General features: G+C 30.9%; 2 protein-coding genes across 3 annotated transcripts; both read right to left on the bottom strand.

Moving 5' to 3' along the window:
• Positions 1-47,102: 47,102 nt before the first annotated feature.
• On the bottom strand, positions 47,103-51,251 carry LOC131855103 (secretory phospholipase A2 receptor-like). Its single transcript, XM_059206368.1, has 5 exons — positions 51,177-51,251; positions 48,561-48,807; positions 48,287-48,487; positions 47,743-47,985; positions 47,103-47,275 (listed from the first exon to the last, which is right to left on the bottom strand). The coding sequence occupies exons 1-5, from the start codon at positions 51,249-51,251 to the stop codon at positions 47,103-47,105; spliced, it is 939 nt and encodes a 312-aa protein (XP_059062351.1).
• A 9,052-nt stretch (positions 51,252-60,303) lies between these two features.
• Positions 60,304-125,366, bottom strand: LOC131854826 (lachesin). Of its 2 annotated transcripts, none has more exons than XM_059206367.1 (9): positions 125,040-125,366; positions 112,634-112,820; positions 86,308-86,441; positions 82,152-82,337; positions 81,040-81,232; positions 75,620-75,748; positions 68,186-68,305; positions 61,432-61,602; positions 60,304-61,143 (listed from the first exon to the last, which is right to left on the bottom strand). In XM_059206367.1, exons 2-9 carry the CDS (start codon positions 112,713-112,715, stop codon positions 60,917-60,919), a joined length of 1,242 nt encoding a protein of 413 aa, XP_059062350.1. In that variant the 5' UTR covers positions 112,716-112,820; positions 125,040-125,366; the 3' UTR covers positions 60,304-60,916. The 2 variants fall into 2 exon arrangements, with proteins under 2 accessions (XP_059062350.1, XP_059044791.1); XM_059188808.1 differs by having other exon boundaries at positions 86,335-86,441.
• Positions 125,367-144,179: the final 18,813 nt, after the last annotated feature.

Below are 144,179 nucleotides of genomic sequence, written 5' to 3'. Positions count from 1 at the left end.
GCTTGTAAAGTTTGTGGGATTATGCTTGGAAGATTATAAACGATTATACTAGCGATATTATATAGATACTGAGATACTTTTATAATCTGTTTAATGTAAGAATGTGTGGGTGTCTTCGGAGCAAAAGATTCGATAAACAATCTTATGTGGCGAGTTAATTAGCCATCGACAAGCGGCTCGGTCGAGGTGTGGCCGCAGGCCGACGTTGATAACGTTCATGTAATCCGATAAAATATACCTATTGCCCACCCCTCGACCTCTGTTTTGGCTCTTCTCTCGCAAGGTTCTTATTTGTAATTATTTCTCTGTATGATTCTGTCGCTTTTTATGAAGTAATTGTGTACTCCTAGCAATGCACCCAAGCGAGCGGTCATTGCTAGTTATAAAATTTGTGGAACCCCGTACGTTGTCGCACACATATACTGTGTCACAAATACGAAATAAGTATGGATATATGATAATACTTATAAATATATTTACAGTATATATGTATTTTTTTATTTTTAATGTTAAAAATTATATTAAATACTAGTTGTGCCCGTGGTTTCACTCGCATAAGTTTACAGCCTATGTGCTGTTCTAGTGTATAAGTTATAGCACTGTAAAGTTTCACGATAATCTGTTCAGTAGGTTTTGCGTATAATATTGGTAAGAATAGATTAGAATAGAATACAAAATCATTTATTCAAATAAATTTAATTTAAGCACTTTTGAATAGTCATAACATTTTTTTTATCTACCGCTCGTTCGTATAGCTATCTCATCACAAGAAGAACGAGCAAGAAACTGGTGTGCTGTTCTTTTAAATAATTCCTGTAAGTTTATATTTACAAGTCGAAACGTGTGAATACAACCTACCAACCAACACTATTTTTTTTGGGTCAAATATAAATATACAATAAGTTTAAATCAGTCGTAGTGATAAAAGCAGACCAGTCCCTACAAGCAGCACTCGTTCACGAGTATGACGGATGAGCCAGCCATCACTGCGTTTGACCATATTTTAGGGAGCCCAATGACCCGGCCCACCTAGCCGCCACATGTCTGGACATTTTAGTGAGCATGACTACTCATTCCACTCGACCACGTCACAGCTACTTAATATTACTATATAGTAATTACAGTAAGATCCCTGACTAATCTGCTCGTATGTACCTATATTCCTTTATTAAATAATTTTATATTACATACCAATAGATTAATTATTAATGTATTAATTACATTCGTTTATTTCTGTATTTAAATTGGCTATAAAATTCGTACCCATTTTAAATTAGGCTATTATCATCCACATCTAAGCACAGTCCGAAATTTGTTCAAAGACGCCGGGGTGAGCCTCAATTGTGTAATAAATGAGCCGGACCATCCCGCGCGGCCACTCACGCCATATCTCGGCTCCAGACCTATGTGCTTGACCGTTGCCTAAACACATGCCTCCATAAAACGGAAGTTTGTAAACCAATGTTTTAATTTAAATTTCCTGTATTTCATTTAAATGGAACATCCTTTACTTATATTGTTTAAAATTAGGCTACCATGTCTCTGTTGTTTTTTCATATGTTCATTACGATTAGTAAATATGAGGTGTAATTAAATTTCTAAAACTTTCCCCCATAAAATGGAACTTTTTTACACTATATATTAACTATAGTAAACAAAAGTGTCTACTATATATAGGTCCTACTTAGTTACAAATTAAAAATATAACTTAAACAGGATGTTTAAGTTATAATTTTTATCTGTTTTATAATTAACGAGTGACTGACATTACCAGACTGCAGTCTGCTGTGTTGGGGATTGCAGGGTTTTGTCTCATAATACAATATTGAATGTAAGATAACACAAGATAACAGACGGTGGACGTGGGATAGACATAAAAATATGATATGCGCAAGAGGCCGGAGATTCTGTGTTCATAAATAATTTTGATTTAGAGTTTGATACTGTAGTATATATATAAATAAAATTACAATAATATAAGAATTAGCTTTATTAATTTTTTATATAGTAACATTGCAATCATACTTACATAGATTTTTATTGCTTTTATGCATGTTTTTATATATTTATATAATAGTAATAAAAAGAAATAAAGTATGTATTAAATTGGAGAACGGAGATTTATTGAAGTATGTATTTTTTATAGAAGGCAAGGAAACTGAAAGTGCCTGTAGGTACACTGTCAACTTAAATGTTAAATACAAATTTGAATATTTTTGATTAGACAAAATAAAATACTTCTAAAAATACCTTGTATAACACAAATAAGTTGGTCATTGTTTGTATTGTATTATGATACAAAATGCATAGTAAATTGAAAACAAATTTAATTAATTTGAATTATATAATATGGATGACTGCATAGCTTGCAAAGCGAGAAGTAGAAATGTAGCTCAGTAGCAAATACTGTGAAACGCAGATGCAAATTTTGTGGAACGGTTCTTATATAACAAGATAACGACTGTCTACTTATTTGACCATCGTAGTCTGGCGGTTTAGCACACCGTCTCGCCGATTGTCTATATATAAATATTTGTTTGCGTGCGTAGGATTGTTTGTATTAGTCTGTAAATTTCTATAATGTACATATATGTATTCAAGTATTTCTTATAGTTGATTAGTATCCATAGCATAAAATCTACTTAGTTTGAGATTAGATGGCGCCTCGTGAATTATCCTGATACAATATTGGTAGAAATATTTAGCTATTTGTAATATACATATAAATGAGTACAATACAACTATTTTTTTATTGTAAGTAGTTATGCTGTACCATTATCTTATTTAGTCATGACGTAATAATATGGCCCACATAATGTTTTGTTCTAATAGTATAGTAAATTTTACAAATCAAAACATTTTATCTTTATAAGCGTACTTATTTTTATTAGAATATACCTATACATTTATTCAATAAATAATCTAAAGCAAAGTCGCTGTTTTCGGCTGTCTGTGTCCTCGTTCATCACATATATGTCCTATGCCAACATGTGAAGCCGAGGTGGATAGCTAGTTGAACATATGTATAATTTGCATTATATACCTTTTACATATTGAAAATGGCAATCAGTTTTACTTCTGTAATAGCTTATTTAAATCTGTAATAGGTCTGACCACCACTGTTTGTCCGTCTGCTACCATTGACTGGCTGGAGCTTTGAGTCGCGGCTTCAATTTTACTCCGTTTGATGTGTTTAATTACTTTGTTTGTTCTTGTTAGGTCGGCGATGCTTGCTGCGGTCACCCTAAGTCGAAAATGCTTCCAAAACTGTTACTATTCCCAAATTAAATGTAACCCACGTCAAACTAACCAAATAGTTTTATACTGTAAACGAAATAATTACATCTGTATCGAGGGTTTGCTGAGAAGTGCGTTTAATGTTTGGACTTTTCACCCTAGTACAAATATACCTAATCGAGATCTTATTGTAGTATATATAAGTAATTAAAATTTGAAATCGACTTCATAATAATTGACTGTTATTATATTTAAATAGTATAGTAACTAAACTCATGAATACGAATGCTTGCATCGTGTGAGGAATCGAACTTACAAACATCGGAAATAAGCGGTGTCCTAAAACTAAACTATACAAAACACACACTACATTTTAATTGTGTTTACATATTTTAAAAACTTATATGATTTCTGGGAAATTACTAACATCCTGTGAAATACGCTGGTACCAATACAGGTGAATTCTGATAATATTAATTTACTCACATAAATTACTTTTATGTCTATTATAATGTTTAACTACTATAATAAACAAATCTTATAGAATAAATATAATGTTAATAAGATTGAGTGTCCCGGATTGCAGGATTAGGTATACCTCTTCAGGGAGTTAAAAATGAAACGAGTATCTATTTTTTAGATAGATCATATAGAACCAATATGGAATTAAAATAAACGTTCGGAAAATGATGCCCATCCGTGCCTACAGTGGGACGTTAATGACTTGTTATGGTACCCATTGCTATATTCAAATACTTGCTGAGGCCGTCACTTAGTATTATATAATAATATTTTTGGATATAAACTAATTAGAATAAAACAAACATAATTTAAGTAGATATACATTAGTGAAAACTGCATTAAAAGGTCAATTACAGACAAATTTTAATGACCATAGTTTTGTGTTCTCTTAGGTTTATAGAATTCTACAGTAATAGTTTTCCTCCTATAGCTTCTAGGTACAGTTAACGAGCAGTTAAAATATGTATGTACAGTGTATTCGATACAGCAATTTGTTTATTATAAAATTGGTTTACTTGACTGGACTTAAATAGAAACAAAACAAGGTAAAGTAACATACTAAAACAGGTAATGGCCCGTGTCAGTAATTTTAGTTTAGTTTTATATTAATTAGATTAGAAAGACTAAACTAGGTATTATGTAGGTGTGAATCTTTGCCTGGCAGGGTTCTAAAATTTAAAGGTATTTTACTGAGTGGCAAACGCCTCTTAATGTGGTTTTGGATAGCCATTTCATTATTTATTTAGTGCTTCTCATTTCATATGAGGTGTAGCTTCCATTAATTTTAGTGGTAATTATTATAGTGGAATGATATTATATTCTGTTTTGATATAGTTAGCTACTGTATGTCGGAGATAACACTTAAGGCCGACCTAGGTAAAGCAAATAATCATTAAAACGGTAAATTTTAAAGTAATGCGAGGGCCGGGCGTTCCACAAGGACGAGGCTTGGGTCCACAATATATCTTGTGGGCAGGCAACCGCGATTTGACTGACGGCGCACTCTGAAAGGACATTTATCAACCTCACTAGCGGGTTACACTAAACCAAACAACAATGAATTCTCATTGACAAATTGTCTTAGCGTTTCTTGTTCTAAGTCCATTCTTTTGACTAATTGACGCTTGACTATGAACAAGGGACAATTGAATATCGTTTTGACTAATACACTTGGTGGTGTGAGGTCATTGAACTTTCACTCCATAACTGTGTAAAAAATTTAGTAAATATTGCATTTAACTATAACTGCAGTATTTATAGAGTTTTTTATCCACTATTCTGTGATCGGTAGATTATAACTTTTACTTTTATAAAGGATTTACTTTGCTTTGCTACAAATATTTTTAGCAGAATGTTTTGTGTTATATTTTAGAAGTACAAGTTGTAATATTTTCACGAACAAAAAGTCATCCAAATATGTTTGAAAATATCTATAAATTAAAGGTGCTTGGGATTTTAATTTCTTTAGTCAATTTATAGGTATATATACCTACCTTATAAAAGTGTTACAAAACTCAAATATCTTACAACATAGTAATAATAACAATTCATGTAGTATGAATAATATAAGTGAAAATTTATAGGCGAATATTAAAATTCCAACATAGTTGTCTCTTAACAGCCGCAGTTGCATTCGTTGAATGTAAGCCACTTATGAAAATGAATGTAAAACGCGGATAAACCAAAGCCTATTTTCCGCGCGAAGTAAAGCGGGCGGTTACAAATTGCTTTGGGCAAAGCGTAAATTTTAATTTTATCTCTAATACCCAAATGAGTACCGTGACTCGACATAATAAATGTACTTTTCCCACGTTAACGGTGCGGTCGATTCGGTTATACTGTACGTAGTATCTGCATCATTCCTGCATTCGATGCATCATTTTTATATGTACTATGTAAGAAACTGTAACGAGAAGAGTTGTTAATTCTTGAAATATATTTTGGTTATTAACTTTTATATTTAAGTTATTGTTACCAAAATTCAAAGTATCTTTATTCATGTAGTTCTATTACATACTCTTATGATATCTCAAATCAGTTTCAAAACGAGAAGAACTGACAAGTAACTCAGCTTGTATTCTTTTCAAATAAATGAATAGGTTATATTTTGCAGTCTGACATATTAAAAATGCCAAAGGATTTCTATTTCTAGTCATACCTATGTTTCATAAAATGATTTAAAAAATGCGAATATGCAAACAAGTCGGCTATAAAACCTGACGTAGTAAGTCTAGTTTTACATTCAGAATAGTTATTAAAAAATATTGATGCACATAAAAATACCTATATACCGAGTATTAATATAGATTAGATATAAAAAGCTTTCTAAATTATCTCGAAAACCTATTAATGTTATTAAAAAGCAGTAGCGCATACTTGATTGGTGATATAAACATTAATATATTAGTAGACAGTAAATTAACAAACAGCTACCTAGACCTACTTGCATTTAATGGAATTCTCCCAAGACACGTATTTCAAACGCGAGGTAAAAGCTGCCTTGATCACGTAATCATAAAAATTAAACAGGAGACGAATATATACGTTATTGAATCTACAATTACAGACCATTACTCGATTATACTAACAATAACCACCACTCAACCACTACATAAGAAGCAAATAACTCAAAAATATATTAATTATGATGTCATCAAATTGGATGTGGAGAATACAGACTTCCCTGATGTACTAAAATGCACTGACGCAGATGAAGCAGCAATGCTATTAACACAAACATTAACTTCTATAATCACTCGAAACACAACAGTTAAAAAAATTCCAAACCGTAAATGAATAATTCGTCCTTGGATCACACCAGGATTACTAAAATGTATAAGAAATCGGGACAAACTACATGCCGATTTGAAAAAACACCCAGAAAATACAATTTTACAAACTATATATAAACGGTACAGATACTACTGTAACGATTTACTAAAGAAAATAGAAATTCAATACAATAAAAATAAAATTAATGAAGCGGGACAAAACTATAAAAAAAATTGGAGTACTATAAAAGACGTTGGAAGAATGGAAATTAAAAAACCAATTGACGGATCAGCTCTTTTGAAAATCACAAATAATCAAAATAATGCTATTGATATGGTAAATAAACATTTCGCAGAATTAGGTAAATCACTGGCAGAACAAATAAACATAAACATAAATACTACCAATTATAATGTTTCACAGCAAAGATTAGTAGACAAAGGAAATTCACTAGTACTATTAGACACTGACGATCAAGAAATATATACAACATTAATGAACTTGAAGAATGATACAGCTCAAGGTATAGATTATATCCCAACAAAGGTTCTAAAAATGTCAAATCATATATTAGTACCAATAATAACCCACATAACAAACTTAAGTTTTCATAGTGGTATATATCCTACTTGCTTCAAAAAGTCTGTAATAATTCCTATATTCAAGAATGGAGATGAAAAGTGCATTAGTAACTACAGGTCTATATCAATTTTGCCCAGTTTACCTAAGATTCTCGAAAGACTTTTAAACAAAAGAATTCAATCTTTCGTACTTGTCAAAATATAAAATAATTTCTAATAAGCAATATGGATTTTTACCTGGAAAATCAACTGAAATGGCAGTTAAAGACTTAACATGTGATATCGCTAACCACTTGGAAAATAAACAAAAATGTATAGCAGTATTTTTGGACTTAGCCAAGACTTTCGATACTGTGTCCATCCCATCACTTCTCAACAAACTTGAAAAGATCGGAATTCGTGGTACAGCCTTGGCTATATTTAAAAGCTATCTCACTAACCGTACACAGGTAACAAAAATAAAAGACTATATTAGCACGGAAAAAAAAGTAACATACGGTATTCCTTAAGGTAGTATCCTAGGACCTAGCTCATTCATTATCTATATTAATTACCTTTGTAACCTACATGTCGATAAAGGAACCGTTTACACGTTTGCAGATGATACAGCACTGGTTTTCCATGGACAGACTTGGTCCAATGTAATTAACAAAAGGGAAAAAGGTTTAACTGAAGTTATCTATTGGCTACATAAAAACCTATTAACAATTAACTTTGAAAAAACTAAATTCATAGCTTTTAGTAAACAGCGTACTGATCAACCCAACATAAATAAAATTAAAGGACATTACTGTACTAATAATGCAAATTGTAACTGCCCCACCATCGATAAAGTAGATTTTATAAAATACCTTGGTGTCTATATTGAGTCTCTGCTGACATGGAAAAAGCACATACAAATACTGACGGGTCGAGTTAGAAAATTAATAGTAGTATTTAAACGTCTAAGAGCAGTTCTTGACCTAAAACTACTAAAAACAACATATACTGCATTATGTCAATCTATAATTAATTACTGCATCCTAACTTGGGGAGGTACATTTAAAAACAACATACTACAAATAGAAAGAGCACAACGAACAATATTAAAAATTATACTTCAAAAACCTATCCGGTACCCTACGACGCAATTGTAAAATTATATATATTAAAGATAATACTACACCAACATGTATCTGCTCAACAATACATACAGCACATAGATACTAAACGTTTTGGGCAACGTCAATTAAAATTTCTCGGACCTCACTTATATAATAAAATCAGTAGTCAGATAAAAATTTACCCTCTTACTACATATAATTGTAAAATTAAAGTTACTAATTACCTAATTACATTGAAACAGAAAAAATTGTAAATGTATAGTCTCATGTAATTAAAACTACTTAAATTAAAAACAAAAAATACATAGATGTATATATAATATCAGTTATACATCACACATACACACACATACACACACACACACACACGCGCACACATACACAACTATAAAACTATAAACAAATTCATCAGATGTCATATAAGATAGTAAAAATTAAAGTACGTCAAAGCTACGTACAAATTGTGAAATTGAACCAAACATTGTGGAAGGAAATAACATCTGTAACACAGGGATTCCCTAGCACAGATGTTACGCCCTATAAATTAGTGACATTGTGTAAAAAAAATGAATAAATATATTATTATTATTATTATTATATAAATATGTATATAATTCAGTCTGCCCGTGTGGGACAATGCCGTCTGGTAGTCAGACCCATATTAAAACGTCTTCTCTGAGCCACCGATCATTACTTCAAGTGGGGTAACTTATGAAAGGGGTTCATTTGTATAATGTAAATCAGTTTTTATTTTATTTAGGCTATGTAACTTTCAACTTATGAAGGAATATACAAAAAAGTATTCTATTGGAATACCATGGGTACGGTATAATTTATTATAGTAACAAGGTGCACGTGTAGAGGTGTAGTAGCCTAAATAAAGAAGCGACGATATCAAAAAGTAGTACAGCAATTTAATTATACCTACTTATTATACATTTTTTTTAATCTCTATCAAAAAACTAAAGATAGACTATTTTCAGTCGCCTGCTTGTAAAAGCTTGTAAAAGATTTACAATTTGCCGCTATGTCCGTTGTATAGGCGCTGTAACTTCACCTGAACTGTACTGATTTTGCAATCCTATACAGTTGCACATACTCGTACACATTGCACACGAATAATCATACGTCATGCAATTTTTTTTATCATTATTGCATTCAAAATTATTTCTAAAAGTAACGAGTGCATCTCCATCATTATTTATTAATTGCATTTAAAAAATATGCGCCGGTTAAATTATCACAAAAAAATATGTATAGACCGACATACAGACTACACGATCATTGACGCCAAAGCGAGGTAACCGGGAAATAACCGAAAAGATCACTGCATGCCTAATAAATATGACCTTTTAGAACAAGTATAATAGGCACCTGTATGAAATATATTCAATAGTTGTATTCTGTATTTATTAGGTGTTATTGTTTGTACACATCATATTAGTCCTTATTAATAGATAAATATAATAGGTAAATATATCTATGTTAAATAAACGAAAAAAAAAATTCGTATTCAACTGAGAAAAGCAGCTGTTAATTGTATTGCCGTATTTTGTATAAGACAATTACTAATACCTATTATTCGGGAGTTACCTGTACCATAATAAGTGCGGACATAATTTAGAACAATGTAAAAAGTTATTCAAAATTTAGAGAATATTGCTAGTAATTGTATGTAATATTATCTTATCTGTGGTAAAAGGGAGCGGTGGTTCCATTGCTAGCTACGTACTCCAGTGCTAGCAGGTTGGTTTCCCAATCTCTACGGAAACTATTGTGGTTAATTCTTGGTGAATTCTCCACGATGAGCTAACTGACCTGGCGTCATGCACATCCTATTATCCTTCACTGGAGCACTGGCAATATATAACGTTAGTGGAGGATATTTTACTATCCTTTATTGTAAAAGAGAAAATATTGCTGCTAAAATATAATAACATTACTAACAAGAAAAGCTGGTATCGTGATCAAACATTAATAAATAAAATATTTTATACTTATTAAATTTAATTTTGAATTAGATAAAATTATCTATGATCGGAAGAAACTCTGAATTGTGCCAAAACAGAAACTGAACGTCCGTCACCTCGTTATCAGTTGTTCGGTTGACTCCCGTCGCGACGCCGACCCACCTGTTTTCATGAATTTTCCACATAAATGGTTGCAGTAAACATTATAGTGTTGAATTTGGTACAGTAATTAATTCGAATATTTGTGTATATTCATTTCGCCTTTTGGGGCGCAACATAAGCGACTAGATCAGCAGCCGGCTCAATTCTATTAAGGTCCCGTTTATTAATTATTATAATAGTTCATATATTTTTATGAACTATATAATAATTTCATTTTGTCTTGTTAATTGCTTTGATTATACTAAAAGATTTACACGAAATTGGACGAATCTTTACCTCGGTATATAACCTCTCCACCGTCTTCTTTGTATCAAACCAATAATTATAAAATATGCATAAAAATTTTTCGAATGTTCATATTTTGCCCATTTTTCACAAATCTATTACAGAAGATGTTATACATGAAAGGTATGAAATAGTTTGTAGTTAGAAATGTTAGTTAATCAGTTCTATTATTATATGTTGTACATAATTTTAGATGAACCCTTGACCCATAAGTCTAAATTTGTCGATAGTGGACGCCACTGTTCGCGGAACAGACTTTTAATTAGTGAAAATAGTTTACCGTATAAACTGGTGAAGTATAAAGGAAAGTTAGTTCCTGATATTGTTATTGGTTTCTACTACATAGGTTTAGAAATACTAGCTGATACTTGTATATCTTTCCTTACACCTATATTAGTATAATATATATCTATTATTACCTACCTATATATTATAACAAATAATTGATACAAATATCGTATTGATTGATTTGTATATTGAACTGGCTGACCCAGCAATGCCATATAACTTGAAGTATTAATGTCTTTATAAAAAAACAAAAATTGTTCGTAAAAGGGTGAAAATTTGAAGCTGTATGTATTTTTCTATGGTAAATCATAATAAACTAAAAATAGAATAATTATTAAAATAGTATTTGGGGGTGGTTCACCTTTATCATTGTGGGGAGTGAAAAATGGCCGATTCTCAGATCTTTACGATATACACACAAAATTTCATAAAAATCGGTAATGCCGTTTCGAAGCAGTTTAGTAACAAACATCGTGACACGAGAATTTTATGAACATTATAAGTATTATATTTCTTTTTAGCATTAATTTTCCTTTATATTTTTTATTGATTTTTGTGAACAACATCTATAGGCGGACACTCATATATCTCTCCTTACATAAACAATCTTGTGCAAAAAATTTATTGAATAACAGTTGAGATAATGAAATTACATTAAATGTTTTAAATAAACGGTGGACTGATCATATTCTCCATGCTCGTAGCCCGTATTCGATCAGCGTGCGAGTCACGGCGGGACAGTTTATTTCAACTTCTCAACTTCTCTCGCGTTCGAATGGCGCATAATTTTCATAAGGAACGCTCACAGCGCCCCGACACAAAAATTAGATTCATCAGCCTTCGAGGCACATTTGCTCGAAACATTCGCATGCCTACCAATTCGATTCGACTTCGTAACGAGTGCGTGAACAATGTAATGCCAACTTCTGTTACTTTTCATTTTGCTTTGCCCATTATATAGACGCTACAAGTCAAATTGAGCGATGTACCTACTTACGTGCTAAAAATTTAGCACCGTTTATAAGTTAATAAAATTGTTATATGACAATTATACTAATGTTATTCTTTAGAAGATAAGAAAATTTATCATAAGCCATTTATCATCTCGTGTGAGTATAATTTTGTAATTTGCCAGTAAGATTAATTGACTACTTTTTCATTTCTTTGAATTATTATAACTTAATCTACATATATAAAAATATAGTAATTGAATATACGTAAGTTTCATAATTACCTAGTATTGCTATAAATATGACAATGTTTAGAAATATTTTTTTAAACTAAAAATGATTTTAATATGGTAATATTATTCCTGATTTTAACTTAATAATATTATTTGTCTGCTAAAATGCTTTTCAATTTATTATCTAACATCAATCCCAAGGCATTTTATAGTTATCCAGTACTAGGTTTTACTCGTGTCTTCTTTCGAATGACCATAATAATTGATCAAATTGAAAATAACCCACATACCCACGTACCTACACATCAAATATCCTGCGTATGTTAGTCAGCATGACATTTCGTGAAGGCACCAAGAGTTAGTTTTTAAATATATATATATGTAATTATAATAGGTATTAGTACGGAATGACGTTAGTGGCAGGAGTTTATATATTTATCTAGTTTAAAATGTTGGATAGTATTTGCCTATTTCTACTGTGAAGAACATTAAGTGCATTGTTGTGTTACGTTACGAATATAATCACTAATAAAAATCAATAACTTGCCTCGTATACGAGGCAAGTCAACTTAATTATGAGAAATAAAAATGTCGTGCATGACCAATTCTGTGGTTATTACAAACCTTTAGTTCTTTACATGTCATTTGATATCTGCAGAATAAAATCTTAAAATTCTTTCTATATAATGTCAATCTTCTGTTTTCGAGCACACAAAAAATTTTTTTGCAATCAACACGATATTTCTAATAAAAGCAACATATCTTCGTATCCTTGATTCAATCGGATACGTTTCGTTTTACACGCTCGCTTCACATAGCAGTAATGCGTAACAATATCGTAAACGTAGTGTCGTTGAGAATCAAAGCTATAAACTGTTCGTCGGTATCAAATCGGTGAACGTGTCGCGGAACGGCGACTGTAAGAAGGCTTTAGGACAAGAGACGTGCGACAAAGTTTTTATTTCCCCTGGGACATACAGATCGCAGTACCACCTGGGCGGCTCCCTGCGCCGATGTAAACCTATATTATTTGTTTGAGGGAAACTTTCTGGTCTCGTGTGAGATAAGTAAATTATGTTTGTGTCTCGAATGCCACTTGTATTCAATGTCGCGTGTTCCGATATACGAAAATATAAACACGATATAGTTTTCAAACGGTAAACTTTCTATATCGAAGAATATTATATGATAGGGCAATTTTATATCAACCAATACAGTAATATTTTTAGTATTTTAAAATAATACTTTTCTATTTTTAAGAAAATTTCTTCATTTCGTTAAGAGTTTTGTTTTTTTCAATAATTCTGTTAGTCTATTATTTATTTATTGGCCAAGTAATGCCAAAGGCCATGTTCAATATAAAACCAAATCCAATCGTGACTTTCACACACATGTTGATATAGCGACTCAGTCTGTACATACATGATTCTTGTCGTAAAAAAATTTTACTGTGTATCATCATTTGGATCTAAAGTCCAGTATTAATGAAATTAAATATAGTATTAATCCTATACTAGAACTACCGCATTAAATCAAAATTGCGAATCAAAAAAAAAAAATGTTTCACCAGAACATGTATAGATAAAAAGTAGGTATACTCTATACCTTTATACAGATGTATGAAGAGCATCCTCCTTTTTTGAATGCAACTAAACTGCAGCAGATCGCTAGTGAATTGATGCATTTGAAATGTGGGCTTGGTTTATTTTACAAATACTGTGGATTGTCGATCATGAACTATCGTTACGACCTTTGTCGATCGATCCAGTACCATCACAGGACTGATACCTCGTTATCTGGAAGCTAAAAGTAAACCAAACACCTTCCAACATACGCTCACTAAAAACAACTCATGGGCAGTGGAAAGTTCTAAAGTGTGAAACAAATAAAGACACCTCGGATTTCTGTGATCATAGCTTTGCAGTTTCAGAAATCTATAAAACAATGTCAAGACAGAGAATCGGATTCTTTTATACGGTATATATGTATACCATGGGTGGGGTGTAAATAATACAAATATGTATACTTTATTCTTAGGAGTTTACAATCCAAAGCATACAGAAGTCGAGTCGTGCTTCTAAAGTCGAGATTCTGGAATTTTCTGGTTGCGATACAGAATTTGGGAACTACTGTATTAAGAGACGATTGTTTTTATAGTTGGGTCGGAAATATCATGAAGTTAAACTGTGTGCTAATAATTAAACAAAAAGTAAAACATATCAAAAATTTTCGTTACTTATTACATGCAAAATTATGCAGACTACGAATTTTTTGTAATGTTTGTTATGGAGTCGATTATACAAACGAAAGCGTGGCTTTGAAATGTTTTCTCTGTAAATACTCACAATATTATGAGTTCGCATTGGTTCGTATACCAACCAATAACGTATACTCGTTTTGTATGAAGGTTGTAGCTTGAATACTGAATTTATTATCATTTATTCAAATATTGATGTTATGTGTGTTTTTAGAATAGGTCGGCACGTTCAGCTGTTACCAGCTGTTAGTCTGCAGTGATGATGATGATGATGTAGTCTGCTGTATAAGAACAATGACTGTCACAGACTTAGGACTAAAAAAATATTCTGGTTAATCTTAGAACATGCATAGTTATACTTAGAGATAATTAATTGTAAAAAAATGACGGAAAATAACGCATATACTTAGTAGTTTTTCATTATATTACGTAGAAATAATTGACACAATTGCAGCTCTAGTAATGCTGGCATTTCTCGGAATGGCTTCGCTAATATTACTAGTGTTGAAAGTTTCCGACTCCAAGTTCAATAACTGCCCGGATCTCAGCGGGAATTTTTAAATTAATTCAAAGGAAAATAAAGTTACAGAAGTTGGTGAATATTAAATTAAACTCAAAGTAATTTATGTTAAAGAACTTGAAATGCAAATAGTATTATCAACACCAGAACACTGCACGGGCGTATTGTATTTGAATTGTTTTATTTCAATAATGCATTTCACATAAATTGGCATTTTGTTAAATTAATCAATCTTCAATCAGCATAATAACTAGGGCTGCTCGATTGACTGCAAGCATTATTGTAATAAAGTGGATCTGATTTATAGAAAATTTTGGTAATTTTATGACTTATCTAGATGTTTAGCACTTTGCCTCTTTAACGCTTATGTATTATATAATAGCTGGTTCGATGCCTGTACACTACATATATTTGTAATGATTTACATATCTGTTTGTATTATTTTTTATATATGTGTATATTAAGCATATATTTATATAAACAAGTAATAAGTAGAAAACTTGTATTCATAATAGATAATTGCTTAGATTGATACCAGATGGCACAGTGTGAGTCCACAATTATTTATTATTATTATTATTACCTAATTGAAGAGTTACTGAAGAATATAGTTATGATTGCAGATTTGACATCATCGGTGTAGGCTTATTGTTTAATCTTCAATTAGTTAATAATTATAGTTAAATGTTTTATTATTAAATATTTGAAGAATATATTGTATCTTGTTCCATCACCTATTATGTTAACCTAAACGTTTTGTAACTGCTCATACTTCAAGCATTGGTAGCATCAGCAGGCCCACCTATAATGCCCCATAAAAATACCAATTCAGAATCTGCGTAACTACGTTTATTGCGTCACATCTGCGGAATACTAGTCAGGTGGGTTCAGCAGTGGAGTCTGCGTCCAGGCTGAAACATTATTAGTACGAGGCCTGGGAAACGTCTTACTTATTTATCCCGATGGCTTTCAAAACTACAGGCGTGTGAGAGGCGGAGGCGAACAATTATATAAAACAACTAGGTAAGGGTGTTGTGGATAGTACTTATGGTCTCCGTTCCGAATCGTATCTAGCTCAAAGTATTTTTCTGGCAATTCAGCGCGGAAATGCTACAAGCGTAATGGGAACCTTTGGGCCCGTTGCGAGACGGGATGGATAGTCATGACAGTTATAATTATTTATTGTGATTCAATCTATTAGTATATTGTAATATTAATTTAAATTTTATAACATATATAACTCTAATTGTAATTAAACAAAACATATTTTGTTATTAATAATTCATTAATTAAAATAAATTATTATAATATATATTAACAATTAGAATAATTTATTTTAATTAATAAATTATTAATAACAAAATATGTTTTATTTAAAATAAAATTATATTAATTAAGAAAAAATTAGGAGACTTGCTGGTATTTATTATTACTAAATATCGGGATATTTATGAACATGAACTATGGACCCCATACTTGTTTTCACGGACCAATGACAAGGAATTCGAGGAACAACAAACTAAGAAACAGAAGATAGGAGTATGTATCTATGGCCTTATTATGCTTATATTTTTTACAGAATACAATACAAAAACTGCGAAAATTACCTATATACTTTTTCGCTATCAATTTATTTTCCCGGAATATTTATACCGCACAATACCCACTTGCAGTTCTATATTATTGCTCGCCTTATCTCCCTTTCACTCAAGACAATCTATAAAATCTTTGAATAAACATTTGCCTTCTTTGCCCTTTTGCACTCGTAAAAGGGGTCTGAGAAACTTCCCCTAAACTTATTTAAACTTTTACCCTAGAAAATCCTTTTCGCAAGCAGTTTAAACGTAAAACAGAATATGTATTGTTAGAAAGGAAACAACGCATCCGTAAGTAAATAATATATACTGAGATTAAAATAGTATTTGTAAATTATAAAATCTTGAACAAAATGTTGACAGGACCTATAATCCGAAATTTAATACCCGAAATTGAAATAATAGCGACCAACCTTCAAGGCTTCCCAAGAGTATTTAGCGTATGTTATGATATATAAATGAATATTCCGATAAAATGAACAAAATAAAAATCAGTTGCGTGGTTTAGATTCCATACAGACAAACGAATAACGACAGCAAACAGTATGCAAGCTTTATAATGTTTTAAATGTAAGCAAACTGCTTGGAGGCTGCAATAGGTGAGACTAGAAAACTTTTCTAGTACATTGATTAATATTTACAATAAATATTATTAGTATGAAATAGAAAGGAGCACAAACTAATGGAATTCCGTACGGTAGGATTATAAAATAACATTACCTGTGATCCACAGAAGCACTCATTGGAGCACGGTAATGAGTACTTCTGGAGCTTGATAAAGGCTCCATAAACACTTTCCAATAACGCCTCTCGTATATTATCAGCTTTTCAGTTTTCAAAGGGTCTCAAGTTAAAGTTTGCCCGGAGGTATTTCTTGGAAATCAAGGCGGTTTTCCAATTTTAACTTTCGTTGGTTACGGGGATTTTCGAATTATCTTTTTGCTTTGACGGACTCATCAAGTTTTGTTGATCTTCCAAAGCTTGCAAGGCTGTGTTGAGTTATTACACATTTAGTTACCATTCATCTAACAGAATCTTTATTACTGGTACAGCATTTATGTAGTCATAGCAGTAAAAATATATATATGTTAATAAAAAATAATGTAAAAATTGACAATTTCGGATTGAGTCCCTAATAAAGAGTTTTAGGATAAATCGTTTATCTAATTATTTACATATAGTGAAAATCATGAAGTACGTAGAGCTATACGAACAAGGCTACATCATATATAATATAAACAGATAAATATATTAAAACGGACTACACTATGGTTACAAGTCACAATTATAATGTTTTATGACAATTCTGTTCATGTGAACTGGTGTAGTTGCAAAGCTCGCAGCGTGTTATTGTTTAGAGATCTCGAGGATGTCGCGTCGCGTCGACGGAGTCAATATGCGGAACATTTCCTATTACACGCCCACTTCTTCCCGCGAACCGAATAATATTATACTGAGCTGATGTTACCGACATGGAAGAGAATTAATAGTTTATATACAAAGTATACTGACGTGTTCCATACATATCAGTATTTTTATACCTTTAAGTAAAAGCAATGGTTTACAAATAAATTCATTATATTTCTTAAAAAATGCGTTATTCGAGCATTATTATTATTTTACGAAATAATAAGCAATGACTTGATATAATAGGTATATAAATAATGAATAATTATCTATCTAAACTGAATCTAGTTTAGAAACTTATATATTCCTTAAAATATATAATAAATAAAACAATTAACTATCATGTTAATAATTTATATTTTAATTACATTTTGATTTAATTGAATGTCATTATTTATTATGCCTCTGTCTAGATTATCTATTAAATTAAATTGTATAGATGTACGAATAATAAAATGTAAAATTTTATAAGTGGGATCAACTACATAAATTTGTACAATATTTTTATGTACAAATTTGTATAGATATACGAATAATAAAATGTAAAACTTTATAAGTGGGATCAACTACATAAATTTGTACAAAATTTTTATTCCAACAAAATTTGTAATGGAAGCTATACACGGAGACAAGAGAGTAAGTTAGGCAAAGTCAGTGGGGTGGCAAGTTGGCGACAAAATTACTTGCAAATTCCATTTACGGAGTCGGGGACCAGCCGTCAAAAGAAACTGCTGCGGTTGCCACTTGTTACCTAGACTCTCTATCTAGCTCATGAAGTGGCAGGTCCACACTCATTGATATTTTATTACGGAATACATCTACTGAATATGAATTTATTTTATAGACAGCATAAACAATATTATATTAATATAAACAGTTATTTTCCTTCTAAATTTTGATTTCGACTAACTTGACTTTATTTTGTACGAAAATATTTCGAGAAGACTTTTAATAATTATGTATAATTATCATTTATATGTATGTAATAATTGTCGAATAAAATCATCGACGGAATTTTGGAAGACAACAACCACTATTTTGAGGTCTATAACAGGCAGTTGGAAATTTCTTTCAAAATATTCGATATTTTTAAGTCATATTGAAAGAATTATAAAAAAGAATGAAGAAAATTCTCTTTGTGTAAATAAATCCAACAATAGGGAAAATTATTGTTGGATTTTTTAATGCCATCAGATATTTCTCAAAGGCATTTACATTACCTGTTACGTATTATTGAAATAGATCGCGTGGTCGTTATATGTATGTATGATCATTATGAACTTAGTGAAGTTCGTAATTATGTAAAATTTCATGATAATAACCCAACGGTGCCAAAGTTGGTATACCAATCAATTTCAATCTGTTTCAAACAAGAATTGACTGTATTACATAATATGTAACCTGGGGTATTGAAGCTTATATCCATCGTTATCATTATTCATTGATATATATGGACTAACAGATATGGCGCTAAGTTATCTCAACTTATTGTATTTTATTGTCAACTGTCTGCAGATGGCGAATGATTCTTTGTTATGGAATGTACTTATACGTTTCTCAAATGTGTTCACTACTATATAATAGTTTTGCTATTTTAGTATAAAAGAATCGGTATATGTAATCAAGAATGACAGTTTAATTTATTTATTTGTTGCTTTAGGATGCCATTGACTTAAACTGTTAATTTTGTATCTTGAGATTCAGATGAGCATAGTAGCATTCAATACAGCCATATGTTGTGCACAAAGATATGGTACTGAACTAACCTGATATGAAAGCAAGTATTTTCTTTCTCAAGAATATAGATCACGTCAAAGCAATGAAAATTAATACTGACTTCTAAGTTTTACTGGACAAATATGTGTCAAGATGTCTGTTATTTTTTATTTATGTTTTCCTATTGTTTACTTTCATTAATTTGTAGTAATTAAAGTTCTGATATAGATAATTGGGTATAGAGTACGGAGATATACACATATGTATGTATGTATGTATATTGTAGTATGTAGCACATTTTGCGATTGTCTTCTGTAAATGAATAAGACAAAATATACTCACGCATTTCATTAGATGTCGAATGATGAAAAAACGTAATAAAAAATCTGCGCATGTCGGTATCTATTATAATTCCGAACATATTGCAACTATTTTCCTCTTCAGTACACCTGAAATCCAGTACGAAACATGATCAAAACTTTCCTGTTTTTCATGTTTGTGGCATGATTACCAATGGCGAATAGGAAAAACTTGGACCTCCGATTGGTATGTAAGTTACGAGGCGTTACGGCGAACTTAGCTCATTACCAGTGCTACGCTCCACGAATGACAATGGTGGGAATTTTTACTTCATTCCCGTCCAAGCTTATTAGCTGCTCTGAGAACTGTAGTGGCCGTAGACTAGAGAACGTTTCACCAACGCCATATTAAATTTTCCACTTTAACCCCAGTTAGTGTTTCGTTTTTATGAAGTCTGAAATGTTTTAGGACGTGAGGTGAAATTGTGACGTTATAATCAGCTTTAAGACATTATTTGCGTAACTGCTTCAGAACTCACTAGGAAACGTAGACTAACTATCTATTTTAAGAGTTGTCACAAACGTTTGGCTTATGAATAATTTACGCGACCGCTGCGACCGCAAAGTGTTTATTGTGATAGCGCGCCTGACTTCACAACCGCAGTCTCATGTGAAATAAAACACCTAGATTTTTCCTCTCAATCTCACAAGGTACGTCTGTAAAAATGTTCCAAGATGAAAGGTCTGATATGACCAAAGTATATTTTAGGAAACTGAATTATATTCTAAAGACGTCAAGTCGGAAAGTGGATGCGTTTTTCAAAATTGTTATCCGGCTGCCGTTTCCACGATGTAGCTAAAAATGTAAGGAGTTACGCTCTCGGATTAGAATAAAGCATTTAGTGTCGAGTGTTCTTGGAATAAAGTCGACAATTATTTGTGCCATCTCGCCGTTTACCCGTGAGAGCTCGAATTGAGGGAAGGCGGCAGTAAATAACAAGTGAGATCGGATTATTTCGATAAGATCGTAAAATGAAACAAGGCGCGCCTCGGCGGGATGTTTTCTTTTTGAATATGTTACACGCTAACCGAAACATTGGGCACGTACAGATCTAAAATGTAAAACTTGGCTTCAGTTTTGATGACAAATGAACTTGCACTTGTATGTGTAAATCTCTCTTCTTTTTTCGCTGTGAATCTGTAAATCAACGTGGTAAATTTTATAATGCTGATTTTTTTTACAAATAAATGATTCATCTGATTTTTTTTATTCTCTTATTACAAAAAAAAGATAAACTAATTTCAATTTTACATATTACGAATTTTTCGCTATTATAACTACTTTTACTTTTAATACGTTACAAACTACTTTTAATACGTGTCTGCTACGCTCCTATGTTTTTACTAATTTTGGTAATGGGATGTTACTAGACAACAACTTATTATATTAACCTGAAACTTATGTAACACGTTACAGTTTGAATACATAAATGCAATGATCGTGTACGAAACGGGAAGCTCATGTGGTGGCACGCGCGGTCCAGGAACGGCAATCTTATTTTTCCGGGCAGCTCGTTGGCTCTCCCTCCAGCTTATTGCCTACGTGCCGGCGGCCGGCCGCGTTCACGTCATATTATTCTATCGAGCGACTATCGTCGGCGAACACACGCCAGATATTAGTATCCCGACACTGCCTTTTTCAGATATTGCTCTGGTTCGTAAATAAAGCTGGCACATTCAGTAGAAAAGCTATACTTATCACCTTAAGAAGTCTTAGGGCGAACAGCGATATTACGTTTTAGAGGTGCGTACAACAAGGTTTGAGTATACATATGTATGCATATAGTGATAAATTGTTGGTCCAGCACAACAACTCTATACAAGCTTCTCTTCTATAATAGTGTTGAACCTCGCCAATCAATATTTTAACTTGAATGAAACTCTCCAACGCCGCTGAAAAATGTACATACGAGTATGTACACAACGTAATTACAATTCGCTTTATTTCTACAATTCGCTTCACTTCTAGTTTCATTTTTACAACTGAATAAACAATTTGAATTTAATGATAATGGCTTTATCATATATTTATTGTGTAAATGTCATAGGAACGGTACGTAAACGTTACATTACTTTTCATACTACATTTATTATTGGGTGAGAGATACTGAGGTGAGACAAAAATATAGTCGATCAAAATATAGAAATGGGTAAAAGAAAATGGATTACACCTTTTAATAAACAAGTGAGTCATTATCCTTATTTATATTAGACTGACGTGTGTGTATTATTCTACATGTTTTTAAAGACAGTGAAAATATATATACGACGATCTGTTCTTCAGTTCTTAGTAAGTTAAGTATGTGAATATTAATATATAGACTTGGCATGTCTTCTTATTGAATTAATTATTTAAGATAGATATTTTTTAGATCTGTTAACACTGTTCACAACATCTGTTTTGTCGGTTAACACCGAACGAACATATATTATATATAACATATTCGTATACTTTTAACTTCAGAAAAGGTAGTAGGTACCTACAAAGGTAAAGGTAGGTATATATAGTATAGGTATATTTTGTTTGTTGTACTCAAATAAATAAATAGTAATAAAATAATTTTGAGATAAGATGGGCTAGAAGACATCTCTTCGGCCAAATCAACACAATGGTATAGATAGTGATAAACGAAAGATGCCAAATACAAGTTTCTTTTCTTGACATATTTATAACTAGCTAATGATCATGACTTTGTTCGAGTGGTATTTGTTATTCCTTCGATTAACATTTTGACCTCTTAATTATATATATCTACATATTAGTAATAAGTTGCTTACTACTTTAACAGTTTGACTTTCAAATGCAATGAGTAATAGATATGATAATTATTTTCTTTTGGCTTCTTGTTTTTTTTTTAAGCTTGATACTCTTTTCATTGTAATTACAGTGTTTCGTGACGGTTGGTGTATGTTTAAATATGACCCAAGTAAGCATGGTAATGGGATTTACAGCTAATTTATTGCCTCAACTTCGCAAATCTGATTCAATCATACCAATCGATGACTCATCTGGATCATGGATAGGCGAGTATATGTTATCGTAAAATAGAGAAATTCTTCTAACTATCATGTCATACATATGCTACTTTATAATATTCTACGTTTAAAATATCAGATATAAAATAAATATCTTCTAATTTTTTTTATTTCTAATTATAGCTGCAATACCTGGATTTGGAATAATGTTGGGAAATATAACAGTACCTATAATAATGGGAAAGTATGGAAGAAAAATTGGAAATATTATTGGTACATCAGTAGCTCTTATTGGTTGGCTATGGATAGTATTATCTTCAAGCATAATTAGCATTATCTTAGCAAGATTCTTTCAGGGTATTTCTATAGGTTTCGCTCTTAATCTAGCACCGATTTTGATTGGTGAGTATACAAGTCCAAAAAACAGAGGTGCGTTTTTAAGTGTTACTTCTCTGGTAAAGTCTGCAGCGGCGGGTTTAATTCACTTTATCAGTTTCTACGTCAATTGGCAGCGAACAGCATTATATTGTGCTTTTATTTCATTTGTAAATTTACTAATAGTTCTGTATTCTCCTGAATCTCCAAGTTGGTTAGTTGACAAAGGTAAACACGAAGATGGTAGGAAAATATTTGTTTGGTTAAGGGGCGATACTGATACAGAAGAACTGGAGAAAATGATTACGGCAAATGTTGCTGTCAACGGTGAAAATATTGAAAATAGTTCATCAGATTCTATTGTACATAGCCTTCAAAAACATATTCATAATTTCTTTATAACATTAACAAGACCAGAATTTTATAAACCTATTATGATAATGGTGCATATGCATATAATCTGTCAAGCAGGTGGAATCGATATATTTTCAGTATATGTAGTAGATGTTGTAAAAAATGCTGTGTCTACTGACGGTCATGTAATATTTGTCGTAGTAACGACATTAGGTGTCAATAGAGTCTTATCGAACGTTTTGACAACTTTCTTTATTAAAAAGATAAAGAGACGAGTTTTATCAATATATATGTTTACAATAAGTATTTCAATAATGTTTGTCATTGGTGTGTATTCGTATATTAAGATACATAAAATATTTGTTAATTCTACGATAGGTATAATCTTACTGCACGTGCATATGTTTTCTGTAGGCGCAGGCACTTTACCTATACCATATGTCATTGCAGGGGAAATATTTCCTATAAGATACAGGAGCGTAGCGGGTGGCATCAGTGCCTTTGCAGCTTCACTTAGTCTATTTTTTGTTATAAAAACTTTCGCTTACCTTATAGCCAGTGTTAATTATTACGGGTTATATTGGATATATAGTAGTATTGTTGGGTATTGTTTAATTATAGTGTGGAGGTATTTGCCTGAGACTAAAGATAGGACACTTGTAGATATAGAACAAGAGTTTACAAACATAAAAACAGATGAAGGTACTGAAAGAGAATAAAATATGTAGGTACGTGAGTATAAATCCTAGTGATAGTTATTAATAATGTTATGAATCTTTTTTATTAAATATAAAGGGAACACTGCTCATTTAAAGTAGTTTTATTACAACACCTACTAATTGTGTGAAATAAACGGCAATGTGTCAAGTAAGAAAGTCAATTTTTCGCTATTTCTGTATTGAAATAATATTGAAAATATTTGTTCTAATTTAGTAAGTAATTAATATAATGTAAAAGCCATCGTGGAGTTCCTGAGTAACAAAGATGGAGAAGGAAATTATAACCGGAGCGTTAGAATTTCTGTACATATTATTTTCATTTTTATTCTACTATTATTCAACCCTAGCGAAGTTAGGACGGGTCGGTAGTAGTGGTAAAAAATTAAAAATTCCGCAAGTAACATACTGTTCGACTATCCTATATTTATGATGAAACTTGTATACCACAATTACGCAAACAATAACGTAATAAGGACGACCACAGCCGGTGTGTCGGTGGCGAATATCGCCGCGGAGAGATGTCGGAAAAGTGAAAGTTTTTATCTGCGGCGGTCCCAAGCCGCCCGTTTTCATTTCACGGAAATTGTGCCACTCTGATCACAATCGGAGCTGTAGGGTTGTGATACAGCTTGCTTTTAGCGATGGTTAGAGTTCGCAACGTCATAATTACCACTATGATAATCAACAATAATACCCACAACACTAGTAGCGTATAGTTTTAGCGTATATAGTATTTATTTATTAATATTTTACTGTACGATAATTTGTAATAATCGTAAAGTTTCATATATCGGAAATATTAGTATTATTTATGTGAAAAGACCAACACCTTAATTTGCTTTAAGACTGATTTATTAGTTAGGCAGAAATAACTACGTAAAATCATATTTTATTGCAATGATCATTTTATGACATACTAGCTTTTACCCGCGACTTCGCATGGATTAAATAAAAAATATTTATTTTTTTAAATGAAAAGTATCTATCATATGTTCATTCTACTATAATCGCATATAGTAGTTTTTGCGAGAATACGTAACAAACATCCCAATTTCACATTTATAATGTTATTAAGGATTTAAAGATGGTGGAGTTTATAAGTAAGTTTGAGACACTGTTTGTATGTACGTCCAAAATATCTTTACAAAAAATTATAATAGACCTGTAATTTAAGCGTATTGTGCCTAATTACGATTTGCGTCTAGGATATTAACAAACAACCCTGAATTTGTTGAGGACAAAGAAAAAAAGGTATATACTCTAGGGGACGATACGTCAAAGAATTATATGATCCAAGTGGCATCGTGCGGGAAATGGTACGCCCTTTGTTCATAGCAGTGACGTCAATTTGTACCGTTTTGTGAATATCCTTATATTTCTACATTAGTTGATATCAGAAATTTATTTACTATATGTTTTTATACCTTGGTAAATCATAGAATATCTCCATTGAAACTGAACGGATTTTGTTGACTTCATGACCGTTCACTAAATGATATGATTTAGTTGATTAATTAATTTAATTGCATATGCTGCAGTCATTATATTTACTGTATAATTATGATGATGTATGAATTATAATGTACAATCGCATTTGAAAAAAGCTCGAACAGAATTTCTTCTCCATCTGTCTCGGCTCAAACTACAATCCGGACTGATGCTAGATTTAACTTGTCGTAGTATCTGTATCTAGGAAACACAACAAAACACAAACCAATACAAACAACGGAAAAGACAGTCGATAGTTTTTTTAACATTGTCACATGATCACATAATACGGCCCGGGTGTCTAACATGCTGTCCACCTTCATGAAGGAAGACTACTGGTTGAAGGGAGTGGTGTACCTCCGTAACTGTGGCAGATTGCTATAGTGAGTATGGTGACCACAAAGACAATATTACTATTTTATTTAAGTTTGTCACATTAGCAAAATTCTTTATAACAAAAGCTGAACATACTAGCCAAAAGAATGAAACGCGATCCATTTTATTAGCACATCGCGTTGGTGGTTTGAACGCGTCGGCACGGGCCCCTAATAAAATGAGCTGAGGTAACGGCGTGTTTACAGTGACGCTCCGAGATGACAGATAGGGCACGCGCCGACCCGCGCCACCCGTTCTACTGCTGTTCTTATAAACTAGTATGAAATAAACTGAGCTACCCGTCAGTTTGGCGAACTGAATGTATGTCGTTATGGTTGAGTTGTAATGTAATAAAACATTCGCTCCTAAATGTATATCACATGTTATATATACTCAATATAATAATACGTTATAGCTGTAAATAAATAAAGATATAGAAGGCCGAGTTGAAAGGCAATTCTCTTCATTATCCTGATTGATATCAGATTTTGAAGTACACATGCAATGAAACTGTTAGCAGAAAAGGTGGCAGGCAACTTCTACAATATGTTGGTATTTAGCCCTAATATAACTTCCATTCGACTTAAGCTGTAAAAATGTTTGTTTGCGAAATCACAAAACCTAGTTTAGTAAAACTTGAATATTATGTAAAATTGTAACGACATGTAATAAAAAGAAAGTGCTCTTTGTTTCTGTTTATCGTGGTAATGGAGGTGAACTATATTTTAAAAACGTAAAAATGCAATTTTCATCATACTACATTGTTGCATGTACCTAACCTGTTTTGTATTACTTACCGATATCACGTACATATCTGCTCAGTAATAAAGATGTTCAGTACTTAATGCATCGTTTCTTTAAAGTACTAATGCTTTTTTCTGAGTACAGATACTTAATCATATTAGTGTGGTGACTGTTTTCGTTGCTAATGGGTAAAAAAAACTGAACTGTTTTATACTTTATACATATATAAATATGTGTTTGAAATACAGATTATAAATTTGGAACCAAATAGCTAGACATCTTGGCATAATTACAAAGCAAATGAATAAAAACTTATAAACATCACTAACCATTTGTATTATTCTCCACTGTAATAAATAATAATAATACAAACTAGTCCAGGGAGGTCATAACTCTAAGCGGTTTCGTGTATAAATCAACAGTTTAATATCATTAAGCAGACTACGCCTAAAGTACGCTTTAAAACTTTCTTGTTTTAATTCGCCTGTGAGAGGTTTTAATTTAGCGTGAAACTGGTTCCTCGAACTTGCTATAATGTATTCATATATTAACAAAATACTGACATTCGAGCTCGGTGTGGGCGCGTTTTTCAGAAAAGGGTTGCAGATTGTCTGAAACAGGGTATGTTTTCTAAATTGCAATTTTTACCTTTATTTGCAGAAATATAAATATTATACCATATAGTGTATACTTCTCACATAACATCTGTAGTTACCTTAATGTTTTAATAATTGGTCATGTAAGGGATAATAACATTTTCAATTTCTGTTTTGTTTAAGATAGTTATTCGTGTGATTATTAAAGTGATTAGATAATTAGGACATTTTTATATACGACACGTTAACTTTTTCCGAAGTAGAGTATCTAATTGACTATATTGCATAGACTTTGATTAAGAATTTTAGTCTCCAAATTATATATCAGAAAATGATTATTGATATTAGAAATAATCTTCTGTTTATATAACTGACTCGCTCAATTGCACATTCAGCAGCTGTTAATCATTTACATCTTTGGCAGTATAATATTCTAGTAAGTTTAATAAAAAAAACTACATAATCAATGGAAAGCCAATATATTTAATTTTACATCTAGCATGCTTTCTAAATATGCAATCGCCAGCGTCCGTCGCTGGACCGAGAAAGCATTATTTTGCGCTGCAGTGACATTTTTCTTTATGAACTCCCTGCCTTGTTTTTATTAATTTCTATTCCCTAGACCGAAATAAAAGCGTACGGGGAAAATGTTTATTCCTAAATACTTTTTGCAATGGAAAATCTCCCATAATTTTTCTGTAATTACTGTGAAGAATACATGTCGGTGCCGAGTTTATATATGTATATGTATATGCATTAAAATGTTTACATACAGAGGTATCATTTTTATATTTACTGACTTATAGTCTTATAGTCAAGTAATAGATATAAATACTATAAACATAAAACCCATTTTTAATAAACAATAATCAAAACATGAATAATATATATTAATACATTTCATTAATTAACGAAATAGTTGAAGAAGAGATAAGAATATATTAAAATAAAATAAACAGTTAAAATTTAAGTCGTGGATGTTAAAAATATAATCTCCCTTAAAATTATCATTATTAGGTACTACTTATTGTACTTTCTGTGAAAGCTTTTATGTAGTTAAAATTGCGTCTTTTCTTAATCAAGAACTTTTTATGGTTATTTTTAGGTAAGTACCTACATGCTTTAATTTAATTAAAATTTCTTTGGACTTCATTTATAGTAGAATGTTAATGACTTCTTTGCCTTAAGGCGCATAGCATCGAACTAATTAGAAGTTCAAACTGAACTTATATTCTGATTGCATATTACAAATGAAGAGTGCGTTTTCAAATTACTTACTTGCCTCATAACTTCTGTGTTAGATGACTACGTCATCATACTATTATTTATACAGTTTTCGGCGAAGAAAGATGGTTCTCTATTAGACAGCATTTTCTTTATATTAGTAAAAGTGCATGAATTGAACAGATTTTTTATGATGTATTTACCTTCGTCATAAAAACATTTTACCATCCCTATTAGACAAGTGTTTTGGTTGAAGGCTTACCTTCAATATTGCAGTAAAATTATGGGATGCGGAAGCATTTTAGTACTCCGGAATCGGACCCCATGAAGGGTACCACAGACATCAAGATGATGTCGTAGTTCGTGGTGCTGTCTAAGTGTGCCGGCGATAGTTGTTACTTTATGCTTTCTGGGAAATTTATTAGTGACTGTAAAGAAATTTACTTCGTAAAAATCCATAGACTTTATTTTCGTATTAAATTTCCTAATACATTTTGCAGAGATTAATAATAATAATATTTTTTCTCCACAAAAATATTAGGTACTACAGTGATAGTGAAACAGAACCTTCAAAGGCTCTGTTTCACTTTACACTAGCATTACATTAGCATGGAATTTTATATGCCTCAAGGCACGTAAAATTCCATGCTAAAATAAACATTTATGGAGAACTGGTTCCTGTACTAGGTATCCGAAGAACCTGTGTTAAGGCTCACCAGGTCCCCTGACTAGACCTTACGTACTAAGATTTATACGGGATACGGCTGCTCTATACAAATAATATTATATAGTGCAAAATAATATATATTTGAGGTATGTAAAAAAATGTAAACGTATCCAACAGAGCAGTTTCCCTGTATACCAGGGTCGAGTCCTACAATTAAATAAATCTTGGGGTGGGTAAATTACCTATAGACAATAGTAATTTTATTTCGTTTTATTAAACTTGTACTTGTACTGCTTGTAGTAACTATATTACAAACAATTCCCCAAAATATTTAGTACGCTTTACATTATGTAAAAATGAATTAAACATATGAATATAGAAATCCGAATGGAGCTGTCATAAAATTATTTGCGGTGGATGATTCTACACTCTGCGTATACTCCCCTATCACGGTTCCATTCGAATAATCCCAAGGCTCACGAGAAATTGATTCGACAAGTTAACGACTCATTCGAGAAGTCATAAAGTTGGTGGCGTCTCACTGCTTAATATAGCCGCGTTGCAAGAAACAATTAGACAGGGGTACACTCGTCCTACATTGTGGAGTAATATTGCGAATTAATTTCAGATGTGGTATTTGTGTAATTATATTTATTATTTCTTAATTACATAGAATAGTAGTATAGCTGGAATAGAAGAGTAGTATTCTTAATGTATAATAATTTGAATTTGAATATATGTGTTTTACTCGTAAACGTAGTATTTATTGAGTTGCTATTATTGTTTAAATATATTTTAAAAGAAAATTCAACTATTCAATTAATATAGAGAATGTGATATAAAGTGACGACCTATTAATTTTTAGAATAAAATAGATAAATAAGAATTTTTATTTGTACCTTAGGACACACACAAGGTTACTTACATTACAAAATATTTAGACCATTACAAATAAATTTATATAGAGTATACAATTAAATGCAGATTTATTATACACACATACTAATGATTATGATTTATTATACACACAAATACTAAATACAGTTTTGTCCGCGAAGGTATAAATACTTATAAAAAAATTGAACAATAACAATAACTTGAAATTAATAAATAGTATAAATGTATAAAAATATATAATTAATATATAATTTATAAAAAAGGAAAACAGTGTAAGTGTAATGTCAAAAAAAATTAATAAAAAGAAATCATTATTCAATCATTTAAGATGCAAATGCGTTCGATTACCAGAACAACTTAATATCTGTTGCTGCAATAAGAGTATTTTTAAATGTTTTCTATAGTAGATATGTAGAGACGTAATATTTCTGATGGGTGGTGCAACGTTGTTCTAACATTTATTATTTTCTATTCCTTTTAAAGACGTATATAACGTCTTATACTTTAAACTTTCTAAGATAAAATAAAATATTAATATGGAGAATTAATTTTTTATATAACGCATTTATGTTGATTCTCTGAATTTACGGCTCAAATAAGATTTCTATAATACTGCAACCAGATGATAACTTTTGGCGTAATATAATGTATAAAACTTATCTAATCTGTATTAGTGGGAAAAAACTATTTCTATCAATCAGGTAGCATTGAAACACTAGCTGCAATGCTCTTGTGGCTGTTGTTATATACGGTGACTTTCTTAGTATTAATTAAATAGTTAATCAATTTAATCATATCAGTCCTAGGAAATAATTATAATACCGTTAATAAAACTGCATTTTTCGTCACCAAATAGTTCGTCCAAAATTTTCATTAAAAAATATCAAATTATTTGAGTTTGGTCAGCTTTCATTTTGGAAATTGAAGGCGAAGTAGTAAAATATTGGACCAAGACAATTTCAATACCTTCTTCAGTGTATATTTTCTTTTATGGATCTATGTGTGAGGTACGGCAACGTGTCGAATGGCATGTAATACGGCGGATATAAATCGTGGAGACACAGTGACGAGCTGAGGCGCACTTACACTCGGAATGAGAGATATCTACACGACGTTCTCTGTGAACTCGGTAAAATTTCCTTTTAATTGTTTCAACGAACGACGCTGCCATATTACCTACCTTATGTGCGAAACTTTACTTCCACGTATTATTCTTAATATCAATTAACGCTATTTTCCTGCAGTAATGCCACTACTTTTATGAGCACTTTGTATTTAAAGTGTTTCGTGGCTATAACCCGGGATAACTGTAGACTTGCACAATATTCAAATGAAATTGCATCTTTGCCAAAACTAGCGAGAGAATGGCGTCGCAAACATTAATATACAATAGAATTTCTGACCCTCCCTGTGTCGCGGCGGCTCTTTGTTTTTATAGGTTGTTGAATAAGCATTAACTAAGTAATTTGAGCGGCAGGTACTAATTTACAATATGTTGTGTTTATTACAAATGTTGGTTTCTGCGGGAACCATAATATATACAATATTTACATATATCAAATATGTATTGTAAGTATTATAGCTACTGACATCTTTTGCAATGTTTGATTTTTTTATACGGAATGAAACAGACCCTGACTAATGTATTAAATTTAACTGTCACCTGTATTAATTTTATTTTTGGAAGGAAATGGAAGATGGCAACCCACCAATGAAAATTGGTAAGGAAAAATTCCCGCAAGGGTTTACACTATTGTTTAACGATTATTCTAAATTATTTTAAAAACCGATTTTCATACCTGTAGCAATATTACCTGACACAATATAAATACAATTGTGTCAAGTCAATGATATAATAATCATTACATTATTATGTGATAATCAGAATATCGTAACTAGAAATATATTTTTATTTTACTTTTACTAACTTTGTAAATCATTTCTCTGAATATGAGACTACAAAATGACGAAATTAAATTGTCAATTTTTATTCACATATATAGAATTGATTCCCCAATTGATCGTGTTACTCAATCGAATATAGTGCTTATTTCATTAATACTTTGCCTATTCAGAGTTGAATTTAGTATTTACTAGTCCAGGAGCAGGCGTGGGTTTGCATCAATAGGAAATGCAATTAGTTTGAGTGCACCGTTTTTGATGTAGTGCTGAGTGCCAACAGGCCGGCTTGTGTGGATTGTAGAGCTATCCAATATAAATAATCCATTAGGTACGTTAATTGCGGTTAGCAAATAGGCTTATAATGTGTAAAAAGCAGTAATCACTATAAAGGTAAGTGGTTGCTACAGAAAAGCATCCAACCGAACATTTTTTTTTCATTTGTTTTATATGAAAGATCGTTACTTACCTTTGGCCCAGATTATTTTTTGCAAATAAAACTTAAAACTTCTTTTTATATTTTTTAATTGCAATTGGATAATATGGTATATTTTTTGGTAACTAATATCGAAGAAAATTGAATTGGTGACATAAATTTTGTAAATAATTTAGTCAGATGTTTCTTGGGCTATATGTAGTTCTAACATTTTGTACCTAATACGCTCGTTCTAGATATCACAACTCGCTGTATACCTTGGTGGTATAATATAGTTTTACTATACTTGCGTATACTGATGACCCAGAGCAGAAATTAATAAAGGTTTGGGCACATCCCATAGTAATCACCGTTTAGAAACGGAACCTTGTAAATTAGGGAGGATCTACATATACAAAATATTAGAACTTCGCCAAGAGCATGAGTGTGGAGATGAGGATAAATATTATTATAATTTACTGTGGCTATAACTTTGCGTTAGGATTCCATTTATTTATACCCAACTGTTAGAAGGAGAGTAAAGCCAAGTATGAACACATTAATATGGTGTGTTGTAATATTGATGACACAAGCTAAAATTTACACTTCTTCTGCCGTTTCAGGCTAACAGTTGGACTTAAATTCAACTGAATTTGATTTAAGTTTGTAGTTAAAATTAGAATGTTATTATTACATAACTGTGCACTCAATCATAAACATGGTCTATTTATTTACTTTTTAAATAACTACATTTGAAAATATAATTTCGTTTAGATTTAATATTAGATATCTCTCTAGCGGGGGTATACCCAACAGAAAATGTAAGTAACTGAACAGTTCTACTGATATTAAGTTCTTTGTGCCAACCTTGGACTGTTTCCAGAAAAGTAATGACTATTTTGGATTTGGCAAATGTTATTAAAATTGTTTTAGTTAACAAATATTAGTTTATATAGTGTATAACTTACCAAATTAGTAATAGAAATAAAAGTTTCAGTAATAAATGTCTAGATAAAATTAAAAGTTCATGGAAGTAATATTAAACAAAATTATAATTAAAAAAATGTGAAATAGGAATAAGACATAAGATCCAGTTAAGAACTTTATCCTTTTATAAAATGGCAGAATAATGTTCAAGCACTATTTACTAAAATATCCACCATTTTCTCGAACAAAATGGTATAAAATTTCTAAATCTAAGCATGAAACTGAGTAATATACAACAATACAGTCAGTCTGTAGTAATGCCACAGAATGCCTATCTAATTCAGTTTCTGTATTCAAGATCGTCGACAGTCCTCATATCTCCACTCTGGATCCAATCAAATGACCCAACCAGATATCATCTTATAATTTACATTCAGACTATATACTAATGTTACACCTATTTGTATATTAATGTTATTGTTACATTGAAATGAGTACGAAGGTATAATTTTAGTCCTCAGAAATGAGGTATGAATGGTATCATAATATTTTCTATAATATACTCAAGTTTAAAGTTGAAGTTTACCAGTTTCGATTACGTCTTGTCCCTAACGGGTCTAGGTAGCGAACTCTGAAAAACGGCGAGCACAATAGATCTATGTATGTAGGTCGCAATATTACAAGTCCAAGCACCTGACAATAACCCAATAAAAAAAATCCATCACGTCGGAATCAGTTATAATTTCTACCATTTTAGATGAAATAAACTATGAACTTATTGCATGAAATTAAATTGCATTGATGTGAATAGTACAAGTATTATGTCGTCAGTCATATTATTTGTCAACTGCCGTCAGTGGCAGGCGCGTTGTGCATCGAGTGCGCGCTACGCATGCCGTGTCCAATTACCCATTCGCAATATTTTCTATGCAGTGACTACCAGCGAATGCAATCAATCTGCACCAATCTGCGTTGAGCATTTAAAAAATATTGTAGTTTGAATGAATAATGGACTACATGAAGTTCAGTTTTATTATAAATTTCAACTGATGCTTATTTAATTCTCAGTTGGATTGTTTAAAAAAATTGAATAAGTTTATTACAAGATAGAGGTAACCGTTAGGTAAGCAATAAAACTTATGTCATATAACTTAGATTATTATATTTATGGTAAATACCGATTCTAATAACTAGAATTATAGATGAATACTGATAGTTTACCGCAGCCGTGGGTGAAGGTGTTAAAATTTATTTCCATGGGAATTACTAATACGCTTTCATTGTCATTTGTCTGCTCAAATGTTTCTATATCGAATTAACATGTTAGATTTTAGTTGCATAAGTCATTTTACATTGCATTTCAATATGCTTCCTCACACCGTCACCCACGTTAAAATGGTTATTATCACTTTCACAAACAGAGCACAAGATCTCTGTGACCCTGAATTTGTAGAAGTCGACTATCGTTGAAACTAACGAAACGTTTAGGAGGTACTTAAGAGAAATGGGTGGATAATTAATTAGCCGAATTCAAACAGTTGTGTTCGTAAAGCTAAGAAACCGTAGGTGAATAGATATACATCATTCATGACGTACTTAACAAAAATAACGTACAATATTGGGATAGTACGGAATAAGTACTCCATTACAACTATATATTATCCGTCTTCCAAAGTACGAACAACTTACGGTCCCTAAAGGACAAGCTAGCTTATAAAGATACAGGTGTCTGGTGTCTACAAAATGGACTATAGTTGTGGTAGCTCTTACATAAGCGAACAGAACGCTCGATAGTTGAACGTGCTTATGCACATTGCAGTTGTAAAAATTAAGCACAATATCTTACATCAGAGATTGAGATAATTCAAATAAAGTTCGGTAGTTGTGGTGAAGAAGTGTGCAGATATCGTGAGTGCTATGCGTCTCTATTTTTCGTTAGACAATCTAGTGACGGTAGTTGAACAAACTGCTGGCAGCTACCGACATTGACATCGCTGTCCGTTAGCTTGTGACCGTTCGTGGTGGTAATGCTTATTCGAAACGAGGCCGAGAGAGGAAATATTTTATGTGCACAACGCACCTCTTTGTATATTATTTATGTATTTTGTCTATTATTTTTATATAGAAAAATATATATGTCATTGTCATTATTGTTCTGATAACTATTATACTTTTATACATAAAGTTATATTATTTCTTCCTAAAACTCGTATTTGCATAATTATATTTACCAGCCTAATATATATACAGTCCTTCGTTCATACTTTATTTACTTAGATATTAAGATCCAATTAAAAAGAAGTGTACAGATACCTTGAGTGCTGCGCGCCACTATTTATCGTTAGATAATCTAGTGACGGTAGTCGAACAAACTGCTTACATCGACAACGCTACCCGTTAGCTTGTGACCACGGCTAATGCTCATTCGAAACGGCCGGGAAAAGCAAAAATACTCTATTTATCATAAAATTATTGGTATTAAGAATAGAATAGAATAGAATAGAAAATCATTTATTCAAATAAACTTACATTGAAGCACTTTGAATAGTCACTACATTTTTTGATCTACCGCTCGTTCGGAAAGCTGTCTCATCACACGAAGAACGAGCAAGAAACTTGCGTGTTGCTCTTTTAATAATTTTATTATTACTTTACATTTTTAAGTTTAAGTGTGTGAATACCACCAATTAGCACTAATTCAATTAAATACTCAAATAGAAAAAATATTGAATATATAACCAACTGGCTAAACAATTAATAAGAGGAAATCAGTCATAGTGATTAGAGCAGACTAGTCCCTACAAGCAGCACCCGTTCACGAGTATGACGGATGAGCCAGCCATCACTGCGCTCGACCATATTTTAGGGAGCCCAATGACCCGGCCCACCACGCCGCCACAAGTCTGGACATTTTAGTGAGCATGACTACTCAAAACACTAGACTACGTCAAAGCTACAATTGCCATCTGATAGTTATAGTATTCACATTTTACATAAGAATGCATGCGGAATCAATACAAAAACCGCTACGCTTTCATATTTCTAAAATCAATCAATTAAATCAAGAAAGCAATGAGAAAATTAAATTATAACGTATGCTAATAAACTAATTATTTACTTGATATGTTGTCATCTATGAATTCGTCTATCCTGTAATAGGCTTTTTTACATAAAAATTGTTTAATATAAGATTTGAATTGCCTCTCTGTCAGTTTTAATGCAGATTCTGGCAGTTTATTATAAAATCTTACGCAATTACCATAGAATGAGTTACTGATTTTAAGACTAAGATCCGATTAACTATATTATTAATGTGTAAACATAGTTAAAAAATAAACAAATCACAATCGTTTAATATTCGTGTAATTTAATGAAATTATTGTAAATATATAAATTGTACAGTGTTTAATATATGTTTTATTTTCTATCAGTTTTATTCTACTCCTAATTATTTTCTTCTATTTAATGGTTACAAATGTCATAGTATTGCTAAGAACAAAGTAATGTGAGGGTGCTTTCATTGGGATTCTTTACAGAATTTCATTATCACTATAATAGTATTGCAGTGAGCAACCAGGCAGTGAGTTGATATGTAATATCTGCAGGGGTTGTTTTATATTCTTACCGGGGTTTAGAGAAACTCTTATATGTTATTATCACATACATAAAAATTAGTATTATGAACACAGATATTCTTAATTGATATATTACATACATAAATGTAAAATAGTAGCATTAATCATCATAAGTTGACTTTCTCGTCAGTTATGTTATATTCGTAGATATCGATTTTACAATGATTAACTTTACACTACCTACATCTCCTGATCGTTCAATATTTTCATTTAATATACGAAAGGTAGAAGATACAGACCGGAATCTCGAGTAAACATGTCGTATACTCTCTTATACAAACGTTCGTTGCCCTGCCGTAACAAAAATAGTTTCCTCACACTTTAAGGCGAGGTGAAGCGGGGTCGATTGAATCGAATATTGGAGTATTCGAGAGGAGGAAATGCGATCCACTTAGTTGCGACACTTTCCACTCGATTTCTGAATTCGTTAGCTGTCATAGAATACGAAATCATACGGTGCTTTTTAAAGTGATACGTTAACGTATAAGTGATTTATACGTATAGTCGAAATTAGATAGCTGGGAAATTTGTGACTGTTATTGCTTTTTGGATTCTATTTTAAAGTCAAATGAGTGCAAGAATAGTAATAAATCGGCACAATTTATACAGCGCCATGTATACCCAAGCTAGGCAGAGGTTGCGTTATGGGTATACTAGAAAACTGATACAAATACTTAAAATATTTTAATTAACCCACAAATTACGACCATGACAATCGTACTCATGAATACAACCGCGATCATCGGAAGCAAGACGGCCTGCCAAACGGCTATACCATAGAGGTCGTCAATAATGGAACAATAAAGAAACTTTTACAAAGCAAGTTAAAATTATAACTAATTACTAATTTAATTTAATTTAAATTATTATTTCAAATCTTTTATCAGGCTATCCATTCATTTAATTTTTTTTTGGTTAAATCAAGTAAAGATGAACTGTTCTTAACAGTCTATGAATTGAGAGGGTATCAAAATGTAGTAGAGGTGGCGATACAACTTTGGTACTGAGGAAATTTGTTAAACGCTAATATTGCGTTAATCTATAGAAATGTCTATATATGAATTCAAATTAACAGGTTATTACTAAAAATTATGGTATTTACATATTAAGTGAATTTTAAAAATATTTGTCTGTCTACTATTTGTACTTACTCGAAACGTCAAAACTCGTTACGTCTCTGAAACGGCTGAACTGGTTTTGACGGGATTGACACTCGAAAAGAACTTATGTTATAAGGAGTAATTTAGGCTACTTTTATTTTTGATATTTTATTCATATTCATAAAAAAGTAATATCCACGACCCCAAAGGAGGAAGTCGCAGTTAAACTTTTGTATGCATATCCAATAAATCGCATTATTTTAAATACTTCATATCATTTTGTGTATTTATCTGTAAATGGGTACAGGTTTATTTTCATTAGATACACCATTCATGGATACTTTATGTAGTAGTCTACTAAAAATAATTCACAGATTAACAATGCAAAATCATTGAAAGAGTTTTTTTCTGTCTAATCTAATGCTGTTGGTTCCAGCTAGCCTTTACAGTTTCACCGGACGAAAGGGAGTACAGATGCCACTCTAAATCCGCGGAAGAACTTATGGATGTAGGCCAAGTCCCGCCTGACAGATATAACATTAGTCTGAGGGCATCGCTAGGAGTTCAAACCAAGTTAGTTCGTTTTGAAGTTTAGTCACTTTTTCAAAATGAATATGGTCATTACGTTTCTGTTTCTGCTGTTTTCTAAATAGATTAAGTGGATGCCATTTATCGTGCCAATATTTTTTATTAAGCCCTTTTATAGTAACAGATACTTTCGCGACTACCGTGCGGTAGTTGAATAGTGCTCGACGTTTTATTTCTCAAGCTTGCACAGTAAAATGTTTTGAAAGGACCGATTTCACTTTACGTTGGCATCCCCCTCCCTGGTGCTACCACCCGCGTGTCTACTCTCAACTACCATTGTAAAGGCAACTACAATCGTACATTATTGTTTCGACGGCGGTGTACCCACTCCTTTTTATTTCAGGCTTTCATTCAAAACCGTATCTTTACACGGTTGAGTTATGGTGATGAAATTAAAACAGGCTTTTAGTTCAACATTTTTATAGCAATGGTGATAGCGATGTGTATCTGTTTAATGGATATTGTTTTTTTTATATTTACAACATGATTATTTTTAATTTAACAAATTGCAACGTCTTAATTTACCATAAATATTATGTACTTATAATTATTATTACACAAACTGTTATAAATATTTAAAGAAATATATAGAATGCAATTCTATCAGCGTCATGTACGTAATGCGAATATATCTCGTGGATAAATCCGTTAATCCATATCCGTATTCCCTCTAGTTGAGTTTTATTATCTCAGATGAATTATAACTTAGTCTTAATACCGGCGGTTTTATTTATGTAGTCTATGAATAATGCAAATACACATTTTATACGAGAAATAAGTATTAAGCCTGTAAATGTATGGATAAATTTTATCCAGTATCCATTTTCATCAGGTGAAATCGTTGAAAGAATATAATTTGAAGTTTAGTATTATATAGATAGACACAGTGATAATAACTAAAATAAAGGAGTAGCAAATCACTTACCCTAATGCAGGTAGAATACTCCTGAAACTGAACAATTTTCCCAAGAAATAAAGTTGAGATCTTAAATAAATGTTGAGTTTTTCGGAATAGTATAGTTGACCATGTTACTGGTGCAGTTTAGATTTCAATTTTACATTTACACTATAGAGGGAATTGTCAGTATTATGGATCTGTCATTGGAGTTTGATGGATAATACAATTCAGTCCATACAGAAAAGTAGTACATAATAGCTGTAGTTACATAATACTGCAGTTAAAATTAATAATTAAACAAAATATTTGTATTTTTTTAATGTATTCGTTACATAGTAAAATTCTTCAAGGAAGTATTCGTAAATACCTATTTATTGCCTTTTTATACTAGACATCAGGCATACCAAGTTATAGTTATCTTGTAGTTATACTGCAAATCATTAGCAGAATAGAGAGAGCTGCGGTGGACCACACTCGCTGTTTGCATTTGTAATTAATATACTGTTTGTTCGCCTGATTTACGATAGCGTCCGTTGTCCTAATGTGTTAATAACTTAGAAAATTAACGCGTTTTGCAAACTAAGATCATTTCATACCTACAAATATAGGTATGCAAGAACTTGGAAGCCAGACATAATTTTGTTTTGTATCAAAGAGTTATAAGGTTGTTCTAAAAGTTGGGAGTCTACTCAAATTGTTATTATTTTATATTATGTATATAATTACCTAATGTAATTACAACAATATCAAATATCTTGGATATCCAAGATCAAGAGTCCATTTCACCGCAATTTAATCAGTTTGTAATTCTAATTATTTTAAAATTGTGATTATCCTTTATCTGCGTCGTAATCAAGTACGGAGAATTTTGTAAATTGGCTTGAGACGGGTATTTTTGATGGTAACTCCCAGATTAACGTTTTTTGTTATATATATAGGTATAGCTTTAGAACGAGGGATATGTTGTGTGAATAAAAATATAATAAACAAACATCTCCAACAAGACAAACAAAATAACATCTTAAAATCACGGCGTATAATGAAATACCGACAAAGAACGTTGCCAATGTACTCAACGAGTCCTAGGGGTGTGTCTTGCTCATTTTGGTTTGGTGAAAAATTGTTGCCTGCCTCGTAGTTCCACCCATCCTCTAATACGTCCCTAAGGCACCCTGCGCACTTCTAGATCAGGTCAAAGTTGTTTATATGAAACAATTATTTTTATCGGTCTTTATAGGGATCCACAAAATTAAAAGATATCAAATAAATGTATCTTTAACTATAAATTTTATGTTAAACATATTTTATAATATATATATATTTTTATTAATTTGCTTTATCAATACCTATACACTTAGTTTAGTATTAAAGGGTTATTCCGAGTTCATTCATAGAACTAGGCTAATTGAATATTTTTACTTGTTCAGTATCTGTTAGTGAGTGAGGATCTTAAGTAAAGACTTCGTTGTCTGAGGGCGTGGTGTCAGTCCGGAATTTGCATTTTTAGCGAAAGTACGATGACGCACGTCGCGAGCAGACGGATTGTGCGGGAGACGAATGATCTCAGTACACGCATCGATATTGCCGCCTTGTACAATAAGATTGAAAAGAACAATAATAATGATGAGAAATTGGTTAATGATTCATTAATGTTTTTTGTGATTAGACCTATGTATGGAATGTACAAATGTTTTGTATTGTAAGTTAGAAGATATTTGAAGTGTTGTGTATCAAAAATAAAATAAAAAGCATGTTAAATAGAGAATATATGTACATCGTACAACGACAACTGCAAGCTTCTATCGACTAAAGCAGAATATTTGATTAAATAAAATTCTATTTAAAAATTTAGTCACAATTGTTAGTATGTACTTTAATACCTGTTTACGTAAGCGTTCTATTAAAATTTTAATATTATTGCATCTCACGTTCTTTAAAAGCAATAAAAATTTAAAAGTTAGTTTTGCGCGGAAAGTTTCGCTTTGCTTTCGGCTTATGCGGGCCGAGTCGAGTGGAACGCAACCCGGCGCCCTACAAGGAATAGGCGTGTACGGAATGCATAATAAAGCAGAAGATTAAAAACTACAAAACCTTGTCAATAACAGGAGAAACTCAACATCTTTGATGATAACAATGTTGATTAAACGCCAAGTGTGATTAAATGGATATTGAAATCAACATTAAGTTATAGAGTAAGACTAAGAGTCTTAGCTTTAGTATATATCTGATAATTTTCGTCATAGACGTTTTACAACATTTGCAATTAGTATGTAACCATGTTAGTAGCGAATCTAAGATTATATTAGACAATCTCTATTGATTTCTTTATCACTTCAATCAAATACTGATTTTAAATTATAGTTTGCACTCAAATAACATTCAGATCTCTATTTTTAAATTGACTGCGCGTATCAGAAAACATTAATATCAAGACCCATATTGGAAAGCTAGAGTCCCGAACATTTGATCACATGAATTTTTAATGTCCGACCGTCAAAAACTGGAGCACAGGAATAGTCGCATCGTTCCAGAATCATTAGTTTAAGTGCATGTCTGTATCGACCATGATCTTACCCGTCTTTTTAGGTAATATCACTTAGATGTGTCCAGGAGTTACGGAAAATATTTACCTTTAATATGGGTTTATCTTTAGTTGTTTTATTCTAATAGTTGAGAAAAATTCAGCTTGACAGGAAGTAATTTTCAATACTATAGGGATGACACTATCATTCATGGCTTCATTGGTTATCGAAAGTGATAGAATGCATGTTTTTTCCGTATAAATATTAATATAACTATAATTCCAGGAAAGGTGATTAGTTAAAAAATAGTCAGCCATCACTTTTGTATCGAATACTTAACATATTCTACACATACATATATTGGCGCAATAATAGAGGATATATTTTATACTTTATCAATGACAATGTATGTCGGGATGGTATCCCATGGATGTTACAGAGTCTTCTGTAATGTATGTATGGCTTCTTGTCTACAGATTGTCCCGATTGTTAGTTTTCACGACGTAGTCCTTGTAAAATAAAGTATAAACTTAGTAAATATTTAATAGTAGTATATTTTTTTATAAAATAACACCTACTAGCAATATTAATAGAAGTATTCATTGAAAAATAATAATCAAAAACAGTTTTTTCTTCTTGCGATCCATATACAGCATTCACTCGTCTCATAGTTTAACTTAAAATTGTTTCCTTTCCTGTGTTTTTACCAGATGATAGTTTTTTGTGTAACAAATTATAGGTTTATACCTAATAACAAATTATACCTTCTTCTAACTTTCAGACACAAGTGATAAGTATATTTTATATTTGCAAACTATAACAATTTCTACTAAATAAGCAGGAAAATTGATATCGAAGAAGCGAATTCTAAATAGAACATGAATACGACGAACAACATTAGTTATATACGAATAAATAGGAACCACTTCTTTATATCTACTCGTATTTATAATTGAGTCGTTATGAATGTCATTTTATTGTCGAACAAAATAAGGTGTACCTTATTTACGAGAAAGTAATATAATAAGCATTTTTCAGGGCAGGCGCGATGGCTCAGGTGTTGGCCCCAACTGAATATTGAAACGAGTGTGATCAGAATCGAGATGCAGTTTTATTGTCACTCCGCTCGGGAGAGAGGCTATGAAATTTTATTGCTTGTTTTGAAAAATTCTCAAGAATTCTTTACTCTTTACTATGCAACCTACGAATCCTGCAACTGCATTTCTATACACTTTGCATTGAATTGCATTTGGTAAAACATTACAACAATTACAATGTATTTGTACATACATAATAATTTGAAATATTAATTCAAGCTATTTTTATTTCATTGTATAAACTACCAACGACTTCAGAGTAAACAATATTGAATAGAAAAGAAATAAAAGGGTGTCCTTGATTCATTTTAAGCTATTGTTAAGAAGTAGTTATTGTTATTATTATTAATGCTAAATTTATCGCGACCGATTGATTCGTAAAAGCAGATATAACCAAAAAGAAACTTATATCACATTAATCATTATACATTAAAAAAATACATCAACTTTAATCCTGATCTAAGACTTTTCCAAAAGTAAAGCGTAGGTACAGTATCAATTAACTAACTAATTATTCTTATAAAATAATGTTATCGCATAAAATCGGCAGGCCAACGTTAATACACGTTATTCTTTTATTGTTATTGCAATCTGGCGGTAATTTTATAAATGTATCCCGTAATGATAACATAACATTTTCCGAGCTGACTACGCTACAAAACCTTTAATTACAATTACAGCGAATGTTACCAATAGTCGTGTATATTATTAACCCGCGAATATAAGAGGAAATGAGCGCTGTATCTTAGGATTCACACGCGACTGAACTACGCTGCAGATTGTTACGAAATGTGCCGTAACTAATGTAGCTAATGTGCTATAAAAGGGGCTTGCTTTATCTACATCGCGACGTTTCTGTCGTGAGCTCATAAATTTATGATTATTGTTATTTGACAATTTGAAACATATCTGTAATCACATTTTTCACAACAAGAATATTTATATATAAAAAAAAGTTATAATGATACGTTACTTCGTATAATCATCATCGATAGGAATATCGCTACCTTGGAACCTTATTCTATAGTGAGATGAGATATATCAGGTCTGGAAATGTGGAATAAAATTTCAAATGTACGAGTTTTATAAAGACATGTTATTTTTATAGCATAACACTCACTACAAGTATGTTTATATTAACGAACATGTCTGTTATTATTTTAATTATACAAATACCGGAATTTTCATTAAACGAAATAACATGGTATTATTGAATAACCATGCATGCATCAATTACATAATCTTCGTCCATCGAGGCCCGGCGGTGGTCATACATCAATCAGCTGTTGTCGGCGCGACGGGTTCAGCAATCAAATAAAATTTAACTCAAAAGCACCCGTTAGCTCTCATACGTTGGAAATTATACCGAAAAAAATAATTAAATGTTACGTATGTTTTTTATTATTCATTATATTATAAGGATTTCAATAAGAGTACAAGCATACGAAATCCACGATTCCATTCAAAATTCCATTTTCAATTTGAGGTCTAGAAGTTTTACTACTTAATACTTGTTCCGACTGACGTATTATTACATAAAAAAACCTTAATTTGTATAATATTAAGTATATATTTTTAATCACATCTCATATATTTGTAACAGATAAATTACAAAATGTAGTCAGTAAAGTTTAGGTTTTAAATACATGCACTGTACCAAATTATACAGGTATATTTTGTGTAGGTCGACATACATGCATGTAATAGCAGAATACTGCATTAATAACAAATTCTTTTATTATTGCAGTTTGTTAAAACAAACACTGCAGTATGTACCTACACATGGTTCACACACACTTTTATTATCTTTATTAAATTAGAACTTTGCTGTAAAATAAAAAAGACAATAAAAGTGCCAGTCATATGGCGAAGTTAGTTTAAGATTAAATAAGTTTTGATGTCGGGGAGTAAAAGTTATGTAGACGTAAATTGCGTAGGTATATAGGTATATATTATAATATTTGTATATGTAGAAATACAAAATATGAATGAAATAATTAAGGAATATATATAATATCGTCTTTCACACATATTATATATTAAGAACTTTTCATGAGGCAACTAGTGTTCCTAACATTTGTCTAGAATTCCATACATATTAATTACATAGTATAAAATAAAGTCGCTGTCTGCTCCTATGTAGGTATGGTTAAATCTTTAAAGCTACGCAAAGGATTTTGAAGTGTTTTTTTCAATAGATAGAGTGATTCTAAAGGAAGGTTTATATATATAATACACTATTAGTTTATAAATATATACAATACGGGTGTACAACCCGTACGAAGCTGGGGCGAGTAGCTAGTAATATTATAAATGTGAAAGTGTGTATGTCGTTTTCTATATTTGTTACCTTTTCATGTCTAAACAGGGAATAGATATAATGAAATTAGACGTGATTATAGCGTATATATAATGATCACGGAGATATACTATCCATTGTCCAAAAAAAAGTATATGGAGCCACGGGTAACAGCTAGTTTAAAATAATTACAAATTTTGGTCTAAAGTAGTAACCAAATATGGACCACATGGCGTAGCCGTTTGTTTGAAACAATATCCGGAAGTGGCCTGAAGCAAGGATAGCTGGCATCCTTCTAATCAGAGGACCATTTCGTGTCTAACTACCTTAATTGTTAGATAAAGTTTGTCTTCATTCGGTCTCCAACTTCAAATATTCGTGTTTTATTCACCGTTAAAATTGAAATCAAATACGTGAAATAAGTATCAACCCACCTAATTTATAACTTCAATAATGTTTGTGTGTACTGATTTGAAATTCTTGTTTAGATATCATACATTTTATGTTATATTTTATATCGCATTTTACTGGTAATGGAAAACAAGCTGGCAGCTCACATGACGAAAACCGGTAATAGTCAGCTGTGGACATGAATAACATCACTAACTCTTATTATACTCGTCATGGATTGCCATTACAAATGTTATGTTCCCAGAAATTTTATTGCCATAATCCACTTCTAAAACCGGGTCTCGAAAAAGCTTACAGTGCACTTAGGTACAGATGAGTATAAATTGAAAGCTTTATTTTGTACAGATGGATGTTATTCTATACATACATAAAGTTATATTTATACATCAACATATATACAGTACATAATAAATTCATATTGCAGTATATTTTACATGGATTCATAATGAAACAGTAAGAGTATTTCATGCTTATTTAGTTTGTTCAAACGATATCTGTAATCGACAGTCGCAATTCACCGAGACGAACGCAGCAATGGTTTTAAATGTATTGAATGCTATCTGTCGCCAGATGTCGCTACCAGCGTCCATCTCGGTGAGTGGTTACAAGTGACGTCAATTACCACTAATGCGGGATAACGTTAGGTCAGGCGTATTAATTACCAAAATGCACAGGTAGACAGTCTAGGTGTTGGTTTAGGATTACAAAGCTTGCAGACCCATCTTCACACTGTGCGACAATATAATGTACCTACTATCCCATGTTCTACATAACGTGATACATATGTTATATGTGGTGTGTATACCTATCTATGCGGTACTTCTAAATTATATTAAAAAATTAAACCAGGGTTATTGGGTATTGTTAACATAAATTTACCTAATATTAAACAATGTACCCACATACATATATGAGTAAAAAGTACTATGTTTGTTTAATTTATGGAGTACTATTTATATTTTTTTCACAGAGAAACATAGCAGGACGGTCGCACCAGGTTACTTGCAGGAATCCCGTCCTGGAAATTGCCCCACAACGTTTTGTGTTTGTGAACGACGAGCCTTCCTTCTCCGGATTCCACGAAGAGTATCCTGCATCCTCCAAAGTTTGTCCTGTACATGTAGGGTTAACACTGAAGCTATAGTTTATATACAGATATTTGCAAATATTACATAGTAAATATGTATATGTAAGGGGAGGGGGGGGGGGAATTGGGTTTGTTAGTAATGTGGACTAATCACCCCATTACTAGCAATGCATAATGTCAGATTGACCTCCACGCGGTTTCTCCTGGAAACCATCCTGATAAATAACTGGTGAATTTGTCGACCTGACTTGTTCATCTTGTCATCCTTCACTGGTGTCCCGCCAGCGTATTCAGTTAGCGCTGGTGGCAGACCATTCTATTATCACGTATTAAATATATATATATATATGTAAGTGTACTTTTGTAATTTTAGAAACTCATAGTGGTGAACCTTTTTTGTCACCAAAAAATTATTATTGTTTGTAAAACCCACAAACCTATACAATTTCATTACGATTGCAGTTTTTGCAATTCTGTTTCATAAAGTATTACCTTTTATAGTTCTGTATTGATATGGAAACATAAGGTCACTAAATCCAATATGCAATATATTGGGATCCGGAGCAATGCTATTCAGGTGCTGTCCAAGGTAGCTATTGATTAGTGTAGCTTCTGAAGCCGAGTTAATAATAGCTAGATTGCCTTCTTCTGCCTTGCAGACCATATACGCGTCGTGCCAGGATAACGGTTCCACGTGGTATTTATAGCATTTACCATTACCTCCATTAATGTATTCTGGTAAGTAATAAATATGTTTTGATTTTAAAAAGGCACATAAATATCAGGTCAAGGACGATTACATGTTTTGATTGGAATCTAGATTGCCATGTTTTGAGGCAAAGTACTGCTTATCGGGTAGTTTGCTTTACTTTATGTACTCTCTCACACACACATCAAGTCTGAATATACATGATACGTGCATGATAGGACGTGACCAAACATATTAATAAGCCTATGAAAATCAATCAAAGTGATGAAATTGCCCAGACATTCAAAGTAGCCTATCAATATTTAAGTCTAACTCATATAGACATACCTGAGTCATAATTATCACAGTTTTCATTATATTTTATATTACTACCCATTATTTTACAAACAAATGGAAATATATCACTGCACTGCTTGTCATCAAAAAGTCCTTCTCTTGTCATTACTACACAATGTTCTGTGCCATTCAAATTATCTGGAGAGCCTTGAGCCCAAAGGAGATTTAAAATTGTATCTCTTATTAGTTCGCCTGAAAATAATATGAAATTTTCTCTGTAAAATTGTTAATTTATCAGAAATTTAATTTTAAGTATTAGCTTCACCTTTTAAATTAACATAATCTCCACTAGCGTATTGGTCGTGTATTCCAATAAATATAGCGGTATAGTGAGCCTTCATGTTACTGATTAGAAGTTTTAAATTTTCCATTTCGTCCAAATTGTCCGGCACGAAGAGGGACGTGCCTTCGACTTCACAGATCTGCCGTGCCTGGTGCCAGTTTGTAGCCATATCATGAAGGCGGTAGAATGTTTTGAACGATTGTGCCCACATATAATCCATCCGAAATTTCTGTGCTAATAATTTATTTTAAGTAACACACTATTACTACTGTTAATGTATTTTACACTACAGGTATTATTAGATTTCAATTTATGTAAATATTTTTTTATTAGATACAGTTAAGAACAATTTACTAACTACGTTTATATGGATTTTACCCTGTATTTGATTAATTCTTGCAGCGAATAACAGCAACAAGTGTAAAGAGAACATTGATAAAAACTAACTAGATTTGTATTTGTAACTATTTTATGATTGAAATTAATGCTATGCTGTATGCATACATGATTAATACAGTTATAAATATACACCTTTAAACAAAGCATATACATATATTGAATACATTCTTCTTAAAGTTACAAGTGAAATTACATCATAAACACTTTTGGGGAGTTGGTCCCAAATTCAATCATCTGATATCCGGTTCCGGTCGATCGCACCCACAGATCTGTATCTGTTATTTTTCCGTGATCATAGGTTCTGCCGACGGAGTGGCCCGTCTAACTCGGTCCTTCCTGTACCTACATTTATTTGAATCTCTTTTCTAAGAGATTTCCTTTTCTGTGAGTGTCAGGTAATTATCTGTGTGGCATTCCAATTTTCCGATCGAACGGTTAATTCAGTTTAAATCTCTTCGTGTAATATGTACGGCTATAGGCAGTACCTAATCCTAGTCCCTCGGAACCAGTTCTCGAGTCGGGCAACTCGGGCGAAACGATTTAATATGGAGTGGGATTCTGTATTCACTTGTTCAAGTAACACAAATGAGGTTTTAATATATTTTTAACTTAAACGTTATTGTACTAATTTATTACAGCAATGTTATTCTTAGGACTCACTTTTACTTTTTTGTTTAAATTTTTCCCACTTTTCAATTATATTTCTATAATAATTAGAACAATGATTTTACGTGTTGTTACTTACAATACTTTTAGAAGATAAATCCTTACGGCTGTAACCCCGAATGGAGTAGTCAGAGATATCAGCTGTCGTTTTTGTGGTCAAAAGCAACGATTTTACCGCGTGTACGTTTATTCTGTTTCTCGTCTCGTAAATGGAATTGTATGTATGTCTATAATATATATATGAACAGCACTATGGACATTACGATATCATGTGACACCCTGGATACCACACATGCGTTGCATTGCCAGAGCACTAAGAGGTCATGCCACTTATCCTGTAACTTCCTGCCTAATCTGCTCGCTACAATCTAAAATAATGACTGGTGGCTGAAATAGGTGAAACTGAGGTACCTACGCATACGTTTTTTTAAGTTAGTCTACCCCTGGTTAGTTAAAAATTTAAAGTGACACTATCTTGGCTAAAAGTGATTTTGAGGTCTTTGAGTTGGGAAGTAAACCACTAGTCTATGACGATCTTCTTTTATTATCATAACAATATAAGTTTATAAATTATACTGTATTATTTAAATTTATATTTTTTCTTATCAGCAAAGTTTTTAGAAAATTCGTTGTAATAAATATCTCTAAAGTTTTAAAGTTATTTGCCAATTGCTTATATTTTATAAATTAAAGCAAAATGCTATGTATGCTATATTGACATAATACTCAAAATAGTTCATTCAGAATACTCAATTCCATCTCCACTAAATGGGACCTTCATTTCAGTAAATAAAGTTCGGTGCCAACTCATCAGCCGCAGTGGGGCGGGATCTGATAAAAGTTGTCGGAAACTTTCTTTCGCGATATCGCCACCTTCGTCATGTAAATTGGACAAGTTGCGGCCTGAGCTGATGCTTGTTTCATTGGTAAATATAGATTAGCTCTTAATCTCACCACTTTTCGTACAAAATTGTTTCCAGATGAACGAACGGTTCAGATCGGGTCGGATCACGAGGGTCGAGTGTCTTAACTTTAAATAGATACATAGGTACGACTCAAATGAGTTTCATATTTAATTAAATGTTTTGGTCTATCATTATAAAAAGTATATAGTTTAGTTTATTTTGCTGATTTTAGACTTAGACTAATTACCTGTAGAAAATTATACTAGGTATAGTTATAATTTTAAAATTTAAGTCTACATCTATCTAATATGTACATAATATTTAGGAATATTTTACAGTACTATATAACTAACTAACTAACTAATATAACTCAAAAGTACCAATTAATATTAAATATGCCAGGAACGAAAGCTTTTTAAGTAGATATATTATGATTTTATAGCGTTTATCTAAATGTCCATATTGTCTTTAGAGGATTGAAAGTTTTTATTGAATCGGCCGAGATCTAAAAAGTAAATAACTTCGATACTTTTATCCTTTTCAACCGGGTTAACCCGTAAACCATCTCAGTTTAAGGAGGCATTAAATCGCAACTCAAACAAGAACCGTTACAGTGAAGTTAACTCACATATTGCTTTGTGTCACGAACGTTAAAGCGAACAGTGGAGCTGGAGAGATGTGATGTTGGAGAGGGATGGCGCATGCCTAGGGTTGCTAGGTTGCAATATTGAAGTCAGATTTGCAATGCAAACTCTAAGCTGGGAATTTAAATATTTGAGCTGGATTTTTGTTGTGTGAAATTAACATTTGGAGTACAATACAGGTTTAATGTTATCTTTTTAAATCATTGGTAAATAAATATATTTATAAACAGTAGATAGAAAAAGAATATTAATGGACATCTTTTGTATTCAAATAACAGTTTAACTGTCATATGCAGACAAGAACGACAACATGACTTGAAGATATTGTATTAGGTAGGTACACATACATCAATCTCTGAATATGTTTCAAGTACAATCTACCCAATTTTTGCCGCCATAATTTTCCTTTTGTACATTATAAAGATGCCATTATATTATATATCAGAAAGAAATATAACAGCATAGTCTCCAAAGCAAATTAAATTACGAAAACTACAGGAGTAATATATTTTGTAATAGTAACAATTTATTATATCAGGGTGATAAATAGCAGTATTATAAACATTTTCAAATTTAGAATTCATATTTCGAGTTTATTCATTTGGGCCACTTATACACGTCAGATATTCATAACCAGTTAGATTATCTAAATAGAGCAACCCTAGATATACTATATGGGAGATGGGTGTGGAGGGTGTAAAAGGAGAAAAACTACATGGCTAAAAGTGAATGCGGTCGAAAGCCGCGCTTATTTCTGCGCTAAGTGCATGGATTTCTTTCAAGTGATGTTATGAGCCGGGTACGCTAGGGACATACCGTTTTCGTATTCACTAGCGGTACACAAAGGAACTAGTTTCGTTTATTATAGACAAATGGAATTCAATGAATGGCAGAATGGGGATAGTACCACAATTATAATATCATATGTAAATAGATAACAAATAGGGCTTACTCAGCTATATGAAATTTTTGGATTCAATATTATCGAATCCTATTACATGAGGATCAAATAATGTTCATGGGTTCATCCAACAACTTGTTTAACATTTCTGTAACATAAAAAATCATACATATAAATAAAATTGTTTATATTGTGTTAAGATCGAACCCGTCACAATTTGAAAGTGCGGTAGTGCTTTGTAACATAGCCACATTATCGCATATATTGTTAATTTGTTATAAATTTGCTAAATGGCCAATTGAACTAACTATATTAGTACAACAGAGTTTGTGCAATAAATATCAGTCTAATTAGGTAAATGCATGCGGTTCGTCAGCCATGACATCAGATAATTAAGCTTTTAAAGGTGTATTATGCTCATAATTAGTCGCTTATTAAATTGCGTATGCTCCAAACCCTAGCAATACGCAAGAGAATAAACCATCAAAGCAATAATGATTTATTAAACTAATTGCGTTTTTGGATTGTATATTTGATTTGTGTAATGGATTACTTTAAGCTCTTACTATGTGCAAATAAACAAAGTAAAGTTCTCTTTTTGAGTAATTAGGTAATAAGGGTAGACATGATGGAATGTTAAGTAGAGAATCGAATTAGTAATACAAGTAAAATTTAGTTTACAAAAAAAACAATTGTGGTAATTTCATTATTTACAATTCATTGTATGATATCGAAATTGATAATTGGATTCAGAAGTAAACATTATCAGGAACGTTAATAATCAAAATTAATTCTATTATATTTTGCGAATATATCAAGTACCTACCTACCACTCATGAAAATAATGCCGCCGACTTGAAACATATTTTTTGGCAGTGGTTTAAGGTATATTGCTAATTAATAGATACATGCAAATATAAACATTATTCGTAAAATCGCTGAACGTCTACTTTCTATTATGCTTTTCTGTTTCGATTTTGTCTATAAATGGTTCTTGAGATATAAAATTATAAAAGCAGACTGGCTCTTTCGTAGAAGTACTTTACATGTATAAGAAGTGCAGTGAACTGAATAAGTTAGAAATAATACAAAAAAATCAATGTAACATAGAATAAAATGAGGAAATTATTTATTTTGACACAATAAAGAAAAATAGTGAATTGAATACGATCACTCCACGAGACGATTTCGCATTGAGCCACTTTATCGGTCGTAACAATACTATTCATCGCTTAAGGTAAATAAAAGTAACGTGTTTTTGACATTCATAAGGTTATTGTAGGCGAATACATAAGAGCGGCCGCACCTGGGGCCCGACACTCACAATGGGCCTATACAATAAGCCCGCGAAGTAAACTGAATAACTTTATTTAAGAACACAATAAACCACTTTTTACTAGAAAGGTGTGAATGGTTCCCAGGATCGTGTGGGTGAAGAAAAACACCGATATATTTTTATCGTTAAAATCAATCAGAGCAAAGTTTTATTGTACGAATATGATTTTACATTACATTCGAAAGTAACGTACAAACCTCTCTGGCATTTATTCAAAAGAAAACAGAATCAGCTGATATTTGCATCAATCGATCAGGGATTTGTTTTTATACGTACATGAATGATTAATAAGCTAATGAACCAGTTGATTATGTGTCGCCTATATAGGTACATGAAGAGCGCCACGATCATCGCGTAATCATGCGACACCCATCCGTAGTATGTACCTCGCCGAATGATCCCTCGTCTAAATCAAACGGGTATCGAAATTACGTCCGACCGAGGTTAGAACCCCTAGCGGTGCCCTCAGATTATAGTCGTATCCGTTAGGTGGGAGTTGGCCTTCAGTCCTCCCGGTGGTTTAGAGTGCAATCTGCACTAGCCTCCTGTCATCCGGTGTAAGGATGTAGTAAGCTATAAAGACTAGCTGCGGCATTAGATGTAGTCCGGAAAAAACGTACCTATTACGTACTACGTTTTTTTTTTAATTTCAGATATCTCTCCTCATGTGTTTTCGATTTCAGAGGATGATGATTATTCATATCATTATATGATATACCTCCGTACCCAGTAATTTCATTTTTTTTTATTTCGAATAAGTCTCTTCATAATGTTGAATTAATAAATAGAACCAATTGGCTTTAATTGTTGTTAGTGGGCAAGTAAGTGGGTTAATATTGTGTTTAAAAAATAAATAAAAGGTCAAACCTTTACTATTTCTTTTTGATTTTATTATTTATCTATATGTAAGTATTACACATTTTATTTATTATCCTTTTATAAAATGTACGAGAAACAAATAAGAGAAAGTTTAAAGGTTTGTATAAGATCAGTGAAGCCCAAAAGTTATTTTCTATTTAGAACATTATTCTCCTGGTACTGGAGCAATGCTCAAGAACAAAGACCATTGAAAAACTAGGTAAACTGTCAAGGGACATCCGTCGTATCCACAGTAAATCGGTACAAAGATTTTTATAACACAGCTATTATAAAAGCGTGTCCAGTTAAATAAATATACAGAAATACATTTCTGTTCTAATAAGAAACACTATACCAGAGATTATATTTTGGTTATAAATAAAGTTAATAGTATTTAATTGTCATAGGCGATATCAAAAATATTCTATGACAGGTACATATTGTATAACTATTTTTATATGTAAATCATTGAAATAAGAAATTTCAAGTATTCGAAAAGTATTAATTGGAATGGCTAGTATCGCTTCTTACTGATTTTGAATTATACTTCTGTGTTTGTATTCATCACCTAGTGGTCATCGAAACTATAATGTATATTGCTAGATATCGGTCATCGTTTATTTGTTCTGATATTACTGCAGTGAAGTTATATGTTAAGTACTGGATATATAAACTTATAAGTGGGCATATTTTTATACAGTATTAAATACTATTATAACTATACAATATTGAAGTAATATGTACACTTAGACTACAAATTAAATCTCATCATTAAGACGAATGCATAATGTAAAGTACGCAGTAGTCTTAATAAACCAAGTCTATATTTAAAAAAACCATAAACTTTCTACTTGATCATTTTGTTTTATGAAATATTTGATTCTAAATTATTTACGAGAGCGCACTGTGTGTGTGCAATTCAAAAGTGATTTTCATTTCAACCTACGTTTCTTGGGAAGGTTATACATAAATAAATATGAACCTTATACTAAATTCGTCCACTTCATTAAGATATGAATTATGAATGGAGAAGGCATTAGCATCCATCTGGAGAGCGGGAACTATAGAAAGCCATTGTTATGCAGATTGTGACCGGACGTAGTGCGAGAATTCCCTTGAATATGGTGGGCTTGTAAATAAACATAGATTATATCAATAATACAGGCGAATTGCAGTCAAAGCATATTAAGTACCAAACTAAGTAACTAACTTAGATTGCGTGTGTTATTTGTTTTGTTATCTTACACAAAAATTATATATTGAGTTTTGGAGAAGATATTGCATCAAACCCATACATAAAATATTAAATGCTAATTAGAGGTTCTATTATTTATATTATGTAAGCAGGGATTTAGTATGATACCATTATACGAATTATAATGGCATCATACTAAACCCCTAAATAAATATATGAGAATTGTTAAATCACAAAGATTTAATAATTCTCTAATATCCTTTAATAAATCTATAAAGTAGCTATATTATAATTTTAGGATAAATATATACCTTAAAATGACTACTACTACTACTACATACACTGTTTTTGTTTATACCAGAGGAATGGTTATTTCGACTTATTACGCGTGTATGTTTGGAAACACTGAAATTGTATGAGAAGAGAGATAAATATTTCAGTTATTACGTAAATCTTTTATTCATGTCATTTTTATATTTAGGTAATATAAATACACGTAGATGTACAAAATTCTAAAAGATTACTTGTTTAATAATTACTTACAATTAAGTTAATTTAATTTTTATTACTTATGTAGTAGGAATAATAACATTTACTTTTAACTTTAATTTAAACGTTGCTCTGCGTAAGTTTAAGTAATTTCTTTAGCAAATTATAGACGAGAAGATGAAAATGTAAATATTGTTTTAAAAGGAAATGGAATTTCCTCGTCGTATATAATTCTTTAAGATGTGGAATGTTTTAACAAATTAAATATACTGTGGTGAAAATGCGTACTTATCTCAAAGTCACGTGTAACTTCAGACAGAATTTTAGGTTTTACGGAATTCTAATATAGATAATATAATACCGTTATAACAATATCTTTAAATATCATTCAGTAATAAATATTCAAGAAGCTTTACAACGTTTTAAATTAAAAATTGCTAATTTATGTGTTTATTATATATTTATTTATTATATTAATTAGAGTCTGTCTATGTGATACAATCTATATTCATGCTAAATTTAATTAGAATCTGTTGAGCCGTTTTTTCGTCAAAAGTGACAGACAGATAGATAGTCACACACTCTTTCGTATTAATAATATTGATATGTATACTTTAGTAGTAGAACGAGTTGAACGTAAATTCTATCGTCGACGTTGATTGTTTATTGTATTATTTTACTTATAAAGGCTATAAAGAATAGTAGGCAGGGTGGACTTACTGCCACCTCTGAGTTATAGATCATTTTGGTTTGATTATGAATCGAATCTTCCTTTTAATTTTATGATAACCAGTTGTAATAGTTTACTATTTGAGACAAATAAATATTATTATTAGATACACTAAAGAATGCCTATATTACTCTAATATGTATGTATATTTTAACAAACTATACTATATATATATAATACTCGTATTTAAAAGGCTATAAACCAAAAGCTTATTGAAATAAAGTTGCGAATTTACTAGTAATGGAACAAAATGAATCCTAGTGAAGATATAAATTATCTTCACTAGGATAGGATTTCTTTAGATACTAATAGTTTACTATATGAGGAAATTTTAATTGAAACACTTCATTATATAGTTTTGGTGTTGGCCAGATTTTAACTCACGAGCATTAAGGCTTTTATGAGACGGGTTTGTAAATTACTAGACAACAATGCACTCGCTTATACAATGTTATACTATTATTACTATTCTTAAATTTGTTTATGTTTCAGAATAGAATGTTCTAGAATCACTTTACACACATTTTTTTAATTATTCATTAAGTTAATTGTAGCTTTATAATATATTATTTGCTACCCGTGACTTCTTTTGCTTCTTTTGCTTTTTTTGCCCTTGTGATCTATGTTCTTGCAAAATTTTATAAAACTGTATTGAGCCATTTATTTGTGAAAAGGCAACAAATAGACAGATAGATACGGACATATTCGTATTTATAATATTAGTATTGTTATTCTGTAATATAAACTACCATCAGGACTGACCTGAGTATATTATAAATTGATTTTTAAGTAAAATGTCATCTGTTATCACTTATGTATGTATTTGAAACAGGTCTACTAAGTAGATATGTTATGTGTCCCCAAGAAGATTTCTGGCAAGTATATAGCAAGTAATAACTGTAGTAGATAAACTGAAAGTTAGGGACATAGGTAACTACACCTCACTTAAGATGCAAACACAGGTTCAAACCGTAGCAAGCGCTCTTGGGACTAAGCGCGCCTATTGAGTTAGTGCGCACTCTATTCTGCTCCCGACAAAGACACAGCTCTATCCTTTGGCAGTCTCGTCGTTTGAAATGGCCGGAAGACGGATCACTGACTGAGCATGCCGCTTATATAATACAGACATATTTTATCACAAAATCTATTTTTTTAAAGGTATTGAATAATATATCTATTTTTTTTTTATGTAACTGGAATGGTAAATAAGTTTATGTCCTATCTGATCATAAATATATATATAAACGACTGTTATATATATATTTACATGAATAGTAGTACGGATATCATGCTATCATGTGAGTCCTATAGTCTTACTCACGAGTAAGACTAGGACTAGTAGTCGTAGGCATGACAGTCTTCCGGAATCAGAAATTAGTAATAGTACTATTCCGGAAGAAATTCTGTTATGCCACTGAACTCTGCAATTTCATTATACAATTCTGAAGATAAATTATCCCTATGGCTTCAATGGTATGTTAATATTCCATGTATGTATATTAAGGAGAAAATTTATAATGATGTTTTTAATTTCAGCACACTGCGGCAGTAAAATATTTTTAATAGAACTTAAATACAAATGACTCCGTATTATCTATGAATATATATTACATATACTACGAAATATTTTTTTATATACAGACTGTATTAAGACCTATTTTAACGTATGTACTATGATAATTCTTGCTACTTGTTATAGCTGTTGCAACATCGTTGATTTCTTTATGTATGTGTTTTAAAAATATACATATAATCATTTAAAAAATATAATAAGTATTTTAGGGTCCTTTTCTTTCTCTAAGCCGTCTTATAAAAAAACCTCATTATGATTAAAATACATAAGGTGAGTAAGGGTTATATTTTTTAATTCCAGTAATAAATTACCTGTAACCTCCAACGCAATCACTGTATCTCTCTGGTAGTGTTCTCTAGCGAGCAATATAAACCACAGTAATGCCGCGCAAGATAATGCAAGGAAACTATTAGAGACTGAGCAAAAATAGTGGACCAGTTTCTTGTTAGGAATAATAACGTACCTAAGTCAGTATAATTGTTTGAATAATTTAATTATAAATTATATGTTTTGATAAATTAAGCGATTATCTTAATATCATGTTCTTTAAAAGCGACTTGCGGTATTATAGTAGTAAATTACTGGATAATAATATAAAAGATATATTTTAATACTTACCTACATATGAAATATTGTTACAGTATTGAGTGTTACAGCCAACAAAGTCCCATTTGCACCCGAGACACTGTGCTAGGGTTGTCGCAATGAAAATAATAGAGCCCAAGGTAATTTCGCTAATGCAGCGGTTACACCTATCTAGATCGCACTTACACCCGCCTTGCCCGAAGGTACCTATTAAGAGGGTCTACACACAGGATATTGTCAGACCTTCCCTGAAATTGTCTATTTTGACTAAGTGTTAAATTAAGGTAGACCTGACGAGGGCCCGAATCTCACAAGACACGGGTTATTCAATTACACAATATCTGTGACAAAATGTACTGTAATTGTGTTTCATAGACGTATGGAAAATTATTCGTATGTATACTATACACATATAGTTTTCAAGCCACACTTCATCATCATCATCAAGCCCGGAATTTAAAAATTTCCACTGCTGGACATAGGCCTCCCCCAAAGATCTCCAGATTTTCACGTTATCACACTTCATACTTAAGTCGATTTGTATATGTTACAATAAATAAAATCATGTACTAAATCTAAACATTCAACATTTTAGGATTAATGTTTAGATTGTCCGTACTTTATTAATACGTTTTAAGAAATAAAAAAACCGATTAAATTATGTACTTCGTTATATTTGTTCGCAGGCAATATTATACATTCATTTAAGGCCGTTATATAAAAACTGACATATTAGTTACAATTATTACATACAGTTGTAAAATTAAAACAACATACCTATAATAACAAATCATATACTATCAAAACTATATTTTAAACAGATTAATTATTAAAATTTGACATGATGTTTTAGGTCACAGCTTACAAATAATTGATCATAAATTTCAACAGTATTAAAACATTAACAATTTACAAAATACCCTAGTTATAATTTTAACGTGGCATTAAAAATTTACATTCATAATGATAAACACTTAAACGCAATATCTGAAATGTGATTAAATTAATTGCAAAAACCGTAACGCTCCACAAAATTATACATGAGCAAAATATATATAAATCACATAACTACATATTTAAGTATACACATTTTGAAATTTTATAATTTGAATACACAACATTAAGACAGATATTTAATAAACATAAATCAGATTAAATAAATTAAATACATAAAAATGAAACAGTTCAAGTATCTACTAGGTACAGTAAAACGTACTATGTCTTCTATTGAGTATGGAAGTAAATGATTGTTATATATATATTTATATTTATAGAATACATAAATAGTTATATTAGCTGTATTAAAAGTAAAATATATACATTCAGATTATGTTGTTCTTATCCGTTTTTAAAATACGTTTAATCTGCGTATAAACAAAGAAATTCATATTTGAATATAAAATTAAATGAACTTTTAAAAAATGAGAAACATTTCTACCTAAAATTAAAAACAATATTTTCGTATATCAATAAAACCATTATACATCTACGTATATATTTCAATATATATCTACATAATGAAACTGAACATAGGTACAACATATATTTAAACTAATAACAACAGACAACAGCATAATTTTATATATTTAAATAATTATTAGGTTAACAGACACAGGTGCAACGTATGGAACTGTTGCTAATTGCACCCTCGATATCAATTATGAAAGCATACAAGAATATCTTTACAGGCGTGGTTCTGTAAACGACACTATCATTATTCTATTTAAATTATATAATTATATACTGCCACAGTCTCCTTATATTGCCTTATATTCTATATTTCGTTATTCTAGGCAATACCTATATCGTTGCCAAAGTTCAATGACGGATACACTTCTATATTCTGTACAATGTCAAGCCATGCACAAGTCAACATAAATGATAACAATATAAAAACTTTAGTAGCAATGATGACAAAAAGTTCAATAACAATATTTTAGATTCCAAAGAAATGAGAAAATCTTGTATAAAAGTTGGAAGAACAATAAATACGTGATATAAACCGCGTTACTTTCAGTCAAGGAGCTTAACTTTGCGCATGGCTTTAAGGAGAAAGTTTAACATGTGGCGTATATTGCGACTGATATTAACAGTATTGTGTATGAGGACGCGTGTGTTCCTGACCTGGAAGATAGGCCCTCCCCGCCCAGGAAGCCGGCGTCTTCTGCTCGGGGTCCACCTTCGCGAAGTGAACCCTGGAGACTAGAACGCACGTCGTTTGTTTCCTCTAGGGAATTTTCACGTTCGTCGTCGTCCTGCGATTTGCGATTTGGTAGCTCCATTTCTGTACAAATTTATTATTATGTGACATTGCTATTTTATTATCATTTTGCATATGAGCGAGAGTTTTGGTAAATAGGATCGGTAACCATAATTATTTTATGTTATATATATATATATATATTTAAATTAAATTTGTAATTTTTCATTACAGCGCGTAATGAGTTTTTGAAAACCCGCATACATAGATATGAAAGTGTATATTGAAAAACTGAGAAGTTAATTAATTGTAATTACATCCATTCTATATAATGATTATATATAATTATTAAGTCTAAACACCTTTACTTACCATATAATCTAATATTGCCTTCTGCATCACCTATAGAGTTTTTGGAGATACATTTGTATCCACCGAGATCGCTGCGTTGTATATGCCGGATTATAAGCTTCATCTGAACGCTGTAAGCCGAGCTATTGATCTCACTCATCTGGTACTTGTCGTTCGATATTATCATTTCACCTGCATACAAATAACATTGTGTGAGGAGTGTGGATAGGGTTTTATTGCATCCCGTAACGGGAAGCTATATTGGTGCATTAGTTAGTTTTGTGACGGGTAAGTGTTCGCATATGTATCGTTTTATTGCTTAATACAGACATCTCTGCATGGCTACATTGTACAGTTATTGAAAGAAATAACAATATGGAATGGCAGAGAAATTTATTGATAATATGTTTGTATCAGTTTGTCGACGAGGTAAAATATTCAGTAAGTATTTTTATATTCATAGATTACACTTGATTACATCAAGTCCAAAGTTGAACAACGAAAATTATGTAGATCAAACTTAAAAAACTGTCATATCCAGTTTTTCTAAATGCTTTGTAATTTAGTTTCATAAATGTATAATAGCAGAATTTACGTTTTTGTTTGGTACAAAACACACATTTTAAACATTGATTTGGAAGCTTTTAACATTAAAATGTTGCATCTAAAATAATATCTACTAAAACATGAACCACTTCATGGTTTTCGTTAATACAGTTATTTGCTTCAATAGATACGTTACGTGCATTCGATGGTCACAGCTATCCAACCATTTATATTCGCGCACTTCCGTCCTTTGTTCGCCCGATATCGTATTGAAATATGTTTGTTTCACTATCGTGCTGTCTGAACCATTACATACAAACAGACCATTCATATTACATAGTATTTAAAATAAAGTCCTACCTACCAATGTGTTTTAGGTATAACAAAACTAGTTTGAAATAATATTCTATCCCGTACCATGCAGCAATGTCAACAATGAAATGTTGATTTTGAGAGCAAGTGTTAAACACTATTTGTTCCCGTTACATTTATCAGTCAGAGAGCTAAATTGCTTACGGAATTTGCTTTAGTCATTTGCGTTTATTGCTGTTTTGATATTGTTAATTCTATCAACCATGTTTGTTTGTCTGCATATAAAATACTTAAAATATATAATGCTTTAGGCAGACGCATTCAGAATTTACATCGTTAGATACATTATTACCGCGGCCGTAGGTCACATCGCTTATTCTACATTAAAAATTGCTTGCATTCTTCTTGCTCCGCTTTATTTTGTGGGAGCAGTTTTATTTTTATTTCCATCCGCCATGGTTTATTCCGTACAAAGATATTTAATTGAAATTTTTCACTTTTTCGGCGATAGGTATTTCATTATAGAATTCTCGGTACTGTACTCTTGGAAATTTGTTGCGTAAATACAGAACGCAATAAAATAACTTCATGTGAATTGTTCAAAGTTGCATAGTTCTCCCCTCTTAAGAGACATAGCCTATTTATTATTACTATGCTAGCTAAAAGGTTTGGTATATACTGTGAATTTGGTATACGGGCGGTTGTATTATAGAATGTACTGCGCAGATTATGCAATATCTTATGTGTTGCCATGAGAGGAATATATTATATAATATTATTGAGGAATAATCTATTCCTCAGGAATGGCAATACATGAGATGTAATGCATATTATCGTTTTAAAATTGTCAACTATTTACTTTTGAACAAAAAACACAAACGGATGCAATATAAATAGGTTAGTATGTGGTGCGTTTCTAGAATATAAATCATACGTTATATTTAAAATGCAAAAAGGTATGCTATATTTATCCTACACTAATATATTCCGACCATGGCGATACAGCTGATATTTGCATAGCAATAGATAAAATATACGTACATAATGTGCTTATTATAGCATAATTGTTGTGTTTAAGTAGAGAATAACATATTAGAACTTTTATTAGAATTTTATACTCTCAACGTTCTATTAATAGGTAAACAATAGGTGACATTTTAATATAGGCAATGACAAGGAGTAGCGGTTTAGCATGCCGTCTTACATGGGCGCAGGGTCGATATCACACTACACAAACATTTGTATTCATAGGTATAATTGAGTATTGAGTCGATGAGTATTGGTTTGGTTGTATTCTATGTATAAGTTATTATTATTATTAAACTGCATGTTAAAAAAATATACAGATCTATAATTAAAATAAACTAGATACAAGTATGATCGACGATGTTTTTATTTTGCACTAATAATTGCAAATATATCGTAGTTTCTGCAATATTTACAATATTCTGCGGCTTTAACAAAGAGAGGGTACACAGATCTTAGATTATACTAAAGACATTGTTTGAATACAATTAATAATATAATCTGCTTTAAAGGCAAGAACAGTCAAGTGTCGTAGTTTGGACATCGACCTATGAATTGACCACAAATCTGTGGTTTCTGTCTGCTACTGACACCTTGATGGTAGCCGTCTACCACAGCCCCTCTTTTGTTTATTGCTCAACAACTTTGTTAATTAATTGACAATATTAATGCCTTGGTGTTTGAAACTTCTTGGGCGATATAACAAAATGATCGTAATATTATCGGTAGTTTTAGTTTCAAAGTTTCCGTTAAGTATGCAAGTTACTTTACAAATGTGATACAGACGTAACATTTTCTATATATGGTAGGCCCTTATAAACTTTTTTATATTGAATCGATATATATATACCTCAATATTTTTTAATAGAGTAGCTGTTTACTATGTCGCCTTTGGAGCAGCCTTCATCTCTCATTCTCGTGAGCCTTCATCTCTCATTCGGGAAGTCTTTTCATAGCGATTTTTTACCTACATCATATATACATATATGTATAAGGAATTTGCTTCAGAAGTTTTTGCTTCCAGATAACCTATTTTTTTGGCCTAGTATAGAACGTTAAGATTTTTTACATTATTTACGATCCCCTGTTTAAACCCAAAACTTGGTCGATAATCCGAAGTGATATAAAAACCCTTGTCAATGATATACGACAAAGAAATTTTAATTAGAATTTGGTATCAAAATGACAACAAAAACTGAACTGAGGCTGCGTCCTGGCCTGGTCGGGAGAGCCGGACACACCCATTCCATGTCCGCTGCGGCTCGCCAGCCGCTTGTCCTGGCTCGTCACGCCTGTGTATAACCTAATTTAATTTGTACTCCCCGCAATTTATAGCCTGCACAAGAGCCGTCCACCCCCCTCTATTTGTTAGTAACGTCTGCGTCCACGCGCGCTTTACATCCATGTCGAGCGGATTGATTGAAGACCATACCATATGAAATTGCAAAAACCATTTTCAGTTATTGAATTTCACAATTGGATTTTCACATGTACCCATATTGTTATAGTTATGTGTAAGTAAATATGGTGACTGTGGCATAGAGCAATTTGATACGAGCGGTCTGGCGGTCTTTGTTGCATATCAACCGGTAATAGAATTGGGCCTGCTTTTTGCGAGGTCGGACGCTCTGGCGGCGTAACAGCGAGCTCGGTTGCCTTTGTCACTATATCCACCTATTCCCACGATCAATCTGCTCCTCTGCGATTTATAGTTCTGATGTTGGCACTACAATGGAGCCATGTATTTGCTATTTTCGAATTTGAATATTACACGTTTTTTTAATTATAAATAATTATTCATATTTATGCTGTAAGTTGCTAGTACAAAAATATTGAGTTGTCAGTAGTTCTACACGTCTTTCTGTCTGTCTGTCATGTTCTTTTTGTTTTTAAACTATAGAATTCATTAAATAAATAATCCTGATAGTCCTGCCCAACACATTCATGATAGCTAGCCCGACATAGAACTGGACTATAGATACTAAGATAATCCTTTAGATTGGAAATGCAAAGCCGTTCCAGAAATATGTATGAAAAACTAACTGTAGAAAACTTTCATCTGTATTATTATAAAACAAACCTTTAAAAATATTAATATATGCATATACTATTTTTAAAAGTAAATATTTGGAATATTCGCGCGAAAAAAGTAAATCTAGATTTAAAAGGACAGTGGCGTTTAACTAGAAAATCACTTTAAATAGACCGACAAAAATATAAGTTTAAAGACCGCATTGCGAAAAAGTTTTGTTCGTTTTGTCGGTGCCGCGGCCGGGGCAGCTGTGGCCACATGGTGTATGTAGACCGCTCACACATGTCGCGGCGGGCGGGCCGGCTTGCACCGTAAATCCATTCCTAACTCGACTTTAGTAGGGGAGCGTTGTCGACCACTGTCCGCGCACTGGTTGGGCATTTCAACTGAAAATTCTCTTTATATATAGTGTCGGAAAATTACAGAAAAAATGGCACCGCAGTTCACTGATAACAAACTATTTTAGGTATTATAACCGTCACATTAACGCCAGTTTTCGACTGACTGTAAAAATGAGGAGGTTACTTATTTTACCGTTTTTATTTGTATTATAAATATTCTATTATATTATTAGAGGAAGATTGCTTTAAAAAAATTCTACAGGATTTCTTGAAATTTTTATGGAAACACGGGATCATGGGAAAAAATATCCTGGTAGGTACATGATACAACAATACTATGAGAAACAGCTAATATAAATTTGTAATAACAAGTTTTCTATTAAAATATTTTTACAAGTAATAATGCATATTCCACTAATGATGTAATTACAGTTTACTCTCTCTCTCATTACGGATAATTCGAGCAATTCCTCGTCACATTAGATACTGCAATAAAGGTTTTCATGTGAAACAAATCACAAAATTAATAAAAAATACGATCATTTGTAACTATAATTAATATAAATTATAATTAAATTTGAAAGCACCAGCTATTATGTGTATATATATAATAGCATATGTGAACTCCTACAAAGCATGAATCTCTTTCATTTAATATTGTACATGAACCGTAGTTAGATAAATGTTAAACTTATCTTCTGTTCTATACAAAGTGAGTGTTTTCACCTATCTGTCACTAGAGCACTAAATAAGCAACTTTTATCCTGAGGGTACCATTTTAATAAGGACTAATGAAGTTCCCGACCCCTTGATGTTTTGTTAGGTTAAGAGCCTTATTTGTATTAGTTACCACATGTTTTCATTAAGTTCACTTGTTATTTTTCGTCCCCTTTAGATTCAATATAATAATTTACTCATCACGATCTTGAATAAGTTTTAATTAAAATATTCAGCTGCTATCTATCTGCTCGTATTATGCTCTGTTTTACTTAGTGACGTTATAACAATTTTACTATGGATTCCTTTTATTTGTTTAATTAGTTATTTGTATTATATTGATATTTAATTAGGAGCATAAAAGAAAAAGATGTAACAATTTGACACTATATTATAAATGTACTAAATCAAAATAAATATATATTTGTACCTATTATATAAACGGCTTATTTGTGTAACACGTTTGTATATGATTTAAACAATGTAAATATATATTGTGATCATTGATAAGAGTCCAAAAGTTAGTTACGAAAAATTTTAAATGAACAGAGAGAAATCAGGGGTCACTAATCTTACTATCGCTTTTCGAGCATATTTAATACTTTGATAGTATTTGAGCTTGTTATATCTTCTCAAAAAAGGATATCTTGTCCTTCCTAGACAAAAAGTTACAAAATACTTTTCTGATTGAATGTTTTATAGTAAGTTCTGTAAGTAAGTAGTATATGTGCATCCTAATGTTATCCAATCTTATAGGTACTTTTATCAATGAAGCAAATCATTATACCACTAATATTTTTCAGAACGAACAAGCTTATTTCCTTTCATTAATATCGTGTAATATTTTACGTTGTCATCTCATCGGTATAATTACGGAGTCGTTAATAAGCCGTAACATCGACGCTGTATAATCAAAGTCAAAATAAATCTGGGTGGAATGAAAAACTGACATGAAATAACCGCATAATTTTTCCTTTTAAATACAACCATAAAAATGCCATAACTTGTAGCAAAGCACTAGCTACAGAGGCCTGTCGCAGGGGATAGTAAGAACATGAATAACGGCTCGTTTAATGAGTGTTTTAACGCTTCCGATGTGCTTTATGAATAATGAAATTAGTTGCTTATTCCGTTCTTGAGGTTCGTGCTTAGTACTTAATAAACCTTATAGATTCTAGTCTCTCGTAAATAGTCAATTTATTTTATAGCCGTAATCAAGATCATAATTACAGCTATCTGATTCTGAATAAAATGAAATAAGATGAAGCTTTATTTTATAATATTCTCTCCAATTAACTAACGAATGTATACTACATTCGAAAATGATTATATTATATTATGAAATTAAATTAAAAGATAAGAGCGTGTAAGTGAATGTCGATTAAGTTTATATTCGTTATTAGCATAAGTTACAAAGGACGATGTTAGGATATTGTTGTTCTTACTGTTAAGTATGAAATTCTACTTCACAATGGAGTAATAACTGTTATTAGACAATCGTAATAAAAGGTAGATCCTATCATAGATTTAAACAATAAAGTTTGAAAGTCTATCGTTATTGTTTGTTGCTGCCAACAACAACTACTTGAAATCTTGACTGTATAGATAAAATTGTAAAAATAATTATAAATGATTTTACATTATAATTTTAGAATAATGATTACCATGTCAGAATTTCTTTTTGTGATAAATTAGGTATAGCGGTTGTGTTCTTATTAACAAGATATCACGGTGTAATATGTATTTTTTTGTTCTGTGTATTGTTATATTGAATGTTAGCATAGATAAACATATTTCTTACCGTTTTCTCTTGTCCAGTAGTTAATGGCTTTAGGCGATGCCTCCACATGACACTGTAGCGTGACATCTGTGCCTGTCGGTGCCCCCACCAGTTGATTTGGCACTTGTACTAAGGGATGAACTGTAAAAATTGCATCATGTGAGGAACAAAAGTTACACAAAAGTATGGATTCATGTGATTGATTAAATAATTTAAAGACAGAGATATACTTTTTACGAAGTTATTTGCGTATTATCTTATCATCTCTGTCTCACTGCTACAAAATAGTTTCTACAGAGTATAGGAGCATGACATCGGGGTTCTTTGGAGTAGCCACATAATTATGTTGGCTATATGTGATATGATATCTGTTATCACGAAGATAGACGAAGTCGCATGTAAGAGATAACTATTACTAATTATCTCAACTTCGTCATACATACGTACAAACATACGGTACATACAAACTAAATTATAAAATACCTTATTCCACGCATATTATAAATATGTGTGATTGGTTAACATTTTTTTTAGAATTTCCAACATTTTAGCGTTTGTTCAAAAATGCATCCACAAATCCAAAACTTTGGTTGGTCGGTTGGATAAAATTCGACATCCTTGTAATATATACAGAATAAATTTAAAATGTTTGATGTTTATAAGCGACATCCGGATACGAGCTTTTTAGTTTACTAACCAGACGTAATCGTGTTCTCGCCGATCAGTACATGTGTGGCTATTACTTCTTTTTGAATATTATTATAGGTTATATAGATTTAATTCTATGCGTAGAAGAGAATGTGATTGATAATCTGTGACTATAAAATAATTTTCATTTATATTGATTACCATCGCCAATATTATATAGATAATTAAGTTTATTTACTAAATAAAAATACGGTTTCATAACCATCTGTTAATTCATATATGATTTATTTGAACAATGTGAAGTCGGTTCCGCTAATCAATAACACAGAATTGTAACAAAAAAAACAAACATAAATTATATAAGGGTTTTCAAACCATTTCTCCGATTAATCTACTATTTTAGGGACTTATTTATCGTTTTACGCATAAAAAAATAACAATAGGGCTGATTGTAGATTATAAAATTTGTATGATGAATATTTGTTATAACTGAAAAACGACAAAAACGCGAGTAAAATATGGATTATACTTTTATATTCAACTTTGCTTTTCTATATGTCACTATTTGATTATAAACTATATACCCACTAAATTTTATTTTGCAGAACAAGCACGTACCTATCAAATAATCAGTTTCAAGGAAAAAAAAGTATTAAGAAGCCACAGAAATTCAAAAGTAACTAACTATATTCATCCTCGTGACAACATGTCTTTATATTAAAGTTTATTAAGATCATTTTAGTTTTTTAACCGTAAAAACTTAACAAACAGAAAGATTTTCAAATTGATATAAGTTACATGTTTTCGATGAATTCCACGTTTCACCAGCACAATTCCATGCTTCACCAGCAGCAAAATAAACATATTAATTATAAAAAAGGAATACTTTTAATTATAAAATGATATATTACTAAATCCTGCAATATAATATACAATTGTGATATCTTTATTGCAAACTTATGTAGTTAATTTATAGAGTAACTTACATTACTCAAATATTAATATTATTATTATGCAAACTTATGGGGTCGAATATTACTCTTCTTAATTCCACAGTACAATGAGAAATAATAAGTTTAAAATATGGCTATAATAAATACAAAAAAATTAAATCCACTCTACAGTTTTACTCGCGTTTTTGCGCACATAATTTTCAGTTTGGTTTAAATCCCCTGCATTTACTTGAATAAAGACACATTTACGAATAAGTGCAGTCGCAGCTTTATGAAATTCATTGAAATGTTAGGTACATTGTTGTGTACCACACGCATCGGCAAACTGAGCCTATCAGTGGGCAAAATAGATGGCTGGTGGGGAAAATGGTAGGTATTATATTATCCTATTTTAGCTTTTATTCACACAACAACGACATACTGTCCAGACTATTATCCCGCATAAAGTATTGCCAATTATCAACGTCCTAGTAAACGATACGAAGCCTTATATGTATTACATTAATATTTATTAAAACAGACGTTTTTTTCTACTCTGTGTTCCAATTATGTGTTATTTGTCAAATACTAGGTTTAACCATCATTTCTCACAAATTTTCATGTATATAATATACTAGTGGCGCACCCTAGCTTCGCTTGGGTGTTGGTTGGTGTATATCGTGTTTTTATATATATATTAACATAACGTGCAACATTTGATAATTTAGAATAATGTGGATATAAAATAATAAAAGAAATTCTCTTCTTTCTCTCTAGCGTTTATCCAATACATACATACAAAGCATATACTTTTTCTCTCCTTATAATAAATATTACAATAGATTATGTATTATGTAAGTATGAAAAAATATCAATTTCATATCACACCTACGCTAACATTGGCTTCTTTCTTCATAGCTTGAGCTATGAATATCTTTATTGAATCTTAAAATAGCGGGATAAAATAAAATAAAACGTAAAAGTAAAATAAATTATCTGGACATCGTAGGAATTATATGGAAAATTAAAAATAAGTTGCATAAGTCATCTTGATATATAATTTAAAAATAAAAAAATTATCTCATTTTTTAGTTAGATACGAAATCATGACCTATATATGTTTATAAGTAAAAGTAATAAATCATTAAGTTAGTACGCGTCAGCAAATCTATGCTATTAACATAAAATTTTATTTATCTTAAACATAAATGAATAGAACATACAGATTTCTCTCTACGTAGATCTCCTTACATTTGCATTGGGTAAGATAGTTTCTTAGTGTCCCATATTAGTGTGTAGCTCGCGTTTAATATTTACTTTTGCACTCCACTCCGCCACTTTGGTGGTTAAAACGCTGCTACTGTCAGGTGTTTACTTTGAATATTATCCTAGAACTGGCTGCATACTGTTTGTATCAAGTGTTTACTGGACTAGTTGTTTGTTCGCAATTAAAGTCGAGATTCCCGATAGCTTAGTTAGGACTTAAAACAAATGAACATTTGGTAGTGTTGCTAGATAGCATAATCTATTATAGATTGTAGAAGCTTTGTGTTGATATAATATTATCAAGTCTTGCTTTAATCTTGGAGATGTTTCTATACTAAAACTATATCAAGGAAACAAAAATAACTATTTGTTAGTTACATTTATCTTTCTAAATTTTAAAGATAAACAGGTAAAACAGAGCGATAAATTAAAATAATTTATGATTATAAAATAATTTATGATAAAATATTAATGATAATTAAATTAAACTACCATTTATTACCAGAGTATTTGAATTGCTATAATCAATAAGCAGCAGCATAAAACTTAATGTTCATATTAACTTCTCTCATTTCAAGAATCTTGTATACAAGTATTTTTTTTAAGAATATTTATAAACTTTAAAAGTATTTTAAGTAACGTTTTTCATATAGCAGCTGTCTTATGCACAAGAATACAATCTGACACTATCTAACATTGCGATCAAAGTAAAGAATTTTAGGAATTAATTCTATGGTATTTCAAAATTCTTAAAGTTTGGTTTAACATTAAAGAGAAGGCGAAGATCAAACATCAAAGAGCTAAAACGTCGCCCCAGAGAAACAAAAGCGTCAAATTGTTTCTAAAAAGAACGGATTATTTCACAAATGTAAACAATCGCACCAACATCCCCAGAAGTCTGTTTAGGGTGAATTAAGGAAAACGGAATTTTCTTACTCGGCCTTAGATCGGAGCTTATTTGCGGTTATTCTCTTTGACCGTCGTTAAGTTCCTTTGGACGGCTTTTACGAGTTCGAGTGGCCAATTTAGCGAACAAAATCTGAACGATCAGAATTTTTGTTCTAATTAATAACTCGAAGGCGTGGCGAGGAAAATCTTTTGCTTATTAAATAAAACGGAATAATGAGGCGTTGAAATGTTAATCTGATTGAAATTTGGGGCAGTGACAATATTAGTTTATCGCCATAATATCAAGTCTAAATTTAAGTAAAGAACGTAATTAAGCAATTCTTAAATGTATAAGTAGATAGGTATTCTCAGCAGCAATCAAAAGTTACGGGGAGTTTTCTTGGTAAAGATTCCGCGCGGAATTCTTGAAGTGACAGTTTGATTAACCGAGCGGCGCACACGCCTCGCCCGTTTTCGGATTTCTTGGCGTTTTATATCCTCTAGCAACCTGTTTAAATAAACTGTATTCTGCAATTCTAGTTCTTTCTAAAGGAAATATTTATTCTTTCTCTTCTGTCTTAATCCATGATGAGTCGTGAAATTAATTATACTGAATTGCAAGTCCCGGTAAATTGATAGCGATTTGTTCACTTCGTTTGTCTGTGTTTCTTTTTATCTAAACACAATTTAACGCTTCTCTCGGTTTCTGTGAAACAAGTAAAAGAAACTCATCGCATTACGAAGCAGTTACTGTAGGAATGAATTGCCTCAGTGTGGGCGCTTTAATTTTTTTATACTTTCTCACCGCGGCCACAAGTCTGCACGATCCACTGTTATCATTCGTTTTCGGGGGAGGAAATTTAAATTAAATATTTGAGAGCGTTAATTTTGTCTCCTCATCGAGCGAACGCGACGCATTCTTTGTGAAGTAATTAAACTGAGTGGAAGGGTTTCAGACGGCAGTAGTTTGTTTGTTCGCTTAAAATTGCGTTTCCTATGAAGTGAATTTCTCCCGGTTGTCGTCAAGTCCTCGAGCTATTGTATCTATAAGTATCTGTTTAATAGGTACTGAAAGATATGAATTCTACGATAACTTGTTCGACACCATTCATTTTTGATTAGTTTGGAGTTCACAATTCTTAAGACAGTTTGATGTTGCGGAATTGACGTTTTTAATATTACACTCTTCGTCGGATAAGTAATTTAAAAGGAGAATTAATTAAAGTTTAAAAGTGATAAATCAAATTTCTTTGAAATTTGTTTCAAATATTTAACTTCAATTAGACACATCATATCTGATAATGAACAAATACATTATCAGATATGATGTGTACAAACTATAATTGTATGAAATATATCTCCTTCGATATCGTTTGGATACTGATATAACTATAGGATTGAAACTAAGCGTTTACGCTATTGTTACGCTATCTGGTGTGCCCGTAAATACTGTACAATAAAATATATTATAACAATGGTATTTCTAGATTTAAAATTAGACACAATGTAAATTATCTACATCTTATAGTAAATGCCATGTTTAACATGATTCAATTTCGGAGATTGGATTGGATTTAATTATCCAATTAAATGTGGTCTTATCGCCATTTTCAGATTAATTTAATTTTTTTATTAGTGTTACTGACATCGGCAAGTTAGTCTAAAATATAGTAGTAAAAAGCTTCGTAACAACCAGATTCGAGAACTGAAACCCGGAGTAATAGACTAAATCGTAGGCCATCAGTTTGTAAGCCTATTCAATTACATCAAAAAAAAAACGCGCTCATTATGGTTACGTATTACAATATGAATAAACATCAAATAAAGCTTTTTACTCCTTCAATAAAATAAGTAAATAGTAACATCACATCAAATTGCGAAAATATTCTATTATTATACCTTATTTATAATATATATTATTCCTTAACGTTAAATTTATGAATTTTATGAATAGATATTGTCTAAGAACACTAGTACATATATACAGGAAAGAAGATAAAAAATAATGTGTGGTTAAAGTTAGGTGTAAATATATTTATCCAATCAGACAAGTGTATACATGGGACTGCCAATAACAGAATGCAAATAGAGCGTGGACAACAACACAGATCGGCGGAGCAACGAGCCAGCTGTTGGCGAAAGCTCCGAAAAACTTTAATATTTAACTAAGCTTACAAGCGAATGGACTTGATCAATGAATTTAGAACTGTTAATTAATAAATGAAATATAAAATTCCAATATGTTAGCTTGGCAGAAACGTCATGGATCGTGATTGAGTATGTACATTTTCGACTTTTCATGTGCCAAATTTTACATGAAATTGTTTTTGTGGGACATAAAATTGATGGATTGATTTATTCATGCATGTAAAAGAATTTTAGGATCCTTCATGTGTGTTTTATTGAATTAAAATTGCAAACAGTCAAAATGTTATTCATAGTTTCCAAATAAATAGTACAATTTTGGAAAGCGCATACTAAATTAGATGAGTTTTCGGATTCATGAATTGTTGCTACGACAATTCCCCTTTGTATCATACTATCCATGCAAATGGAAATGAGTTCATACGTCGAAGCTATGCATATAATGTTAGGTACTGATTTTATACATTTAGGCGATATTCAAGACTATGCGGATATAGGTAAATAAATAGTAATAACAGTATGGATATGTATATAGATCTACATAATAAGAGTGAAGCATTTTCACTCTTTTTATATAGAAATAATAACACCCTAGAATCAGAACTCTAACTTATTCCTATACAATGACACACAAATAAAAGTTTTATGAAATCCCAAGATTTATCGATTGCTAATAGGATATAAACACTGAACAGTTGGATAGTCAACAAGCTTACTAACTTTCACTAAACACGACTAAGTTGCCGAGTACAGGCGGCGTTCAACGTCCAAATTCAGATGCAAGACACGCACCAAAGATGATACGTGATAACACGAAAATCTACCAATTGCTTACGTGTTCGAGACTAGGGTCTTGGGTGCCCTCAGCTCCCTACATTGAATAACTCACCGCTTATAAATTAGTCTCGGAGATCGTGAGATAAGTGAGTTCGCTCGCTCGCACCGCTTTTTGCTTGCTTTACGCAGGTGAGTACGCTTTATCGGTTCAATTGATTCACGGGGGGAATTCCTAATCGATGTTTTACTTCATCACGTCGTACTTTACGTGCTCAATTCATTTAGAATCTTGTAAGATTATTAGAATCTCTATAAAATTGGCTATAATTCATCACTCTCTCTTATTCTTATTTAGTATAGAATTATAAGTTAACATAAGTTAATAAAGATAAATAAAAAAATATAACAAATTAATGAATTATCGTGAATTGTCAATTATCGGTAACTGTTAGAGAATTGTAATTTATAGATCATTGTCAATTCGTCGCTGTTTTTTAGTGCTCTGTAATAAATATCACAAAAGAATAACACTTTTGTACATATACCTAATTTTTCACATATATTCTTATTTTCCAATCATTATTTTCCTTTAGTTATATATTCCTATAGTTTTCGTTTTTCACATAACCGAGTTTAGATGGTGTGTTAAAACATGAATATTAATATAATACACAGAAAGAGGTTCAATTGATTATGCAGCATTCGATTTTATAATATCATGATTTCTAGTACTAATTAACATCTATAAAATGTTAAGAAAAGAACGTATAAAGTTAATAACATAAGCAAATATACTTACAATGAACATGAAGCATTATTCTTTTGCTGACAGATGGAGGAACACCATTAGCTGCGATGCACAAATAAGCACCCATTTCGGACCGGGTTACTTTCGTCAAATTTACTATGTCACCTTCCAGTGACGTTACTGTGAACAAAGATGAATATTAGGACAATTTTTTTAATGCAACTATAATGGCCACTTGGTGGTAAGCAATCAATCGTCTCTAATATACATAAGAGCATCAGATAAATAGATGACCACCATCATATGACGATCGTGATTTACCATGTGAGGTCTAGGGTTATGTCTGTACTCTGAAATTTCACTGACATATTTTACTCCTCAACCGTAACATAGCTTATAAAGTTAGCATTTTAGCAGCTGAAATTAGTATATATATATATTAGTAGGATAAGTAGACAGACGCAGACAACTTTGTACAAAGTCTAGTTCCGTTTTATCAGATTGTTTTGAAATTATGAGGGTATATTACTGGTTAGATAGATTATTTATTAGTTTAACAATATGAAGAAAAATTTTGTAAATATTACTTATATTAATACTTCAAAAGGGAAACGATTATACAACTTATATTTTTCATACAAAATTTATATTTCTAAACCCATGGGGAGTCGTCTGTGTTACTATCTGCTGTAGTGCTTACTTTGCATTTCACTAGAATTGTTGGAAAACACTTCTAACCGCCAAAAGTTGACGGGTTCTGTAAACAAGTACCGTTAGTGGTTTGAACTCGAGCTGTTTTCCTGACACCTTGCTCAAATGGCACCCGAGTACGTTTACAGCCATTATTCAAACAAGAGGATAAAAAGCTGGGGCAATATTTTCCGAAGGAGCTGAAGGTTGATGGTTTAAAGTGTAGAGCTCTCGAGCCGGGCCGCACGACGTTTCGTTAGCAAACAATGAGAGAATATAAGCGACGGAGCTATTTCGCTCTTAAAATTATTATTAACTTTAGATATAATAAAGAATTATGCGGATAAGTACTAGTGTTTGTCAACCTTAATTTCAAATTAAATAAAAAAAACAATTATTACATTGAAATATCTTGTTTACAATAATTAAATTTTATATATTTATAATCTAAAAAACATTTCTTTTACGTTATTGAAATGAAGCATATAAGTACCAATAACATATCATATACTTAAAAATATTTTAAATGAATGGTAGTTTTATAATTCCTAAATTAAAGTAGATAGCTTACTTAAAAAGCATAAATTCTTTACCATTTCACTTCAAAATCAAGTATATAGCGGTAGAATATTCACCAATGTCATATTTCAAATTATCAGTTTTTTTATTGATATTATTATTATGAATAGTACAACAATTACGTTATAGTAATAGTAAAATATTTTTTATATAACTGAAACATAAACTCTGGATAGCAAGCCGGCTAACTTGAAGATGCGCCCTTTAATAGACTTGTCCTATCGATGTGTCATAAGTCAAGTGATACTCAAGCCCCACGGACTATAGTGGTTTTCCATAGATATATGAAATTAATGTAGGGAAATAAATATTACTTGAATTAAATTAAAATAGGTATATTGACCTACCTATAAAGCGTACGTATATTTGTGATATATGTATATGGATGACATGTCTAGATTACGTATGTTATTTAGAGTTTTAGAAAACAGTTCCACTTAAGATTCTGTGTGTTTTAAAATTATCTCTTTTAAAATTATCAAATTGACTTAAACTTAACTTTGCTTGAGAAAAAAATATACATTTTTTATAACATACCATATACCTACTTAGTTATCCACTAAGTGTAGTACTAGGATATAATAGGAAGTTTTATGTACAGTTCAAATATTTGATAAAAACGAAAAATATTATTTGCTACAAGATGTAAAAAGCATTAATATTCGTTTGAATATTTAATCATAAATAATATAATTCTTTTTAAGAAATTAATAGTAACTTACGGTTAAGCTGCAGATCATGACAGTTTTGAAGTCTATGTGGCGGTATGACAAATTCTACAGCGCAGTCCTTCTTACAAGTGTCCTTGAGTTAAATTGAATAACAACACTCCTATGACTCTTTGTCTTGAAGTTATAATTTTAATTAGGATCTTGAAAAGTTAGTGTTCTATCGACTTTGTACAGAATAGGTAATTATTGCTTTCTATTAAGCAGGGCTCACCACCCAAGAAAGCAAGTTTAATAAGGCATCAAAATAGATAAGTCTTAATGGATTTTCTTGTAATTGGGGTGGTTGTGAATAGCTTTTATCTGATTCATGCAAACATTTTCCTTCGAAATCAAAAATGGTTATTAAATATTCAAGTTATTTGATAATGGGGATTAACAAGTCCGGATAAGGCGAAGGGGCACTCCCGGTATCTGTTTCAAACTTAGTAGATGAAAAGCGTCAAATAGAAGGATGGCGAAGTTAATTTGCATCAGTGTACGAGTAAGTTTCCGCCATTCATTCGCTTATCTGCATAATTTGCTGTAGAACATGAAACAAATAGGCACGCGACACGCCGTTGTCACCACAACATGTTTTATGCGAAACAATAAAGGGCAAATTTTGAATAATAACCCCTTTGTCTGTTGTTACCTAGTACTGTAATGTTTGCTGTCATTGTAATTATATCGTTATTGCATCTGTATTATTTCATCTGGGAATAAATATGCAGTATCTGCATTAAAATAATATTATGGAAATACGACAATATCAATTAATTCACTAGAACAAGATATCACAATAATTTTAGCAAAATAGCCGTATACCATATTTTTAAATTGTCATTTGTTAGCTCACGTGTATATACAATAGTATTATATTAATACATACAGTCATATGAGAAATATTTATAACAAATATTACAATAAGTGTAATACATACATATACAATAATGTTTTATGTTAAATTATAAAATATTGCAAACTTCTTTAAATAGTAAATATAATGAATAATAATTAAATTTTAATGTTAAAAATATTATTCATTATATTTTTAAATTAATTTTTAATAATGAAATTATTTAATTTTGAAATCAATAGTTATTGTACATACTTAAGCCTTCCAATCGTTCTTAAATAAAAAATCGCCACTTAATCCTATTTTTTACAAACACAGGCGAATATCCTCTTCTCTAGCAAGTTATAGTCATAAAACTTTCTTGAAAACATAATTAATTTATATTGTACCGTAAGTAACTTGGGGTAACAAATTTATAAATTCGAAAATATCGCCGTTCATTAAAAAACTATGTTTGTCGAACCGGACGCCCCTCGAAGTTTCCTCATTGGAATATTAAGCGAAGAAACATTGGCCTACGTAATGGATAGCTTGTATTGTTTCCAGCTCAGATTTATGGAGGTAACTTGTAACGGCTTCTTTAATTAGACTTCTTCACTCAAATTGATGATTGTTATTGATGTTAGTTAATTTAAAATCCGTCAAAATGGGTTTCACAGTAATAACTGCGCTATTATGGTTAATTTAGTAGGTTACTACGTAGAATCTCATTACTACAAAGTAAAATTATGCTTAGGACGCATATCATATTGTTTCTCGAACTTAGTGAATTGCCGTTATATCAAATGTTAGGGCGCTTAGTGAGCTGATTTGAAACTATTGAAATGGAGTGGCTGTGAAAGTCGTTTAGTTACCCTTAGTACTTTGTTAACTTAATGAATTGACTGATGGCTATAGAAGCTCTGAACAGTGGTGGGGTTAAGTGGAACCTGCTGATTAATCACCCTGTCAGTAAAACTGCCATTTGCCACTTGTCACGAATCCCATTTGTAAGTACTATAATTTTTGGTTTAGCATTCCCCAACTCAATTGAATGTCAAATAAGAAAGTGTCTAATGATTTATTCAATTAAATAGAATTACACCAGCTTGCCTAAATTATAAATTATGTCTAATAATATAAATTTATTCTTGATCTAAAGATGAAAGAAGTGTTGCTTGAAGCTATAGTGAGATATTATAATAAAAGTAATAATAGCGATGGAATATTATATAAACATTGTGTAATTTTAGAAAGCCTTGCTCCGGCTCTTTATTTGGCCGAGTGCAGAGATGAGTAGGTAAGTAATTATTCCGGACCGTCTCGAGGTTGTAATCCAGTGGGATTAGAAAGGGCGGTGTGAATGGTAATAGCAGCTCCCCAAGGTGCTGCGGTGTGATTTACTGCTAAGATTCAATAGTGAATATTTTAAACTCTGATTTATTTGTTACCCATTACTTTAAGTTCTTCATATGTCTTTTCATGACTATTGTAATCTAATTAACTAGCAGAATGAGTCTATATATTTCTTTAATTAATTTAGAAGTGTGACATTTTAACTTTGCCTATGTCTTGTACTATTGAAATATAACACAACAATAAACTTGCCTATTATAACTATATATTTTTTAACTTTATAAATTTTATGCTTATATTTTATGTATATAGATAAATATGTATTTATTAAAAATACATTGTAGAATTTATAATGAGACATAATGATAGTTTACAGAAGTGACAGTACATAAGAGTAAAAGCGTTATACTCGCATTGTGTTTTCTAAAAATAAACATCTAAAATAAAGGTCGGCAATTGAATGTCGGGTGTCGGTCAATATAAACATAATAGAATTAAAAACATAATGAGTTTTTTGGTAAATAGTTATGCAAATTATAACTAATTATAATATAATTAATTAACGATGTATTAACGTATAAAATGAACTGTTATAGAAATTTTCTTCATAAAAAGTACAGGAAAACCATTGTTTTTAATGTCAAGATTAGCGAACTAGTAAATGCACAATTTAAAAGTGACCTATTATGCTTCCTGCGATGACGTGCTATATGATATAGATCATTGTCGGTATTACATATTATTTAGTAATAAGGATCGGGTTTTATCTAACAAATTATTCAATAATTATATTGAGATTAAAGTAAGTAGCCGCAAAAGGTAATTATAGTAAATAATAAGGACATAGCACGCGATAGTTTATTGGCTTTTATGTAACAATTATGTGATTTTCACTTAATATCTGATTACGTTTTAAAATTCTTTCTATTTTTAACTATCATATTAATAAGCATATTAAGAACATACATATTCTAAACTATGGTGCATATAAGTCTTTTTAGATATTTGTAGTAATATCATACGTGTAAGAAACTAGGAGTAGACATTTTTGATGACTTCTCAGAAACGGAGGATATTTTTTTAAATAATGGTTAGAGGATTACAGTACGATTGTAATTTTTTCATATATATCATGTGATATCATCGCCAATTGAGTATTGATATTAAAGTTTTTTTTTATATCATAATAATTTTGTTCCAATGGAAATTGTGTGTTTCAGTGAAAATCCTTAATAAAATTGATTATACGTCATGGTAAATACATAAAAAAATTTCCATTAAAACAAATATGCCGTCGTTACCTTTGGTTTTCCCTTGCGGACCACCTCTTGATATGATATCGCCGCCATCTTCTCTTCGCCATACAATCTTTGGAGGCGGGTAACCTCTTGCTTTGCAGACCAGCTTAGCTGACCCGCCTTCCGGCACCATCATGTCTCCTGATGTTTCTTCGTATATTATATCTGGTGGTATAACCACTTCTAAAAATGCTGTCTGAAAAGTAAGTTGTATTTTAACTTTCATGCTGTAGCATGTAGAAAGGTACAATTCTTTTTATGTCTATTACAATAAAATAGTAATTTAATTGTTATGCATAGTTACGCATCCATGTAGGTGTAATGACTTGAATGGGTTTTAAATTCAATAATTATGAAATCGAATTATGATTGTTATATAAATAATATCGTAAAGATCTAATGCTTTATGTTTCAGGATTTTTAATATACTACAAATAGCTAAAACTTAGACATATTTGTTTAATCATTATTCTGGGCATAATTCTTTCAAAGTTACTTTCATACTTATAGGTATATATTATATATACCTAAGTTTGGGAAGTTTGAACAGTCCATTTTTAATAATAACCGAAATATTCTTTAAATTATTCAGATATTTTGTAAACTAGTATCTACATCAAAAATAATTTTGTTCTTATCTATAATAAATGTGATGAAAAATTTGTCAAATGTATATATGATTTATGCAAATAAAACGGTTAGCTTAAAAATTATGTCTCTCTTATGACTATCAACTATTCATATTATTATAGTGTCTGATTTAAATCAGAATATTTAGCGGCTTTTAGCAAAAATGCAAAATTATTCAGACACTTTAGCTTAGCGAGATTTGAGAACACAAATAAACTCCGGTACTAGTTTTTATAATATATAGTTTTTGGCTTGCCATAGTTAATTAAGTTAAAAAAGGAATTCTAAGAGGAGAGGCATTATAAAGTTATGATATATATTAAATAATTATATTTTCATACCTTCAACGACTAAAATAAATATATTTATGTATAATACAAAGTACGTATTTATATAAAAAGTAAATCCATTATTTATACGTTTCCGTCACATCCACGTATACTCGCGCTATAGAAATAATTAAATAGGATGGTGTAATATTTTACCTGCATTTTCATCGGATCTGTATTAACTTGGCACATATATTGTCCTCTGTCCTCCCTTTTCACCCCTCTGATGTTAAGCGTCCAAGTGTTGTAGTCGTTGTGCGTGACGCTCAACCGCGCATTGTTCGTTATCACGTGCTCGTGGATAGCCAGGATCGCTTTTGTATCCGCCTTGATCCACGCAACCTGACCCCCGAACAATCCGGAGCCCAAGCAAGTGGAAAATGGAAGAAAACATTCTAATAAAACGAATAGTACGGCGCGGAAACGCAACATTTCTGTAACGATTATCTCAATTTTTCGTTGAATTGTAAAAAATAGAAATGAAGACTTTTACAGTGAACAAGTCTAATTACAACTGAATGTCTCCCAAGAGGCTGTCGCGACAACGATCCTTGAGCCAGCAACACTATCTTGTTGCGAGCTCCTCGCAAAATGCTCTCGGAATTTTTAATTACATTTTCGTCTGGTCGCCGCTATAGCGCTCTGCGGGCGGACTGTGAAAACGGCCCTCGTTTCACCCGCTTTACCAAAAGCGTCGACATCGCAATAGAAGCTAATTTCCTGCATAGCGTAACAAAAAACGAACAGAAATATGGCGTTTATACTTCTTTGGTGTACGTTCTGAGTTGGGTATTAAATTCCATTGTAGTAGTAATATTTAGTAGATCATATTCACTTCTAAATTAAGAACTATCTTTTTTAGAAGTCTTATGATTAAATTTCGTAATATGACAAATATTCTTCTACAATAATAATATTATTTTCTAATTACTGACACCAAACTAAATGCTTATACTTATGTAAACATTATCAAATTTACCTGATTGGTGTTATTTAAATATTAGATTACTAAATAAATAGTAGGTTAGTGCTGAAGTGGTGCTCTACACAAAAGTGAATATACAATTCAGAGGTAACATAATAAGTACTATATCAAGTGCTGGTGCATAAACAACACTAGTAGTGTTACTAATAGGATGCCTACTGTGGAAGTTTACTACATATAAAAATATAACAATATTGCAAAACATTAAAGTGCACAATGTGAGCGATAAGAAAACACGTTAATGTTTTCGCTTCGTATAAGAATACTTGCAATCCTTTCTTTTCATAAAGCTCTTACTTTAATATTATTTGAATAAGCTTAAGCGAAAGGATTGTAAGGAAAACGATGTAATTCCAACAACAAAAAGAATATCTTTCGGTATCATGTAAACTAATGGAATATGCCAGAACACATAAAGCTATATATGCATAGTATCATGAAGCAGCATGTGTCAATTAGTACTTTATAAAATAATTGAACTGTGCAATGTATGTTGTGTGATTGCCTACGAGAATCATGGTGAACCAAATTATCTGAATTAGTAATAGTACCGCATAAAATATCCATTATAAATTTACGTCTAACGTTTGTGGAGTGACAATATTGGAATTACATTGTTAGATATACGAGTATATTTATCTAAATAAAAACATAAAAGTTATAGTTACCCACAATTGGAACTCATCCATACCAGCGGTGCATATCGAGGTTATGTGTTTAATAGAATGTGTATGTGTATCGGCAATTTATTTGCTGATTCATAAGAAATATATAAGGTGATCGATATGAACAAATATCGGAAAAAACGTTAAGTTGTTTACATGAAGGATTCTCTTGAGATTTTCATCTGAAATCTGTATAAGTCAACAGAGGGGGTTTACACACGTGCCGATATTATTAGTGGCATGTAATTACTTACGAAAATCGACATATGAAAAGCAAACCTATATCGATGTAGTGAATTCATTGGTATATCGTGAGGAAATAGAGTGACCCACGGTAACGGTCCCAAAGAGACTATTATCGAATCTTGTTTCTCGCAGAATCGATTCAAGGTAGATATACCTAAGTATTTATCCACTTGTTCTGATGTAATGTACGGCTGAATTGTGAATAGATTCCTTCGTATTTCCTCCAACTGTAAATATTTTCTGAATTGGAGAGATATGCGATAAAATAGAACGATTATAGACGTTATTTTTTTTAAACAAGTATTACAACATTTTTTTTAATTTATTTATCAATACGGCCTTTAAAGACATTTCTTAAAAAACTGGAATGAAGAAAAATTTCTAAAGATTTACGCATACGATATTGTCGAATGGTTTAAAGATAGTGATCTAGATTAACTCCCGGGACAGTTTGAGAGCATAGCCTCTTGAAATGATTGAACAGGGACCAAGGGGGTTAGTCTCGGCTTTATTTTAATTTCGTAAAGTGACTGTTTTGCAACGTAAATTTCCTATCTTCAATATAGTTCAATCATAGTAGGGTTTGTGGTTTTTGTTAAGAGATTCAATGACTTGAAATAATCAAGGGATAGTAGTTCCTAAAATCGTATCTTTTAATTTATAAGAACGAAACTTAGTGAAAATACGTGAAAAAGTGCTGGGGTTGGCATGCTTCGAAAAAAAAACTTAAAATAATAAACAGTTTGTGCAAAATCATTAATAAGACCCAAGAATAATCCAAGTTATTCAAAGTCTAAATATAGATTTAAAACATTCCTGGATCTTAGTGTATGCATGTAAGTGTCTAGTGCTAAGTGCCTTAGTGTGCTAACACTACAGCTATGGTATACTTAGTTTTGTGCAAATTAGTTTGTACTCTATGCTAGGTAGACATAGGTACTAAGTGCACGTGAGTTGAAAGAGTGCTGAAGAAATGCCAAGTGTACTATAGAAGTGCGAAGTGTGCTATAGAAGTGTGGAAGTTGGTGCAGAGGTCTATAGGGTGAGATCTATAATAGTGAATTTAGTTTTTAAATACATAGGCTTCTATATTTTTCTGCTTCGATTGGCATTTTCATACGAACACTGTGTGGACGGCCAGATCTTTTTCTGTCGCAAACAGAGGAGGTTTAATTGTACCTATTAATAGGTGCACAAATATTCGACTAAAACCAAGCGGATTGAGAGTTTCAAAAATTGTATTTGGCTCCATATCTACTTTGTGTAATGCAATCACAGCGATTCTGTTCTCTTTGTTACTAACTGGCGCGAAAAATTGAAAACACAATGAACTTTAATAATGGAATGACAGATTCCAAATTCAAATGTAACATTTTGTTTATTTTTAATTGTAACAGTATTGGGTATTATAATATATAATACATAATTTCCTTTATATGAGTCTAGTATTTAACAGTTAAAAATATTTTATACTGAATCTTGCCAAAAATTCATTAAATCGAAGTACTTAAGTGTGCCTCTATTACAAACTAGCGTATCTACATATATTTGAAAAAATAAACATATATTCAATGTATTGTCATACATGAAATTGTTACGTGATACAAATAAATAGCCATCCTGATATTATACACGTGAAAGTGCATGTTTTCTTTTTGTGCCTAAACGGCTGAATAGGTCTTAATAAATTTTTAAATAAATATAGACTATATTATGAAAACGAGACTGAGCTATTGTGCTAACTTCTATTTCTATTCCGACTACTTTCAAATTATCTAGTTTCTGTTAACAGCGGCTTTGTTTGCGTTAATGTCCGTTTCGACAGCCAAATCTATTACATATCTAGAATGCATGTAAATAGAACATGAATTGTAATTATTAATTATCCAGTGTAATATTATATATTCAAAAGTATATCTGTTTGTTTATTATATTATCACGACTGAATTGATATTAATGAATTTAGAATTATAAATAAATAGTATCACGAGGAAAATACCATTTTCCTTAAAAAAAGAACAATACCAAAACCGACGAAGTCGGCGGCTAACAGCTAACGGCTAACAGCTAGTGTTATATAAAGACGTTTATTATACCAATTATTTAAGAATAAATTAAAGTCTTCTTAAATGAAGCATCTACATATACGAAATTTAGGCTGACTATTGTCCCGTCAGCGCATATCGTTATTGCAGGTAGAAGCACCATTCCATTATCGCCCAATAAAATAATATATATAAACGTCGAAAGTGTAAATATATTTTTTGCCAGAAAATCATTTATGTTTTTACGCAATTAATATATTAATTGAATAATATATCACAGCAAAATCATTATAGATCTCAACCCTTGAAGTGCACAGTGAGGGTGCTCCACTATGAAGTGGCTAGCTGTAATGAGTCAGTTTGATACACACCCTGGCAGTGGCGGAGTCGCCACTCACCCTGTAACCACCAAGGTTATTCACCACACACGTGAACATTGCGTCCCGGCCCTGGGCGATGGTCACGTTCTCTAAAGGGTATAGGAAGTCCGGTTCCAGACCTAGAGCTGTAAACAAAAGAAAAAAAATACATTTAAATTAAAATATTGTGAACATTAACAGGATCAAGGATATATGTTTTTGTATCTTGTAGTTATTGTAATACATATAAAAAAACTATAAATATGTTTTCACACAAATAGGCACAGGATCTTACTCGTTATCATGTCGTTTTGAAACCGTAATCCTAAAGAACTAGGCTCTCAATTCCGCAGATTTTTTTAAATTCATGTTCAGGAGAACAGGAATAGTGGAATGGGAAAGATAGCAAATTATTCTATTTACTTCTATTAGTACAGAGAAGTGTAACAAGGTTAGATATATAAAATACTAATGCTTAATAGGTGAGTATATTTATTTTAGGTATTAAATTTTGAACATATACCTGTTCTATGTTCTTTAATAAATTTGACAAGGTTTCTTTTATAAATTTACAATTATGTATTTCTGCTTTATTGCAACCGTCATGATCGCCGGTAAATTGAGAGTAGCGGGTAGATGGTAAAATCAGAGCAAAATATCAATCAGTACTCATCGTTTTCGTTTGTTTTTACTATCGGGATCTTTAATATCAGGAAATCAATAAAGAAATCCCGTTATTTTATGTATGTCAATAATTATTGATAATAATTTATTTCTGAATAACATCTGTTTGCACTACGGTTGCTACTAATATCTAATAAGGAATAATTACTTAGTAAAAATTAATATATCTGTAATCTATATATATCCGTCCTATTAATATATAAGGATTAATGAAAAATGTTTAATATTTACTTTAATATTTTCTGTCGTTCCGTATACCTAAAGCTAATAAGAAAACCATTGGAAATCGATATAGCTATAATAAAACGAATAAAAACCGATTTGATGATATTCGATTTCTTTATATTCACAAGGGCCCACGCGCATCGAACGCGATATCGCACGGTTAACTGAAGCGATAAGTGATTTTCGCCTCCGACGCCGACACCACGTCTACGATTGCGATTTGCATAAATGGCGAGAAGGGAAGTTTGGCAGCGATTTGAAAATATTCGAACGAAGTAATACTACTAAAACAATATTACAAATCTGGACGAATTAAAAACATTCATCGAAAAGATCTGGAATGTTGGTATATGCAAAAATATCGGTTTTTGTTTATTGCGTAGTAGTTTTGAAATATGTATTTGAGTATCGGAAAATTTCTTGAAAATGGAGAGGCAATCCATAACATTTAGAAATAACACTATATTTTGAATTCGTTGTATAAAACAGCCACAAATGGTAACCTTTTTATTTCAGTCCATTGTTGTTTAATGTTTGTTTAACTTTGAATGTAAAAAATATACGTTGTTGATATTGTTATATATTATTTTTTTTTGAAATAGAAATAATCTTTATTCCATTAATCTCATTACAAGCACTTTTGAATGGTCATATTTTGATTCTACCACTCATTTGGAATGCAGATTCATCACAAGAAGAATGAGGAAGAAATTTGTGTGTTGCTCTTTTGAATAGATGTTTTTTTTTATATTTGTACCAAAAGTATAGTAATAATCTATATTTCATATTAATATTATAAATTCGAAAGTGTATTTGTCTGTCTGTTTGTTAAATCGACTACAGTACTGAATGGATTTACTTAATTGAAATTTGACAAAAAATAGGAGGACAGATATAGGCTATCTTTAAATGTGTGTAAAATAGGGTGTAGATAGTAAAAGTGTATGAAGATTAAGAACTAAATAACAGCTAATTATTTAGAAAACCAGATCTACTTGTTTTTTCCGTTTATACATGATGATTTATACATATTCACAGATTTTAGAAAATTAAATGCAAGATGAAGCAGACTGACTCACAAAAGAGTTTCTACATAAAAATGTGTCAGTTAGTTTGAACATAAACATTGTTCGGGGTGAAACGCCCGAGGCGTCAATATTCTACGTGACCAGTTCTTTCTGTCGCCTTCAAGGAAACATGTGTCGGAAGTGAGGACTATCTATTCGCTCGAAGAATAGCGATCGTACTACTAAATTATTTGTATGTCACTACAAACTCCCGTAGTGGCCGATTGCATCTGCATTCACCCATTCGCCAGTTGGTCCGGACACATTATTATGACATATTTACCAAATCGGCAATGTGTATTCGACATGTCGAGTGCAATGTACGGAATAATTTTATTTGTATTGCTCTCATTGAGTCTATTATTTTACTATTGATTAAAAATGAAGATATCATCAATTGGCATACATTTGTTCGTATTTAATATAATATATGCATGCATCATAATGCATTTGAACTATCTTTATTTTTAATTTTATGTATACGCTTAGGTACTACTGCTTTGATAAATTACTGATTTATGATGATATACTGATGATTTACTGATGATTTGTACTGTTGATGTCAAAGTTAAGAACCGATGATTGAATTTAGAAAATAATAATAGTATGTTTGTGTGCGAAAACGTCATATAATTATAGCAATTATTAATTGTACTAATAAGCAAGATATTATATTAAACTTCATATTGTCTACTTAATTATACCGACCAAGTTATATGTTGTTGCAATCAAAGAGACACATTTACGTAAGGAAAGTTGACTATTAATTTACCGCATCTGATATTATGCCTACAAAGATAACATGTTGCATTGCTCACCTTCAGTATATAACAGAGAATAAGATCAATTTCTATACACTAAAATGATTTCCGAGGTCCGTAGTGAATATGAAGTGTCCAGCAGACGTTCGGCAAATAAACAGAAGTAGATATAGATAGCGATCTCCTGTCCAATAACTAGCAATTGGTTGCTACTGCAGTTCAATATTTTAGAACTGGAGGAATTGTTACGTATTGCCGTATAACTCCTACATTCTAATAATATTAGACATGTAGTAGTTCATAAAGATATTCAAACATTTAGATATATAATTAGATAGTGTCATCTGAAAATAAAAAACCATTGTAATGTTTATGTATGCGTATATACGCAGCTTCTTACAAGATTCTTACAAATTATAAAGTCTATTGTGGTCAATACCTTAAGGGATATTCAATATTAACTATCAACAAAACTGTATTATATTTAAATACTAAGTTCAATTAAGATACTAGAATTAAAAATATAATCCGACTATTTCATTTTTTAAATTTGAACTTTGAGACAAAGATATATGTATATGATTCGTTTAAAATGTACAACTGCTTTATACGTTTAAATGAATATTTAAAACTACTATACACCATCAATATCCTATTAATTATTCTGTCAGCTATATTTATGAAGCGGATAGTATACGAAATACAACAGAATCTGCAATAATTATGTTGAGTAATTTATTTATCGTCTGGAGGCGGTCCACCTGATGATAACCGTCGCCTATAATATATTATATATGAACAGCACTACGGACATCACATTATCATGTCAGACCTGATAACACTCATACGTTGTCATTCCATATAATTAAGAAGTCATGCCTCTTTATATTTTTTTAAGGATTTACTTATCAAATGGAATGATTTTTAAGTTTGCACTTGGTATACATTGCTAATATGTTATATATATTAGCAACGTCTCCATTTCTAACAGTTCATTCCCTCCATATAATAACATTATATAGATTTAGTTATTTTTGTATGTATAATATAACCTAGCTACTGAAATAAAAGTATTTAATTTCCAAACTTCAGATATACTTGTATAATGATACCGACTTTAAACAAAATAATTATAGTATCCAGTACAATAAAATATTTAGAACTATTTTGGTAAAAGATCTCAGTGATCTATAAACGAAGAAGGTACCACTAGATTTTACAGAGAGAGAGTATAAGCGGACAATTAACAGACATGGTTTCGTACTCCGGGGAGATAGAAAGTTAGGACCGACATTGGTACATGAGTGCAGTGTTTATAACTTAGTTCCGAGACCTGGTGTACCTGTTGAAGTTCTACAGGAGAATATAAATGCAGTGGAGAATTAGATAGTGTTAATAATAACCTGAAGTAGTCGGTAAGTATAAATAAAACGTATAAGTTGGCTGGCTAATCTGACCCATATTATTTAGATAGAGATATTACTATTCAAAAAGCTATTTTATTCGATTGCTTTTATTGTTAGATACGCAATATTTTTTCCCAATTCAACGTAAATTTTCATATTTGTATATGCATATTACATTTTCTCGCATCTCTCCATAGCTACTAATTTCGTTGTAGTTGTATTGAAAATTTTGGTAAATAAATAAATAATAATTATTATTAAATATATTTTTATATAAGAGTACGATAACCTTTGTCCATTCATCTAATTTAAGTCCATCTTTACATTGTTTGTGATAAAAATTCGTATTCTGAATATTGCAGTAGAATTAAAAAAACTATTTTAATACGAAGTTTATTTCAATTTTAAAGCCGAAAGTACAAAGCAATACCACATAATCTTACACCTGATGAATGTAGTGTATCACAAGTATCTGTAACCATTTACTTTGAATCTAGTTGACAAAGTGACTATTTACCTATTCATTATACCTATTTACCGTCACATCACGATCATGAGTACCAACATATCGACGAAAGCCGTGCTCAAGCAATCACAGAGTGGAGAAACCCCAGTCGACCGCTTCATTTGCAATTTGGTTCACTGATTTTCGTTCGAGCACTAGACTAGGTTTAGTTCGGCCTAGAGTGAATTATGTCCATTGTTGTTTTGGTCCGAATTGGAGAGGTACGTAAACTGTGTCTCGTAGCTTTTAAACTTTGAATGGTATGCATTTGACATAGTATAATGCCGGTAGTTTCGTTGACTGATAGTAAGATCACGTAATGATATCGTTACTCGTTTTCATATTTAAAATGTCCCAAGAGTCAGTATAAAAAAAGGAACTCTGAAACTAAACACTTGACTCAAAAGTAATTTATTATATTTTTCAACTATTCACAGAATATATTTCTAAAACTTGAGCTGTATACTTGTTAGCTCTATAAACTATAGAAATATATCATATGTTTAGTATGGTTAATTATTAAAAAGAGTCATAACTTAGCCATTTTAATTAATTGTGAGTTGTAACTATAATTCTCTAAAGGCATCTAGCTTCATTATATTAACGACAGTTTTCTTGTTAGTTTCATATCAAAATATAGTTTTGTCAAAGTTTTATAATGTACTAGACAAGTATTTAGTTGAAGGTTTTGAAGTTGTTACGCAGAAGTTAAAGAACTCGCCGGCTGCACTTTATACTACTGGAGTTGCAGTTCGTATTTGGTTGTACCGTCTAGTTAAATGTTTATAACACTTTATTTTCATCATCGAAAGAATTGTAGTGTTATTATTGGTGTCAAACTATTTAACTGTTTTTAGTTTAATATGCATGACATTTAATTTTTATAGATAATATTAGAAATAAATATTGACACAAATACTACACATATTATATAGTATATTTAAACTTGAATATAGACTCAATAACGTAAACTCTATGAAAATGTATAAGAGAATTTCTATACGTCTATGCACGCTTGGTTGATGACTGATGGTAGCCAGATGGTTATCTATATCTATTTGCTCATAACAAATTTAATTTTATAAAGAAGCCATGAATTTTCATAAACATAATCGCAGAAGAACTTGTGTGAAAATACCGAGATCGACTAGAAGCAATAAATGGGAAACAATGTTGAACAAAACCAAGTATTCTGGTTTGGGTTTCAGAGAGTTTACTCGAAATACATTCTTCAACAACATTGTTTCTAAATTAAAACAATCTCATAATTGCACATTCTCTAAGTTCTTTGATGCAGCGTTCGTGGGTATCTTAAGGGGGAGTTGCAGGGCGATAAATAAGGGGAGAGGAACGCTCGGAGCAAGTTTTGAGGCGAAGTTAAGCCGATTAAGTGTCATTTCCGCGACGGAACTAGCACTGTTCATTAAATATTTCGAGTGACTTAATTGCTGAGGTCGGCCGTCTGCTTAGTTTTGAAATGTGAACAGATTCGCTCCTCTGAATACATCAACTTTGGACAACAAAATCGAATACGGCAGCTGACAAGTTCATGCCGCTCTTTCGAGACAACTTTAAACATGTTTTAAATGCAATTAGTGCTATTAGTTAGATAAAATTTAACATTCCGTGCAATAAGCATTAATGTACGAAATTGTAATATCAATTTATCACGTTTTTGCCTAAAAATAACTATTTTCTTAAAGTAAACATACGGAAGCATTGACCACGCGCCGGCACAAAGTCCATTACAGTCAATTCATCTGGACGAGGCACGTGTTGAAGCTATTCTCACGGGTAAACGAATTACCTGCTCTAGATAAATAAAAGAAACAGTCGAGCTCTGGATAAAACTGAATAACAATTAGAGCCAGGTAGAAAAAGAACAAAAATTCTATACTTAGACCTTGTTTACGCTGGCTATCTACAATGAGTCGTTTTATATTTTATTAATTTAGTATATGGTAGAGTAGAATTATTAATTGTTTCCGACAGAGTTGAGACCACGTTGATTGCTATTTTTGCAAACATAAATAATATAGTATATTATATTTCTACACTTATAGTACCTTTATAGTACAAACAATTTACAGACTATTTAAAGTAAGAGTGCGTAGCTATTTTGGGCTAACTAGTCGTTATTTAAATATATTTTATATCATACTGCATATGCAATTAGAAGAATTAGGCAATTAACAGACGTGGCGACGGCTAAACTTGTATACTTTAGTTATTTCCATAGCATTATGTCATATGGTATACTACTATGGGGTAAAGCAGCCGATATAAATATTATATTTATTTTACAAAAGAGAGCCATACGTTCTATTTATGGTATGGGTTCAAGAGAGTCATTACGTCAGTGTTTTAAAGATTCAAATATCCTCACCGTTACTTCACAATACATTTATGAGAATATCATGTATACACGGAAGAATTTAGACAGTTTTAGAAAACTTAAAGACTGTACAAATAGAAGCTTACGCAATAAAAATAAGCTAATTTTACCTAAATGCCGCCTGCACAAAGTCAGTAATTCATTCTATGGTAATTGTAAGATTTTATAATAAACTGCCAGAATCTGCACTAAATCTGACAGAGAGGCAATTCAAATCTTATATTAAACAATTTTTATGTAAGAAAGCCTATTACAGGATAGACGAATTCATAGAAGACAACATATCAAGTAAATAATTAGTTTATTAAATATTATAATTTGTTTATCTCATTTCTTGATTCAATTATAAATATGAAAGCGTAGCGGGTTTTGTATTAATTGCCGCATATTCTTATGTGAAATGTGAATACTATAAACATCAGATGGCAATTGTGAGTAGTTATGACGTGGTCTGGTGTTTTGAGTAGTCATGCTCACTAAAATGTCCAGACTTGTATTGCTATATTTGATGGCTGGCTCATCCGTCATACTCGTGAACGGGTGCTGCTTGTAGGGACTGGTCTGCTCTAATCACTATGACTCCTCTTATTAATTGTTATTTAATATTTTTTTCTTTTTGATATTTAGTAATCGGTGGTTTGTATTCACACACTTAAACTTAAATTGTAAGTAAGAATAAATTATTTAAAAGAGCAACACACAAGTTTCTTGCTTGTTCTTCTTGTGATGAACAGCATAATGAGCAGATTAAAAAAAAAAATTATTATTCAAAAGTGATATATAATAAATGATTTTCTATTCTATTCTATTCTATTCTATTCATAGAATTTCAGTCAGAATATGCATATTATTAATGATATATAGTAAAGTATTACATACAAACTACTACAATGATATATATTTGTTTTATTTATTTATTTATATGCGATTAAACAGCATCTTTACCAGAAACATCGCGAAATTCAGTGTGACATATAAGGCCTGATAATGTATTTTGTATTCTGAGACAGTTTAACTCCATACCCTGAAATTTTACGACCACATATACCACATACCGGAAAATAGTTTTGGTAAAAAATTGGCTATCGATTTAGATTAGACGTACAATACGTACGTCAATAAAATTTTACATAAAGTATCTCTTTGGTAAAATAATTGTAATAAATAATCATAACTTTTATTTATTGTGGCATGTTAATTAACAACGTAAGCTTATATTATTCAATAACCAATATTCGCCGAGAAAAGGTTGATATTAACAGGTTTATTTATATTGTTACGATCGCTGGCTCAAGATCGGCCCGTGAATTTCTGGGGGCACAGCGAGTTTGCTGTACGTGATTCGTGTTAAATACATGTTTGCGGATATCAAACCAATTTTCCGCCGATTATTGTATTAACAGAGGGCTGTTCTACGTAAGGGTCCTTAATGGGGCTTTCATAAAGTTGCTGTGTAATTTTTGTACGGTATTTATGATAACTAAACGAGTTGTATTTCAATAGTATTGACAGAATTTCTGATTGTAGGTATATCTTATATATTGGCGCTATATCAAATCTACATAGATGGATAATATTTTACTGCATTCAATGTAATAAAATACTGATAGTCCAATATCGAAATAGACTTTACAGTAGGTAAATTTACATTAACGGACCGATAGGTACCTATACTAACTGTTCCAATTTATTTTCTGATATTCACATAGGCGGAAGTGGGTTTGGAAAAAGCAAGCGAGTTTCTTACTCACTAAAACTCGACCGTTTTACATCTTTACTGAAGTGTTCAGTTCGAATTCACGCGTTTGCTTTCGCATTTTACCATGATGTCAGAACCAGATCAGAAATTCAGTTTTGTGTGGTTTTACTAGTCTCAGATGTTTATATACCGAACGTTATAAGTCTGTATATAGGCTTCATATCTCATAGATAGTTAAACATCAGAAAGAGGAAAAATAAAAACACATATAATAATTAGAATGTGGCAGTTAAATAAAAATGCTGACAGTGTTATTTTCCTACATAACTAAGAGCGGGTCGCGCGAACCTTTGGGTCGCCAACATGAATCAACCGGTATTGGGATAAAATTTAATTAATTTATACTACATGAGTGGTGGAGGTAGTCAACGCAGTTATATTTTTGGACGAACATTAAAAATAAACATTTCAGAACTAAAACCTTATAAGAGGTATGACAGAGGTAGGTACTTGCGGGCAATTATTGTGTTTGTGGTGACAATAAGAGGTAATATAATGTATTCTTGTGAAGAAAGACTCATGCTGAACAGTGATACTATAATAGGTTGTTATTTATGCATTTTATTATGTTTATAGTGGTTGTGTACGTAAGTGAATTACTAATAAAGTGTCTTGCCTATATTTATTTACAGCAATTACCACCACATACCGTCCTAGTGAAATATAGGATCATAAATCCTGTCAGCCCATGAACAGTAGTTATCGTGAAGTGTGTTGGTAATTTAAGACATTAAATTTAAGTTATGTAACATACATGGTATTAAAACAATATATATATGTATTTTTTAATTACTTAAATAATAGTTTGTTTATTGTTTCATAAATAGTACCTAACTAACATAGTTATAATATTCGTATAATGCATTTGATGAATGATGAGTGAACGTTAACAATGAAGAAAATAGATCAAATTTACAAGTATTCGCACAACATTTTCTAACTTCCTTGATTTTAATATTCAATTTAATAGTTTCAAGAATTATATTAATACATACTTATTTTATTAACGAATGCATCATTTTTATAGCCGATGGCACGAAGGCTGTACATTTAACTACACATACGTATGGCGATCGGTCTGTCGGCTCACTTTTTCAATATCCCGCACCTAATGACCGCCAGATGGCAAGTTGGGCAAAGTGATGCTATCAAAAAGCCATAGACCGCGGTTTCGTCGGTTATCGAGCACTTTGCGCTTCACAGTGACGTGGGTCAACTTATATGAAATGTTCTACAAGAGTTTACACAGCCTTATTCGATTTTATTTGGATCATACGCTATAGGAAAGTCCTTTCTTATTTTGAGTGTTGTTGTTAGATATTAATAGTATACTTTATTTGATAGGGCACTGATGTAGTTTATTGAATTAATAATATTACAATGAATTTTCCTGCCTCGTCATTTATGTATGACTTTATTAATACAATAACGAATGTGGTTATTTTATTAATAAAGTCATACAAATAAAAAGGCATATAATTTTTAATTTTAACTCCATTTCAGTATTTTTAATATTCTCTATAAACTACAAATACCAAAGCTCTTGCAAGTCTATTTCTAAATTACATCTGCATATAAACCGTCTACCTACTAATAATACAACTTCTTGTAAATACCGAGGTTTATGCTACTACAAGCTTTACAGTAACTATAGCACTTGTATATTTCAGTGATGTTATGTATATACACAAATTTAATATTAGAATTTGTATTCATGTTTGTTAATTAAAAGGATTAATAAAAAGTATTAAACAAATCGTAGCAGTCGCAAATAATATACAATTACTTCTGTTTATTAACAAAGCCCTTCTAATTTGAGTTAATTGTATTTGCCACGGTGCGTGATTACTGGCCGCGTCTTTGTTTTTCCAGTCAGGGAAAATTACGAGATATCATGCTTGTACACACCATTGTCTTGAATCTTTTGTCCCCTTTATTTAGTCGGAGATTTAAGCTCCCTTATAAAACTAATGTTAATTTATAAATATTTTTTTGGTGTACTAAATAATTAAACAGTTTTTTCAAATAGTTGCGTGTGCGTCGTAGATTGAGACAGTAAGTCTCGACCTAATGACCTAGGCCGAAATTTGGCTGATATAAATAATTAATTATGTCAATTTACAATTGTGACTGATTCTCTTGCAAAGGATACACGAATAACCACTAAACTAATACAAAAGACGGAAGTAGGCATGCTCTGTGATGCATTTTTTACAAAGCGAAATGTCATATCATGTGTTGCATTCACCACTACGTTGATACTTAATAATGCCTATCCCATTAGTATAACAGTCGGGAGGGTTTATTTATTTAAATAAAAAAATAAATTAATATATTTTACCAATCTATTTAATCCCAAAGATGGTGAGTTTGAATAACTCCGTCATCGTTAAATTATAAATTCACTAAAAAAGTCTTTAATAACCTCAGCTGAGGTTATAGTTTGCGAATATTTTTGAAATTATTGAATCAATGTTCACAAACTGAAGTTAGAGAAATAAAACCGAAACATTGCGTTGTCACCCCTCCCTATTACCTGTATGTCATTGTATACATAATATCTGTGAGGAATTTACATTATATTATGAGATATCATAAAGAAACAGTACTAATTATAAACGATGTATTTATTTTATGATTACTGTGAAGTTTATAGTTATGATTCAGCATTCACCAGCAGCCTGGAAAACTTCGAATTATTACTTATTTCATACCCATTCTTTTGTTAGTTCTGCTGTTATACCTTCTTTAATAAAAAACACTGAAATAACAATAAACTTGCGCTAGTTCCGCTATAGTAGTTTCCGAGAAATTCCGAGTTTACGATATAAAATATTTAAAATGTTGCTCGCTATATAAAAAAACACTATATATAAAGATTTCACTTATTTAAAGTACCTTAGAATACTTCTTTAGTTTATTTAAGGTTAATGAGCAGCAATTTCCAAGGATATTCAATGTAATACCATTACGCATCACCGTCGTGTCATGGCAAAGTAACGCACGAAAATCACGAAGTGTTAAAATGCTGCTGTAGTATAACAAAGTATATAAATGTAGCTTTCTTTCGTATGAATAATGATGCAATACAAGAGTGGCATTTTAGCGGCTCTGCATTGTTATTCAGTTGGCGGAGAGGCGCGCACGCCCCACAGCTTATCGCCTGCCCCCAGCCGTTGTAAATTAAATAAATATATATCTAATGAGCGGAAATACAATGCATGACTAAGCTAAATAATTGCTTCATCTCGTTATACAAGAATTTTCTCTATCGACCTAAATGCTATACTCGTATTTTTGTTACATTTTAATACGTTTCTAAAAGCAGAAGTAGGTAGAAAGTATTCATCTGTCATTACCATCAGACTATTATAGTTATTATTTACAAGTCTTTAAAATGATGAACAACAAAATTTACTAAAATGCTCACAATCACAATATGCAAAAAAATATACGAATATATTTTAACAAACAAGACGAGAAAATACAAAATTTATTATCTCCGCATCTCAATTTTTAACTTATTCAAGCGAGTTTGGAATTGTTTGCGGAAACTATAATATTATTTATTACTTTCCGTTAGATTTCTGCTTTAATTTTTATTTAAAACAGCAGAACAGGATGAAATATGTTGGAATAGGGATTCAATTCTGAAGTTTTGATGGGCATTGACTTATTTACGAGTTCACTAGAGCTGTAAATATTATTAGTTGTATTTAGTTATGTAACTAGAGATTTTTAATTTGACTATGCAATGTGCTACTGGCTGTATTACAACTAAATTTTAGGATTCTGTTTTTCAATAAAAACGTAATCCTAAATATAATTTACATAACATTTTCGATTAATTTTGTTACTAAATATCTGATATTGCCTATAATCATAGCACCAATGAAGTTTACAAATAGTAAATTTAAATAAATTTTATATATATAAATAAAACTTAAAAGAATATTTATAAGTAATTGTAATATTATTTCAAGTATAAGTAGCACTACATAAGTAACTGACTAACAATATAAAAGGAACTAGTAATAATAAAATCTATCGTAATAATAATCTAAATATTACATATCCGACTTTTTATTTCGAAATATAAGTTCAGTATGAAGCAGTGCATCTAGAGCTAGGAGGCCCATGGGCATGCTTGTGAATAAAGTGTAAGTAAAGTGGTATAAAACGAGCACAAATTGCCCCGCTTCCGAGGAGTAAATGAAGTGCTGTTTTGACGGCTTTGAAATGAAACTTACATAAAAATCTAGCATCAGATTAGGATAAATTTTTTTATAAACAATTTACTCATTATGTAAAATATCTTTATTATACTTTTTATACAGAAATTCACGATGTATTTCAATTAGTGGCAAGTTACGGTTAAAATTTTGATTTGCAATTGACTAACAGTCAATTAACTGCGAAGCTTACCAGTCTCACAGAAAAATCAGAGCCATTTTCACGTACGGCTAAGCATTCATTGCGGATGTCACGGTCCAAGATAAAAGTACAAAAGGATAAGAAAGGATGTGTTTCACCAAGTGCTCGTACGAAACACGAGATCCTACACTCTCGTACATTGATCTGAGTGGGAACGTACGGCTTGTTTCTTAGAATCCTTTGAGGTGGCCGGGCGGACGCGCCTTTGAACGGCGCGCGGGTGCATTTTGATAGCGATATCGATTTTACCACTGAATACATTTATATTTTCTCATGTGAATGCTGAACTATAAAATAGTTATGTGAATGCATTTATTTGAGATGATACTAAATATCACTGCATACGTTTTCTGATACTACAGATTGGTAATTCCATGTATTGTACAAATGGACTAGACGAAAATAACATTTCTATTCCTAACTATGACTGCTTGTATTTTCAATGCAGTGTCTTCTATTAAATATATATCTACTTATAAAAAGCACATTAAAGTTTTCTAAGATTATGTACTTTTTCCCTATATTTTGAGGAAGAGAATAGGAGAGAACAGACGACGACCTTCTACTAGTATCGCCGATGTTAGTAGAAGGTTGTCGTCTGTTCTCTCATATGACGGGAAACTAATAGTCGAGGCGGATAATGAGGACTGGCGTAGATGTGACAGACAAATAAGATATTAATATTAGAACAAAGTTCAAGCTAACATCGAATTTATCATACTCATTTTCACCTTAAAACACTGCTTGCTCCTGCGCACAGAATGCTGTGATATTACAATTGATTAAGATTACTAGATATACCAAATCAAGATGGAGGAGGCTACCTTGTTTTATAATAGTTTAATTGAATAATATTTGCACATATATTGTTTTATAATAACAGATTCCGCGTACACTGAGATGATGAAATAGTCACATCGGTTGCCTGGCTCTTCGGTATATATATTTAATACTTATTATGTGTGTAGAATAGAAAATTCTTTATTCAAATAAACTTAATGTAAACATTTTTGAATAGTCATAGTTGTTTTGTTAATATACCGCTCATTCGGAAAGCTTCTTCTTATCACAAGATACTTGCGTGTTGCTCTTTTAAATAACTATTGTAGCTTTAAATTTTTAAGTTGTATACTCTGAATACAAAATACCAACTAACACATATAGGAGTCAAAATATTAAATGCACAATAAGATTAATCAGTCGTAGTGATTATGGTAGACCAGTCCTCACAAGCAACACTCGTATGTAATTAAAATGGTAAAGAACCTGATGGCCGAGCTGATGGTAAGTGGTAACCATCGTTAATATACATCACTAGACTCTTGCGATATCCGTAACAAAAAAGTTGCTTGGAACCTGTAATATATGAGACTGATGTTCTAACGAAAACCACTTCATTCACAGTCTACATCCGGTAAGTAACCTAAATAATGAATAAAATATTATATACTTCAATTAATTTTGCTTTCTTTATATAAAGAACGAAGGCTAATGTAATTTATTATATTGACAGTACATATGCTATTTCTATATGAAGATAAATATGTCATTTTAATCACATTAATCGAACATTCAAAGTATTTGTCTTTTGGCTCCTGACCCCATCCCGCTGCGAAGGGAGAGCGTTCGAGAATTTCAATTTAGGAGAAGAATGTGCCGACATAACGTGTGGCCCGAGATATTTTGATAGGACATGTTCTTCGCGAATAAATTTCTTTCCACATATTAAAACTTTTTAAACGCTTTTATTTATCATAAATTTATTGCGTGATTTTTGCTGAATTATGATGGAAATTGAAAAAACGACGAAATAGTATCAGGCGCGCTCAAAGAATCAAAGCTATTTTAATCTACATATATTATAGACTATATTGAAATTAATTTGTCAGTGCATATGATAGAGATTGGAATAGTATAGTGATAATATTGATTGGAAAGAAATATTTTAATTACTTAGGAGCAAAAATTTTTTAAAGACAATAAATATTTGTTTCTGTAAGGTGCTGAAAATGCCTAATACGATAATAATAGGGCTAGAGCTAGTAATAGTTCTGTAGATTAAATTTAATTTGCTAGTAGTTATCGATTTTACTTTGTCTCATAAGTGACAGCCTTTTCTCCATTCTTACTTTCTTTTTCCTACCGTGTTACTTGAACAAAAGACTGAAAGTTTCGTTAAGAAAAAGTATAGGTTCCATTGATACACTTCATTATAAGATATATATATATATATACATATATGGAATTAATTTGGAAATTTAATAAAAAAAGAATAATATTTAACAATAAAGTATCATGTCATATTGTGTTCCAATTTAGTATTATAACTTACGTTGGATTATAATAAATTTGTGAACCATCTAGAATTATTCCATATTATCAATATATTATATTAAAAATTCGTTCCAGTACTAAGTTATGTTAGGATTATGCTGACAATAAAGTATCTGGATTCAATATTATTATTTATCTGATCATATTATGTTGATGGATATAAATTTCAGGGGTTTGATGAATAATCGTTATTCGAAAATGCTCTGGATGTGTTTGGTTTATTTTAGAACGTTCAGATAACAATTTATTATAATTTAAGAGTTATTCTACCAAAATAAGTCTTTTATAAACTAGCGTAATCGTTTGTAGTAAATAATACGTTATAGTTACTAATACATTTATTGAGGCTAGGAAAAAATGTTTAGAAAGAAGTGGATGTACCTACCTAAGTATTTTAATTGTTATTGAAAGTATCTACTCTTGAACATGAACCTTTAAACTTGTATTCATTAATTTGAAACTCATTCCCAAAGTAGGCTTAAAAGGGAGAAATATATACTTTGCTTTAATTAATTGATTAGATACTAAGTAACTTTAACTTAATTAGAAAAATCATCTTAAATTAATCTAATAATTTGTAATACTTAAGAATATACCAAAAAGATTGTTCTGTAGCTTAATGAATGTAATACCTACTTTATCTTATAATAGATATAATTTTTTTATTGATTATTGAACAATACTATCGACGATCGCGAGACAATAAAGATGTTATGATATAAAAATATTTAGTACTTTAATAAATGTGTGTTCATTTTGTTCTTATTATAATTTCGACTACATGCTACTCAGTATTCATATAATTAGCTGTTTTTTCTAAACAATTTGGAGACATATTTAATTCGTTGTTGATACACTATACGTATATAACCGCACTTTATAGATAACCCTTTGGAATTTTCAATTTGATCACGGAATGCGGCCACATGGAAGGAAGAAAGGCTGAGATCTGCATGTCGGGGACACACGCCATCGCAGTGGGTTAGTTTCCAATTTATTGTATCAATTTCGAATGAAGGCACCTAAGTAGAATAGTCAACGAGAAATGGTATTCTGCATTAGCTAGAAATCGCAAAGGATTTTAATATATATGTAGTATTCCAGTATTCCAATATTTAGATGCAGTATGATTCACAGTAAATTGTAACTAGTCCATTGTACATCATTTTTTTACTTACGAGTATATATGGTTTATTTTATTACTATTGTAATATAACTTAGGGAGAGGGAAGTCAAACAATCATATTAGTAAAATATGCATACACATATTTTATATTAGAAATACATTCTATTATATTTTTACGTTATTATTTCGCTGTAAAATTTCGATACATGTCTTCTGTCAAGAAATGTTTCGAAATTTAATGTGAGATATTTAACGTATTGATATGTATCCATTTGTTTATTTTAAATTAAAATATTGTTTAAATTATAAGCGGAACCCTACCACTTATCTATGTAGATAACATAGATAAATGTCCCGCTTAATTAAATCACAAAATACATAGATGTTTTAAAGTCACCACAGGGAACACTTACATTTTGTTGAAAGATGTATTCAGCATTTGTAACAAGTGAAAGTGTTCCCAGTACTAGATGTGTTTCGTTGTTGAAGGTTAAAACGTTAGTCCTCAGTGGTGGCACCACATGAATTAGAAAATAGTGATACAGAAGTGAATTTTTCATAATAATTTTGAATAAATATATTAAGCTAATAATATATTTATTAAAATTATTGTAATCCAATTAAAACGGAGATCGATATTACGACGGCCTGAGCTAAGGTTCGAACTTCTAGAGGTGTCCTCAAACTAAAATCGTATTCATCAGGCGGGAGTTAGCATTCAGTCGCTCCATAAGTCCGCTGGTTTGGAGTGCCATCTGCACTCGCCCCCTATCGTCCAGTGAAGCTGTAAAGGCCGGCTGCAGCCAACAGCATTAGAATTAATCCAAAAAAGAAATTAAGCTAATACTTGCCTGGGTATTCTGGCTTGAAGACAGAGAGAGAAGATTAGTACAAAACAATTGCAACAGGCAATGATAGCACCTTCAAATGGACTGTCAATTTGTTTTCTATTACAAGAAATAACCAAAAACCTAGAATTCAACTAAATAATAATCTAGTAAATAATGCAACTGAAATATATTCCTCCCACGTATGGCCTTTACACACAATTTCATTAAGGTACAAACTAACAATGAAACTCAACGAGTCTCTGTTTAAAAAGCAACTATCGAAACAACAAATGGTTGAAAGATAAGCCCGTTTTCATAAGCCATATCAAATTCATTACGACAATAAACTCCCAAATGTATTTACGAGGGATCACGTCATGAATAAATTTCGTGAACGGAAAGTTTGATGCGTAAAATAGCTGAGGCAACTTAGACAAAGCTTTAATAAAAGCTCGTGCGAGGTTGTGTTTCGCATCACATCTGTGTATCCGTAAACTTACCATAGGTAATGTACTTTCTTGTAACCTATTTTATAAATGATAAATGCATATAATAATAAACACCAGTCCATATATTATATACAACTATCAGATTTAATGATAATAACAATATTTTTACATTTGTAAGATTAAAAAATCATTCATAACAAGAAAAGACGCCACAAATATAGTATAATTACAAACAATTTCAAAAACGATTGATATACAATCATCCTATGGTTAATTATTGTTTAAATAATTAACATCTTAATTTTTATAGTTCTAAAGCAAGACCAATCTACATAATAATACATACCAGTGAATATATCTACTATGTAGAAGATGACACACGACCTCGATCGCCCTTATACAGCAATTTTAGATCACTAAATCTTTAACAACACTGTAAAAGTGATAGGCCCAATAAAAATATTATGCACATAAACTCTCAAAATTAAAGACAAAACATAAAACTTTATGTCTAGTAAATAAACAAAGCTTGGAGTGGGTGCTGTGAAGTAGATAAAACCCTTATGGGTATTTGGACGACAAGTGACGACGGTCACGTTTTTAATTACTCGAGCCTCATCCGTAACGTGTCACTAGGGGTACGAGTTTAGATACTACTATGTACGAAACTGAAGTCTCCCAAGCTTTATTCACGATAGATTAACTCTACTATCAAGGAGACAGATTTCGACTTTGTAATATTTAGGTATACCGTGTAATCTATCTCATATCATAATCATATCTGTCTATTTAGTTCTACAAAAAATACTTAGGTCTCAACAAAAAACTACATGAGTTATAAGGCAAATCAATAATGTATAGAAAGCCAGCCACATAATGTACGATACATAGAAATTAGTCATGAATTTAGTTTATTATTAGGAAAGATTTTGTAATATGATTTGAAATTATAAGAATGCCTTTCATAAAATAAACTACAAATTCAGTTCATATAAAGCTTGGTTCAGATTTAAGATAAGCGCAACAAAACAATGAAAGCGTAGGGACTACGCTATACAAGTGGTAAAGGGACGCAATTTTAAATATACTTCAGACAAAATGAGCGAGGAAATAAGGCATTAAATGCAACAAACTGACGTAAAATACATACTACAAGGCAGTAAAGTGAGGCAACTATTTTCCAGATTATTTGTATAACTTCTAGGCTTAGCTCGGCAAGTTGTGATGAAAGAAGTTACCACGCTTGAAATTTTTAAAAGCTTTTACATTTCTTAGTGGATAAAGTACGCAAAGAAACTCGAATATTTTCTTTGCTTGTACGTTGTTTTGAAGGGAAATATTTCGTGGACATGGTGTAAGTATAAGCCATTATGACTCTTAATAATAGTAAAATAAGCAAATAAAATTTTACGATATTAAAATTACTTCAATTTCTTAATGAATTACTACTAACTTAATTGTTGAGTGTTAGAACAATGACAACGTCGTGTTACATTTTAATAAATTAATTACATTGTTATAATATTGAATTGATGTAATGTACTCTACAATAACAGTAAACAGCGTATTTGTTAACAATTTTAATTATCCTTATATATTTTACTGGTGATATAATCACCAAGGATCAGTATTATATTAAAAAAAAAAGCCTAATTTAGTAGAAATAAATTATCCCTACTTTTGTGTTCCCATGAGATCTTAACATATTTTTTATTTTTACCATTCGTTGAATTTTACAGGATCTTTTTTTTATTCGTGAACCGTAAATTACAAAACAAGATTTATTATCAGTAGAGAAGGAACATCACTGCTAAAACACAACCTTATAAAAATGGTATATTTAGGGGACCCTTCACTTTTATCCTTTGTTTCGGAGATGAATCACGAACTTGAAAATAGGATTCACGACTATTTATTTGTTTTATTTATTCAATACCCAAAATCTGAAGGTTTGTTTGCTACGATTCAACTTATATAAACCTATTTCACTGTCAATATTTACAAATAATGTAGGCCGTCGATATTGCTTTTTTATAAGAGAAATATCTATTTTTAATTAAATACTTGACAAGAGGTTGTAAAACTTAGATTAGTACTGTGACCTCTATATACCGTTCTACTCTATTATATCATATTCTATCGGATAAGTATGATTTTTACATTTTTCCGACATTAGTTTCAATTTTCCTTTCACAGGAACCTTGTTAAGTTAAGTAATTATGTATTACTTTACTTATTTATTTATTTATTTCAGGCAACTTAATATTATAGTGGCTCATTTTTTGTATAGATGCAAAAACAATAAAATGTAAAAATGAAACAAATAAAAAAGATTCAATTGGTGATTTAATTTGAAATTAACATTTTATTGTTCGTATACATAAGTGTGTGATTTGCTTGACTTTAATATGTACTGAAGGCAATCTCTCACTCCGACAGCACTGACGCGCCACCAAGTCAAGAGGGTAATAAATAAAATAGCTTCCCTTTCCCCAATTTTACATAAAAACGCGTCCCATCCGAATCTGCATGTTTATGAGCAAATATTCTATAAACAAGTCGGAGAGCAATACGGTTATGGTGTATGGTTGAGACAGCAATATACAGAATTGTATGCAAATAGGATAACAGCAGTAAATACAAGCTTTGCTACACGGATTTTTGTTCCTCACAATTTCCGTAATGCTTTATTTTTTATGAGTTCTTTGAACTGACGATGGCTTAACATTCTTTTGCAATATAACGACAATTAATATATCTAGCTACTTAGATATCTACTAATTAATTAGCTGTTCTATGCATACAATAAATTAAATACTATATTATAGTTACACCTACACGTATACAGTGATTCCAGGTAATGTTGCTTAATAGGTAGTATATAATAATACTAAATATAATTTAGTTAGTTTGTAAATTCTTTTGTAAGTGATTTGTTAAATCTTATAAGAAAATAAATATCTCAAACCGTAACTGTAATTTGAAAAAATACTGTTAAAAAAGTTTTTATATATTTGTTAGCCGTGTTATCAACTTTCTCAGTGTTCTATCTATGCATATATTTTCTTATATATAAAATTCTCGTATCATAATATTTAGTTGAGTAGTAACCATACTCCTCCGAAACGGCTTGAATGATTTTTATGAAATTTGATATGCATATTCAGTTGGTGTGAGAATCGGTTACTATTTATTTTTTATACCCCTAAGTGATAAGTAGTCCAGCGCTAATATTTTTTAAAATTTTTTGGATATTTATTTTTATATATTATATTTGATAATATATGTACATATATATATTACTAGCACTATACTACTTAAATAATTATAATAACCTATTTTATGTTAACGTAATCTTAAAAAAAAAAGGAGTCCGAATCTATTGGAATTTGAAAATATTGTTTTTATTTAACTTTTTGTACAAGTAATCCAAATTATAATCTTAATACAAAATATAAACTAGTTCGGAAAACTACTGAAATGAGGAGCTGAACTGACGTGCAACGATTTACAAATTAGGATGCTACATTAGGATAGCCGAATAGGTCTGTTTCTAAGAATAAAAGATAATAACGTATAATTAATTAACAGAAAACATTATAAATGCCCGTTTCATTTTGCGTTCTAAGAAGGGATTACTTAGAATAATGATACTTGCAATCTGTGGTTTATTTACTTCCTTGGAAAATTGGATTGGTATGAATTTAATGAGAAAATACTTTTTAATTAACGAATTTTCAAACCAGATATCACTTATCAAATATAGTATTATATATAAAGTACATGTTGTGTTTTCAATTAAGATCTGGAAGTAATAGAAATGTAATTACAATGACACATTTTTTATGTATCGTATAGTGTATAAAATAACTTTTATATGTTGCTATATTTCTGTTAGAAAAATTATAATATTATTTATAAATAAAAAAAACCATTATAATTTTTCTGTCAATGTATTTATTTTTACTGGTTTGTTATTTGACTGACAGACTGACGATATACATACAAATTAAATTACTAAGGATAAAGTATAATTATTTCTACCTCACATATACTACTACATAGTCTCTGATTGCGTATAAATATATAGTACTTTACAAAAGCTACACTGATAAGCTTTTGTTACGTACTATATATTTATATAAATTTTAAAAATCAAATTTTCACCATAAATAAATACCCGCCGAAATGGCAGTACCTATACAATTTGTAAACTGAAATTCTAAGGGTTTTTGGTAATTATTTGTGTCTGTCGGCAAGTCACAAGGGAAGGATTACTCATACTCTATGTCCAAACAAAACGGCTCATTGACTCGCTGATTAATTGTAAGGAAAGCCATGGTGACATTCTAATATAGAAAAATATTCAAGAACTCTCGTTTAAATAGCCCTTTGGTTCATTAGTTGTTATTTATGGAAAAAATAATATAATGTTCTATAAAAATATTTACATAGAACGTTATATTATTTTTTCCTTACTATAAATACCATATATCAATTTCTATTTATTTGTAAGATTATATAAACTTCGAAGATTTTTGTTTTATGCACTGTACACGATACTTATTATGTTTCTTTATAAATCGATATAATAATAATGAATATTATTGATTGTCAAATTAACAACAATATTATTCATAAACAATCATTACATAGTATAAAACAAAGTCGCTGTCAAAGTCTATCCCTATGTATTCTTAAATCTTTAAATCTACGCAACAGATTTTGAAGCGGTTTTTTAATAGATAGAGTGATTCTAGAGGAAGTTTAATACATATAATATATGTACACCCGGGCGAAGCCGGAGCGAGTAGCTAGTTATATATAAATTAGACAATAATATTAATTAAATATACCATATTTATTAATTAAGAAAATACGTAAAGTATGTAATATGTACAAGGAAAGCCATTTGTCGTTGTTTCCGTTGCTTTCGTCCACCTTGTGCTTACGTGTGACACGAACACATACTTATGACTATTACGACTAAAGATATAGAATACTTTTAGTATATAAAAAAAGATCTGTACTAGTTCTTTGAAGTCTCACAGAATAAGACCTGTCCATAATATCGTCTTAAACCCACTTCATCATTTTGCGTCAGCACGTATTTGTCATTCCAAGTTGCCTACAAGTGTGTGTCGTGTTTCGCGTAAGTAGGGATTTCGCAAAAAGGTGGTAATAAGGTATGCAAGCCCTCTTTCCTTTGTCGGCCACTCGCTCGCAACGTGAGGAGAATCAGCCTATGGACACGAGAGATTTGCTGCGAAGAATTTCGTGCAAATTTGGGCGACACCGTCGTAAAAGTGTTTACTCATACATACATTTTCGGATGGGCTTTTATTGTAAACTAGTATCATGTACTGCTTTGTTTGTTGCTTTGTATTTTGATTGTAATTATCATCCTCTCTGCCCAATAAAAAAATCGTATCTCTTACATTCGTTTTAGTCGGAAAATTTAATGTATTTTGTAATATATGAAAATATAATAAATGAGGACAATTATAACATCTTGTAAATTTTCATTGCCTGTTTTTTTATAATAGCAATTTAATAATTTAATTTATATATTGTAAATAAATAATCTGACTTATAGTGCAATTAAATTATTAGCAGTACATTTTTTTAATGAAATTCGACTAACGTCGAAAATAAATTCTTTTTATGAAACATTTCATATGAAATTATCCGGATCCACAGCATGGAGTACAAACACGAATTCATACAAAGGTTTAATACACCTATTCCCTAAATAATAGGAGTGCGCATCCTCATTTGTTATAGAAACTGAAATTTGTATCGTACCGTAAAGGTAGGTGTACACGGGTGCCGGGCGGGGTCGAACGGTCGTCATTGTGCGGGCGAGCCGCGGGCGCGATTACAATGCCGTCGCTGTGACATTTTCGCTAATGGTTCCAGGGTAGGCACAATAAAACGACAATACGACGGGAGATAAGGTGGCAAGTGAAAATTTTACAACGAGATTAATTTAATTCCGTGCGCGTTGTTGCTAGATACTACGCGTGCTGAGCTAGTATCGTGAATTTTGCAATTCTCCATTATTGTGTGAACATCTTTCAATACGTCATAAGAACATTTAAAAATGAGTAAATATGAATTTTTCATTTATCCTTTAATATTATATTACTACATAATATACATAAATACTGCAACACATAATAATATTATTTTACTAAATGCTACATATTCTTAGTCATTTTATACCATAAATATAGTGGAAAAAAACTATGGTAAAAACTAAAAAAAATGTCTGATCAAATTTATTTTATTACTTATTACATTTAATCAATAGCTAATTAAAATTATTAAATAATATTATAGTAATTCCAAAAATTGAATAAAAACCTAAATAAAAATATGCGACTAATTTTAAATGTATAGAGGTAAAAAATTCAATTAATCTGAGAGACAGACTCTAAACATTGGAATGAATGAATTGCCCGACGAAATAGAGAAAATTGACTATTGCTCAAATGTTCACTACTATGAACAGCTCACCTGTTGTACATCTTTCTTTTTGCGTCTAATTTAATTACCATTTTTTATTTTATAGATATATCTACAGTGTCTTATGTTTTTGTGTAGGATATCTTCAATTTATATAAGTAGATGTAATAAATGTTTTGAGTGACCAATCATTTTGTTTAAGTAACAAACTGCTAATAAACACAACGAATCCAAATAACTTTGCATATTTTCATATTTACTACAAAATAACTACCTGTAAATAAAATAGAAAATATACATATATAAATAAGATTTCGATTTCTGCGACCAGAGTGGTTACTCATCTGTGTATAGCAGCTAAGGTTGTCGACTTGTGAAATTAGGCAAAATGACAAAAGATGTGCATTATATGGTCTCATAACATGTTAAGGTGAACATTTTATAAATACATACTACATACATCATGCTGTCTATAACTTTGTCCATACGTTACAGCGACATAACTGACAAAATCAGGTTGATCTTTGACTTGACTCTATGTGAAGATAAATATAGAATATAAGTACAATAGTACTCGTAATAATAATGTTTACTAAAATTAGTTTGTGTTGATGGATATATAAAATTACATGTCGGAAAAAAGGCTGGTCATGTCAAATCTTTTATCGTTCGTGCAGTGAATGTATGCTTTCGGATGTAAGTTCCTGATACACCAAAGTCCACTACTAATCGGGCTATCAAAAGATATGATCTTTTAATAATTTGGAAATGAAAAAATAAAAGATTTTCTAATGTACAATAACGTAATTAATGTAATTCAGCTTAGTAATATGAAAATATATATTTTTTATAAGAAAAATTAAATATATTAGTGGTTGCCCTAGTTTCGCCCGGATGCAGTCCGACTTAGCAGACAAACATCATCATAATTTTGTTATTTTTGACATATATGTATATATGGAATAAAGTATATAGTTTAATTATTTCTCAAATAACTACAATTGTTCTTCGTTAATTAATTGCAATTATGTTAGTATAGACATATATTTAAATGTATCTGATTTATATAACAAAACTGAAATCATATGGCAAAGAACAAAATAAAGAATCACAACACAAAGAATAGTTTTATATATGTTTTATTGTGATGTTACTTAAATATTTATTTTTGCACATTGTACAAAATATACTAATAAATATCTCAGAATGGAGTCAGCACAAAATGAGTAATCGCGATATTTACGTATACATATAAATTCGGATAGGTGCCCTAGAGATTTAGCCAATCCATCCATAACCTTTCCAACGGAGACACGCGTGTTTCACGGAGCGTTCTGACATTTTGACCCGTGGGCCGTTTTTCAATGAGGATTCCGAGCCACGCTTTGAGTTCTGAAAGGGTTATCCACGTTACTCTACCCCGCTTTTATATTTTTATCATCGTCGAATGAATTGCTTCAAAATGTGACTACAAAAAATCCATTTGCAAATGTCTTGTTGGACTTATTGTACAGTAGATATCTGACTAAAAGTTGAGCTATATTGACTGAGTTTTGTTTACATCCTGTTTTTGACCGATGTCGAAAACTTTCTCAATTATAGTACTATTTTTTTATACATTACGTGAAATATTTGATATTTATGATAACATTATATTACGTACGAACAATGAATAGAACCTAATAGAACAATGAGTAGCTTACATGGTGTAAATTAAGTTTTGTTTTAGTATATTGAATTTAAAACATATAACTTGCCTTTTTACAAAATATTCATTTAAATAAGTTTATTATGAACATTCTTCATTACATTTTGATGTATTTAAAAATAAGTAAGTTGTCAATTATTAATAAATAGTTGTAATCAACTATTAAATAAAAAATAAAGCCACTTACCAATAAAATTGACATGTAAAACAGCTAGGACAAGAAGACGCGATAAGGGTCCGCCACCTCGCATGTTCGCGCCCACCGCCATCTTGTCTCAGCACGTGGTCCTGTGCTGCCATCTACTGCTACCTTTTAGTCTTGATATCCGCCTTGATCTTCTCATTTTGTTTGTAGATGACGGATTCTGCTATATCTATGAAAGAAAATATAAATCCTCAAATACTATTTGTATCATTTATACGTTTAATTTTTTGTAGGTATGCCAGATAATAAGTTTTAGGCAAATATATATATATATATATATATATTTATATAAAATGGCAACTTCTATCTTGAAAGTACTTTTTACAGAAGGTAATACGATACCTACTTCTACTTCATATTATTTTATAATATATAAGGAGTATCACAGGCGTCACCTAAATACCTATTATATTCATACATTCCGTTATTTTGTTTTTGTACTATATATGTATGTATATAAAAAAAGTTTAATAGGTGAATATTCATACAATCGAAATTAAAATATAAATTTTATTTTATTAGATCATATCTCTGTGTGACGAGAACTACCATCGGTAGTAATCGTCATTTCTTTAGGATATCCTACTAATAATATCCTACTGCTTATAATTATTTCCTAATTAATATTATAAAATTGCACATTAATAGTGTAATTCATAAAATAATGTAACCTTATTAGGTTATTTTACATATATGTATATAATAATTTCAAGATCACTTTTTAATACAAAGGAATAGAACTCGCAGTAACCACAATAAATTACAGTATCTTTGCACGACTCACCGAAATGGTAAAAATATTCGTATTTTTATTCACATTCCGTTTGTGGAGGAGCAGAGAAACAGTCGAACGTTATCTAAAATATGAGTGAATGTGGGGGCGGCTACGTGCGGTCTGTTCTTAAAGAATTTGATATCAAAGATTCGCTTGTGGCGAATAAACACGGATACAGCGACTAAGTCTGTAGATTCCTAATAAAGTCGTGGAATTGACAGCAAAAATAATTTTATTCCCATATAAAAAATAATGAAATAAATTTTTGGATCACAAATAAATTATGTGCAATGTAGACAACCTACTCATATTTACGGCAAATATTGTTTATTTTAGTAAGATTTTTGTCTTTCAGTGTTATTTATTAATTTAATATGGGATCCAGTGACAATATTATTTTAACACGGAAACAATTTTGTAGCATTTAGTAACAAAATACAGATTCTTACAAATACAGACTACAATATAATACACTACAATAATAGAATATCATAATGTTTTCTTTTCAGTAGCCAAAACCATCTTATTCTTAATTTAATCACGGAGAGTGTCCTTTCCAGTTAGATTTGTTATCATGAATACCAAACAACATGATATCACAAATGGATACAGTGGTGTCTTTCGGCCTCTCGTTCTGTTATGAAATATAATGTGCATTACGTCTCGCGTTATACTAATGGTATATTTTTTATAAGCTCTGTTGCGTTCTGTGGCTTTCCCAATTTTATGTGGTTTGTTTTGTGAGTCCACGTACAATGTATGAGTACGTAATGTTGTTTGCTCTTTTCAGGCGAGTATAGAATATTACGTGAAAAGAAACACTTTGTAAGTTAATATGAACGTGTTACACTATTCATTTACGTTGAACACAGGCTGGATTCTAGGAAAAAAATGTGTGTAAATAACGGAATACGACAAGCTTTTGACTCTTCGTTTATAAGCTTCCGAGTTTGTTTAGTGTAAGTAAACAATAAATATATTGATATTAGAGTTGAAGAAACAATATTTATTTAATTCGATATTATGACTGTTCTGATCTGTGATTACATCATCATCATTATTACATAGTATAAAACAAAGTCGCTGTTGCAGTCTGTCCCTATATATTTATATATGTATGCATATTTTATTAATTAATTAACATCTATTGTATTTTTAATATAATATCGTAATTTCATTTCCTTCTCTTTCCTTCTTCTGTTTCTTTCTTTTCTTATTAATAATAGTATAACTAACTAACGAATGGGAAATCTAGGCATATCAAATGTTGCATTCATTACATCGTTGATAGTTGGTAATGGCTCTAACTATCCCATCTGTGGTTTTAGTCGTGATGTCATAATTTAAATCAGCATCATTATTAACCATCATTTTGCAATGATACATTATACTATTTATAAGGTGCAGTCGCGCCGAGTTGCGATAACAACACGATCGCCTGCGGAACTCGTAATTAATGCTTGCACTGCTTTATGTGTTTCCTTTCCCTGCCGAGTCTGAACGACACTATCGCGCTTACCAACACTTAGCTAACCTTTAAAATTAAAGTTATAGCACATTTTGTTTAACATTTTCTTGTGGCGGGAAATGAAAATAGTTTTCATGTTCGCAACTTGCATATTTATACATTTATGCATATAAATGTATAACATTATATATTTAATTTAAACACATATAGCGTTTATTTAATACAGAGTGTAATAATAATAAAAACTCTGGACAATGCACTAGAGTCATCTAGTCCCAGACTAAGCAAAGCTTTTGTTTGGGTACTAGACAACAGATATAAATATTTAAATACATTTATAAATGTATATTTATATCTGTTGTCAATATAAATAGAAAAAACTAAATAAAGTATTTTTTTAAAATTAGGAATTCCTATAGGAATGCATACATTTTCGCTTTGACTATTTTATTTATTCTATATGGCAGCATCGGTATAAGTTTAAAAATTATTAGCATATAATTTTATATAGGAAATGTTTTAATTTAATTTAAATATATTGTGAAAACTAATATAAATAGTTCCATTGAAGAAAAAAAACATTTTCTCATAGTTATAGACATATAATCAGGTTGTAAGCTTATGCAGTGTACCATGGCGAATTATTTCAATTTACAAGCAGTGAAAATAGTTGTACCAAAGTTTTTAGGGTTGCTTCGCATGACTTGTTTTTGTAAGAGGATTAAGGGATCCATCCTACTCACAAAGTGTACAAGTAGGTATATTGATTAAAATTCTTTAGAATTCGAATAGTGCTTTGGTACCCGGTGAAACAAAAGTTACATAAAATATTGTTGTACCTACTGCTATTATTAGTCTATTAACTTACTTAATATTTCAATCGTTTCAATTTAAAAAGAACCTTTAGACTCGATACGAGACGGGACAATTTTAGTTGATTCGTTTTGTCTTGCCCTTAAATAAGGAAAAAATATATATTACCTACTCTAAATTGATACCATGTTTTTAGTTTCGATAAAAATTAATTGAAAATAAAAATCTAACAATTATAAAAAAACGTATATTAAAAATATTAAATTAATTTTAGTTAAAGGTAGGCAAGCTTAAACTTTTCACGGGTTTTTATAACTACTGACATGACAATGTAAATTACAACGAGTATATTCTTAGTACTCAGATTCATATATGTATGTAATAAATATTTGTTATGGACTATCTTATAAATCCAGCCTACAGTTTTCTTCTTACATTTTTTAAAAATTTTGTTATATAATTTAAAAGCACCATTAAAAAGAAAGTAACGTTTTAATGGGATAAATAATTTCATGAAACATGAAAAATAATGACTGTCTGTTATTTTGCTACAGAATTGGAGCATAATTATCAGATGCAGCACTTTAATCAGTAATCGGGCAATTGTCACTCGCACAATATGCTCAAATTAATGAATGATATACTGAAAACATTTCGTTATCAGCGAATCGAGAGTTGGGTTCATTTGTAGGAGCTGCAATTATAAACATGTGTAATCAGGACGCAACCATGTGGGTCGATAGCTGATGTGCAATCAAGTCATTAGTAGTTCGGAAATGCGGTTTCTATCTGCCTAAATATTTGGGCTTCCGATAATTATGTAACCCAATAGAAATCTGATGCATTCGATTTTAGATTTAGTTATAAATTGCCTGCATGGTTAGTTTAATGTGGTCTGAACTGTGGTAAGAAACTTAACGTGAATTTCACTTCAAATAGTAAAAAAATATGGAGTCAAATGATTTTCATTCGTCAAATTCATATCAAATAATTTTATATAATTAAATATTTCATATATTTTTTAATATTTATAATATTTTATTATTTATTATTATAATTAATTACTACCTCCTTATCTCACCCTTCAACCGAAACAGCTTTTAGCCAGCAAGGTACAGCAATAAAAGTAACTGTTTAGCCACTGCATAGGTAGACTGAAGTACCAACATTTACTATATCTACTTCGTTGTTTTACTATATCTATACATATAAATAAAATTGGAGTGCCTGTTTGTAATACTGAAATAACAGTTTTTTACTACATACATATGAATATAAATACGGTACATACACCAAAATAATATTTTTTACAATTTTTGTCTGTCTGTCTGTTTGTACCAGCTAATCTCTCAAATAGCTGGACCGATTTTGTCGAGACTTTTATTGGCACGTAGCTGATGTAATAAGGAGTAACTTAGGCTACTTTTATTTTAGAAAAAATCTTTTACTGTAGAAAAATAAAGTTAAATTCCACGCGGACGAAGTCGCGGGAACAGCTAGTTAAAAATAAAACTACTGCGTAAGTTTTATTCTGGGAGATAGTTCTTAATTCAACTTCATTTAATTGTTGCAGATATAAATAAGGTTTATGCATAATTCTAATTTTACCACATTACCATATGAGCTCATTAGCGTAACAATGCAGAGCACGCGTCTATGTCAGTTATCAGGGCGATTCTAAATATCATTATAAACACTCAAATGAGTTCGTTTGTTTATTGTATTCATGCTTTAACGGCTTAACCAATTATCATGAAATAAAGCATATAAATATTATACGTGGGGTCTGCAATAGATAGAGATATGTTAATTTTTATCCTGGTCAATTATGACGACGCGGAAAAGATCTCGAATAGAAGTTGGTTTTATACAAATTGGTTAAATTCGTTTTTTCTTTCTCTTCACTGATAAAATTTTTATTCTTTTAAATATTTGTTCCACTACAATAAACTTAAGTGGATATTATGAAATACAAAAAGCAACGTGACATAAAGTACATTAATAATATCTCAGGACATATATTAACACAGCTTCATCGACTTCCAAGCGAAGCAAAGCTTATGTTATGAGTATTATATATGTTGAATATACAAAGAAAATACCCAGACGGATACAAATAATCATACTTATGAAAGCAGGTTGCACCATGCACGGAATCGAACCCCCGACCATCGGAAATAAGATGGATTGCTTAACCGCTAGAATATATAGAGAAAAACAACTTGTACAAAAGGCCAGCTGTCAGTACTACTAGTATGTAATATTATATTATCTGTGCTACTAGTAACAGAGTATACTTTGAATATTAAACTCTAACTTCACAGAAAATAAATATGCCGCTTGAGTTACAAAAATCAATAGTCGGCCAATATGTGCCCATTATTTTGACATTTAGAGTTCCGTGGCAGCTTATGGCACGGGGCTATCCCCCACACTCGCCGCGTGTTGTATGACGAGCCGGTTTTTGTGCGACATGTTACACCAGCCATTCATTAGGCCCTCGCCGCTGTCCATGTCAGCATTAATTACAGGATGCCTCTGACGAATGACACGCATATAGTCAATGTCTAAAGGCGAAGTGTTTAAACAGATTTGTATGAAATTATTGGAGGTTTTAATAATATACAATATTATATTATATACGTTTTTTGATTCAGCACAATTTCAATACGTGATGTGATTGTGTATTTTACTGTAAAAAATAGTAGTAGAGTAGTATTACATGTTAAATTGTCACAAACTTTTATATAATGTACTAGTATAATTGTAATGGCGAATAAACTGACGGAGTAATGGTAAGTGTTAAACTTGTCATATATGGAACAGTGCCACAGACATATCATCCTATGACGCCCATAACAATTTGAGTCCATTCCAGAGGATTAAGATATTATCCATCGGTATCAAAATTTTAAAGTCCGAATCTTGTGTCTCATTTATTAAAGTAAGTCGAAAATACTAAATGCTTTCTACCAATGCTGAATCTATTTTTATTTATTCGTGCAATGTTTGTTTATATATTTGTATATTACTAGCTTTTACTTGTGGCTTCTTCCGCACAAACTTTCATCCCATATTCTAGATTATTTTCAATCATAATAACAGCCTAGATATATAACACCTATCTTCATAATAAAGGTCATTGACATACGATTTAAAAGCAAAGTGGTATAAATAAACAGACTACATTTGCAGTTTTAAAGTAATTGTGGATTCTTAAAATACAAATTTAATTGAGGGTATTCTAAATTCTCTAATTGGTTAAATTTAGATATGTTTATTGTATCCGTACAACGTTGACACGATCTGTCATAATGGTACCCGTAATTGCTAGAAACGGAAACTATGTATTCCGGCTCATGAAATGTTTGTCGCCATATGCAAATTAATAGGTATAAAATATACCAACCTACCGACATACCGACATGTAATAATAATAACCCAGGACAATTTACACAACGCCATCTAGCCGCAAATTAAACAGAGATTCAATTATGGTTACTATATAGACAACTAATAGAATATAAATACATATATGACAGCCTCGGTGGTCTAGTGGTTTAGCATACCGCTTTGCTATCCGATGGTCGCGGGTTCGATTCCTCGCACGGTACAAATATTTGTATTCATGAGTATGATTGTTTGTATCGGTCTGGGTGTTTTCTATGTATAATATGTATTTATTTACAAAAAAAAAATGTATCCATGTATTTATATCAGTACCCATAACACAAGCTCTGCTTAGCTTGGGACTAGATAGCGCTGTGTCAATTGTCCTGAGACATTATTATTATTATTATTATATATATTTTTGATACCTTCATAGAAATATTTTAATACGACTTAATATTTCTTTAATGTATACTTACTAACATTGCGAATATGTATGTCAAGTAGCAGATGCATAGTATAGTAGCTATAGCAAGTGATTCAAGTACTAAACCTATTATTACCAAATTTTATAAATTCGTAGTATTTAGGAAGAATACTCAAAATATTTTCTGTCTTTATTAATAAACAATCGTTTACATGCCATCATTATGGTTATCTGTGCCTCTTGTCTGACTGTCAATTTAATTTAATTAAAAAATAAAGTCTCCTCTAAAATTTGTATGTAATATTTTAAGTATTATATAAATATATATTATTGTCAAAATTTAATCTCTAATATATTAATATTTTTGTTAGTATATTTAATTAATTTAATACCTATATTAATATATAAATAATTTAATGAAATTAAAGATGAATACGAATAGAGGCATATAGTGCATCTTCTACATACTTATACTATAATTAAGTAAATTAGTTCCATTCTAATCTCTTGTACTATAACAGTTAGTATAGTTATTATATTGTTTTATTATAATATCAGTATTTTTTTTAACTGTTGAATCAAAGATTTCAGTTTCTTAGAGTTCTTTTGCTATATATGTATAATACGTATATATAATGTTCAACGCACTATGTATTCGTACAGAGGAGTATAGCCTACAATTCGCATGTACGAAAATTTACAGCTCAATATAAATCAGTGAATAAGTATTCCTCCTTATAATTTATGTAACACTCGTAGACCGTTGTTGGAGGGTAATGGATGCCCCCGCAGATATCAGTGGTTGCCGTCTTTAAATTACTCACTGCTCAGGAAGCAAGCACCGCTAGTGACTGCTAAGCCACTTAATGTTTCTCACACTATTAAGATAAGGATGTTCGAATAAAAATTGCTTTTATCACGGTTAAGCTGTAATTGTTTCTAGTACTTCCTAATCGTGTTAATTAATTTGGGGATACGAGATAGGTAGTTTGATTAAAATATGATAAGACCCTCGCTATTTCGTTTGGGTTCCAATATAATATAATATGTATAACTAGTTGTGTAACAGTTATTTTTAAAGATTCATGTTTAATACATATTATTTGTAATCTTTACCGGGTTTTAATATGAATAATTTTATCGTAAACAAGGGTTGATATTTATTTCTCTCAACGTTTCGACTAGGTTGTACTAGCCGTAGTCACAAATTGACATCAACCTGCCGTACCACAGCTCATACCTTTATTTACCATAAAACTATTCTTGTTAATACTCGTTTAACAATATAATCAAATCAAATAAAAAATCGTCAAATTGTTTGTACTAATATTCTTTCCTCATAAATAAGTTGTGTAACTTTATAATGAAACACCATACTCTTCTGTAAAAAATATATTAATTCATAACGCTGATAATGTTATCTGATTGAACAGAGATTAAGTGCGTAGCGGTTTCTATGTTGATTGTCGCATGCCTAATCCTTGTTAATGTATATATAATTATATCAATATTTATTTAAAAGGGCAACGCATAAGTTTCTTACTTGTTCTTTTTGTGATGAGTCTGCATTCCGAATGAGCGGTAGAATAAAAAAAAATTACTACTCAAAAGTGCTTATATTAAGTTTATTTGAACAAAGATTATTTCTATTTCTATTAATAACATATCTTCACGATTGTTATCCTAGGGTAGTGAAATGCATTGGTAACTGTCGACGTTGAACGTGAACGCTATACTTTTCATGACCATTGACTGGGTGTATTGTAGGGGGTAAGTTTAAAGTCGTCTTTTGGATTAATTGTTTTTATTATTAGTATTTCCATCACCAAGAGACAATCAAAACTATAATTAGGTAGATAGAGTTTTATTTTGATTCTGGCGATTCGAGCGAAATTCGAACTCACGACCATAGTTTTTATGTCGGTTTGTAAACCACTAACTAGCCAATACATTCTAATAGTACTAAAATACATAAATAGTTGTCATATTGTATAATGTAGTTTTCAAATACAAAAAAATCTATTTTTCAAATAAGCACAGAAGTTTCGGAGATTATCCTCCACGTACATACAAACTTATAAGCCTAATTCTTTAGGTAACAGCAGTTACAGTAGATAGTTGTTAGGTGATTAATGGTGATTTCTTATACAAATGAATATTGGCTCGAGTTCAATTTACTAAGAGAGCTCTTTATTATCAGCTGCACGCAGTTAAAAACATATTCTAATTAAATCAAAATTATTTGGGCTGAAATATTATCTCCTTATTGTATAAGGTATATTTAACTATAAGTGCTTTAGATTTTTATTACCACTTTTTATACTACCTTTCATATCTCAGTATTATGTAGATGTATATACATCAATTTTTAATAGAAATGTGTTAGATTTTTTTGGGTAGGCGTGAGGTTTATGTGCATACCTAATTATATTACATTACAGAGATGAATTGAATTACAGAATTGAAATCATGGCAAGGGACTCTTACAATATATAAAAAATTGTAAAACCTCGAGCAAGATAAATCCAACTTGATATCACTTTGCATACTTATATGACAGCAGAAATAGTGGCAGACAGTATTTCTGCCTAACACAGGATATAAGTTATTCAGATTAATTTTTTTCATGACTATTCATCTAATATACAAAATTCAGCATATAGAACACACGTTCTTTACATACATATCGAATACCTACTTTGTATAAAATATACCCAAATAAGTACAGAAAGCAATAAAAAGCCGCGCGGGTTTTTTTGCAGAGCTCACGAAATTTTCCGTACACAGAAATTCATACAGAAAATGAATAGAATATTAAATTATGTTGGTCCGCATTTTGTAAAACTGACGAAGCTTCTTGTTAAGCTTTCAAGAAGCTTTTACGTTAATGAACTACTTATAAAAAAATGTATTGACTCTTCATTAAATATGTCTTAGAAATTACGTATAAATAAAAAGCGAAGCCTAACTATTGAGATAAAAAGAAGTATTTGATTTGCTTTCTAATATCAATACATAACACACCACTTGAGCATACGGTTCTTAAATTATAGAAAAAAAAGAAAATATTTTATGCATTTTTACACAAACGTATTGCATATTGCAGGATTTACATGTAATATTTACAAATATCCATCACTTTACCTAAATTTAAAATAAATTAAAGGAACTTCAACTTTCATAACAGTTTTGCATTAAATTCTGTTGCATAGTACTTTGATGCAATTACAAATTCAATTGTCAAATCAACAGGATGTATTAAGATTTCAATAGGAACACCAGAAGTATACCCCTCTGTCTCACCTATTTACAGCCTATAGCCTACAAGAAGTTTACTTTGTAAACTATGTTTCGGTTGTAGGGTACATAGGGTAGAATGAAGCAGTGAAATTAAAGGATAAAATGACATCTTAGTCCTGTAGATTAGTAAATTATGAGTGGTATCACAACACTTCATAATGTGATATTATTTACTATCAGGTGTGTGTAGATATTATATATGGTATTATTATATGGTACCTAGAGATTTTATTAGAAGAGAGTGGTACTAAATAGTTTATTTAAGATCTTACTAAAGGATTTTATTTGAATTTTAGATTGTTTGTCAGAAAATTTTATGCAAAATTATTCAAATTCGATTTTTCGTATAGTCAATATAAAGTTTTGTATAAATATAATATCATATCTATAATAAAAAAATACAGCAATATTAAGAGAAAGTACAGTTTGAAGTGGGCGTAATACAAGATTCAATATTGGTCTGTTATTATTTTTGCAGTATGTATTCTAGTACAGATTTTCTTATATATTACTAATAGTTGAAGATATCAATATTGATTTTATATTAGGTAATGTGGAAATACAAACAAATTAAATAGTATTCTTCTTAGAATTGTACTTGAGTCATAGTATACAACATACTATCAATTTATTTAAAAGAAAAATATTTATCTAATATATAAATTAGGAATGTTTATTAAGAAAGTTTCTACTTCAGATGTTGTAAATTATTTAAGAACTTATAGCATATATCCAAAACTGCTCAAATTTTAGTTTATTTGAATAAAGAATTTCATATTCTTTTCTGTACTTATAATATTTAATTTTTCTGTGATATGCAAAGAAATGCTGTATGTACTCTGTTAACGAATGTCGTTGAATACCTAGGGTTAATAGTTTTTAACTTGGAAGTCTTATTTTCTTTCATTATTACAAAAGTTTTTATCAACTCGATTCTATTTTTAAAAAACTTTTTCTTTTTGTGCAACATACATATGTTATATGTTATGGTTTTATGATCTGATTTAAGATTTTAAAGAGTCTCCGTAACGTATTGTTTCCATAATTTAAATAAAATTAGTGGTGTTAGTTAAAAAAAATAGCAAATGTTTATAATTGTATTTGGAAAAGCTAACCTTTACCCTACTTTTAGGGGATTAAATGCATGAATTTATTGATTTTCATGTACAAATCTAACCACTGAGTGGATCAAATTGGGATTCAGTATGGAGCTTTTGATATCTATTGTAGCATAGAAAACTACTAGAAGTTTTATTTTCGAAATTCATCTCATAATTTTTTTTTTAAATTCCAATTTAACCAACGAACATTAGACCGTAATTCTGTGAGTAAAAAAATATTTAATTTATTTCGATGAACTTCAATCATCGTCTTATTTAAAAAATATTAATATGTTTATTACTTGTTATTTTAATATATATAGCTTAATTTATGACCTGTGACAGTGACTTGTGTTGTGTTCATTAACTATAATTTCTTTTTTTTTTCTCTTTCTCTTATCCGCTCTTTGTATATTTATAATGATTAGTGAATTCTAGATATGGAATATAAATACTAGAAAATCTAGTGGCAATCGTAATCATCGTCGTATAGATAATAAATAATATCAGCATGGATGGGGCTGAGATAGTCGACCTATTACGATGAGTTCGGCCATGTGCTTACTGTAAGGAATTGAGGAATATTTTTTGAAAGTATATGAAGTTATGGTATAGTGATATCAGTAAGGCTAGAGACTGATCTTTGCACTCATCATATCTGCATACTCCGTAAAAGATAGGATGCGATGATTGACGTTACACCAGCTAGTATACACTGCGTTAAACTTAAGTATTAAAATTTATTTGGGTTAAACTTTTAAAATGACCTTTTTGCAAACGGAGGAATTTATTCTTATTATGTAAATTACTTAGTAAACTATTGATAACTTTTTAGTCTGTAGTCCTGATTTATTACACAATACACCGTTATAAATAAAATAGATATCAATTGACGAATAAACGTATTGCCTACATGTTACCAACACGGGAATATGAACATTGCGATTGCAAAAATATTCATATATTCGAGTTTGCATATGTAATGGTTTCCAGGTAAGGGTTACCTTTTTGCAAAATTTCAAATTCTAATCAACGTGTGTTATATATTTTTATAAAAAAAATGTTTACGCATAAATTTAATAGTAATCTGTATTTAATGTAACAACAATACTCACACAAATTAATAAATTTAACATTGAATCATCTAAAAGTCATAATGTGCCTGGTAATATGGATATATGTAGAAAATTCGTTTATCACCTTCTGCACAGCACACTTAACAAGTTTTTCACTTAAAAGCTCTATTAAAATCAACCAGTTTGTTCTCTATATCAGACAAACAAATTTCTTCCATTTCACTTCCAAAGTGTACCGCTTATATCGTACTGTTTATTTGAAGTCAAACAGTAAAGTTTTGTATATATTTGGAATGGAACACATACGGGAACTAAACTCGTAAACTCGAATGAGAAAGTTGGGGAGTAACGTCATACAGTCCCATCGCGTGGTTCAATTCGCACTGACTTTGTTCGGTGTCATACAATGCGAGCAAGCGACTTGAGAGCGACGACGCTGCGATTCATGCGCGTGTACTGTGTAGGAGGAGTCTTCTTCAAAACCACGCCTACCAAGAAGCTACACATTTCTTTTTCAATATGTGTAATTCAATTTCGCTTATGTCTTCGCTGGGAAAGTTGATGCCCCGTTGTCGTTCAACACGATGTTTTTATGTAAACTGTAATGTAGTTCGCGAACCGAGTCGGCCCGTGATGCTACGCTCCGTGAGATTTTCTCTTCTCTTTTTGTTAGCAATTTCACGTGCTGTTGCTTATTTATATTTAGTGGAGTAATATAAGGAGCTGGCACAACTTTTAAAGTTGGAATAAAAAATGAAAAGGGTTGAGACAATAATAATGAACTATATCTATAACAATGAATTGCATGAATAATTTTAATATGTATTATAATATAATATACTTTCATTAATAAGAACTATATATAAAATTTTGACTTAAATATATTTTAATAGGTAATAAGACAATAATGTGTATAACAACTAAAAGAAAAGAAGTATTGGTTGCAACTAAATTTTCTCGTTTGAATAAAATATGGTCCAAAACAGCTCTAAGATAATCTTACGCATGGCGAAGAGTATGTTAACACCATACTGCGAACTGTAAAGGAATTCGCTAAATTATAACAGTAAATTAAGCGGCAGTTTCATTTGCGTTACAAAGTGAATTATGTGTCGGTGTCTTAGTTCTGTCACCACCTAAGTTACTACGGTTCAAAATTAATACAGTGCCATAAGCCAACGCTAATACCGCTGCGCCCTGGAACTCCTATTTACAGTATCAAATTTTAAGATAACCAGCAGTTAAAATTGGACCTTATTATTTGACATATAAGAGTATTTGTTCAAATACTTATTATTTGGCGGAAAGATCGTTTTATAAATATTCAATCATTATTAAGTGAACACCTATTTGTTTTGTGTCGTATGTAACAGGATCCTAATGACGACTGACATCAATTCTATAAATTACACACATGTACCATATGCTTTGACAAGTAAACAATTACCTTCAATATTATGATATAAAATTTTGATGAATAGATATATTAATCATTTTACAATATCCTCTACTACACTGTCATTGTTTACGTCGACTTGTTTTTTTAGTATATCATCACAATAATTAATTATTCAGTTTATGGAATCAAACATATATTTACCTAGCCATTGTAAGTGTATTTATCTATTTATTGATATTCCAGCATTAGGTCAAAGTTAGGTTTACTGACATTGTAAAAAAACATTTCTAATCTGTATGTGGTATATAAGGTTTAACATACATATCTCTCATTTTAAAATTAAAATTAAACTTATACTATTTAGAAATATTTACTAGTTTAGAATTTATCGATGCCATACGTATTATAAGTAATTCTGTAAAAATGTATAAGAAACTTGAGTTGTTTACAAATAGAAGAAAACAGTTATACTGATTTACAATTTTGAATAACTTAAATTTTGTTAGTTTACAAAATAATATAATAATATCTAATTTATAGTAGAATCTATTATCATTAAAAAACTATTGTAAAAGAAGAACATTTCAATAAAACCAAGATTTGAAAGAACAGAGATATCTATCTAGCTTAATAGCTAGGTAAATACTCAAGTGAGTATTTGATCAACGTCATACCATAGCAGTGGACTGAATCTTCCTTTTATGCGGAGAATCCCATACTTAGTAGTAGCATGATAACATGTTATAATGATAATGGTGATAAACTCGTCTAGTCCGTTGTAGCATACATGTAAAAAGTATGTAAATAGAAAAATTTATTCCTATTAGCATTAGTACAGTTTAAAACAGCAACACTATTAAGCCATTATTATGGTTCTATAAAGTCAGGATTACGGTTCTAATATGAATCTGGACTAATGGCCATCCTGGAACCATAACAATTATATTAGTAGTACTGACAAGTGACTCCATTGCTGGCAGTGTATTATCTATGTAACGTCGACTTCGTCAGGTGTACTCTATTCTGCTTGGACATCCTGGTTAACTCTCTTTGTGGAAAAACTAACGTGAATGACCTCATATTCAGCCAATCATCCTTCACTGGTGCTAGCTAAATACTGTTTAATGACTGCGAAGGCGGGGGCATCATACCAATTGATCCATTAAAAGCATGTACATGACATCCCACAAGGAAATAAATACACGTGTTAGTACTAGAAATGTTAATGTTATTTTACAAATATTTTTGCTTCAGCTAAAAAAGTAATGCTATAAATATTGATAGTAATATTACAGCAAAACACAGAAAACCCTTTATGATTTCTATAAACCGATTAGTAACAGCCAATTACTATTAAAAGCTATCTCAGAATTCAATAAATGACCTTGAATCCTACGTCCTTTGCAGAGACGGTGACCTTTTACAAACAAAACACCATCAACAATTTAACAGTACATTTTTCATGCAGCCAAGAAGCGTAAGCCTGACGTAATCCTCAAGTTTGCAGTAGATCGGCTCGAGTTAAAGAAAGCAAAAGGGGACGATCGCCGGCGCCTCCCTTGGGCCTCGTTTGTGCCGGAGCGATTTCCACTGCTCGTTCTATGATTAAGTCAACTCTTGCGGGATTCGAAAGCTAGATGATGCTCGATGCTTGCTTCAACGTTTTTAATAGAGCTACGGGTATACTGAGTGTCGATTGGATAAGTTTCGACTGAAATATAATGTACTTTATTATCTGTTAGAGTAGAAAGTTATTAAATTTTAAAACACGTACGAGCATATTTGTAAGATAGGATTTTATAGAGGTTAGGTAGACTTTGTACAAAATCATCTGCGTGGGTTGACTCCTCTGTGTTACCTATACCAGTTTCATAAGAAAAAGGAAAACAATCACTTAATTTGATTTATACAGTTATATTTTAGATGTTTTCTGATTGTAAGAAATACTTGGAACTTAAAATAATGATGTTGGTCTGGCAGTTTAGCACACGGCCTTTCGATGACTGCAGGTTTGATTCTTCGCACGGAACAGACCTTTGTATTCTTGGATAGGTATAATTGTTTGTATCAGTCTGAGCATTGTATATGTATTAAGAAAAAAATGTATCTATATATTATATTTGTATATACAGTTGTCTAGTGCCCATAACACAAGGTTGGGAATTGATAATGTGGCGTTGTGTGAATTGTCCTGAGATATCATTATTTCTATATTATTTCTCGTTGAGACACCATTTAACGTAGAATGGTGTGATGATATGAGTATTTTTATTATATGTGTACAATGTGTTTGAACAAATTCAAACACATTGTATACATATAATAAAAATACTAATTATTGTGCATAAAACTAATTATCCCAAATAAATAGCAACCTATATAAACGAGAAATACCAACTTTTACCTGTAACTTATATTACTATATTTCCCATACAGTTTCATTACAGGTCCAGCCATAGCAAATAAACAAGACAAAAAGCAATATGTATTGTATATATCAAAAGTTGTTCGTCAGAGAGTGAATACTGTTTATTAAAACTGAAAAAATAATAAAATTGAACATAAATATCGCTTATTGGAAAGAAAAACAGCATATGCAATAAAGAGTAAACAATGCATTAAAAGTTTGGTACATGAAGTTGTTTCTTCTTCCTGAAAATATATTATATGCTACTTTTTAAATACTGTAACATTAATCTAAAAATAAGTTCTAAGGAAGAAAATTGTATTCATATTATGTCTTTTTCATTGCATACTAACATATAAACTTATCGTATTGTTTATAGTAGCAAATTATATATAGGTATATAATATATAGGTACTTTTAATTATCATTATGAATTTACACTGAAGAGGTGATTATACTGAGTTCAAATTTGATCGATATCAATACAAACTATGTCTCAATTTATATTTGTGACTGACTCATTAATGAAAAGTAGGTAGGCACATCCCCTAGCACGTTGGATTCAAAAATACCCAGCGAAATGTTGCCATGTCAAGTATTGCGTTCACCGCAATGTATGAAGGTGGTTGATAATGCCTCTGAATATCCTATCTCGGATATCATTTCTAACGGTATTTTTGATACTTATGTAAAGTAAAGTAGTATAAAAGAACTGAATACAAATGAAGGTCTAAAATTAATAAAACTTACTTCTTCATAAATAAAGAGACAATTATGGTAATACGCATTATAATCACGGGTTTGAAAACAGTTACTTTCTAATAAAACGACAAAACTTTAGACAATTAAATATTAGGAATAAACATTTACAAGCCAATTACCAATCAATGGTACTAGCTGTATGGTTGAATGTTTTCGCAGAAAACATACTGTAAATTTAAGATCTTCCTCATTTTGATAGTCCGTTGAAAACATCGATTATTTATAATCAAGACGCATTAATCCTTTGAATATCTTTCCTGAAGTTTACCCATCCATCAAATTTTTTTTTATGTTAAAACTATTTCTTGACCCTCGTTTGCTGTGTTTCATTATCTTACGGATTGGGTTTCTATATTATAAGATTCATATTATGAGAATATAGTGTATAGATAGACCGTTATTATTACCAAGGCGATTACAGTAGGTCATATAGATATTACAAAAATAAATCTATTAAATTTCGCAAGTACATTACTCAATTAATTGGAATGAACATTAAGTGATTCTCTGAAAGCCAAAAATGAATAACGAGACCTTCGACAATTTCGTGGATAAATGTTCTATTTCACATAAACAAATTAAACACAGATTTTGAGTTTCTAACCAATTATTGTAACACGTAATATTTTCTGACAATTTGCCAAAACAACCTGCATAAGTTAATTATAGAAACTAATTAATTGAATGAGTTTGTAATTGTATTAATAAAGTGGAATCCCAATGTTTGGTTTCAGTAATATTTTATGCTGATTATTTAATATAGGAAGGTATAACGATAATAGAGAATTTCATCAATCTGACAGTTTTGATACTAAGTATATTTGCCTAAGTTAATGTAGGCATTTAAATAAATAAATAATCCTGAACAATTGACACAGCGCCATCTGGTCCCACGGTAAACAGAGCTTGTGTTATGGGTACTAGACAACTGATGTAAATATTTAGATATTTTTTTGTAAATACATACATAATATACACAGACTGGGGGGAAACGGGATTGTTAGTAATGTGGACTGATGATCTTATTGCTAGCAAATGTACCATGTCAGGTTGACCTCCACGCGGTTCCCCCTGGAAACCATCGTGATAAATTCTTGGTGAATTTGTCACGATGGGCTAACTGATCTGAAATCATGCTCATCTTATCCTCCACTGGTGCCCCGCCAGCGTAAACCGCTAGCGCAGGCGGGAGCACCATTCCATTATCTCTTAAAAAAAAAAATATACACAGATCGATCGATCGTTTATACCCTGCGAGGAATCTAACCCGCGACCATCAGAAATAAAGCGGTGTGCTAAACCACTAGACTACCGAGGCCGTCATCACATTTAATCTGTATGTTTTGTTAAATTCATTCATAAGTTAATAAATTGTTCCACTATAAGTGTATATCAACGATTAACTTGTCACGGTACAATTCAAACTTAATTATTGAAGTTTATGTACATGGCGGTAGATTGGTCGTCGCTTAATTTGGCGGTCGCCAGGCTAGTATAGGTAATTAAGCGATTGTTTGTCATTTTGTGATAATTAATGTTGCGTATGTTTGATTTGAACTAATTATAATTTTAGTTTTATGGTCGACGCAAGAGAGAAATATATTAGGATATATATAATTTTTGCATTATGTCTTGTAATAGTAATTTGAAAGAAAATATATTGTTTCCAATTGATTCTGTGACATTTATTTAGAAAAAATATATTTTATTACAACAAGAATTTATATATGTCTATTAATATAGTTACCTACTTTAAATAATGTAAATTTCATTAAAAAGTTGAACTGTCCATTTTGTGTTGAATAGTACTCAATTCATTCAATTCTTGGTAAAATATAGAATATCGTCAATAATTGTAAGTCCTATGAATTAGTATAATTATTTTCAATTAAAATTAAAGCTGAAATAATCAAGTGCCCTGTTAAAGGCCTTAAAAAGCCTTTCTTTTACAGGGTAAAAGGGCAACAAAGGAGGGTTAAGCTATTAATCAATCAGTTTCACCGAGACGGTAAGCCCCGATCGGCTCGTAAAAATTATCACCCACTTAAGAATAACCGATAAAATCTAATGGATATTTATTGTTTAACTATCCCGAATTTTCCTGAACAATTAATAAATTATTTTAATAATTTAAATTAAGAATTGATTACGTGATGAAAGAAATATATCAATAATATTCCATCTCCTACACTTACGTACAGAAGATGGAAAACTCGAAATTGACCAATATAATGAATCTTTAGGTGAGATTGTATGTGGCTTAAAAAGTATATAATATTCTCTTTTTATGGGGGAAGGAATTCCTACCATTAGAAAATCGATACCCATATCCATTAGAAAATTCGGGTCTTCCCCATTAAAACGAATTAATGAATGTAAATAAAAAATGTTAATTAGTTATCAAAAAGAAATAACAAGAAGATGACATTAGTGGGCGATGAAGGAAACCAGGAAACTATGGTAAGATGTATATTATATATATTATCAAAGAAAATACTACAAACTATGGTCTTACTGACCGTAAACCGAGTAACCGAAAATAATCAATTCTAAGAAGTGACAATTTAGAATTTGGTATTCGAAATTGAAAGTTTTATAATACTAAAGTGGGCTGTATTCCTCAACATTATTAAGTTTAGTTAAGTTTTTTGTAAGAATTATGATAAGTTGATAATAGTAATATTTTATTACTGTATCACCATATTTCTTTAGCAATGCCCTGTTTAATCAGACGAATAAAAATAAACAACAGCGCCTTGATATGCTATAAAAATATTTAATTCATTTAGCGACTATCAAAAGTGACACCCTAAACCGTCATCGGAGCTTAAAGTAAATTAATGGGTGCGATAGATCACGTCGTATTTCTGTAATAAATAACAAAAAATCTGTATAACGAACATAACATGGACCATAAAAATGCCGGTATTTCTAAACCTACCGGCATTTTTATGGTTAGAAATGTAGTACTCAATAGCAGTGAATAAAAATAATAATGTAATGAAAAATTATAAATAGCGGCTTGAGAGAGACTTGCTATTTTATTATTTGTGCATATAACTGATTGTTTTAACTGAAGCTGAAAATTGTAGTAGGAAGTACGTATTTGCTATATTAAAGATATATGCTACATACACTAGGATATTTTATAGTTTGGTCTTATTTATATCCTCAGTTAGCAACATATCACTTAAAAATGATACAGTATAATAATACACCGTTTTACTTTTGCATGTAATTTCAAGCTACGGGGCGCGTGCCAACATTTTTAACTAGAAATATTATTCGCAAACCTACACATATTAAAATCAACTTGCATTTTACCCTCATCCGTCTCGGAATTTTATTTACTGGAATTATGTCTGTTGGATGCTTGCTGAATATTTTTTCTCGTAATAAATAATTATACTAGTACAGCATTTATAATATATAATTTGGTATTCACTAATGCTTTTATTAGATACGCTTTTCTTAGTACTAATTACAATGTTTAGTCTGTGCTTTATTCTAATGCACAATGAGATGCAAATGATGATTCTAATACACGACAATAATGTCCTCTACGTGTTTAGAGTGCAATCAGAAACAAAAAATAAAATATTAAATGAATTCATTGACCTAAAGTTGATTGCCTTTTTTTTATCTTGGGCAAATCCGTCATGGAGACCCGCACGCTCCAGGGGTAACCAGCGGGTGATGGTAACATGGTGATACAAAATCAGTCTTTCCTATGACAATATATGTTACGGTATTAGTTTAATTTCGTGTACCAGCTGTTTCTTGTTACATACTTTTACGAATCAATAACATTTTATACATTACAGTTAGCCAGTTAAGTTTCCACAAATGAATAAAGTGACAATAAAATAGGATGCACACAAAGTAATAGTTAGGTACTCTTATATCTAAAATACTCTTAAGGTATCAGACAATCTTCTTTAAAACGAGTGAAAATTAAACATACTGCAAACTATGCGTAATATAATATATGTAGTTAATACCTACTCTAATGTCTACGCCAATTCTAATTGTCCTGTATTCAGTTGAGGGGAGTTTTTGTTCTCAACTCGGCCTGTTTAGTTTCAGGCGACCTAACATAAGTTACATTATTAGTTTCCAACAGAACTTTACAAGTTTGGGATTTTCGGTTCTGTTTAGAGCAAAACTAAACTGAGCTAGATCGATACCGTGTACTTTTTATTACGAACTCAGTTCTCGGATTCATTTAAAGTTTTAATCGATAGAATATAAGTCTATTATTTTTTTCTATTCGTTTTCATTTTTCCCCTTCGAGCTCTTTACGAAGTACGTAGCTAATTATTGTAATATGAAGTACTGTTTCTATGTTCAAATAAATTTAGCTATATTCTTTTTTAGAATTTATTTCATATACTTGTTAAATCTAGATCTATCTTCGTGTCACTATATGAGTGACTATAATATATTTCAAATTTTGTGAATTTATAGATATCGATGACAAGTTTATAGTTTATTTTTTGTAATACGAATACTGAAAAAAAATCGTCATTTACACACGTATAATATATACTATAATGATTATCACACTTTCACATCTTTATCGAGCATCTTATCTCAGTTTATTCTATAGTGTCATACAACCTTAAAAAATATCAGATAAAAAAATTTTTGTCCAAATAATTATGTTGTACCTGCATAAAATAAAAAACAAAAATAGATTTCGGAAGTGAACGATACAATTGCTCTATCGAAAACTGTACTATAAGGCTGCTGTTCATACGAGGAGGTGCTCCGACGCAATTAACTTGATTTATTCGAGGCATTTACTTATTCAGTACTACAGTTACTACGCCACACCGACACGCAACCTCTTTCATCCTGAAAAATGTACGTATTAAGTTTACACTTTATGCAAACTGATTTAGACCCTAGTGTTTCGTTTTTAAGACTATTGTTGGGTAAATCGTCGATATATCTGATGACATATTAGTTCTCAAAAGAATTCATGTAAACTATCTCGATAGATATCCTACGGAGCATCTTTAAACATGCGACCGCTCTTAATATTTTATTTTAGAGAACAAAGGCAGTTCTGAGTTATGAACTCGCCTCAAAATTGCATAAGGCGATATGAATATGTTAATGATGCTGTACTCGAGTTATGTTATCATGGGGTTCTAAATTGAGTAATTTTGCTACTTGCGAAGTCTCTCTATGTGTATAGAAGAATGTGACTGCGTCTTTACATATAAAAGTATTAGATACCTACTTGCCTACATTTCAACAATGGAAACTGTCGAGTAATGTACGAAACTATTTATTGTTATCTTGGATTATATTTTGCAGAATAGGTTAATTTTAATTATGTAGTAGGGACTTTCGTTCACTCCAACTCTTAAAACTCTTAAATTAATTTCGACCTTTCTTGCTCATCTACTTATATTGCAAGGATATGTCTTCCTAGTATTATTTTTTAAGTAATAAATAGTAGACATATATTTACAAAACAGATTCCCATATATCAGTCAGTGAAATTACAGGTTAAGAGACATATTGGTCTTTTAGACTCGTAACGTATGAGTGGTATCATCTGTAGTATTGTCCATGTCATGTATGTATGCCAGCGATGGTTCGGATCAGGTGGGCCATCAGCTTTTTTGTTGTTTGTTATTCCAATTATATAAAAAAACTTAAATTACTGACAATATAACACATTAGCCTAAAATGTTTTACAACACATACAAAATATAATGAGACACACCAATGCAATTGGTCTTCTTAGGTGTACTTTATATTATGTGAATTTCCAGAAAGTAAGTATATAAAATATCCGAATTTATATAAATAACCATGTAATACCAAGGTCGATTTGACAAAAATAATGTTTTCCTAATTGGGCTTATTTGGCCGATAATTGGCCTCGAGTTTATATTTACGGAAACAGCACGACTGGTAGTGTTATTAAGGTTTGCTTTATTAGATGTAAGAAAAAAAAATTGTGATTTTTAAATGAGATAAAGAAGTTTTCATTTAATAGAATCTTAGAAACTAAATATCTTATGTATGTGAATACTTCATAAACATTCATGAGTTATAAATGGAGTATTGACTAGGTAGACAGACTGTGAACATTTTACTAATTTATTTATATAACACGAAGTTTCATTATTAATAAAAAAAGTATCAGAGACAATATAACCAACAAACCTTCGTAACTCACAAAAACCCCATTAAAAACGTGTAAGCGTGCGAACTGTACGCCTCTGGCGAATTTGTCTGACGACGACGTCCCGAAATTAACACTAGGTGAACATAAGTTAGTAGCCGAGTGCTGCTGCGGTCTCGTGGGACGATTTTATCGATATCTTGGATATCGTAAATTTGGAAGGTTCACTGAACTCCCATGATTCATGAAGGGTCATTCGCTTGTATTCCGTGCTGACAATTTTTATAATAAAGTCATGTTTTTTATCACTTATGAAAAATTATTCGATATTAATCGAACGCAGCGATTAATATTATATGAGAAGACTATATACAGTGTACACACTATTAAAGACGTACATATATTTGTTGTTAAATTTATATGTTAATAAGTACATATTAATACATAGGTTTATTCGATTTCATGTACTCATTCGATTATTTGATATTGAAACAATCGATATAGTAAGATCCGCTACTCTCACTTGCTCTAAACGCGTTTCTACGAAGTAGTAATAATTGTAACGACATCGCTACAGCGATGTTATTAACTTGAACAGGCATTACGGCCGCTATGCAGCTCACTCCGGTGCGGTGTCCCGGATAACTTCCTGAAATTCTTGAAGCATTTTATACGAAAATAGATTAAAGTAATACGAAAGAAATTTTCTTTCATAGAAACGTTTATACTCGTTTCCCTATTTTGTTAATTTCGTTTATTGTTTACAGGTTTGGTTTATCTAATGGTTTATCTATAAAATATAAGTATGAGTGCGTCCAAAGACAAAGAGTTGTGCAGCCAGTGAGACTGTAATACACGTTTATAAACGACTATTATCACGTTATTTAGAAACTTAAATAAAAATCATAATGCTATTTATCTATATTAAACTTTATTTTAACATCTGTATATAAAAATTATGAGGCATAGACACATTAGGTCATCAGTTTTTGGTATCCTGTAAGATACATGAAGATACAATGAAAAAATTGTTTAAAATATACTCGTAGTCTGTACCTGAAATAAAATTAAAACTATATTAATTAAAAAACGGTTATTATGAAAATTATAACTTTAATTAAATTATCAGCTCAAGTTGAGAGCTTTTTGTTTTTCTTTGAAACGTTATATTATAATGCATATGAAATGATGAATACAATCGTACCTATTATCGGATTTAAATAAATCCGAAATATCAAGGAAAATAAAAATGAATTTAATAGCTTCAATATTTGTTTAATAATATCGAAGATTATTTTTTAAATAATCCTGTAGAAAATAATTATTTAATTATATTTAATACACCTTCGAGATTCGTATTGGCTTTGTTCGTTTTGTATTCGAAGACCTGTAAAAACTTGCTTCGTTTGGTCGAATGCACCTCGAATTTTAATACATTTCTTTATCTTGAACTTTACTTGTTAGCGTACTATGGAGTATCCGACTCCATTGATAGCCAACTTATTTAACTATTTATATTTTAACATTCAGTTTATGTCCTTACATCTCATATTTATTTCTTTACTCAATTATTTTGATTACGTAATGATTATTGATACTGTTTGAGTGTTAGATATTCATATAAAATTAGTTGTAGGAAATAGGACGAATATTTGCATAGAATATGGATTAATATTAACTAAAGAAAGTTTACAAAAATGCCTCGTAATTAGAGTGAATTAATTAACTTTGCGAATATTTTCAATGCGCCACTTACATTTTTATTACTTAATTCTGAAATCAATAATAAATGGGGCTGTACAAATGTTTATAATTATTTTTCTTGTTCCATTATTATCAATCGATAGCATGTTAAATAACATTAGAATCAATATTAAATGTAAAAAAATCTTATTCTGCTAAATAGATAAAAACTTTGTATTCGTATTATATAATTTTAACAATATAATATGTTAGCTCCAGGTTTTTATATTTTGTTTTAATATTTATTATATTCTATAGCTGCTATTAAGCACAGTATCTGTTTATTCTTGTAACAAAATATTCGAGACAAAGAAAATGTAACAAAAAGATTTTCCTTTTGAGTCATTTTATAATAAGTCAATTTACAAACCGCAGCTTGGGGTGACGTGTTCGAGTCGAGGCAACAAATCCAATTCATAATTTCAATATCAAATTTGCAAGCATTTTATTGCATTAAACCGGAATCTTGTAGTACTTTTTCCGTATTTGCAATCGTCTGAAGTTTTGAAGTGTTTCCAGTTTCTTATAACGGTATATTTAAGCTCTGATTTAATCTCAGGCTTATATTGAAAGTCATAATAAAGTCTTATAGACACTTATTAAAGTTCTATGATTTGTCCACTTTTAAATATTCATGAAAATAAAAAAAAGAGTTGTATCATCTTTTTTTTCATAGATTTATAAATATGGATTCATACAATCAATGCCATCACTAATAGTAAATCTAAAACAATCATATGTATAACATTTTTTTACGTAATATTGGTATATTCTAGTTGTCATGTGGAGGAAAAGACCAATAGAAAAGTACCTGGTTGTCCCAGATATGGTAGAAAAAAACAACAGTGAGCACGGTTATTTGCATGGTAGATGATTGCGCAGGATAGAGGAATATGGTAAAGGTATTTAGATTGGAGTCCTGACCTAGAGTAGAGCCTAGAGTTCTAGACGACTAGAACTCTAGGCACCGAATATTGAGATAGAGATGTTGGAGTATCTATTATCGGGTAACATAAATACTGATTAATTTTTTTTAGGATCAGCTTTCCAAGAAATTATGGTATACACAGTACATGAAAACACAATAAAATAAACCTACAAGAATATAGCTCGTTTTATATCTTATAATTTTTGTATAGAGAACACTGGACACAAAAGTGGACACTAGGTTGGTAACCGGAAATAGGGACGTCATTTTTTCGGGCCAAATATTTTGATATGAAAAGGAGAATATATTTATGCTGATCAAAGCTAAGCCAATAAATATATCGTGAATATAATAAGTATATATACATATATTTTATAAGAATATTTAGTACATTATATATACAAAACTATGTACTTTGATATTTTCTTTGAATTAATTTATTGATATATAAACAATTTTTAGCTTTAGTGGTGATACTTAACGGAATATATAAGTCATACTAGACGTAATTATTTAATTAATTTAAGACATACAAATTTACTGACACAGACTGACCCACTTGAAGATTCAGCATAATAATAAACATAAAGCATATACAATCTTATTATATACATAGTGATATCAATAAGATAAATATGCAATTCTTGAACAGTACCAAGACATTTGCAAACGTCCACACGATCTACATAATAAATTTTAAAATTTGCATAGAATTCCTTAATTTTAATGAAAATTATGATATTGTTACCTATTTTTAGTTAGTTATCCTACCCTTTATACTGAAAGGCAATCTGCATACTTGCTGTACAGCTCTGTTGATTTACTTGAAATTAGTGTATATTTATTATTGGCTACGTGCGTTATACAATGAAGATTTGAAAGGATTTAACATAATTTTATCTATAAGCACTACTTTTCCGCTGCAATTTATAGTATGATATGTTTATTTAATGTAATGAGGATCAGTTAATATCGACTTATTCAAAAATTTATAACATATGCGAATAACTAAAAAACACAAAAAAACTAAGGTTGGTAACCCTAACCGGAAGTTAAATGTTGAAAGCGGCAGCCACACGCTACTCACCAAGTCACCACACACATACCAGTAGACAGATTAGCGTTCTAAAAGACCATTTCCTACCGTAAGTGCTAACTGCATTTAAGCTGACTTGTCAACAATTCTCTTGTTAGCTGTTTGTTTAGAAATTGTTTGTGTGCATTTAAGAGGTTCCTGATTTAGAAATAATGGCATTATTATATTATTATTTTTTTAAGATGCTGAACTGGAAAACACGGTTCATCAATGTAAACGACAAGTACATTCGACAACTTCGGTTTGCCGATGACATAGTTTTATTAGCTGAATCGGTGGACGATCTCAGTCTGATGTTAAAGTAATGTTGATGAACACTGTCTTACGACGAGTGGGAATGAGGATGAACTTACTTAGACACAATAAATGTTCAATGACTTCATTGTACCAAGTTCTAGTAACGTCGGTAATAAGAAAATCAAAGACGTAAATAACTATGTGTACCTCAGACAGGTCATACAACTTATACGGCGAAATGTCAACAACGAAATCGACAGACGAATTGGGCTGGACTGCGTATGGGAAATTCCGTCACATCATCACGACACAAGACCCTCATTGTTTTATAGACAAAAGTTTTTAACAAGTACTTTCTCCCTGTGATTATTTAGAACTTAGAAACATGGACACTAACCAAGGCCTACTTCACAAATTAAAAGTCGCATAGCAGACGATAGAGAGAGCTATGCTCGAAATTTCTCTGAGGGGCATTATCTAAAACGAGGAAATTCGACAGTGGACAAAATAGCTCTCAAAGTATGTCAGATGAAGTGACAGCCGAGTTATGGACTAGAGACCGCGAATTTTTTAAAATATTAAAATGAGACTGGAAACCCCACGTAATTTTTTTATAATTTCGCCAAGATAACATCATAAATGATCTAACTATTTTTTTGTTGCATTCAATTATAAAAATATTTTTTATAGGTAGTAATAATAGTCTGTTTATTCTGTCACATTTTGTAGGTTAAAGACTAAATAGATCGAGATAAAAACACTTCAACTATATAAATAAATATGATAAATAGGTGCATATTTGATTGCTACTAAGTTGGAATAGATATACATTTTTATGCGATTCCAGTAATACATAAATATATACTAAATTCCGTAAAGTACTAAAATACTGCAGAGCACAAGAATTCACAGTAGATCTAGGTACTGAAATATTTACGAAAGTGAACGTTTGGAGGTTATCCCCCAAAGGAAGTTTAGAGCTCAAGATCTAAAATGCTTGCCTTCATTCCTTTGTATATTCTATTATTTATATTCTATCAACTATGTGCCTACAAAATATTACAATAATTTTATTTATTTAAATAAATATAAAGAAAGTTTCTTTATTAATGGGTTCAGCATCATATACCTACGTGTTAAGATTCTACTATTAAGACCTACCTATTAAGATTTAATAACATGTACCAGGAATATAATTATTTGGTTTTTTCAATCGGTTATATTGTCTCTGACATGATAAAAATTTTTTTAGAAAGGCATTTTTGTAAAGATATGTTAGAATGATTGATTTGACTATGATTTTGGTATTGTACTATTTTTTGTAAATCTCTCCCACCTATTTTTGTAATCTTTATACAAGAGTTTATTTTTAATTTGTAATTTATTCGTGTTATCAATAAAAAAACTAATTAGAAGTATTTTCGAGACAATTCGACAACGAACCTTTTAAATCCTATATTTCAAAGATGCTTCATTTGTAAACTTATTTTTGTATTTCATTAAATTTTGTTTATTTAATTTTAATAAAAATGTAGTTCTTAGAATATATAATAAAGAATATTGTCCCTAATTACCAACAATATTTTATTTTAATTGATCATTAATTTCATATTAATTTCAATATTTTGAAGATAACATTCCGAAATATGGATAACATGGTAAAATAATCAATACAGCTCCATCTGTACGAATATGAAATAACATCTTCCCTAAGAAAAAAGCGAAAAACTTACTTCGTGTCTTTTCGTTACTGAAAGCTTTTGACCATTGAGAAATGTGGAAATTGTTTCTCTGTAATTTTTAGAATATACGAAAGAGGGCGCTGAAGTCAGTTTGTTTTATAGGATACGGGGTTGCTTTAGAAAGTCGTTTTACCGTTACAAAATGTTACGAAATTTTCACTACAGAGGGCGTTTTACGTAGTTGGAAGTAAGATATTCTTCATCTCTTATTAGGTTTTATGTTTATGATTGTAAAATTATCTCATCTGTAGTTTATGTCTTTAATAATACATATAAAAAAGTTATACAGCATATTACTCACTTTCTGTACAAAAAACAAATAAATACGGAAAGAGATTTTTTTGCTAAAAATATTAAACATAAAGCAGATAATACATTAATGTAGATCTGTATTCATCATCATCATCATCATTTTATGGTCTGTATACTAATATTTATTTCATATTATATATTGTATTTAGAGTACATAATTTTAAACTTACTAATATTATAAACGAGAAAGTTGGTGAGTATGGATGAATGTTTGTTACTGTTTTACGTACAAAGCACAGAATGGATTTTAATGAAGCTATACAGTAATATAGCTTATACATCAGAATAACACATAGGCTATAAATTCCAGACGGGTGAAACCGCGGGTACAGCTAGTTTTAAATAAAGCTCATTACTTTTTATTATTCGGCTCTAGTGTAATTGATTTTTTGGTACATAATAGAAAGATTCATCCGCCTGCGCAAATGGAATATGCTGGCGGGGCACCAGTAGAGTATGACAAGATGATATGTCAACAGGTTAGCCCATAGTGATATATTCAACAGAAACTAGCTATTGCAATTACCCGGGGTCTGGCCAGTTTGATGACCTGATTTAGTAGCTACTTTGCAATCTTCTATTGTAAGTATCTAACTATGATAACAAATTTATGTCTACTAAAAAGTTAGTGTGGTTTTATATTACTTTATCTTGGTAAGAAATATATTTTGTTTACCTATTAAAAAAGTTAGTAACGAGTTTTGTTAATACCTAATACTTAATAAATTTCAAATCTCATGGTAATACAATTAATTTATAAAATTCTTACAAATATTTTATTTAAAACGTACATTATTTTAAAATCAAAAGCAATAATATAATTAGGTAATACTTGTGATATTAATATTTTTTTTAAATAATTACTCTTTTAATAATATTTACGAGAGGCTTGCTGTGAAAGTAGATGCAGATGGCTGGTATCCGAAGTAAGTACAATGTCTTAATTCTTATTAATATTCATAAAATTAATATTAATATAAAAGTTTGTTGCTATGTTTATACAATGTGATTTACATGTTTTAATTGGAAACAGTTACCACTTTACTACTCTTCTACTTGCATAAACAACTTTTTTGACTACTTACTGTGAGTATTTTATATTTAAGTAAGTATAATTTTATGTATTTTGACACAGTTATCTCTATTATTTTGTACGATATTTTGTAAGTGTAGATATAAAGAAATATTTTTTTATAACATTTAATTTTAAATTCTGTAATCATTTCATACTTGGTGTAGGTACTACACTAAAAATAAGTGTCTGCTCCTTCAACTTTATAATCTCTGATGGTAAGTTATGATATATAATATATACATATACATCATTTAACTGTATGCCAAACGTTCAAAGCAGCTAATCTGGTTATGCGTGGTTGATTAGGTGCCAAACATTCCATTAATTGAACATGCAAATATCTTCAATAAACTTTTTTATTGGCTCATTGAATATTTATAAGACACAAACTAATAATTGTAAAAACAAGTAAATAAATTTTACAAACGCCAATTGTGGTGACAACTGCAACGACAGTGCATTGCAGTGCATAAGTGATTTATGCTTGTACAGAATGGAAACAGTTGAACAGAATGGCGCATCTCTTTATGAACGGAATATTATGCTGAAAAATTACAGGATTCTCACCTCTATTACAATAGCACTTAAGTTGTCAGGCGAATTTTCAAAATTTACCATCGGTATCTTATATGCGTGGCTCGAGTGTCATGTAGGTACGTATACGTGACAAGTCCGTGGAAGTTCTCGCTGTTACCGCTGTCGTGTTTGGCAGATTGGATTTGTTTCTCCGCATGCTAATATGGTACGTGCGAACTGTGATGTTCTGGATAGAAGAAAAATATCCCTCATTTGTACAAACGCCAATAAAAATCCTAGGAAGCTATCGAAAGCAATTTTCTTGTTTGCGTTCCGTTATTTTGCTATATTTCATTTGGGTGTGGTGAAAAAACATTATATATTTTTTATAGACCTCGATTTTGCTATTGAGGTTGCTGCATCTGGCGGCAAAATCTTCCTGTCATTAATCAAAGCTGTGTCAATTATTTTAAATTGATCGTATATTACACTTGTAACTAGTAGAGAATTACAAAGTATATATAAAGCCCTTGTGATAACTTAATGTTATATTATACGTGTACATACAAGTCTATCTACAATACCATTTTTCTTGATGTAGTATTTGTTTTGATCTACTGAAATGGACGCGAATAATCTCTTCGCAAATCGATCATTCTGGTACATTGTTTTAATAGCCATAAGGTGCGTACTCACTACCTGTACTGTAATATAAACATAATTATTTATTATTTCATAAATTATGACTTTAATACCTTATCTATTTCATGTGTATATGTATATTAACCTGTACAGATTTATATCTTCTACTATGCAT

This window comes from Achroia grisella, unplaced genomic scaffold, assembly GCF_030625045.1.
Source record: "Achroia grisella isolate CSIRO2021 unplaced genomic scaffold, CSIRO_AGI_Agris_v1 utg1023, whole genome shotgun sequence".
NCBI lineage: Eukaryota > Metazoa > Arthropoda > Insecta > Lepidoptera > Pyralidae > Achroia > Achroia grisella.
Note: the sequence above shows the minus strand (reverse complement) of the source record. Positions and strands in the feature narration are given on the sequence as shown.

Excerpts from the sequence above, each read along its gene's own strand:
- LOC131855103 (XM_059206368.1), bottom strand. The coding sequence starts at position 51,251 with ATGCGCCATCCCTCTCCAACATCACATCTCTCCAGCTCCACTGTTCGC. Across the intron at positions 48,488-48,560 it reads AGATTATGTTAATTTAAAAG|GCGAACTAATAAGAGATACA; the intron begins GTGAAGCTAATA and ends TATTATTTTCAG. Across the intron at positions 47,276-47,742 it reads TCAATACAGAACTATAAAAG|GACAAACTTTGGAGGATGCA; the intron begins GTAATACTTTAT and ends CTACATGTACAG.
- LOC131854826 (XM_059206367.1), bottom strand. The coding sequence starts at position 112,715 with ATGGCGGTGGGCGCGAACATGCGAGGTGGCGGACCCTTATCGCGTCTT. Across the intron at positions 82,338-86,307 it reads GCGACTCCGCCACTGCCAGG|GTTGCGTGGATCAAGGCGGA; the intron begins GTGTGTATCAAA and ends TTCGGGGGTCAG. Across the intron at positions 75,749-81,039 it reads TCCGCAAGGGAAAACCAAAG|TAACGTCACTGGAAGGTGAC; the intron begins GTAACGACGGCA and ends CTTTGTTCACAG.